The 125,167-nt window shown below is 41.6% G+C and overlaps 3 protein-coding genes and 1 long non-coding RNA gene across 6 annotated transcripts; all 4 read left to right on the top strand.

Moving 5' to 3' along the window:
- The first annotated feature begins 11,196 nt into the window (after window positions 1-11,196).
- aqr (aquarius intron-binding spliceosomal factor) lies at window positions 11,197-61,413 on the top strand. 3 transcript variants are annotated; one of them, XM_034125516.1, is made up of 36 exons: window positions 11,197-11,320; window positions 11,777-11,881; window positions 12,194-12,250; window positions 12,455-12,495; window positions 12,610-12,645; window positions 14,409-14,529; window positions 14,706-14,846; window positions 15,536-15,604; window positions 15,770-15,870; window positions 15,988-16,064; window positions 17,165-17,229; window positions 19,160-19,276; window positions 19,394-19,507; window positions 20,238-20,341; window positions 23,910-24,012; window positions 25,643-25,763; window positions 26,217-26,358; window positions 26,902-27,080; window positions 28,059-28,226; window positions 29,836-30,005; window positions 30,902-31,143; window positions 31,315-31,464; window positions 31,989-32,058; window positions 33,455-33,565; window positions 34,129-34,238; window positions 39,286-39,421; window positions 40,970-41,179; window positions 43,378-43,515; window positions 43,632-43,703; window positions 44,450-44,637; window positions 44,751-44,922; window positions 48,157-48,327; window positions 55,165-55,250; window positions 58,411-58,585; window positions 59,749-59,859; window positions 60,868-61,413. In XM_034125516.1, exons 2-36 carry the CDS (start codon window positions 11,798-11,800, stop codon window positions 61,198-61,200), a joined length of 4,485 nt encoding a protein of 1,494 aa, XP_033981407.1. In that variant the 5' UTR covers window positions 11,197-11,320; window positions 11,777-11,797; the 3' UTR covers window positions 61,201-61,413. The 3 variants fall into 3 exon arrangements, with proteins under 3 accessions (XP_033981407.1, XP_033981405.1, XP_033981406.1); XM_034125514.1 differs by having other exon boundaries at window positions 60,865-61,200; XM_034125515.1 differs by lacking the exon at window positions 11,197-11,320 and having other exon boundaries at window positions 11,798-11,881; window positions 60,865-61,413.
- Window positions 61,414-62,869: 1,456 nt separating this feature from the next.
- LOC117478464 lies at window positions 62,870-65,680 on the top strand. The gene is made up of 2 exons (XR_004555434.1): window positions 62,870-63,079; window positions 65,016-65,680. It is a non-coding gene; the product is annotated as an uncharacterized LOC117478464 (long non-coding RNA).
- A 5,785-nt stretch (window positions 65,681-71,465) lies between these two features.
- LOC117478450 (actin, alpha skeletal muscle) lies at window positions 71,466-74,392 on the top strand. Its single transcript, XM_034125513.1, has 7 exons — window positions 71,466-71,500; window positions 71,841-71,979; window positions 72,228-72,552; window positions 72,631-72,792; window positions 73,076-73,267; window positions 73,867-74,048; window positions 74,121-74,392. The coding sequence occupies exons 2-7, from the start codon at window positions 71,851-71,853 to the stop codon at window positions 74,262-74,264; spliced, it is 1,134 nt and encodes a 377-aa protein (XP_033981404.1). The 5' UTR covers window positions 71,466-71,500; window positions 71,841-71,850; the 3' UTR covers window positions 74,265-74,392.
- Window positions 74,393-75,917: 1,525 nt separating this feature from the next.
- LOC117478443 (gap junction delta-2 protein) lies at window positions 75,918-79,026 on the top strand. The gene is made up of 2 exons (XM_034125502.1): window positions 75,918-76,319; window positions 77,031-79,026. The coding sequence occupies exons 1-2, from the start codon at window positions 76,249-76,251 to the stop codon at window positions 77,872-77,874; spliced, it is 915 nt and encodes a 304-aa protein (XP_033981393.1). The 5' UTR covers window positions 75,918-76,248; the 3' UTR covers window positions 77,875-79,026.
- The last annotated feature ends 46,141 nt before the right edge of the window (window positions 79,027-125,167 follow it).

Below are 125,167 nucleotides of genomic sequence, written 5' to 3'. Positions count from 1 at the left end.
TTATTTCAGATTCTAATGCTTTCAATGCTCACTTCAAAAAGGCTGGTCACATTTTTGATGAGCAAAGTCATGACTCTCTAATGGTCGTACTCACAGCCCTAGTCAAGAGATGAACTCCCCTGTTTTTGATTTAGCTTATTTCTCGGTCTCTGAAGTCTTACAGGGTTTGCACTCAATTGATCCTAAAAAGTCTGCCGGGCCTGACGGCCTCGACCCGTTCTTTTAAAAAATTGCAGCTCAGATTATAGCACAACCAGTAACTGATATTTGTAATCTCTCCCTGTCCACTCACACACTGCCAGCTGTGTGGAAGCAAGCTCTGGTATCACCCCTCTTGAAAGCTGGTGATGAGTTGAATAACTATCGTCCTATCTCAAATCTTTCTGTGTTATCAAAGATTCTTGAGTCCCTAGTTTCTACTCAGCTAAAACTTTTTTTTAATTCACACAACATCCTTAACCCTATGCATATCTGGATTCAGATCAAAGCACACTGTGGCTGCCATTCTGAAAGTCTTCGACGATATTAAGGCTGCTTTGGATAAAAAATCAGTTTGTGTTGCATTGTTTATTGACCTAGCCAAAGCATTTGACACTGTAGATCACCACATTATGTATAATGTTATGTTGGTGTCTCGTTTCGGTCATAATGCCATTTGCTGGTTTCAGAGTTATCTAACCGACCGTACTCAATGCGTCAGGTTGGGTAGTACTGTCTCTGACCCTGTCACCTTGGAGAAGGGAGTTCCACAGGGCTCTATTTTGGGGCCCTTGCTCTTTTTATTATATGTAAACAATATTTGTAATCAGATGCAATTTTCTACCTATCATATGTGCTGATGATGACACTATTGTATATTCATGTGCTCCTTCTCTGGATATGGCTATTTCCAATTTAAAATCAGATTTTATCACGCTGCAGCATGCACTTCTTAATTCCAAACTGCTATTGAACAGTAAGAAAACCAAAGCAATGCTTTTTGCTCCCAAGTCAGCGTCCTCTTGCTTCTCCATTGACACCCTTGATGGCGTCTCTGTTGAGTTTGTCGATACCTACAAATATCTGGGCTTTTGGTTGGACAGTAATCTGAACTTCAAACACCATATTGAAGTTCTAACAAAGAAATTGAAATTCACTCTTGGCTTCCTTTTCAGACTTAAATGATGTTATATCTCTCACAGGCTCCGCCCTCTACTGGACTCTATGGGTACTACCCTCTATGCAAGCATTCACCTACTGAGATTTCTATATAGACGTAGCCGACCTTGGGGCGGGCCTACCTGAATGCGCGCGCATCTCACCGTATAAAAGGAGGCCTCGCCTCCTGACTATCATCCCTTTCTCTTCAGCGAGCAGGTGTCTCCGATCTGCTTCCCTACCCGATCCGCTGTCACTACCCGATCCGCATCCCTACCCGATCCGCATTGCGCATGTGCGAGATGGTCCGCCATGTTGGACAACTCCATACGGCAACTCAAATAGGACATTTGACGTCTAGACGGCTGCCCGATTTGCATTGTGCATGCGAGAGTCATAAACGTCTCAAATGTCTATACAAACATCTTTTATGTTATTTTATTTTATTTGAAATAAAATTAAGGACATTCACAGTTAATGTAATTAGATATAAATTATGAATGCCATACATATTGTGTCAAGTGTCCTATTTGAGTTGCCGTATGTAGTTGTCAAATATGGCGGACCATCTCGCACATGCGCAATGCGGATCGGGTAGGGAAGCGGATCGGGTAGTGACAGCGGGCAACAACTGAAGCAGAGATAAGACGTTTGAAAGAAGAAGAAAGAGTTATCATACCTCCAGGGAATCGCCACTGCTAGAGACCCGGGCCTGTCCTTCGTGCCCTGGCTTAAATAGCGGGCGCCGATCCCCACCACCTCTGCTTCGAGTGTTTGGGGGACCAGGATATGGCCGAGGCGGTGCCATTCACGTTCGCCATTCCTTCCGGTTCCGGCTTCCATGGAAGTCCACCGCCCAGGGCTGTACTCTCCCTGGATGATGATCATGGCGGCGGGTGTGTGGGCTACTCGCTCATTGCTAGAGATGCCCCCGCCTCACCAAGTCAGAGCGATTATTGGGCCGCAAGGCCGAATAAGTAGCTTGGTCCACGGGCCTTGCCCCAGGCCCGGTTCCCCCGGGGACCGGCGCTTGGTGGCTTCACATGATATAGGGTCGACCCTACTTCATCACAGGCCGCCGCCGCTGCCTGCCGTGTGATGTCCCTGGGGGATCACGCCGCATGGCACTTTCCAAAGAGGACCGTGTTGATCTCCTGGGAGCCCCCGTGTTTACGGAAGGGCTCTTTGGATCGATCTCCTTGCTCACGGGATAAGGAGTAATCGCAGCGTGGCTGCTTCTTGCCCATCCCCAGAGGAAGGAACACTGTCCTACACTCCCCGCCCCCTGTTGTAAACCCCAGTATAGGGAGCCAGCAGGTGGGCGTGTGCACGTGAGTGGAATAAACCGAGTGCTGTCAAAGCACTGTGCGGGTTCAAGAGACGCTATTGCCGGTGTGCTGTTGTCAGAAAACACACCTTGCCTGGTATAATAGCTCCGATTAATGCATTTCACCCGTTGAATGGGAAATACAGCGTTAATACGTGGGCGCGGCCCTCGTAAGAGTGGCCGCGGTGCGTTCAGGGACCTCCGCAGGAGAACGGTGGTTTACGTTTGTAAACTCTAGTTCTAGAGTGATGTGTGTGTGGAAAAATGCATTCAGTAAAAACGATTGCATTTATCCCAGAGTAAGAGTCATCTCTCTCCACAATTCCACTTTTCCCCATAATGTCCGTTTCAAAGAGACGGCATTGTGACGGGGCGCGTGGCAGGTCAGCCTTTAGTCAACCACTGATGTCGCGGTTTTTACAGGGGGTCAGGAGGCTGCGCCCAGTAGTGCACGCCTCTACCCCGCAGTGGGACCTGCCCCTGGTGCTCGAGGCTCTGGTCTCAGAACCATTTGAGCCTCTGGAGCTCTCCTCCCTGAAAGCACTGTTGTGGAAGACAGCTTTTGCTTCTTGCCTTAACGTCAGCCAAAAGAGTGTCCGAGTTAACCGCTCTGTCGGTGCACCCGAGCTGTTTACTGATTCGGGGTGACCGGAGCGGCGCGACACTCAGACCGAACCCCTCCTTTGTGCCCAAGAGCCTAAGGAGTGCGTTCAGGTTGAGGGCTATTCAGTTAGGGGTTTTTAGTCTTCCCCCCCATGGTGGGGTCACGGAAGCTAAACTGCACCTCCTCTGCCCGGTGCGTGCGTTGGCATGTTATGTGGAGCGCACGGCTGCCCTTATACGCACCGACCAGCTGTTCGTGTGCTTCGGGGGCGGGGTGATCGGGAAAGCTCTGTCCAAGAAACGCCTGGCAGGCTGGCTCTGCGAGTGCATTGCACATGCCTACGGACAGGCGGGGTGAGCCTGCCCCACGGGGATTCGTGCGCACTCCACACGGGCTGTAGCTGTGTCAACAGCCTTATTCAACGGTGTGAGTGTGGAGGATATATGCACAGCACGTCTTGGTCAACGCCAGGCCCCTTCATAAAGTTTTATCTCTTGGACATGTCTGGCTCTATCTCCTCGTCTGTGCTTGCTGGGGCAACACAGGACTGGTGAGGAGGGGGGGGGCTGTGGGTCAGTAGGCATCTGACCCCCTCCCCGGACGTAATGCGCCTTTCCCGGGCCCTCTGAGGGGTCCCGGGATGGGCGAGGTGCACACTGGCCCATTACCCCCCTCCTGCCTCTCGACCCTCCACACTTTAGTCCACACACACTCTGCACGGGGTCAGTGTTTGAGTGTGGGGCATGGGCACTTGCACTCTCCCTGTGATCCTTAGGGACTCAGAGAGGTAGGTGCACAGTGAGCCCATACAGGGCTGGGGATTCTCCCTTGTTATATTAACACAGGTGGAGCCCTCTACTCAGGGCACTGTCTGTCCTATTCCGCTCGCTGAAGAGAGGTGTAGGATGATGGTCAGGAGGCGAGGCCTCCTTTTATACGGTGAGATGCGCGCGCATTCAGGTAGGCCCGCCCCAAGGCCGGCTACGTCGATAGAAATCTCAGTAGCTGAATGCTTGCATAGAGGGTAGTACCCATAAGGGGCGTTCACACCAAGTACTTTTCCCACAGTAGTTCATGAGAACTTTAGTTCATGAGAGCTCCTTTAGTTCTGATGAACTAAAGCAGATCGCGTTCACACCAAAATGAGTTCCTGAGGGTGGATTAGGCAAATGAGCCGCTGACGTCACTTCTTCTTCTTCTGCTTTGGGTTTACTGGCAGGCCGCAAACAACTTCACGGCGAGCACAGTAGATGGCGGTATGCACCTTAAAGTTGCAATTCGCCAAAAAACCGAGAGAAGAAGAAAAAAAACTTCCGCTTCCGCTGTATGCTTCTGTTTACCTTCCGACCTCAGACACGGTATGGAGTTGACGTTTTGGTGGTCGTGTTATACAGCTTCGTAACTGAGTTATTTAAGCCAATAACTCAACCACAAATACAAATACAGATCGACCATTCAAATGCAATAGAAATGCTGAGTCGGAGGCGAAGGCGGTTAAGAAGCCTTAACAAAAGGATTGGACGACGAAAGCACACGCTATGGACATGTTTCGCCGTTGGACAGCCGAGGATGATGGCCGTTATCACGCCCAAAGAACAGCAATGGTACGTTCATTAAATCACATTAATACTATCTAATGTAGGATTTATGGAGTTATGTAGGGCTAATTTGTGTCTTTGTACGTGTTCCAGATATGCGAATACTACGGAACTCTGGGTGAACAATAGAACGTCGGCCTGGTGGGAGGTGGTGCCAACATGTGCAGTGGATCAAAGATTTCCGAATGTCCAAGGGCTCTTTTCAACTCCTCTGTATTCGCCTGGAAGCAATGTTGTGGAGAGGCATCTGAACAGCATGGAAATTGTAAATTGACAATAAAGCTGATATTTTGTACAGTGCATTTGGTTCTCTCTTTTATTTACCAGTCAACAGACACAATTACAATAGTGCAGACACACCTTAGTGCAAAGATTAAATGTCAGTATCAAAACAGTACTCATACTGTATATTTGTATATTAATGAGTATATTATGTTAAATGTGTGTTAAAGACAATGGGATGAGGTTGAAAGCTCTTTAAAAACTTTTGTATACATACATGTTAACATACATGTTAAGCATGCACACCTGAAGAACTACGTTACACACACACAGGTTAGTCTGTGTACCGCTGCACTGCTGCTGGTTTAAACAAAGACAGTCATGATGCTAGTGCTGTGCATGTAGGTTCTCTTTTATTTATCAGCAGCAGATCAATAAGTGTCAGTAGTATCAAAACAATATAATAACAGTGGCAATATATATATATATATATAATAACAATAGGTAGGCTCAGCAGCAGACACACCTTAGTGCAAAGTTAGGTGTCAGTATTAATAACAGTGGCATATATATATAATCACAATAATACAAAATTAACTGTCCCAGGTGTAGGCAATTTGGGGTGAAGTGTCTTGCCCAGGGACACAACGACATCCTGACTGCAGTGGGGTTTGAACCTGTGCTCCCCTGATCCGAACACCAACGCACCAGACCACTGCACCACACGCCTCCCAACAAGTCATTGTACAGTTTATCAACGACAAGTTTTTCTTAATTTTTGTATTGAAGGCCTATTGGATTTAATCAGCTCGCTTAGCACTGCCAGAAGCCCAGCCAGAAAGGTATTTTGTTGCTCCACCTCGATTCCTGGGCCTTGTGTGAATGCAGCAGCCGTTCGTCGTGCATCTCCTTGGCACGCAGGTCCTCATTCTCCTTGCTGACCATGGCACGGCGGTCCATCGCCATGATGGTGTCAAGGAAGCTGTCATCGCGTGCCCACTTTCCTAAGGTGAAATATGCAAGATACAAGATCAGTTTAATCGCAACAACGAGGCAAAATGTTGATTAATAGTCCAGTTTACTCTGAGATAGAAGATCAAACCGTTTTCATGTAATCCTTTTATTTATACATCACATATACTGAGGTAGCTTGGCCAATCAAGCTTGGACTGAAATATCGAAATTACATCTCTCTTTGATATTGACTACAATTATTGCTACAATGCATCAATTCATTATCAAGCAAATGACTTGTGCATGAACTCTAAGCAGCGGTGATGCAATACATATTTCGATTTACTTTTACTTATTAATAGTTATATCACCTTCTTCTTCTTTCAAGGCCAGAGTAGTTACAGTGTAAGTGGATTGACATCTAACATAACATGGCTGAGTACAATTATAACAATCAATAAAAAAAAGGAAAAATAAATAGAATTTCAATTACATTTCTACTTAAATGTGCAAACATATTAGAACATCAGTCTTTGTGGCATGCAGGTAATCAACTGTTTAAGCTTTTACCATTAACATGTAGAATGAATGTTGCAAATTACTTGAAATTATAGCAACTAATGTATTGTTAGAGGTAGCATTATGTCCAGCTAGCATGCTAATTGCTAACGTTATATTATCGTTTTATCCCGGAGGGGAAAACTAGTTTCTAATCCTGAGAGAAACACCTCGCCTGAAACACACGATTAGTGCCATGAGTTAGTGCAGCAAATTACAGAACATTGCACACTTATTCACAAGTCAAAACGTGTTCATAGCGGGCATGGCTGAAAATAGCTAGCTAGCTAGATGTTGTTAGCCAGCTTGGACCTAACGTTAGCAAGTTCTAGCATGGCTAGCTCGATCTACTGAGCAAATAAAAGTACATATAAGACCAGTATTGTGCAGATTAAAACAGTACAGTGCATGTATTTTATTTTACCTTGGTAGTCGTCCCGACATGACTTTGCCAGGTCTGCTAACTTTGCAGAGCCACAGAAACTGCATTCAGTAGAAGCTTCTGAATGCGGCGCTTCGCGTCCTCCGAGTAAATCGCCAGAAGCGCAGACACATCCTCATCACTCCACCGCTCCAATTGATTTATTTAGTGTTGCTATAATAACTGCTTTCACAAAAGGAATCTCTTCGGGTGTGCTGTCCGAAGCGAGCAAATACAATGGCCGCTTACAACAAAAAATTCAGAGTCAAACGGGCGTGGTTTGCATTCCGCACAGCCAATCAGACGTACGAACTAGTGATGGCAGTTTGACACTGAAGCTTCGAACGGAGCTTCAACCCTGGACTTCCTATTCCATAGAAGCAGTGGGTGTTTCTCAATCGCGAGTAAAGCTGCTTCAGAGCCACTATTTCAAGCATACTACGTCATCGAGTGCCGACGAAGTACTGTTCCAATCTCCAGTATACTTGGAAATCTACCGAGCCCGGCGTACTCCGTTTGGAGAAATATCGAGTCTGCACATGAGTAGACTTCGCGGTCTTAAAATCCCCACAATGCTTTGCGCACGGACCAATTTCCCCAAATCTGTGGCGGAAGATGTAAGGCGGGGCCTCTCATATGACGCACACCTGCACACTTGCTAGCGTGTTCCACACTTCGTTTTCCGAATGCCAGGAAGTATTCTTGACTCGCTTCTGAAGCAAGATGCTCGGCAGACATGTGCTACCAAGCAAGCGTACTCGCGATTGAGAAACACCCAGTGATTCGAAGCTTGCTTCAAATCACGTGACATATGACGTCAGAAGCAGCAACTGCTTCAAATCACGTGACATGTGACGTCCGAACCAGTAACTGCTTCATTTCTTGAATGAATCAACTCACTGGTTCGCCGTCCAATCAGGTGATTCAATGCACTGCCTCGTCTCTATTCTGACTGGTGACAGGTTGAAACAGTTTTGAATTTGAGGGCTTCAACACTTTATAACCGCTCTAAACAATGAGCAATGTGTGGGTTGTTGTCGTAGTTTGCGTTGTTTGCGTTGTTGCTGTTGAGTTGTTGTTGGTATTGCATTTGAATTGGATCATTATAGAGCAAGCCAGGAAGAAAGATAGGTCGTTCTGGCTCGGGAAACACTTCGAAATGTGGAGAAGTTGTGAACAAAAAGACAATTATGACTAATATAAAAACAGTTTAATAGCTTAAGGTATAGATAGCCCAGTGGATAGAGCCAGTGGCCCTAATGCGGCGATGTCCTCCGCGCAGCTGGTTCAAAGCCCAGAATGGGTGAACTTTTAATCATTGCTTTTCAACTTTAATACTTTAATAACTGATAAAAAGCCCTCTCCGCCCAAAACTTTTTCCAGCACTCTCTAGTCTCTTCTCAATAACCCAATACACACAATTATCAATCTTTAATTGCAAATAGAACATGATATTCAGTCTTAGTGTGTGTGTGCATCGAATATTTTTCAAGGCAAAGATACGTTAAACACACTGCAGCCTTGCACTTCGCCAGGAGAGGTCGCTGTAACTGAAGCTTCGAGAAATGAACCTATTTCCGACACAATTGTCCAAGTGGTTCGATGCTTCATTCAAAGCTTCATTTTGCCATCACTAGTACGAACTACTTTCTCCCACGACAGTCCCTGCTCTCTAGCAGGGACTGAAAAGCGGGTCGGACGAACTAAATTGAGCTACTTTAGTTCCTGGGGCTTTTTGGTGTGAACGCAAATATATCGTAGTTCTGATGAACTATTGTGGGAAAAGTACACCAAAGTACTCCGGTGTGAACGCACCTTAGTCCAGTAGAGGGCTCCGCCTATGTTAATATAACAAGGGTTACAATACGTAACCCGGCGTTTTTCAACTTCATCCCGTAAAAGGTTGGTCTCTGGCTTATTCCTGTCCCAGCAAAACAACAAAATGTGAACAAACACCAATCGGAAAACCATGGAAACAGAATGTAACAGGACTTAAAAAGGGGTTGGGTATCTGTCTGGGTCTTGTTAGACTAAACTATTTTCCAAGACTAAACAATGGACAAACTCAGAATCGTTTATCCATTAAATTTGGGACTGGTTGAGTGATAAATCTTCACAGTTTAAGCAGGTTTGTGATTCTTTGAACTTAACTCAGCTTAAATTGAAATTCACTCTTGGCTTCCTTTTCAGACTTAAATGTTGTTTTTCAACTTCATCCCGTAAAAGGTTGGTCTCTGGCTTATTCCTGTCCCAGCTGGACTACGGTGATACCATTTATAGATTTGCCTGTCCCACTGTTTTGGCCAAACTTGACCCACTCTACCATGCTGCACTGCGTTATATATCAAATGCACCCTATAGGACTCATCATTGCAAACAGTATAGCCTAACTGGATGGTCCTCACTTACTATGCGTAGGATGCAGCATTGGTTTTTTATTAATGTATAAAGCCATTTTAGGTAAGCTTCCACTGTACATATGTGCCAGATTTGCTCCAGTTTGTGACTCTTACAACCTCAGATCCAGTGCTGATACGGTTCCAGGTACCTGCCGTGCGGACTGAGGCTGGAAAAAGGAGTCTTTTTTATTATGGTCCTTGGTCTTGGAATGACCTTCAATCAAGCCTAAAACTGAGGGCACTTGTCTCAATAGCATGTTTTAAATTGAAGTTGTCTGAAGTCCTTACCACCAGCTGCTCTTGCAGTAATAAGTAGTGTACCTTTCTTACTGTCCTAATGTGCACAATGTAGTGACTGCTTTTTCGTCTTTTGTTTTCTTAGATATGTTCTCTGTATTTTATATGTTTGTGTTATGTGTTATGTGTAACGTTGCTGCCTTCTTGGCCAGGTCAGCATTGAAAATGAGATTTTATTTCAATGCTTTTTTTATCTGGTTAAATAAAGGTTAAATAAAAAAAAATTAACAAAAAATATAGAGGTTTGTTCTCCAAACTGAACATATCAGAGGGAACAGATGGTTTTAATGAGGAGTGAAAAAGGCCATAACATGTCAAAGTAGAGAAACTCTATTAACAGGGGAGAAGGACTGCAAACCCTGTCTGCTGTTTACAACACTAGTGGTGTTCCTCCAACACACCCAACAGCTCTGCTATGGGGATATTACAGTCAAAAGGCATATCACTTATGGAGCCGTTTAGTGTGTAAGTAGGTCTATGATAACTTAATGTTTTACAATATAAAGCAAACTCTGTGTGCTGGATATTCTGTCTAAAAAAAGTTGCATTGTACATTATCATAAAAAAAGGTTTGGAGACATAGATGTGATAATGGACTCTTTAAAGATGTCCTCTTTAACAAAGGTAAATGGGACATTACAGTAAGTATTTCACATATTTTTCCAATTATGATGGTGCTGTAAGTAGCCTAATGGAGAAAGTGAGCCAAAGAAAACTTCACACATGCCAAATATCCCTTAAGAGCTTTGGGTATCTATATTAACTCTCAAGGCACTTGTTCACTTACTCTGGACTTCACTTACATAAAGGGAAAAAGGGTCTATATATATTTCAGAAGAAATTAAAAATAGCAACCATTTCCAGGGTAAATGTTTTTAAAAACCTTTCTGATCGTAAAAACAACAGAAGAACCAGAGGTAGTTTTGGTCATCATTCATCTACTGATGAAGATGTATTGCTCAGAGGCAATACACATTGAATCAATGGCAATATCAGAAGAAGGCTTAAAGAGAGTGCAATAAATAAGAAACAAAAAAACATTATTAACAGGTTACAGACAATAATGATCAGGCTAAAGTTGATATAGTTATCCATTTTACTCTGAACTTTGCAATTTGCCTTATAAATAAATAAATGAAATAAATAAATATATATAAATGCAAATTATTAAAAAATATATATATAAATAAAGTGGTCCACAATCACATGACAGTATGCGGGCAACGCTCATAATGTAGAAGTTTGATGTCAGAGGGTGTTTGGTGTAACATTTGTGGCATAAGGTTCACAGTCAACACACTGACTCACTCATTGATGATTAATTAATTAATAATAAAATGTTGCTGTGCAGTGATTCTTTTGGGTACAATTGTGTGTATTATGTTCACGATTAACATTATGGTGTTATAAGACAATTATGAATACAAAAATAAAAACATTGTGATAAATGAATTTCATTAATATTTCAGACATCCAATATTATTTTGTTTTTTTTTCTAACTTTGTTAATGTATTTTTATAATTTTGAGAGTTTTAATATATGTTCTGTATATTAAATCAAAACGCAGGTAAATTAGGGATAAGGTTTATTACTTCAGTTAAGACTAAGTTTAGTTGTCTTTGGAAAATGTAAAAAAACATGTATTCGTGCGTAGTAGGAACCGAGGTCTTGCTTCTGTATCCGGGGACGGTTTTACGAACGCACCCATTCAGGAAGTCCGTCGCAAACAGCGCGTTTTGATTGTGTACATGCGCAACTAACCATCCAACGGCAGTAACACTCATGCTGGAATAAACATAAAGGTTTGAGAGCTTTATCTATAATTATTATATATCGGGTACGCCCCGGTACTTTTCAGTAAAGCCATTATTAAGAAAAAGTCTTGGTTATTATCTTACTGCGACTCATTAGCTTAGCTTAGCTCACCCCTGATAGTGTGAAACAGCTAACGTTTACTTATTGTGTTTTGATATGCTTTAGTATTAATAATGATCAAGTAACCTACATAACTGGTGTGCGTGTTCATAAAAGTATCAGGAAGGCATTACAGTAATTAACAGTTATAATGTATATCATTTAATACTCTTTTATTAACTTGAGATCCTGAAGTTTTGAACCTAGCTAACATTAGCTAACTTTCTCAGCCCCATATTCTTAAGGCATTACCAGTACAACCAACTCACTTCAAACCTTATTGGTACCAAATATTAGCTACGGTTACTTTCATATAACATATCATTGCCCTCTTTTTCTGACAGTCGTCATTGTAGCAGCTTGAGATGGCCACCAAGGGGAAAGAAACCCCCGCTAAAAAGGCTGCGGCGCCTTCAGTGTCTCAGATTAATGCTGAATATGTCACACAGGTAATTATGTTACATCAACCCTACACTTGTTGTCCAGCAAGATCTGTTGTCAAAATGTTTCCCATTCTTTATATATGCTGAAGACGGAGCGACTTTTTTCTCAACCTCCAGTCAGTGTTTTGCATATACCTGTAATTGATTTAATGAATCTGTAATTTATAATATGTTGGGAGGAGTGTATTCTTGACAGGAGACTTGAATGTTTGCTCTAGATCATGTAATGTTTGATCTTAAGAGATAGTCAATCTAAGTTAAACAAGTTTCCTTTATTTTTACTACTATTATTGATTGTTTTCCTATTTCTTTTTTCAGTTGGCTAATAAATATTGGGCTCCTCATGCAAAGAATAAGCTACCATTTGACCCAAAGGTGAGTTATATGCATTGCTGCAATTGTTGTTATCTTGTGTGTTTGAGTTTGATACAAGGAAATGGTAAAGACTTGGAAAAAGAAAGTGCTTCTTTTACCAGTTAATGAACTCTGCCTGAACTCTACTCACCTGTTATGCTTTAAGCATGGAGGTGCTGATGTTCGGTGTGCATTTAACATTTACAAATTCTTCCCTTTTTTAAGGTGTTGGCAGATGTTTACGAAAAAGAGATTCTCATGTCCAAGTAAGTGAATACTAAAATAATATTTGCCTTACTGCTCTGTTTAATCACATATTTCACATCAACACTTAAACTAATGTATCTTTCTCTATTGTCCTCTTTTCATTTTACTTTCAGATTTGCCATCAGAAAAATTATGCTGCTTGAGTTCAGGTGGGAAATGTCACTTCATCTTATTCCCTCTATTATGAAGAAGCCAATACAAAATATTTATTTAAACAACTCAACGAGTGGGGGGATATAGTTCAAGGAGACAATTTCAATTCGAAATTCATAGGGTCCGTACAACCAGAAGAACTTTTGTATCTCAGCCTGTGGAGTGAGAATATGGAACAGTGTGAATGTGGAGCTAAAGCGATGTCCAGACATTAACCAGTTCAAGAGGAAATACAGAGAAATTATTTTCTCGAGGTACAGGGATGGGGAAGGTGTGATACTATACTAATACTATGTATATGTGTAGGGATGGGTATTGTTAAGGTTTTAACGGTACTACTACTTTTATCGATACCACTTATCGGTCCGGTCTTTTAACGGTACTTTTATCGGTTCTCTTGGAGAGAAAAATCGAGGTAAACTAACTATATGTTGTATGTCAGGGACTACGAATGGAAATGAGCTCAAAGATAAAATCCGGCATATTTACACTTGAAGCATTATTTGTCTAAAGTGTTCATTAATGTGCATTGTCCCTATTCAAATAAACAATTAAATGAAAATAAACAAATTGTGAACAAAACTAACATTGCTTTTTATTTAAATTAAATACATAATATTTCACATCAAAAGAAACAACAACGTTTTAACAAATCGTATTTAATAATGTGATGACAGAATTGTAAACAGAATAGCTGAAACTTTAACAAACTAAATAACTCAGTTACCTCTAATCATTAACCCATGTTTGTATCATTGAGTTAGCTCCGTGTGTTGCTGCTAGCATACATAACACCTGACGTGGAAACGTTACTCGTGGATGGGGCTACAGAGCTACTAGAGAGACAGTCGAACCCGGTGCATTTCTCCGTCTGAATGTGGAGCACTTTTGCTAAATGTTTCGACAGATTGCTCGTGTTACCGCCCTTACATGCTAAACTCTTATTGCACTTTAGGCAACGAACATTGTCCACATCGAGACGGGTAAAGTTTAACCACACCTCGGAGCGCGTTCTCTCCGCCATCTCCTCCGTGTGTGTGTGTGTGTGTTGCTGCATGTATCAGCCGCGTGTGTGTAAACTGCCCCCTTGCAAGCAGGCGGGGGAGAGAGATCGAAAATACTAAAAATGACGCATTTTGCAGTCTTTTTGCATATTGGAAACGGAGTTGGCGACACTAAAACTGCAATATAATGTTTGTGTAGCAATAATACACACGACATATTTTTTACATGTCTCCAGTACCGATAAAAAGACCGATAACGTCGGAGCTTAACGGTACCACAGTCTTTAATAATTCAGCCCCGGGGCCCGTTTAATACCGGGGCTCGGTACCCATCCCTATATATGTGTATATGTGTGAGTATGTATGTGTATATGTGCATATATGTATGTATGTGTATGTATATGTATATGTATATGTATATGTACATATGTGTATATGTCAATCAACAGGTAAAGCAGATTAATAATAATAATAATGATAATTATTGCAGATTATAAATAAATCATTTAGGGACAAGGGGGTGAGATTAAATAAATTATACTTCTTCTCACTCCTTTTCGAACACTAGATGTGGCACTGTTTATGTTGCTAATGCTGTTGTTGTTGTAAATTTCATTTTTTGTTTTGATTTCTCTTACTATGCACTGCAACATTTGTTTTGTTTTGTAATTATTTATTTTACTTGTTAGAAATAAAATGTATCAATCAATCAACTTGGTGGATATATATGAATACAATCTTTTCTCATCTTCCAGCCAGTACCTGGAGAACTACCTGTGGGTGAACTACACTCCTAAAGTGTCCAGCAATGCCTACCTAATGTCCATTTGTTGCATCGTCAACGAGAAGTTCAGGGAGAATGTCCCAGCGTGGGAGGTAAGAAATGAAGTATCTCATCGAACACTTAACTGTTAATGTGTGTCAACCTCAGCATCTAAAGACACCATATTGCAATGAGTTACTTCACTGTTTGTTCACCATCTTCACATTTACCCTTTAAAATGTATGGCTATCTACAGCATTATTGTATTTTTTTGATTTGTGTGCATCAGGTGTTCAAAAAGGAGCCGAGCCATTTCCCTTTCTTCTTCAAATGTGTGATGGAGGCTGTATTGGCCAGTGAGGGGGCCGGCCTCAGTCTGAAGGAACAAACCGTGCTGCTGGTCTTCCTGGACCACTGCTTCAACAGTCTGGTATGTACCATAACACTCATATTTAATATCTTGACTCAATGGAGCAGTATGTCACTTTTAGTTTTGTACTGCTGCTTTAAGGTCAATGACAACATTTGTTTTTTATGTCTAGATTAATGGGAGTATCTATTCCTTATCGCATAACAGTAAAATATGCATCTATTATCAAACTAGGGTTGCTTGACTTGGCTGTGTTTATTAATGCACAGTAGAATATGAGAATACTTTATTCAGTGCGATATATTCATTTGCTGTGCACTCCCGAATCCAGGGGCAGATAAATGACTAATTGTTGGGAAGTGTTCATCTTACACCATTCTATTGTTACTCTAAACAATTGGCTTCTTACTCATTAATGCAAGCAATGCCTTATTCCCCAAGATAAATGTGGAAATAAGGACCTTTTTTAGTAATGCCCACTAGATGGCAGTAGTAGACCAGGCAGTAAAACCTGGGTCAGCTCCCACCCCTCTGGATGCTCTGCAGCCGCATTAAACCACAGGGTAGCACTGCAGATGTCTCACTTTAAAATCTGCTGTGATAGCCTGCTGCACTTTGATTGTATCCTATAAAGCCCTCTAAATATTTTAGTTGCATACTTTTATTATGGGCTGATGTGTAATAAAAATCTGTCATACACAGTGCATTTTGACCACTCTCTCTCTCTCCCTCTGTGCGCCCTCTCCCAGGAGGTAGATTTGATCAGAGAGCAGGTGCAGCAGCTCATCTCTCTGCCTATGTGGATGGGCCTCCTACCAGTAAGATATCAACCTATTACCCTAATTAAGTTTATCTGGTGGTCATTGGCACACACACAGTAATAATGTTTGATATTCATCATAGGAAACAATAACCTGCTTGCTATGATACTCAACGTTTGAAACGATGATCTGTTTGCTGATCATTTGTTTTCATGTTTGCAGTCCAGACTCCAGCACGAGCTTAAGAAAGTCCCAAAGCTGCAGAAATTCTGGAATCTAATCAAGAAGAAATCTGATAAGATGGAGGCTGACGAAGCTGAACAGTAATAACATTTTCTTTTGCTTGTGTGTTGAGATCTATACACACTAGGAAATAGTGTTTGGTATCCTAGGAGTTGCTAAGCTTTTTTTCTAATTTGCTTTCTTTGTGTCCTCCTCAGGGCGCAGAAAGAGAGGGCATTCCTCTCAGCTCTCATTAAAAAGTTTCTAGGAGTTCTCGTGTCCATCCCGCCATCAGGTAAACAATATAATGATGTTTATTTCCCTAGGAGTTCATAGTGTTATTGTGTACTTCTAATTCTAAGTGTATTCATGAAGACAAATGACCATTAGATATTGGTCCATTTTTTAACTTATTTTGAAAAATGGTGCATTTAAGGTTTTGGATTTCTAGCTCAAAATAAGTGTTTACATTTAATGAGTTAAACAAATGATACTGGGTATCTTTGTTCCCAAAGCAGATCTTAGCATGAGTTCGCTCCACCTTTCCCGGCATAATTAGTGTACTAAGGATTTTCTATAGATTGCCGTGTCAGAAGATCATTTCCGGTCCAGGGCCATACTGCCAGTTTAAACCACAATATTACCCTTTCTTTCACTATTTCTAGTTGCACTACTTCCTCCTTTACTTTCTGAGTCGTGCATCCGCCGAAGGAGCATGTGCTCCAGCTGCCATACAGCCACTGGCACCGACTTCTACGTTGTAATGCAGGCCGACACAGAGGCCCCCCACCTGAATGCTAAAAACAGAACGTGTATTTGTGGGTTTAGGTAGAATTCAAACCTGACAGGGTAGATTACAATCCAAAGCCCAGCAGGATCCACATCACTCTAATGCGTGCTGCATGCCTCAACTTTAAGTGCACACACACACACACACACACACACACACACACACACACACACACACACACACACACACACACACACACACACACACACACACACACACACACCACACACACACACACACACACACACACACACACACACACACACACACACACACACACACACACACATGCTTAATGAGGGCTGAGGTCCCAGCATGCTGCTGTGCTGGCAATGCAGTATCTCAAAGTGAGGCTCACACACTCAGCATGGCACCATGGTGATGTCCACATGCGTTTGCTGTCCTCATATCCTCTGTGATAACTACACAGCCTCCTTTCCACTGCTACACCTCATCGTTATTTTCCCCCGGCTTTTTTTTTGGCCTTGTATGTCAAAAAGCCATGTCTGCTTGTCTGTCAGATTGTATTAGGCATTGTCAACATGTATTCCCTGACATCAAGTAAAGTGCTAACCTCAATGATTTTCCTCCTACCTTTTCCATAGGGCCTGTATCCATGGACAAAGTACATTACTGCGAAAGATTCATTGAACTCATGATTGATTTGGAGGTAAGACACTTCCTTCCATTGCAAAGCTTTATTCGGTTAATTTGACAATCTTTTGCCATTTGTACTTCCTCCCTGCCTACATTTTATTGCTTAATTTAAAATGCAGAGTGCAGGATGATGCACTCAGGCTTTACACAGACTAAGCAGACGCTCATCCCCACCGTGTACGTACAGTGTATTTGCTTAATCATGGTATTCTGATAAAGGAAGTGGTGTAGACATCCGTCTCTGCACAGCTCGTTTGCCCTTTGTCCTTCACATTTCTAGCTAACTCAGGTCAACACACAGCTAAATGTCCAGTCTCAGCTCCACCCGATGTGTCTCTGTCATTGCTGTCTGCAAAGCTATGCAGTATTTGAAACTGTTGTCTTTTATCCAAGTATGAAAGGTTATTTTTAGCCTTATGGCTTTTGACATTTGGTATAACGGTGTAAGGAGTTATGTGCGGTGTGTGTGTGCTGGACATAAGAGTTATGACCGGAGACACTATTCACTTCTGGAATTATCCCAGGTATTGAAGGAGCTCACCCTATTTTTTGTATTTATCTGCTGTGTGATTTTTAAATAAATGTCTTGTAGATGAAATACACTAGCATTGGCTGTATTGTGGCGTGTTTTTGTTAAGACTAAGCTGGACGCCAGGCAAGTCCACTCTTAATACCCTGGCACAATCTGGTTGTTGGCATGGCTAACCACCAGTGGTAAAATGCAGATACATTGGTATGTAGTAATTGGGAACATAAAATGCGGAAAGGTCAGGCTCACAATGGAAACCGAGTAATTCATTCTCTGTGTTATGAGGCAAGAACTTTTAAGAACCACCATCATCATATGGCTTAATTCAAAAGACCACATTTTCAGGGAGCAAATGTGGCTAGTTATCTGGACTGAAGACACATACGATGGTTGCTGTTGTTGCCTGTGCAGATCTCCTGTTTCTAGCAAAGGAGCTGAATAGATTTCCTCTGGCTGTGGTGCTGACAGGCCGGCCTCGCTGTTCCTGGCAGCGGCTAGTGGCCGGCCAGCTAAAAGTCTCCAGAGACATCTCCTGTCCTTCAGCGCGATCCTTTTACAAAGCCTCAGTAGCTTGAAATCCATACTTCCCCTCTCTGATGACGACCTGAAAATGAACACAGGAAAAAAAGATCCTCGTTTTCATGTGTCTTGTATGCCGGCTGTCAGTGCTGTGTTGAGATCAAAGATGGCTGTTGGATATAAAGGTATCTGTTCTCTCGGTGTTTAGGTATCGCTTGCTGCACCTGCTCCCTTTGAAGATCTGTTTTCAATGAATAAGATAATGGATATGACGTTTTGTTGGTGCTTTGCATTTCAGTATTCCATTTCATATTCTTTTTCACAATGCAGTTTTCTTCTGGGCAGTTCTTTTTTATACTATGATAGATTGAACCTCTTTTTTGTTCTGTGTGCACCAGTCATTTGATCTCTTAGGCTGTCAGTTCATCAACATGTACCGTAATTCTTTGTTATATGTATACCAAAGCGGCTCTTTCATCTCGTTTTGACAGGTTTCCCTATTACTTGCCTTCATGTCATGTACGCATGCTTCAGCAAGCACATGAATGATGTCTAGAGAAGTGATCTTCACATATCACTGCCAGCCTGCCCTGCCTCTCTATCATACGATGCAAAACAACCTCAAGACAAGAAAAGCTCATGGATCAATAAGATGTATGGATAATCATGGTCCAGATGCTGGGAAATGCTGTAGTTGTGGAGCCAATTGATTCGTAAAACGTCTGTTCATACAATACCTAATTCTTTCCACCATGATGGAGGGCGATCTGAACCCTTTCCTCCACAAATGAGCTTTTAGTTATTTTGATGCTGTCTACTGATAAAGAATGCTTTTTGCACCGGATGTATTCAGGTATTTTGTTACAAGCTGTAACGTGGTGTCTTGTGTGTTTAGGCCCTGCTGCCCACCAGGCGTTGGTTCAACACCGTGTTGGATGACTCTCACTTGGTGGTCAGCTGCCACCTGTCCAGTCTCGTCCACAGAGAGAAGGAAGGACACCTCTTCTGCCAGGTACAACACAATAGCAGACACAAATGCACTTGAAATGATTGTATGCTGAAATCAAAACACCTCTGCTCTGTTTTTTCACATGTAGAAGTAACTCGTATTGTTGTCTCCTCTCTGTAGTTGCTGGACATGCTGAAGTTCTACACAGGTTTTGAGATCAGTGACCAGACTGGAACTGCCCTGACGGAGAAAGAGATGACCACTCTGCACTATGACAAAATCCTCTCTTTGCAGGTAAACACTATACATGGATAAGGACCGACATGCAGTGACATTAATCAGCTGCCTGCTTCGTTTCTGTTCTTTTAAACACAAAGTATTCAGGGTGTTCTTCTATATGATGTAGGGTTTGGAATATTTGGCTTCAATATAAAATGATACAGGCAGTGACCAAATTACATTTTTATACTTGTGATAAATTATATATGTCTTAAAGGTGGGGTAGGTAATTTTGGAGAAACCAGCTCGAGTGAGCTAGAATTTGAAAATACGCAACCGGAAAAAATCTGCCACTTCCTTACAGAGCCCCTCCTCCAACACACACGAACGCGAACATGACCAATGAGGGCACGAGATAAGTTTGTGCACAGATGGAAGGCTGACCGGCTAAAATGATTGGTCGTGCTTTTTACAGTACTACGGCTTCCACAGATGACATTTTTTTTATGGATTTTTTGTCAAAGCACTTAAGATATTCATTGCTATCGGGATGTTAAGAGCATTCCATGGAATATAACAAAAAGTGTATCTCGAGCCGGTTTCTCAAACTTACCTACCCTACCTTTAAGTCGGTATTGTATATCTATCTATTGCCACACCCGAGACTGTTACCATGTTTCCTAATACTTTTTGAGAGGCGTTATCTTGGTTAAGGCATTGCAGTAATAATGAGTAATATGTTTTAATTGTGGTCTGTTTTTGGAAATCAGCCTGAGTGTTTTGCTTTGTGTTTTGTGTCTTGCAGAGAGCAGCATTTGCTCATTTCCCTGAGTTGCAGGACTTTGCTCTGTCCAACGTGGCAGCAGTAGACACTCGTGAATCCTTGACCAAACACTTTGGGCATCTCAGGTAAAGCAGAACACCATGAATCCATCAGTAAAAAAACCAGATGTGGCGTTAAACCTAAAAGGCGTTAGCATGTGTTTTTTTTATTGGATCTAAACAGACTACTTGATGTGTAAACATACTGCATATAAAACCTTGTGTTGGTTCACCCTTTCTGCTTTTCACCATTCTGCTTCATATACAAGTACTTAAAGGGCCCATGTCATGGCCATTTCCACTGATCATAATTCCATTGTTGAGGTCTACTAGAATAGATTTATATTGTGCATTTTTCCAAACTCACATTGGTTTCTCATACAGCATCTCTGTAAACTACGTGTATTCACTGAATTTCACTCTCTGCCTTTAACGGCTCGTTGTAGCTCCAATAGCTCCAGCCCCCACCCTCCCTGTGAGCACAGTGTGCTCTGATTGGTCGGGACGTTGTGAATCGCGCTGAGCTCCGTGGAGGTGTTGTTTCCTTGTTAGCGATACACAGCCAAACTCATCCTGAGCACACACAAACTCACATCCGAAGTAAAAACAATAAGTGTGGCTTGATATTGAGTAAGAAAAAGGTTGATAAACGCTGTGAGAATGGGTCTGCAGAGAGAATTTCGCCGCGATCCCAACTGTCTGTTATCAGCCTGCAGCCAGGGAGGAGAAATCAGCTGAGCTGCCTGCTCCCTGCACACAGATGTGTGTGTGTGAGGAAGTCCGTGGATTGGTCAATTTGGACCAGCGGGGGCTTAACGTAACGGCTCCGCGGACGTAACGTAACGGCTCCACGGATTGGTCCATTTCGTTCCGGGTACGGCTTGCCATCATGCCGTACCCGGAACAAAATGGAAGAATCAAATGGACAATGACGTATCTCCAACGAGGCGTTTTGGGGAGGTATTTTCTGTGTTAGAGTTTTACTCGCTACAGGGTGTACTTTGAGGGTTTGTGACTCTGCACACCGTTTACATGCATAAAAACCTTCATAACACACAAGGGGACGGGTAATAACCGGAAAAGCATGACATGGGCCCTTTAATGTACGAGTGTACTTTATTTATTTAAAAGTGTCATCATAAAGCACTGTCAGTGGCCAAGAGTTCCATGCTTTGAAACGCCCCAGCAGATGATCTGACCTTTTATTTGAGGTTCTTTGGAGCTCCAGAAATTACAAACCCCAGTCAGAGTAGAAGCCCCCACGCAGACGTCCTATCTGGGCACTACGTTGCAGTACAGCATCAGCACCGTTGCTGCCTGACTTCCCTGCTAAATGGCAGCTAGTGAGCCCTTGAACAGGCAGCTGGTACCAGCCAGAGAGAGAGGCACGCCTCATTAATTTAATCGATTTGCAGTGGCTTGAGAATAAACTGTCTGAACAGCTGTGTTTGTCAGATCATATTAGCTTGCCAAAGAGCTAAACAGCACCCTCGCTTTGAACTAGCCTGTGTGTGGGATATTTAACCTGTGCACATGCGTGAAGGGGAGTAATAAGACATTGATTTAATTCTAACTTATAATTACTTCAGGGTTTCTAATCGTTCTTGTCATTTTGATGTTATAATGAACATTGACCAAAGCTTTTAGAAGGTCTTTAAACCACCAATGTTTTAGCTCTACTACAAACTTAAATGAGTAGCTGAATACTTGTTTGTTTAGTATGTTTGGTCTTTATTTTTCATTTCTCTGACCGTGTAGGAACAACATACATTGCCTCTTCGCATTTGATGTTTGCATATCCATCACCTCTTTTTAACTTCTTTAGTGGATTATAAATTCTTAAACCCCAAACTTAGTTTCTTTGAGTCAGGCAGAGGGTTATGAGCCGCGCTGAGCTGAATCAGGTAAAGATTTGAGCTATACCATTTCATGCATTTCAAGAGGCTCTGCTCCTTCTCCCAGAATTAGGGTTTTGAATATAGCAGGAACTGCATTGTTCCCTGCTCCACAACTGTCACCAAAGCAGCTCCTGGGTAACTCCAAATATGCCGATCAGATTTAACGAGGCACTTTTCATCCAAACAACTCATGCTAATGCCAGTTTATTCCAGCTGCTCTACCCACGGGCTAAGCTCCCAGTCACCCGCCGCTCTGAATTTATCCGCTAAGTCCCCCAAACACCCAAACGCAGCATTATTGCTTAGTCTGCCCACACATATACACACCCATTCTCTATCACTCACACACACACACACACACTTTCAGTTACATAAAACATGTTAGTATGTGTGTCATTTCAGGCCAAAAGTGAATTGACTATATGATCAAAGAGTATGCAGCACTTTGTGAAATGCTGGCAAAATTGAAGAGAGTCATCAAAAGCAAAAAGAAAGGATGTAATTGGGTCTATGGATTAGCTCTTCAGCGTGGTACTGTCATTGGAAAGGCCGTTTGGATTTGATCGATTACGCTTCTCATTTAATCCTGGTTCCTTTTCTGACGGCATTATGTGAATAGGTAAAGAAAAGAAAACATTGCAAAAGCATAAACGTCCACAATATTTAGCAGATTTAAGCTGCCGGGAAAACACATTTTTGTCATACGTTTTTTTTGGCTTTGTCAATTCAAAAGAAGGGTTGTCAGGATGGGTTCTTTTTTTCATGTTGTGTGTAGCTAGCTGAATAAAACTGCCCCTATTGGACTAAGAATTGCATTTAATTGACAAACATACACTTCAGCTAAACAAAATGGCTTTTAAATAGCTGATCCAAAGTCTGAACAAAAAGCCTTTAGGTTGTTTAGTAAACTTACTGTAGACCAGTTTCTGTCATGTCCCCATCCTTACCTTACCCTGCCCCTAGCTCAGCTGTCAGTCATGACCTGGTCCAGTCATTTCCATTACTCAGAGTGAGCTCTTGTGCTGCTGTTATTTTGTTGCTAAGGGAAGTAATGTCCACATGACCTATGCCAGGTCATCCACTGAGCCATCAAACTGCTGCATTGGCAGAATTGCCGCCCAACTGCCCCAGCGCGGCATCACAAGTAGCAGAATTGATGCACATTCACGGATTCAGCCGGTCAGGGCCACGTGTGGCTGTCCAGGGCTGTCACAATGTGTCCAGGCCCTGTCCTTCGTTGTGTACCAGACCCTGCCTGTGTCACAGTGTGTCAGCCTGATTAAAACAGGTCTGTATGCAGAGAGCCATGCCTCAGCTTTCTGAGAAGGAGATGGGCTTTGATTTTCATAATCCTGTCGCATCAGTGCTCCCCGGCCCCTTAACACACATGCTGACAGAGCAAGAGTGAGTGTCAAAGCAAACACAGGAATTGCTTTGTGCCGCAGTGCTAACAAGCACAAAGAATTTGATAAGCCGGTGTATCTTCACACATAAAGTGGTGTTGCTGTAGCCATTTGAAATGTCTTTCTGAGAAGGGGATGTAGTTTTCTAAGAGAGAGGCTGAACATGCAGTTTTTTCTTTTTGGAAATATGATGCAATGATACCATAACCAAATGTTGTTTTAGACATCAGATGATCTCTTTCTCATGATTAATCTTCACAATTGTCTTTGGAAACCAATTAATTGCATCTGCTTGTTGTCAGCCCTTATAAATTGTTTTTTAGCTGACTAACCTCTTGTTTATCTTCTCCGTAGTCCCAATACGCTCCACCGGGTGGCCTCGTATTTGTGTCTGCTGCCAGAGCTGCCTGAAGGACAAGACACCACCTATGAGAAGGAGGTTCTCCTTGAGCTTCTGGTAAGTGCAGTCATGACTTTAGTTTAGTGTCTGTTATACAATGCAAGTCTTAGGCTTCATAGTGGAAGGGTTTCCCTTGACTGTGACCGTCCAGATTGATGCCTTTAACTCTAAAATAGACAAACAATTCTTTGGACAAGCATGCACCTTCAACCCCTAAAGAGACAGAGGTTGACCCATCATTGTCTCACAAAATCCTGTTTGCATTGGGATTTTATAGATTGTAGAGATAAAAACAAATGTGACCTGGATGGAAATGCAGAAAGGTACCAGTGACATATAGCGTGTACATTTTGGAAACCTTATGGCAAACCAGACTTGCAAAATGATTATCCACAATAATTTTGAGTAGAAAATATGATACTTTTCTGTACGTCAAATATACTTTTTCTTTTATCTTAGACAATATTTAATTCTGCAGACATTTATTTATTATATGGAAATGCTGTAATTGTATAAGGGAATGAAGCAATACTTCAGGCACTGTGTGCTTGTCAACTGGCCTTATAAAGACTACATAATTGGTATTGGTGCACCTCTACTAAGATGCTGGTGAACAGTTATTTTTCAGAACAATAACCGGCCGGTCAGCGCTGCGGCATAATAGGTTTTGTGTTTCTCATATTAAAGTCATTCAGCCCTTGACCTTGGAATACGTACAGTATCCCCTCTTCACTGCCCGTCCCTCTTGAATTTGCCTTCTAATCCAATTACTCCCTTATTTGGGCATTTGTGTGTCGTAGGGTAAATTAGAGGAAGTGCTGATAACATAGACATTTTTTTTTTCTTACTTTTTTTTATATTTAAAAAAAACTATAGCTAGTTTGATTGTCCTCTCTGGTTCCACTTCCCCTTGTTTCCCAGTTTGAATCTTTTTTAAATCCCCCCGGGAAACTACTGAAGTGTCCCAGCAGACACTCACACATGCGCTGTAGACCTCTTCATCTAAGTGGGTGTTTCAAGGCTGTCCTGCAGTTATTCATAATTACCCACTCAGACCCTCCCCAGGTCCTTTTCAGAGAAGCAATGGAGAAAAGCTATTTCATAATTATCTGATTAGATTGTTGCAGGAGACAATGTCAGGGGACTCATTTGTGTGCGCCTGAGGTTGCCCCCAACAACCAACATCTCTGAACGAGTGGGTTTAAGCAGAAGGGCCCACAGGGCTAGAACTCTGCCACAAGGTAGCAAAACAATTGTGCTTGCTCCAGGGGAAATAGCCATACATATGCTTAGGGAGAAGGGCACATGTTTTTTTGAGAAACACTCTGTTACACCCCAGCCTGTGTTAAGGCTTTCATTTCCTCTGGAGGAACCGATGAGCCGATATGTATACTGATGTCAATAGTCCTCCCCTTGGCATATTAGATATTATGTATGTGTGCAGAAGTGAATGCATTAAAATAGAGATTCCGCACACAAGACATGTTATAAAGAGGTTTCAGGTAAACTAGAAATTTGCCGTGGGTATGATGTAACATATTTTGAAGTGACCTGGTTTTGTGGTTTTGTTTTTTTCTTTATTCCCTGGTATGTGTTCTAGTAAGGGAGAAGATAAACATCAGGGACAATGAAAAATGTGTAATTCATCTAATTTCTCTCTGTCTCTCTTGCTGTCTGCCACACACAGGTGTCCCGTCATGAGCGCAGAATCTCTCAGATCGAGCAACTTAACCAGATGCCCCTTTATCCAACAGAAAAAATAATCTGGGATGAGAACATTGTCCCGACAGAGTACTACTCAGGCGAAGGTGTGTGTTGTGTCTGTGAAATGTGATTTGGTTTGCATTACTGTGCCTGTTTTAGTCTAGGAACACTAGAGCACACATTCAAAAATAAGTGTTTGCACCCACACCTTGTTATCTCTTATCCCGAGGGCACTTATCTGGCACTTATCTGGCACTGAACTGGCATCTCTCTCTGGGAATCCTCTTTAGTTGTCAAGGTCACCTTTAACAACTCTCGGAGCACAAGCAAAAGCCCTTAAGCATATTACTTTGACTGTAACATATAGACATTTAGCCTCTGTAGAAGCAACAATTCAAACTGTTGACATTACAGATGTTGCTTCATAAAATGTTGGCCATTTTGTAATTGAATACAAACACAAATGATGAACTGATTATTGTAAGTGTGTGTTATTACTCAACAAATGTGAATAATGTTAACTCAGTCTCTTTCTATTTCTCTCTTTGTCTTTTCAGGCTGTCTAGCGCTACCTAAGCTGAATCTCCAGTTCCTGACCCTCCATGACTACCTGTTGAGAAACTTTAACCTGTTTCGTCTAGAGTCCACCTATGAGATCAGACAGGACATAGAGGATGTGGTTTGGCGTATGAAACCATGGTGAGGGCTTTCTACAGAAACATATCTTTCTTGTATGCTCATATTGTCAATATGTAGGGTAAAACGCTAGGAATAAAATACTATAGAGGAAGTGGTTAAAAGGGTCATGTGCAATAAAATGAGTTTGAATAAGTGTAAATCTTATCATCATACAAGTTATATGTTTAAAATAGGATTCTCGCACACTGATAAGCTTCTTTGGTTTCTCTTTCTAAGGAGAACACATCTCTCCAGCACACTTTATAACATCTTTTTAACATCAATGAATAAAGGTCCTTATCCTGTGTCCCCCTTTCATTTGACTAAGTGGCATTGCGGATTGATAATGTTTTATTAAAAGACTGTGGTATTTTGTAAACCACATTTGGAAACTGCATGCTTAACATAATACGTGCTCCCATTATGTCAACTTGTTTGTTGTTCCTGCAAAAGTAAATAAGTAAGCAGTAGTGCCATGTGCTGCCCTAAATCCAACTGATTTCAATCTTGACAACAGCCCACAGCGCTTGTCTAACTTCTTGTCGTGTCTGTCCCTTTACGCAGGCAGTCGGAGTACGGCGGTGTGGTGTTTGGGGGCTGGGCCAGGATGGCTCAGACCATCACCTCCTTCTCCATAGTGGAGGTTGCCAAGCCAAACATTGGAGAGAGCTGGCCGGCCCGTGTGCGAGGGGACGTCACTGTAAATCTGAATGTACAAGATCACATCAAGCATGAGTGGGAAGGTAAAATGTTTTGCCAATACTTTTACTGTATTTGAATCCGTTTTTTGTGAAGGTCTGTCCACCATTTATATTGCTATTCCAGCTATCCTGCATTCTCAATCTATTTATAGTTACTCTAATGGGAAGGGAGAATTAACAACAACGTATTGATTACAAAACACATCCTCACACACTTCATGCCTATTAAATCTGATTACCCTCCATTTCATTTAGACCTGCTACACATTGTCTTCCCTCTATATTCCCTTATTGTGTCTTCTAGCAGTCCTATTAAACAGTTTATAACCATCATAAAGTCTTCCCTCATCCCACTGGGCCTTGACTCATGACCCTTACCTGCCTCATGTCTCTGAAGACATGCTATTTCTGGGTAGCCTCTTCAACTGAGCCGCTTTGTTTTATTTTCCGATCATTTTCCTCTCCGTTTCTCAATGTGGCTGATAAGGGCACTGTAGATAATGTTTACAGTAGCTTGTCAGCCTTGAAAGACATTGATTCACTGGGATGCACATAGATGCCCAAGGAAGCCGTCGGCAAGCTGACTGCCATAGCGCTCCGGAGAAAGATATAGGATATATTCATACACTAATGTATGCCAATGGGGTATTGCACTGATTAATGTAGAAAGGAAATGGGCTCTTTCAATGGGCAAATGCTGTAGAAGTAATGAAGTGATAACTGGCTAAAAAAAAGTAAGCGTATTAGTAAGTATCCCAAATTGATGTCTTAATTTCCTTTATACCCACTTTTATGGTTTCACTTTCTTTTGTGTAATTTCAGTGAAGGAATGGTGTATTTCCTTATAACCAATAGCTCTTACCCCATTGTCTAATTAGAGCATCATGTTTTAAAGAACAGGCTAATCCCCACTCTCCCCGACACTACTTCTCTTTCTCCCCGTGTCCCCTCTTTGTCTAAAACCCTTCTTTTCCTTTGTTCTTTCTCTCTAACCCCTCTGTTCATCCCTTTTCCCCACAGGGCTGCGGAAGCATGACGTCTGCTTTCTGATCACGGTGCGCCCCAACCTGCCCTACGGCACGCGCTTCGACCGGCGCCAGCCCTTTGTGGAGCAGACGGGCCTGGTGTACGTGAGAGGCTGCGAGGTGCAGGGCATGCTGGATGACAAGGGGCGCGTCATTGAAGAAGGTATGATCCTGTGTGCTCCTGCTCACACACACACACACACACACACACACACGCACACACGCACACACGCACACACACACACACACACCAACCAACCAGTGACACATGACATCCACCCACCCGTCAGACCTTCTGTCTCCCCAACGACAAATCCTGAGAGAGGGTCAGACTGGTTGTCATGGTGACAGTCACATTGAGACCTGACCTGTTCACATTAACATTCCATTAACCTGAGGTCGACGGCAACACCTGAGAGATTTGGACCCTGTCCTCTGCTTCCTTTATTGGATTTAAGGGAAGTGTTGCATTGGCTATACCGGGATACACTCTATGCTGAAAGAGAACACTGATTGTGCTCTTCCTACAAAGTTTAGCCAGTTCTATTTCTAAGCTGTCGTATTTTGCTAATAGAAACATTCTGTTTTTGTCCACGCGTAAGGAATCCCTACATATCAAATTTAAACTCCTGGTCTTTCCTGGAAATTAAAAGATGTTTATACAGCAACACAATCTCCTCTGTTTCACTGTCATGTTTTTAACCACAGCCCAAAGCATTTCCTCGGAGTCGTAGGTTCACCTAAGTTAGTTCGCAGCCCTGCTATTCTAAGCCTTTGCGTTTGTCCCTGTCAGAACATGTGTCCGTGCACTGAAGCTCTCTTTCCCCTATCCTCTCATCTGTTTGGATTAAATATGCAGAGGGCAGGGCTTTCTAACTAGACATGCAGCCTGCAGGGAACATGCCCTGAGATTGTTGGCTTGGTGAAACTTTCAGATCCCCAACGGGGCTAAGTGGTACCCAAGGTAACTGGGTGGATGGGTTGGACATAAATCATTGGGCACGTGAAGGTGAGATGCAAGCTGAGAAGTGCAAAACAATAGGGCTTAAATACAGAATATTTGTGGGAAATATCAAAACAGTTAAATCTAAATGTGTATTGATTTAATCCAACCTTTTAATAACTGACAGCTTAACACAATACAATGGCACGTACTTGTTTTAACACACCTTGGCCCAGCTGTCCACATTGTTATTCCATGCCATTGAGGGTGTAGCTTCCACCCGTAAGCTTTCATTCTCCTTTTAGTTAGGGGGATTTGATCATCCACCATAGCTGTACACGTGTGCACACAGACAGACATACACATAGATGGTCGCACACACACATCAGATGCCGAAGGGATTGAGTTTCACTTTCCTGCTCTGTGCCCTGCAGCGCCATACAAGAATCTATTTAGACATCTGTGAAAGCTGCACTTGCTGCAGCACACAGGCTCCCTATGGGGGAAGCCTTAAGCCCGTGGCCTGTCAGTCAAGCATCTATATAATTCCTGTTCATGGGGACTCGCAGAACTGTAGCAAGGCAAGCCAGGGTGAACTCTCCTCTAAGTGTTTTGTTTAGAATGTAAGAATGGATATTGTTAAGAGAATGGTGTTAGGATTATCTCATTTATATTCAGTTTTCATGTTGACGTTTAACACTTGTCTGTTGGTTTCCATTATACTGTTAATGTAACACCGTTCGAAAAAAATACAAGTATTGTTTATCACTTAAGGTTGTCATTACTACATTGCTGTAACACTTATTCCCCCCCAAATCCTCTGCTTTAGGACCCGACCCGAAGCCTAAGCTGCGAGGAGACGCCAGAACCTTCCGTGTGTGGCTGGACCCAAACCAGTATCAACAGGATATGACCAGCAGCATTCAGAGTGGCACAGAAGACCCTTACGAGTCTTTCAACGTCATCATGAGACGCAAACCCAAGGAGAACAATTTCAAGGTTCAGACTATACGCTAAAGCACACACTATGTTGTATTGAGTAGTTAATCTACAGACCTTGAGCTCTGGTCCTGCCAACACCACCCTAGAGTGATGTATCGCACATATTACACTCTCTTGGGTGTTGTAGCTGTAAGGTTGGGGCCAGGGCAGCCCTGAGATTACCACCCACTCAAGGCCCCCCCTCCCTCCCTGGTCCCAATGAGAGACACTTCTCACTGGTTATTCATGTGTTGTGTACCCCAACCTCGCCCTAACCTTTAAGAATTCTCCTGTGGCAGCAAGCCAGCATTGTATACCAATAAACCATTGTTTATTGTCAGTATAACATACAGGTGCCAACAGCAGAGAGGTTAAGAGAGGTTAATATATGTAGATGTTATTGCAGATATTAAAAAGCAGGTCATACTAAAGTTATCCATGTAAGTGTGTGAAACTTTTGTTAGATATACCATCTGTCTTTTGCTTCATTTTGTTCTACTTATTTTAGTTTTGGATGTTAATCATTGCAAAAAACTCTTGCTGTTTATCACATCTTTGTATTTGAGAGCCTCTTATTACTGCTTTGTCAAAACTGCTATTTCTAATTCGGCACACGCATTACCGTCTTTCACAGACGGAAAAATGACAGCTTATTTTGAAGTGTTTTTTTTTTAATGAATTTCGAACGAACAGGAACTAATGGGTATTCAGGAAACATTCTTCTCCATCTTTGATGTGTGACATAGATAGAAGTAAACGCGTTCCCCTACCCGGTGTTTGATGTTCAGGGTATTAGACAGTTTGCAGTTCATTAAAATATAATTGACAGACATACAAATTACCTGCTGTCCCATCAGCCCACCACAAAGCTATTCTTATCCAGCTAAAACAGCTCTTGTGTCTCTTGGTTTTAGGCAGTGCTGGAGACCATCAGAAACCTGATGAACACCGAGTGTGTGGTCCCAGACTGGCTTCACGACATCATCCTTGGCTATGGCGACCCAGGCAGCGCCCACTACTCCAAAATGCCTAATCAGATCTCCACGTTGGATTTCAATGACACCTTTCTGTCCCTGGACCATTTACGATCGTGTTTCCCTGATTACACCATCAAGGTCACCGAGGACGACCCCGAGCTGCAAGTCTTCCCGTTCAGGTGAAAGTCAAACATCCAATAATCACATCATAAATATAAGTGTTATTGCTGTTGAATGACCTTCTTCAAAATAAATGTATAGGCTAATTACTATGTTTAGATATGGTTAATAATATATATTACATTATAGCATATTATATTGTACTCACCTTCTTCCTTTTGCTTAACCAGAATCAAGTTCCCAATCTCCAAAAAAGCTGAAAAAGGGAAGAAAAGAAAGACTGATGAACCAGAGGAAGACCAAAGTGAAGACAAGACCTTGATCGTTGAGCCCTTTGTCACCCCCAACCGCGGGCCATATCCCTACAACCAGCCCAAAAGGTGAGAGGTCACTGCGCAGATTCAGGCTTCTCGTTCACAATAAAACGATAAAGGGGGTCAAAGGTTGTTCATTGTTTGGATAAACCTTGATTTCTCTCTGATGTGATGAACAAACATTTAGTCCTTAACCTTTTTTACCTAAAATATACTATACTATTTTGAGTATAAAAAAATGGGGACTTATTATGTACTAGACAACACTCATTTGACTTATTTGTCTCCCTGGTGTTTTGCAATTAAAGCTGCACAGCAAATATGTGTTTGCTAACTATAACACCAAATAATTGCAAATTAAAGATTCATCTTGTAGTGTTTGAGCCTTTCCGAATTACACTTTGATATTTCAATCTTGATATAAACAACACGTCCATGGGGAAGACCTGATTTAACAATCTTTTAAAGATGCAATAAAAATAATATTTGGAGCATCTCTTTAAAAATAGTGAAAGAATGCTGTCAAGGATATTCAGTATTTCCAACTAATTACAAGATGTATTAATATAAGCAATGTTCATGTTTTACAGGAACACAATTCAGTTCACTCCTACTCAGATTGAAGCCATTCGGGCCGGGATGCAGCCAGGCCTCACCATGGTAAGCACTTTGAGTATTTTATGTTTCAATGTTTATGTTTCTTACACTGCATTCAAGACCGAGTGTACACACATAAACAATAATCATGAATATCTGGTTTTCATGATACACTTGTGTAGGCACCCTCTCTATTTATGTTTGGAAGATGATTTGATAGCCGTACAGATATGATTAAACTTTAGTGTTTTGTCTCCAACTGTATTCTTTAGGTAACAGAATAAAATGAGAGTTTATAGTTGTGGACTAAATTAGAATAAGAAGCCATGTGTTTAACCCATCCTATATCCAGGGGTGGGATGCTGCAGATTCCACCTCACTGGTATAAATATGTGTAACTATTCATCTTTGTGATATGCACCAAAGCAAATTCCTTCACCACTAAATATGCTGTTGTAAGGTATCTCTATTTCCATCACTCTTGTAACGTGATGACACATTCCCCTAAAACCGTCTCTGTAATTTTGGCACTGCTGATAACATAGTCAGCCGCACATAATATGACACAAATGACAGCTATGGAGTCTATACACACACCCACAGCTCTGTCTATTCCAGTTAGCTGAAGAAACACACACTGTTCTGACGAAAGTGATTTTGGTGTGCTTGATTGATGTGGTAGTTGGAAGCTGGCAGCAGGGTCTTGAGTTATTTATTATACAGCCAGCAGAGGAAAGTAGGCTATCATCAGAGTCGTAAAACAACTCTACATGCATGCCTTGCTCCGCTCCTCTCCTCACCCCCTCTAACCTTCCATCTTGGCATATGTCATTAGCAGCCATAACAAACACACACCACCTCCCGGTCTGCCTGGCTTGGCTTTCAAGTAGAGCTCATTATCATCCGATTTATGCCGGAATATCTAATTGTACCCACTTTTTTTGTTGAAATTACTCACCTGAGATGCCCACGCGAAGACCAACCCCGTTTCATGAATATGTATTTATTAAATTAGATGCTATTCGCCCACCAGTTAAGTAAATGTGTTGCTCAGTTTCATTATCATGGTGACCTGTATAAATAGATGATGTGCTACTAGCATTCAGACAACAAGTACAGAAGGGGGCTTGAGAAAAACTCTTGCCTCCTGTATCTTTTTTCCCATTTTCAGTATCTCTGTATTTTTTCCCATCTGCAGTCACTGTGTTTTAGCATGCCAGGCAGCACCACAGCCTTGTTGCATTGTGTGTCTGAGCACGGCTAGCGATGGAGCACCAGCCTAGCCCGTTCTGACATGCACATGGCCTCGCTGTCACAACCACTAGGGTGTCTCCAGGGAAAGCGCCTATGCAATGTGACCTTACTTTTGGTTTTTGCTCATATTATCTTCTGCTTCTTTCTGTCAAAAAAATGTATTTCTTTTTTCACACCTCCTTCTTCATTGGTTCTGTGTCTCTAGGTTGTTGGACCACCAGGTACCGGAAAGACAGATGTTGCCGTTCAGATCATCTCCAACCTCTATCACAACTTTCCTGAGCAGAGGACCCTGATAGTCACACACTCTAACCAGGTTAACTCGCCACACACTACGTCTACACCCCAAAGAAAAAACATCACATCTAAAAATTTCCCTAACACCCTGTTTAAAAAGCTGTGCAGCCGTCTGGAGAATATAGAGCTTGTACTCAGAGCTGCCCATTAATCAGCCAAAAGTCATATTCAAACCATAGAGGAACAATTAAAATCTAATCTCCCTTGCGACCCGGAGTCTCCTCAGTATTTAATCATAAACTAATCTGCTGTTGTTTTACAGCAGTGGAAGCTTGCCAAAAAAACCATGGCCACAAAAAGCAATAGCTGGATGTAATGATGAAAACCTAATGCAATAGTTACACTTTTGATTTATATTATTGATACAGGAATAGACATCTTCATCATAGCATGAGAAATACCTCAAATATATTACAAACAGCACTGTATGAAGAATTGGACCAAATACATAGATTAATAAAGACACCGAAAATCCATAAGGGTTGTTATGAACCATGTCTATGAAAAAAGCACACACACAAACAAATATATTTTCTATGTCTGAACATGTTTTTTTTGTTTCCATGGTTCATTCTTCATCAGGCTTTGAACCAGCTGTTCGAAAAGATCATGGCTCTAGACATCGACGAGCGCCATCTCCTGCGTCTTGGCCACGGAGAAGAGGAGCTGGAAACTGAGAAGGACTTCAGCAGGTGAGGACAGCCAGGGGCAGGTGGCGAGAGAACACACACACACACACACACACACACACACACACACCGATAGATGCACCTAAACAAACAGACATGCACATGTGGAAATTAAGACAAATTGAATGTATACCTGAACTATCTTACAGACTTATATTATAGTGCATAACAATTACCTTTACAGTTTGATCAAAGCAGACACACAAATGCATCCCAGCTGCTCACATACATAATTAGTCTGAGCAAACAAAATGACAGCGCTACTCGATACTCTCATATGCGAGCCATGGACCTGGTTTATCTTCATTAGACATTGAAGGCCATTCCACCAGTGTAAGTGATCTCTCCCTGCAGCCCTGCACTCAGAGGCGGTTCCACTTGCTCTGCTCGGGACCACGTAAACTCACCTCATGCCCAATGCTAGTAGGAGGAATCTTTTGAATGTAAAAACAAAAGAAAAGTGTTTGCTATACATTCAACAGGGAAATAGCTAATATGTATTGTGGGGGAAAGTTCTGAAGCAATTGGAAATAGGAGCTTTGATGGCAAACACTGATGGTTTATTTGGAGTTACAGCCGGAGAATTTACAAGACAGGTGGTGTGTCACGAGTTGAAACAGCGGTTGCCAAACCAATTCTGAAGAACTCTTCTGCAGCTCGAGGTTTTAACTAGTTCGGAGTGTAATAATCAACATTCTTCATCAGTGAGACTAAAGCAATATGGACCCTGAATCTAACTAGAGCTCTCGTCCATTGAAAAGAATATGCACCAGGGAACCTACGTCCCTGAACAATAAACTACCTCATGGCGGCTTGTGCTCTGTCATAGACTGGCAACAACAATGCGCCCAAGCTGCCCCTCCTTAAGAGAGATAGCAGCAATACCCAAGGCCGTAGAACTATGCCATGGGAAAGGAGACAGTGAGAGGAGAACATTATGAACTGTGTCAAAGGTTGAATACCTAAGCAAATTATTCCCCAACAGTTCCTCTCTTTTTATCAATTTTGATAACCTAAAAACCTATTTTAATAATAATTTGTTCAATACCCTAATAAATAAGGTTGTTCAGAAAGGGTGTAGGCATTCTACACAATGTTGCCATGGGAAAGGAGACAGTGAGAGGAGAAAATGATGAACTGTGTCAAGCAAATTATTCCCCAACATGTATTTTAATTTCCCATGCTCCATTAGGCCCTTTTTAATGAATCAATAATTAACACTAAGACAAAAAAAATAAAGAATAAATGCACAAAGAAATACATAATTAGGCAAGGCAAGGCAAGTTTATTTATATAGCACCTTTCAACACAAGGCAATTCAAAGTGCTTTACAAAAATGGAAGACATTATGAAAATGGCATTTAAAATCAGTCATTAAAAAGAAAAGATAATAAAATAAACATTAAAAGAAAAAAGACATGGATAAAAGTTACAGTGCAGTTTAAGATGTGAATAGTTCAATTAAAAGCAGCGGCAAAAAGAAAAGTCTTCAGCCTGGATTTAAAAGTAGTAAGAGTTGCAGCGGACCTGCAGGTTTCTGGGAGTTTGTTCCAGATATTTGGAGCATAATAACTGAATGCTGCTTCTCCATGTTTAGTTCTGACTCTGGGGACAGAAAGCTGACCATTCCCTGATGACCTGAGAGATCTGGATGGTTCATAATTTAGCAGTAGGTCAGACATGTATTTTGGGCCTAAACCATTCAAAGCTTTATAAACCAGCAGCAGTATTTTGAAATCTATTCTTTGACACACAGGAAGCCAGTGTAAGGACTTCAGAACAGGAGTGATGTGATCCACTTTCTTAGTGTTAGTGAGGACTCGAGCAGCGGCGTTCTGAATCAGCTGAAGCTTTCTAATAGATTTTTTTAGTGAGACCTGTAAAGACACCATTGCAGTAGTCGAGTCTACTGAAGATAAAAGCATGGACAAGTTTTTCCAAATCCTGCTGTGACATTAGTCTTTTAATCCTAGATATGTTCTTTAGGTGATAGTAGGCAGATTTAGTAACTGTTTTAATGTGACTGTTGAAACTCAGGTCAGAGTCCATGACTACACCTAGATTTCTGGCTTTATCTGTTGTTTTGAACATTGCAGACTGAAGCTCAGCGCTAACTTTTATACGTTCTGCCTTGGCTCCAAAAACCATTACCTCAGTTTTATCTTTGTTTAATTGGAGAAAGTTCTGACACATCCAGTCATTGATTTGTTCAATGCACTTACTCAGTGTTTGAATTGGAGCATAATCTCCTGGTGAAATTGTTACGTAAATTTGTGTGTCATCCGCATAGCTATGGTAACTTATTTTGTTGTTTTTCATTATCTGAGCCAGTGGTAGCATGTAGATGTTAAAGAGAAGAGGCCCCAAGATGGAGCCTTGAGGAACCCCACATGTCATATTTGTCAACTCAGATGTGTATTTACCTATAGAAACAAAGTTGTTTCTGTCCTTTAAGTAGGACTCAAACCAATTTAGAACTGTTGCCGAAAGTCCCACCCAGTTTTCTAGTCGGTCTAGTAATATGTTGTGGTCAACAGTATCAAACGCAGCACTGAGATCTAATAATACTAACACTGAAGTTCTGCCACTGTCTGTGTTTAAGTGGATGTCATTGAAGACCTTTACAAGAGCAGTCTCAGTGCTGTGGTTTGGACGAAATCCTGACTGGAACACATCCAAACAGTTATTTAAATGCAAGAAGTTACTCAACTGTTGAAATACAACTTTTTCAATGATTTTACCTAGAAATGGCAGGTTTGATATTGGCCTGTAATTGTTCATTACTGAAGCATCTAGATTATTATTTTTTAAGAGCGGTTTAATGACTGCAGTTTTCAGGGCCTCTGGAAAAATACCTGAGTGAAGAGATGTGTTTACTATATGAAGTAGATCTGAGGCCATGCAAGGAAAAACATCTTTGAAAAATCCTGTTGGAATAATATCAAGGCAGCAGGAGGAGGATTTCAGAAGTTGAATAATGTCCTCTAAGTTTTTACCATTAATCTGATGGAATTGTGTCATGGTGTTTGAATTGATATTAGGTGGACATAGGGACAACACATTTGCTGTACCTGATGCAGAGGCACTGACTGCTTGTCTAATTTTCTGAATTTGGTCAGTGAAGAAGGAGGCAAAATCATCAATTACATGACTAAATAATTTCATTTCAGGTTTAAAGACCTTTTTTAAAATGTTTATTTAGCTCAGGTCAGGAAAAAGCCCTCCTTTATCTGAAGTGGCCACATTCTCTGACTGTGGTTTTTTTGTAACTTTTTTTCCTACACCCTAATGGACACACAATACACACAGTGCTGCTATTCTCCATGTAGCACAGGTGGCAGAGCCAAAAACAAATGGCCTCAGACAGGAACCACTAGAGTTCTGTTAAAGAAGCCCCGGTAGTTCCCAGCTCTCTTATCCCCATTTATGTGTGTGTGTGTGTGTGTGTGTGAGTCTGTGTGTTATGCCTTGAAGGATAGTGACTCAGTCCTTACTACTGAGACATAGTGAGATGGGGTAAATAGTCGTTTGGGGGCAGTGCACTTTAAGCCCTCACGATATACTGGAGAAACAGAGACTATCTCAGATATCCAAAACATTTACAGTTCTTCATGACTGCTGCTATATTTATCAGCCAGGACCTTCTTTTTTTTTTTTGCTAGCAAAGCTTTTTAGCAGGCACCTAGATATAAATAGCTCGGTGTCATTGAATATTAATTAAGTTTTTGTGCTGGTACTATTTAAAGTTTCCTCATAACCTACATTGTTAATTACCACTTATCCATCTGTGGCACTGAGCAAATTGTACCCTATAGCTCTTAGCAACACTTCCAGTGGAGTAAGGAAGGGGTGATGCATGTCTCTCATTTTGCTATACCCTGTGTATGACTCCTGCTCACTATAACTGTATGAATAGCGGGGCATGGAGTGGGAACTGGTGTCTGCACATTGAATAAGTCTGTTACATACTTAAATTATGCAGCAACACTGACATAAAAGAGCTTTTGCTAGCAGCATTTAATATGTTCCCCCTGCCTGGCTGCCTACTAACAACATGCAGACTCCACACTCCTTCCACCCCACTGACACCAGCGAGAGGAGGGAGCCAGAGAGTTTTAATTAACACTGTATATGAGATGAACGCCCCCCGAATGCCTAGCAAAGGCAAATCTGCAGCACCATCCATTAACAATGCCTCCCCTGCATTTTATGATGAATTTTGAGCAGTTCTAATGAGATTGCAGAGAGTGCATGTTTGGTTCTTTATAGAGAAGACCTTCACAAATGTGTATGTTCAGTTGTAGACGGCTTGAATATTTACCCCATGGTAAAACAAAACACATTTGTGCACCTCTTTTTTTGGGTTTGGCATGTAAAGCTGCTTCACAGCTGTGTCTATTCTGGGTTCAGGGTTAGTAGCTGAATTCATTACAGGTTCGTCATCCTGTGAAGCAAGGTCACTCCAAATGTTATTTAATTGTATTCAGGCCAAAACGGCAGACCTCTGTGTCTTTCTTTGAGTCATCTGCTGACTGAGGATGTTTGCAAAGGGTCTTAAAATAGAATTAACCTCTAGTATAACCCTGTGACCCCGCCCACTTCCTGTCTTCCTGTGTGCTGCATGTCTTGATACTGCTTTAAAATGGTATTAAGCTATAGAAAAGAAGCATGATGGAACCTAAACAAACCGTGTGCAGTCAAGAACAATGATACCCTCTTGAAATATATGTTCTCTTTTAGGTCGTATTTACAGTATAGTTCACTGTTAGATGCTTTGCTTACGGCCTATGGCACAAAACACTATATCCGTAACCAAAAATCAACAACACAAGAAGAGAAGGAATGTTTCCAAATAATATCAAAGTCTAACCCCACCTTTGGAAAAAAAACATGATTTGATTATGCGTACACTTCTATAAAGAGACGGTTTAAACTCAAACATTAATCTTACTACATTGTATCATTCTTCACATTGGTCTGTCTGTCCCTCTATGAAAAGGTAAAGGTGTTTTAGATTCTTGACTAACAATGCTGTGTTGACTGTCTCCAGATATGGTCGAGTAAACTACGTCCTAGCCAGACGCCTGGAGCTCCTCAGGGAGGTGGGGAGGTTACAGGAGAGCTTGGACGTCCCAGGAGATGTTTCATACACCTGTGAAACAGCTGGACACTTCTACCTCTACCAGGTAAGAATATAACGTGGTGTGTATGTTTCTGTAACAAGCTGAGACATAAACTGTAATAATGCTATACTTCCTTTTCACCCACTTGGCAATGTTTCATATCATGTAAAATATTCCATCAGGCTCAAATAAAATCGGTAATTGAGGTTTAGCAGAACAAACCTTACAAATTGGATATTAATATTGATTTTTAAAAGAAAGTTCAGGGGATCCAGGAGATTTTGCTGAATGAATTACAATGGATTTGTGCCTCTCTCTTGTTCCTTAGACATGTCCATGCCAATCAGACCGAGACATTCTTAAAATATTCATTCCCCAGACTTGCTGCTTATTTTGCCTAGGCTACAATTATCTGGTAACGGTCTCAGCCCTCGCTGCTTAATCCTGTCACCTAATTATCACTGTCCTCTCAGGCTGCAGGAGAAAAGCCACGGCAGACAATTACTAAGGTGCACCCCCGTTCGTCTTTAGAAGGGATCTAAAAAAAGACATTGTAGACAGTTTCAACATGAAGCAGTGCAGCGCCTGCCTAGCTCTCATTTTCAGGTGTTACCAGGCTCAAGTTAAAATCCAACCTTACATTTTTTGTAAACGTACTTGCATCACGGCAGTTATATTAGACCTATACTGTAAAAGCAATGTAAAGCTCCTAGTCACATAGTTTGGAGTGGTGGTAATAACTCAGTATACCCAAGCTCCAGTATCAGGGTTCATTTCTGATCATGTTCATGCTGCCATTTTTGCACTTTGCCAGGAATCTGTCAGTTGCCTCCCACACACACGCACGCACGCACACACACACATGCACACACACACATACACCACTGTGGGTCCTCATTAATTTGATATCGCATAGAGACTGGACTCTCAAGTTTCTGTGTTTATTTTAGCTCTGACGACTGGCCAACAATCTAGTTCTTTGACATTTGAAGATGTAAATGTCAAGAAGTCGTTGGAGTAGCAAATCTGTGATAATGAGCAGACTTCTGTCAGTAATCAATGATCAGAATACACACATGTAGACATACTCAGGTTGCGATGGTGATCCTAATAGTCCATATAGACGTATACTTAACATGTAATTAAGCTGGTCCTCTAGCAGACTCATTAGTGTTATCCATAATGTTGTTTTTCATAGTGGTATTTATAGAACTAGGCTACCCCGCTGTTTGGTTGAAACTAGGTTATTAGTTGCTCAGCAGGGGCTCCTCTGTACAAGTGAGGCTATCTGTTCTCATTTGTGTATTCTTTTTGCTATGGTCAAATAATTAAAGGGAAAATACAGACTCGGCCATGCAGAAAACTCACTGTGTGCACAGACAACATTAAGGCAGACATCAGACAATCATCGACTCAGACTCATGCATACAAAAAGTTTGGTTCTATTGGTAAGCCATGTTTGTCTTAGTGTCAACATACAAAACATATAGAAACCAAACCAAAAAAGGTGTGTTGGCATTTCTAGCAATCAGTATTCACATACTATAACACTGGGCTTTGTCTCTCAACGTTCAGAGGGTAATGTATGTGTGCTTTGTCTACCCATAACAGGTGATATCTCGCTGGGAAGAGTACATGAGCAAAGTCAGGCCAAAGCAGAGCAAGGAGGTGGAGGTGCAAGCTGTGGCGGCACACTTTCCCTTCCACAAGTACTTCTCCAACGCCCCTCAGCCTGTGTTCAAGGGACGCTCATACGAAGAGGACATGGACATCTCAGAGGGCTGCTACCGCCACATCAAGAAAATATTCACCCAGCTGGAGGTAAGAACACGGTAAACTAGTCCCCTCGCTGCTGAGCAACACCCAGTGGGATGTAAGGAGGTTACTTCAGTGTAATACGGCAATTTGATTTATAGAGCGCATGTCCCGTTTAATTCAATGCACTACAGCAACAAATAACATGCACAGAAGCACACATTAACTAAAGGTTAACGTATATTTTCCTTTCCTTATTTTACGCACACACACACACACACACACACACACACACACACACACACACACACACACACACACACACACACACACACACACACACACACACACACACACACACACACACACACACACAGGCAGGCAGGCTACGTTGGCTGATGGTACTCGGACTATTTGCCATCTGTGTGTCCAGGTGTTGCACACATCTCCCATCTACAAATAAAAAGGCCTTCCTGTCCACCACAGTGACATGTTGCTGAAAGTTAGAAGTGGTTAGCCATCACATGTCCCTTTGCTTCGTTTAAAGTTTGAATCATTATATAAGATACCAAGCATTACTTGTACTGTTTAATTGTCGATGCGATTGCTGACCCCTTTTAAAAAAGATAAGCGTAACAACACAGTGAGGAAGGCAATTACTGCTTATCTTTTTTTACTCTCCCTGTCACTCTTTTTCGCACTCGTTGGCATTTACAAACACACGGCTGAATGTGTTATTCTCCCTTCTTAGCCCATCCGGTGTTTTCTATAGGGATAACAATAACATTTCAGATTTATGGGAACACCAAGAAGGTCTCTGAAAAGCAATAAAGAAGTTATTGGCTGGAGGTAATATCCCAACACGTGTGGCGACCTTGATTTATCTGGCTGGCCTCTGTATCACTGCATCACAGCACCTCTCCCTCCTCCCGCTGCCCCACCCTTGCTGCAGTGAAATCTGTACACCCATTAAGAGGAACTGCTGTCTGTGGCGCAGGGTAGACAAGGCAACATTCTGCTGAATATGCTTGTCTTGTCTGACTTTTCAAAAATGTAAAAGCAGTTTTGAATAAGCTGTCGTACGAATATCCAAAGAATGTATTGCTAGCCAGATAGACAGCAAAGCATTGTGCCTGCTGGGTTCCTCCTGTATACACGTCTCAAGTTTTCTGCAGACCCACCACATCTTTACCGCTATTTACTATTTTTTCCTCTCTGCCCCTGCTTCTCAGTTTCAGTGAAACCTTCCCATCTCGATTTCACCCTTCAACCGCTCTGGAGCCATGGGGGTTAAAAATAGATCTCATCAATATTGCATGTTTTGATCGGTTTAATATTAATGCTAAAATAGTAACACATCAAATATTTATACCCCGGTGCTGTCCGAGTCGACTTCTTCCTTTCCTCTCTGCCTTCCATACCCCTACACAACTAGTGTGGCAAACGGAAAATAGCACGCGTGTTTATTGTTTAGCCGTATTCCCCCTCTGTCCTTCCCTCACAGCGTGGCTTTCAAAGTGCCGTGATATTGGACCGCTGAAGAGAAGGGATTTTTTGTTTTTCAAACTAGCCCTACATTTTTCATTCCAGTATAATCTATGTAAGACAATCTGAGCTAAAGTGCTCCTCACGTTGCAGTTATTGAGCAGCTAACTACACCCGGTATACTCTCCTCAGAGCAGCCCTGTGGCTTGCTGACCTCTGTTCACCTGCACCTGGGGAAAAGAGACTGTGTTTCTAAGGAGAAAAGAAAGCAGGGGGATTTTGTTAACTGTATATTTGATAAAAAAGGCTAGTAACTTGCTAATCATTTCATCATCTTTTATGATTCTCTTGTATATTGGAATAAAGGGTATCAAAAGTAAAGGTGATTTGAGCTATTAGAGGTGCTAGGGTTAAATCCCTTGAATTGAAAACACTTTTAAATGTAGGTAGACGCAACAATGTATCGGTGTTGTATCTGATTATTGAACTCTGTTTTAGAGGTGGGATTATTTCACCCTAGATAATCACCGTATCCATCATCTTTGACAGTATTCATCCATCAATTTGTCAGAAGGCCATTTAAGTTTCCCCTCACAACCCCACTATAAAAACATGAAAGCAAAACTTCACCATCATTCACAGATGGATGAACACACATTTAATACAAGTTATTCCTAGAGGTCAGAAAAGTAGCTGCTTTTCTTTCTTTCTTTCGTTATTCCCAAACATTTCTGTATGCGGTAATTGACTCTTCACCTCCTCTCTTGTCTATCCTGTAGGAGTTCAGGGCCTTTGAGCTTCTAAGAAGTGGACTGGACCGCTCCAAGTATCTGCTCGTGAAGGAAGCCAAAATCATTGCGATGACCTGTACCCATGCTGCACTCAAACGTCATGACCTGGTGGAGCTGGGATTTAAGGTATGCTCTTATCAACTAACATAAAGAATACAACCTGGTTAGGATTGCATTTACTGCAGTTACAGTACGTGTGGTTGGTTTAACTATTGGTTAACCTGCTGATTCTCTTTTTTTAGTATGACAATATCCTGATGGAAGAAGCTGCTCAGATTCTGGAGATCGAAACCTTCATCCCCCTCCTGTTACAGGTAAATGTCCTGATGCTGTCTTAAAACTTAAATGTATGATGTAAAAGCTCTTAATCCTGTCTTTTAGAAAAACTGCAGTCAGAAAAATTCCTTCCAGGCATAAGCACTGTTAAAAGTTCTGACATCTAGCCTAGTTTAATCCTTAACTCAGGACTGCTTTCTACCACCTGACTTTCCCTGTTAAGGTCTGACTGATTGCCTACGAGCACAGTAATGGTTGCTTGTCTTTGGTAGTTGTGCCTAATTGTCCGAGATAGTGCTAATGTCTGTTTACAGATGAGATCATTAAGCACATCAGCCAATCCAACAACCTCGCCAGAGCTCCTCACTTTATCTCTCTACTCTCGTGAGTCACAGCCCGAGCCTTCTGCCAGATATACGTCAGAGCAAAACTGTTTATTCCTCGTCCTCCCTTCCCCTTTCATTATCCAGCCATTCAACCCTTATCAGGGATTTCAGCGATTGAATCAAGTCTTGACATGCAGTGGTTGATATATCATATTTGTCTGAGGTCAAGCTCCAAATAAACGACATCTAATTGGCAAAATCTGGAAGCATGACGTAGACGGGAGTAAAAAAAACTGTACAGGCCCTTCATGCTTCACTGAGTCAAATCTTGTTGTCGGATAGCAGGTGCACTTTATAATTTTGTCAAGTAATTACAAACCAGACTTTAAAGAATCTCTGGCCAAAAAAGATACTGACTGGTCTCATTCATCATTCATTTTCTGCCTTCCCCTCTACAGAACCCAGAGGATGGCTACAGCAGGCTGAAGCGCTGGATCATGATTGGAGACCACCACCAGCTGCCCCCTGTTATCAAGAACATGGCCTTCCAGAAGTACTCCAACATGGAGCAGTCTCTCTTCACCCGGTTTGTGCGCCTGGGAGTGCCCACCATAGATCTGGATGCACAGGGCCGAGCTCGAGCAAGGTGGGTCTCCATGGCGGGACATAAAGCTGGAGGAAGTTTGACCAACTAGATCTCATAGGGGGTCATGGCAGAAAGGAACAGCATGACTTCATGTTTTCCTATGTGTCCTACAGCCTATGTAACCTGTACAACTGGCGCTACAAACAGCTGGGGAACCTGCCTCATGTCCAGCAGCTGCCTGAGTTCCAGGTGCCAAACCCCGGGCTCACCTTCAACTTCCAGCTTGTTAACGTGGAGGACTTCAATGGGGTGGGAGAATCCGAGCCCAACCCTTACTTCTACCAGGTCAGTAGTAGTGCACAACAAGTACACAAATAAAACACCCCCCACAACTGTGACGGTGAATGCCATCTCTACTCGACTAGACTTGCAACACATTCACTACTATTTATTGTGTATGGGAAGCAACTGATTTGCTGCACAAAGCATGCTGGGATACCCACAGTGCAAAGCAAGCTGGGGTGGCGACAAGAAGGCGTGTCAATTTGAGCTGTGTGTACAACCAAGAAAAAGTGTGACTAATGATAATCCATCCTTGTAAAACAATATGTTTTCCAAACAAAAATATCCCAAAAAGCTGCAATTGGATACTAAGAGTATACATGTTTTATTTTTTCAAATAACTTGCTGCTCCAGTATTTAGTATATTGGTTGCACAGGTATGTACACTATGTTAAAACAGCGGAAATAGTTGTGTGGCAGTTTCCAAGCACGATTTTATACACTCCTTTACAAGGTTCTACACTCATGCACACTTAGTTCCACCAGAGCAGAGAACCACATCCTGCCCTTACCTCCATTTCCTCTGAACCGCTTGTTGTACAGCAGTTCATTCATTTTAAAACTTTAATGGTTTAGCTGCCGGTTCATATGATATATTCATAACCCTGCTTAGTCTGCAGCTATCCCTGCCTGGCCAGCACAGAGCAGTGGGTTTGTCTTTCACACCAGGAGCCGGATTGTGTTTCATTATGACATTGCTGTGTGGGCAGAAGGCAGGCTTGATAGGGGTTTGTAAAAAAATAAAAAGTTTTCTGGCACAGGAGATCAAATGTTACTGTAACAGCAAAGGTATCTCGTGAAAGTGCTGAGGTATAACACAAAACTTTATTTAGTTTATTTCACGTTACTGGATTATTAGGAGTTCTGAAATCTTCCTTTTGGATACAGGAATGAAACTAAGAGCAGCATATTTGTTAGAGAAACAAGAGAAGTGAGACACAGATTTGTTTAAAGCTTCATGGCCAGTGAGGATCTCTCAGTGCTGCTTCATGAATATTACTGCAGTGTTCAACACGGTGCCTGCTCATGTCTCTGAAGCTTCCTATTGTTCTTAAATCCAGACCATGTGCACTTCTCGAGGCATCAGGTCACATGAACCTCAACTCCATTTGCCTGTTGCCATTTTATGGCCCCTTAAGGGAATTAGCAGTATCACTCACTATGCCTTATACACACACACGCACGCACGCACACACACACACACCAAAACTCACATGCATGCACTTTCCTAGGAACCAGAAGGGATAAATTGGACTCTAGAGAAGCAATTGTATCCAGTGTATGCTGAATGCCTGCCACAGCTGAACAAACACTGCCACGAGCCTGCTTTGCACTTCCACAGGAACTGCACATCCATCATACACACAAACACATGTGCGTGCACTCAGACAGTCCAAAGGTCTGTTCCTGTTCCTTCGCCTCATTTGTCAGAGCACTCTCAATATTGAGCCTCAGCCCGTTAATAGTGCTTCCCAAGTTGTCAAATGGCTCATAAAGGGTAAGATGCTTATCTAAATCCACATCTTCTGTTGTCAGAAAATTGCTTTTCTCAGCCACTAGGCGGTTAGTCTTTTCTGCTCCGCACGCTACATTTTAAATGACATAAGAGCAAAGAGCACTGTTAGCGCACAGGTAGATTTATCTTCTTACTACCTAATGTGTTTGTACCGACACCACACTTTGCGATCCTCTCGTCCCTTCTGTTTCTGTCCCCGTTTCATCCCCCCCCCATCCTCTCCAGTCCTCATGTAGCCTCGGACCATTGGCTTAAACTCCGCTGGGTTTGGTTGGCATGACCTTGTTGTTATGGTTAACGAGTTCTCTGGAGTGTTAGGGCATTACATTTATGTTAAATATGCACATATGGTAGGCAAAGCTGAAAATGCCAACCACGTGCCTACATAGATACTACTCCTCTCCTGTGTCTCTGAGACTATGTTTAATGGATTAAGATGCAGAACTCAAATTGGCATTCGAGCAACAATCTTAACCCTAAATATCTAATTAAATGTTTTTTTTACTTTCTTGTTATGTTATACTCGATTAATTAAAAAGTAAGGTATGGCCAGAATGAATACATTATAAGTAAAACTATGGTTTGGTCATTAAAGTTTCGAGTTTGTGCCATTTGGAGAGAGGTAATATGGGAAGAAGAACAAAGGCTGTCACTGTTTTTGATGTTTTGACTCGAGTGCAGCTGGATCAGGAACTGTTTATGGAGCTGCATGAATTATTATCAAAGATGTGAGGCTGCAGACCCGGTCTAATTGAGACTGGATGAATAATGCATACTGTTGGCTGTTTTCTTTTCCTTTTTTGGTCACATTTGAAGGGCAGAGTGTAGCCTTGAAGCCAGGATGCACATGCCTAGGAATTTGTTGATTATAAGAGGGCTGAATGATGCATGCAACACTGGCCTTTACATTAAGTCACATTAGAGGACAAGGTCTTGTGTTGTTGTCCTGGGGCCTGGACATTTGGTGTCATGTTAAGAACAATGTGTTTTTATTTTATTTTCATGCGTTTGAATATATATATATATATATATATATATATATATATATATATATATGCTCCTGTTAGAATCTCTTTGTATGGAATCTGAAAGCAACTAGCCCCAGTTTTTGGAAATCTTTTCTTTCCTAGATTTTACATTGGTATTATTTTACGATAACACCCTGCCATTGATTGACGAATGAAACTTTTGGTCATGCAGCCTCTCGTTGCACTTTTAAAAAATAGCAATCAGCTGTTCCTCAGCCACAGTAGAAATATGCCATTTGACGTCCTCGCTGCAGTGTAGGGGATCCATAAATTGGGACATTTTGTCCCAGCCTGGTTTATGGTGGTGTGGAGCACCGTCTGATGCAATTAATTCCAGCCCAAATCAGATAGTTACTCTTGCATGCATGAATGAGTGGGCTTTAATCCGCCGAAAAAGTGAAAAACGTGATAGACGAGCAAAGGGCTAGAGCCGGATGTGAAAGTGGAAGGAAATGAGAACAGCAAGGTGTCCAACACAACAGACAGCTGATAGGGAAGACAGACTAATGCATTTAGATCATTCCTATTACTTGAATCAATACAAAATTACCACATTGATAGACAATAGCTTATCAAGGCCAGTTTCCCAAACAAAAATGTTTTCCTTCTCTCGTTTCTTGTGTTAAATACTGTATGGGTTGACTATGATAATGTTAATCATACCCTCTCCTTTTTCTCTATCCTCCTGTGTAGAACCTTGCGGAGGCGGAGTACAGCGTGGCTTTGTTCATGTACATGCGTCTGTTGGGCTACCCTGCTGACCGCATCAGCATCCTCACCACCTACAACGGGCAGAAACACCTGATCAGAGACGTCATCAACCAGCGCTGCGCCGGCAACCCCTTCTTCAGTCAGCCTAACAAGGTAAAGACCGACACACAGTGCACACAGCGGCTGTATAATAATTATTAGTAGAAATATGTCCTTATGAAATGTTATAATAGATACGAGTTTGAGAGGTGAAATTTGCGAATCCAACATCTTGTTGTATAACAGATTTCTTATGCTAATTTATTAAAGAATATTCAATAATGGGCTGAAACCTAAAGCAAAATGGTGTGTTGTTTATGTAATATAAAACAAATGTCCCATTATTATTTTCTTTGTAGCAATATTATCGCACTTTAGAAGCAGAATCAAGCCCTGTTTTGTTTAATCTCCTTCCTGTACTTTCTTGACTGTTCTCTTATAAAGACACAGGCTTTAATACAATTCAACATATATACCTAGACCAGAGTTCCCGTTAGAATATTTTTTTGCCGGTCAACATGTCCGTTAAAGTTGAAATCTTCCGGACAAAATTAGATAAGTGCCGGTTAAAGGTCTTCTTTGTTATTTATTGAGCTTTAAAACAAATTGATATGATTCGACATTAAACAAACTAATTATAGTAGATTAACTACATTATTCAAAAGTGTACAGTAATTTACAAAAACGCGGGAATAATAAACGGAGCGCTCTCTCCTTCTCCTGACAGCCCGTCAGTATCATGCAGCTCGCGGATCCAGTAATGAGTGACCCGACAGTAAAACTAAACATATCTATAACTAGTTTAGGTAGTTTGAGAGGTAATTAAAATAGCTACGTGTGATTTTCTAACCTGAAGTGTGTTTTGCTCTGCTCGCCGCTGCAGGGGATCATGCAGAGCTGCGTGTCGACTCGTCAGCAGCAGCCGATCTCTCTCTCCTGTCAGATTAGACTTTACTCGCATTTATGTCCATATCGATCAGATCTAGCTAGTTCTAGCTAATGATATGACTACCTGCTTGTTAAAAGACACCTAAACAATAAGCGTCGCTATGCAACCGGATGAGGCCACAAAGTATAGCGCAGCATTATGCATTTGTTTACATGCCCACCGGAACCCCGAGGCATTACCAACAGATCAACGCACAATCAACCCATACAGGACATCTCTTTCTCCACATTAAGTGTTAGACATTAGAATTGACAATTTTTGTCTGTCACATACTCTTTTGTCTGTCACATACTATTCTTGTCTGTCACATAAGTGGCGCAACTGATGCGGTATTGCGCTAAGGGAAAATTATTTTGACCGGACATTTTGACCGGAGAGATTTAGATTTGCCGGACTTCAGCATATTTTACCGGTCATTGTCCGGTAATTACCGGCTAACGGGAACTCTGACCTAGACCTCTGATTCACCAAGCACATCTCACATTTTTCAGTTATTCAAGTAGAATTAAAAAAAACAATTTGGAAATTCTGTCTAAATCAATCAAGCTACTTATATTGACATTTACACATTTCATGTAGCCTTCTAACAGTGAAACACATGCGATACCACAAACATGAACTGTACACACTCCTGATATCACTTGAGGCTGACACATTTCCACGGTCCCAAAAGACATGTTTTCACCTCGTGTATAGTATGTGTAGGACTGAGGCTAGTTTACTAGGAACATGCGGGACACACATGCACATGAACACACTGTTTTCACACCTTCACATGTCAGCTGATATCAATGCAAAAACCTTCTTTCCTCTGTTTCTCTGAGAGAGAACTTCACAGCTCTTAATTCTCACAAGGCTTAGCTGTTGCACCTCCCTGTGCTTTCAGTGTGACATACACTACCTCCTTGAATTAAGTGGATCTGCGTGATACTTGCAGGGAAATTCATAAAACAGCTCACAGAGGTTCATTGGTTCTCTTTTCCCGGTTGTTGGCAAAGCAAAAAGAGTCAGTTTTTAGTTTTACTGTGGCCTTCATTGTCCCACTCAATGAAATCATGAGACCATCAAGACTGCTGCCGGTCATGAGACCCAAGAGGAGCACTTTGTGTGTGCACTCTGTCCCCAACAGTTTACATACCAGCTGACTGCATACCTCTGTGAATCAAACTCACTGAGGTGCGTGTGTGTGTTTGTGAAGAGGAGATGTGAATACTTTGTGAGTGGGTGTATGCTTCATGCTATGTTCATCCCTGAAAAAATACTGTTATATTGTCTTCAGCCCACGGTGTTTCCCCCCTACTCCTCTTATTCTACCTTCTCCATTTCCTTCCTTTTCAGTGTACTAAGTCAGCAGCCCGCTGGCACCATTTCCCATCCGTTTTCTGTTTGTACTGCTAAATGCTTTCCCCCGCTAGCCTTAGGATATGTTTTCCCTTTTCTTTATTCTTTTTTCCCTGCCCACATTCTCTCACCTTTCTTTGGTGTCTGTTTTTCGAGCCTTTCACACACTTAAAAATGTCAAAAGCTATTTAGGCATGCCAGAGAAAGTTGTGAGATCGGAGTGCAAATGGCACATCACCAGTCAGTCGGGGTGTTATAGTACCATAGTGGCAGCGGATCAAAAATGATGTTGCTCAAATATTTTGCATATGTGTTCTGCTGTTTGTCGCACGGTGAGGGGTACGTAAGGAGTTTTTCGACGAAAATACAGAACGTTTAGCCATGGCGGCATCAGCAAGAAATGTCGCCAGGGAGTCATTAAGCAGAGGAATAAGCTATTTCTGACTTTAATAGAAGAACTATTTATGTTTGTTTTCCTGGGATTTGCTGACAATAAGAAACATAATCAGCCTTATCCTTTCACATATGAAGGCAGAAACACAAACTGCAGATTGCTCAGTAATTGTCTAACAAGCAGACAGGAAGTGGATCCCTCTTATGTCTTTGTGTGCGTGGTGCTTTGTACCACCTGCAGGGCCGGAGCCTTTTATCCCCTGGTGTTGTGTCTGTGTTTTCTGCTGTGCTACACATCCTTGTTGCTTTGTCTTCAAGTATATTCCCTGTTCTGACAGCTAGCCAGAGATTGTGCTTGGTCATGTTAAAAGTCCTGCAATGTTTAGAAATAAACTGTCATGCATTGTGCTCATGGCCTTAGTCAGTATGCCATCCTTGTAATAAAGTGACAGGAGTGACAGGCTGTCAGATCTGCTGAGAAGAAAGATCGCCAGAGAGGGAGGGAGGGTGATAAAAGAGAAAGAGGGGCTCTTGTGGGAAAATGCTGAGCAGCAGAAAGGTCATGGCGCAGAGTGCTGGGTCCACAGTGTGTCTGAGAATGTGTCACAATAGCTAAAACCAAGCAAATGTCAACAGCCATCCCACTTTGCTGCGATGACTGAAATTAGTTTGAAAAGAGGAGAAGGGACAGTTGGCACCAGTCACTGACTCAACATCTAACACACTGGCCAAAGCTGTCTGCTGTATCAAAACACAACTGTTTGCATACATATCTTATTTTGTATGTGTTTACTCTATGATCCTTGCAGACAAGGTACATTTGAGTTCACTTTCTGTTGCTGTATATTTTAAACACCAGGATACTGTTGATTTCGTTGAAGTCACACTTAAAACTTCATTACACGAAAGTCATTGCATCTTTTCTTACCGCACAAATCTCAGCCCAATCCTAACAAGCCCTTTTTGAGCAATTGTGATCAAGTAAACCTTTGTTTAGTATGATAGAAAGTGCACAGACGTGGAGAGAGGAATTAGGCGCCGTTTACACGAGGAGAAAACTGCTTGTATCTGCATAGTTTCGCGTGCGTATAGCCCTATTATTTACACGAGGCCGATAGAAACTGACCCCACAAACGATAACGGGTCCCAAGGTGGATAGATTTGCAAACGAAATGCTCTGGGGGGTCAACCGAGTCCGTGTAATCACCTCTATACGAATATTTCCTGAAAAAATAGCGATAGCCCCACCTCTCCCCACCTCTCCTGCTCACTCCTGCAGCAACTATCAAAAATAGCTGTGTTAATTAAACGCACAAGGGGTTCTTGAATGAAATAATATTATAAAAGGCAAACCAGAATTGTTAACGCACAATATACTCCTTAAACAAAATAAACAGTCAGATTTCATGCATTGATCCATTATATTGACAAAGGTGCGATCTCACCCGGTGTTTGTAGAGAATATCTCTCTTTCTGAGCCGTCCTGGTCGAAGCAATATCCACAGATTCGGTTTCTTTCAGTTAACTTCCCCGTTGCATTTATCCATATGCTGAGGAAATGACTATATCCCGCTGAATACCAGCAATCACCACACACACTTCCTCCTGTCAGTAGCTACTGCTAGTGCTACTGCTACTGACCATGCTACAGATATTAGTGCAACATCTACAGCTCCTCTACCACAACCATCAGCAACAAGTGGACATGGAGAATTACATGAACTACATGTTGCTAAATACACCGCGGGGCATGAACAGAAGGGTAGCCATGGCAACATTGTGGCGGGGCTGCTCGAGCTGCTCTTCTTCGCGGCTTTTGGCGTATTTTGGCGGAAGTTACAGCACCACTTACAGTCCCGGCATATGTACTACAGCGTTTCCAGCGGCCTCGTTTGAACAGACACGTTAAATTAAACAAATGCATGTGAACGGAAGACTTTTTTGAATACGCATACTGTGCATAAACGCAAACGGTCCCGTGTGAGCGGGGCCTTAGAAGGCAGGAGTGGTCATGTTGAATCCTCAGTGTCACCTTCTGCCCCCCTCCCTTCATTAATATACATGGCTGCTAACACAAACACTTTCTCCATCCCTCCTGTGGGATTCCTTCATTGCTTGAGAGCTGAAGCCTCTTCAAAAATAGGAAAGAGAATCTGGCTGTGTGACCAGAACCAGGATATATTAATCAGATATGTTAACAAAGATAAAAAAAACCTCTTCCTAACATGTCCCATCGTGCCTTTTTGAGACGGAAATTAAATCCTGAGCCTCGGAAATGGGAAACGCGACCTTCCACTTCTAAGAAAGAGTGAAAAATGTGATAATCTGGCAGCCTGACTTCTGCACATTCCAGGGAGTAATTGCCATGAATTAGACGGCAGGATGGATAGAGTGAGTCAAACGAGAGGAGAGATTCATGCTTGACCATTAACATCATCACGATGAGAAATGGAAGAGCATTTATTCAAATAGCTTCTACTAGCAATACACTGTGTATGTGTGTATCTCAGAGTGTATTCTGTGTGTTGGTGTGCTTCCTCGTGTCCTCAGATATGCGTGTGCCACAATGGCATGACCTCGGTAATTCACTCCCTGGAAGATTTCTCATAAATAACTAAACTCCATGCAAAATGCTGCGCCTTGGGGAGATTCTCTATCTGGGTTTCTTTGTCTGTGGGCTCAGAATAACTCCCTTTCTTGAGCGCCCCATCTCCAGTATTGAGTTGCCATGTTTTGATTCAAACTGTCTTTATATCCCCATTTAAGTCCACAATTATATCAACACATGGTGTACTGGAGCGCTGTCTCTACATGCCACATTTGTGCGTGCATGCATGCATACCGCGGCTGTTTGACTTGAACATGAACCATTTGACTCTAACATACAGCCCATGACGCCTCGTGCTACTGTAAAACCGACATATTGTTGCCTCTGGTGCTGCATCTGTTCTACATAGCAACAGGGAGACATTGTGGTCTGCTGCATGATTATCTCTTCCTCTTTTGCACGTTCACACACACTTTCCCCACACTCCCTTCCCTTTGCCCAAAAGGGGTTTAGTAAAGGATCACTAAAAGTTGCAATAGCTCATACGAAGTAACTGGGACCACATGATGATTTATTCAGCATGGCTGGTTCTTATGTTGGTAGTCCTAGGCCTGGGCGGCTTCTCAATGGTAGCTGGTGCTCTATTGATTCTCTCTACAGGATGGATCTATAGAGGGAAGGCCAAGGTCTTTCTGATGGGCTTTGGATACCACACTATGTGGCCTTTTATAACGGCATAGCATCCTTTTTATGTACACATGTTAATAAGGAGGACATGCTTTGTTTGTGTCACCATTATTTACTTCCAGTCTTACTTTATGAAGGTTTCAGGATAACATTATTGCTTCTTACTTGGTTGCCATTACCAAGTGTGATGAGATGCTGATTTCTAAAGTGTTTTCTCCATTTTGTATTTCAATTAGATTTATTATTGAGGCAATACTCTTAGTGGGACTAAACATCGATCCTATCGGTTTGTTATGACCACCACCTAAAAAGGAAAAACAGTTTGTTGTGCACAGATCTTGTAGGCTGAAGGAGCAGTTGTATATACAGTACAGCTACTGCTAGTATTGTAATGTATTCCGTTTTACAGGGATGCTTCTCCGTTTCCTAGCTTCTTATAAATATGTTTTTGGATTTATGTAAGGTGTGACGGCACTTGCGAAGTAAAAACACAGCTCTGTTCTTCATGTACGGGAATAAGAACGCTCCTCAACAAGACAGGATAACCTGGGTATGAAAGCAAATTGGTTGACATGAGTTTTCTTTTGATTTTAAAAAAGAAAACTCCTTCAGTGATCTCTTTTCTCTTCCTCCCTGCGATAATCTCTCCCCCGTCAGGCAGCATGGTCACAAGTACCTTGGCCCTGAGTCTCAGGGGCCCAGGTAAGAGGCTAGTGGTGGCAAATGCCCTCTAAGCCGCATTAGCCCCACTCGCTGCCCATGTGGCCTGCAGCGATAACAGCAATAACAAGAAAACACAGGCACTGCCACCAGCATTCATTCAGCCCCACAAAAAATAAACAAATAAGAAAAAGGGGAACATTTCAGAAGGAAAGCAATCTCCCTCGTGTTTCCAAAACATTTCAGCTAAATCCCTCCACCTACCTCAAATGCATACACTCATTTTCTCTGCCACTACCATGGCTTAGTTAGCATATCTTTTAATATGTATGCGTGTATGTTTAATCATGAATATGTTTGTGTGTCTGCGCAGGTGACAACAGTGGACAGGTTCCAGGGTCAGCAGAATGACTACATCATCCTCTCCCTGGTCCGCACCAAAGCCGTGGGACATCTCAGGTAAATACTTTTAAGTGCCAGGCAGAAAACCTTCAGGAGACACCTTCAGCTGCTTTTCTACCACATCCTCCAGGGAAAACAACACAGCAAAAACGTTGGCACGAAACTCTCCTGAGACTGCTGCTCTCAGGAGGCGTTGTGCTTCTGTCATGTGTAACTATTGAATGAAGTTTGCTAAAAGACACAGTTGCTGTCTTGAAATGTGTGAGAGCTCAATTTGAGGCAGGGAGGATAAAGGGGGGCTTCGGGACAGGCGCATGTCTCTGGAGCTGAATGTGTTTTTTGTCATGTTTAAGAGAAGCTATTGTGCTATGATGATTGGGGTGAGAGTATCAAACAAAGGGCTCTGCTCGGATCAAAGGCATACCATATAATAGTCATTAAGAGGCAGGAGTGTTAACCAAACTGCAGCGGTAGGTTTTTATGTCTTTTTGTTTCATGTCCCATTGCTATCCGCTCAGCTATCCCCCCCCCTCACTGGCCTCTCTTCAGCTCCTTATCTCTCTGCTTCCTCTTCTCCTCACTACCGCCTCATTTCACTGAATCGGTTCGTAGTGAAATGGCTTTTCACTCCTCGGCTGCCATGACACACTGTTGAGCTCTTCGCGACTAATACGCTCCATGGTTTAATACCAGACAATTGAGGCTCAACTCGGTGCTCCAGCTTGCCACGCTGGCCTCTGGCTGTGATGTACAGAAGCTGCTGTTGGAATTGCACCGCTCACAGCTTTATCCCAGCTGCACTGCCACTGCTCTCACCCACCCTTACACTGGACACTCTGCAAATTGGAACCCCAGCACGAATACTAAGCCATTTATTTTGTAGCTAAACACAAGCCTCCCCTATACACCCCACCCTTGAGCTTGGTCTTTTAGCCGTCAGATAAACACTTAAAAACTCTATTTTGCTCTTTCCTCATTCCACAGATAAAGCAATGAATGGATGTAGCTGGGAATGAGAAGTGCAGCGGGCCACAGAGAGGGTAGTTTATCTTGCTGCCAGCGCCTGCTCTCCTCTCAGTATCATCCATTTGATCTTGTCTTACACTGCTCCCTGCTCCTATACTCATTCTCAGCCCACACAGAGTGGGAAGGTTGTCAAAGGTTGCCCCTTTAACAATGTGCTACAACTTCAGCACTATTGTAAACCCCTTCACTGACAGATAACTAAAGTTTTCATTATCCTGGATGAGTGCTTCCATCAATGAAGTTGATCTTATAGGGCCTGATAATATCATCTGTCAGCTTCTTACTATGAGTGATGAGCTACATGATCATACGATGTTCTCTTATTTCTCATGTTATAACAATGGCAGGTTGTTTTATTAAAATGCCAAAATACATTACATCTAAACAGCTGAGTTTAAAGCATTTAAACAAAAACTGTCTTTAATTCCCTTTCTCATGAGCTTTGCTTTGACCTAATATTCATTCATGTCTTGGCGTCGCTGACACTTCTGAATGGCCGCCTCAGTGATTAAAAGAGCAGTGGTTCATGGGAAATTCCTGTGCTGTCCATTGTGTTTTTCCCACACAGGGATCACTGTGGTATACCGCTGAGTCCCACCTTACAACCCCCTCCCTTCATCTGCCCTCATGGCAATCTGTTGCCGTGACAACCGCAGGGGACGCAGCTGACCATATGACAAGCCGACCCCTTACTTTGTCAGGAGAGGCATTCGTGCTGACACACACACACACACACACACACACACACACACACACACACACACACACACACAGAGCACCCTCTTTGACAGGGAGGAGCAGATCCAGACACGCTCTGACATGCACACACACACACCAACACACACACATGTGAGCACACACGCAACCGGCATGCGTCCACTTTGCCCTGCCATGTCACAGCACAGGTGGGCGTCTCAGTAGTGCCATGTCCACAGGCCACAAGCTCCACGATTGGTTCCCCTCTTCTTGAACTCGGTGCTCATTGGTGAAGATTGTCTCTGTGGAAATGTTGTGCTTTCTACTTTCATTTTGTAACATGTTTTAAAGGTGCAACCATTTTACATACACCTACCAGCCTGCTGCACATTACCTCACCCATAAACCCTGCGAGATGATTTCCATAAGCCTTTTTTCTCTCCTCCTGCATATTCATGGGTCCCATCATGCATATTGCAGTATTAATCCTCTTAATCTCAAGTGCTCAGGTGGTCATATTCCACATTTTTGGGCTGCATTTCAACATATGTATATGTTAATGTGTGTTGGTAAGCCAACATTCTTGTACATCAAACCAAAGACAGTATCAGCACAGCTGCTTGAATAAGCCACACTTCCTCCCCCCCATAGGCTCTGCCTTCTTCTGTAGATTTTTTATAAGCTTTAGTCCCACAGATTTATAGGCCAGCTGGTGTATTTTTGCAAAGCTCCATTTGGTCGACCATCCAAACACCTAAAACACAATACAAAGATATTTATGTGTGTATTTTATACATACAGTTTCAATGGTATCCCTTACATTTTCTATGTCTTTTTGAGCAGATTTTTGTGTCTTTCTGAATTTGTCAAATAGCTTCTGCTACTCTTCCACCGTATGAATGTATATAACTTTAATTATAATAGAGTCTAATATCTGGATGTGTGCTATGAAGTCAAAGGCATGTTGAAAGCATGTTTTCTTTGCTGCTTAACTTGGTTATACAGGCATTCAGTGGTATTTCTCTAAAAAGCGGCAGGTAAACAAACTCTGAGGCCATCAGAGCAAGCCAAGCTGCATTCCTTAGTTTCTCTGGTAACTTTCTTAAGAATACATTTATTTATTCTACTGGGTGGCAAGAAAAAGTGAGCTATCTCCCCTCTGTAGTTCTCTCCCACCTCTCCCTCTCGTTGTGTTTTTTGTTTATCCATTCCCTTAGCCTTTCATGTCTCTCTTAGCCTGTACATTTGTCCCCCTTTCATATTGCTGCTTATCCTTCACTAAACCTCTTTCCCCCTACCCTTCACTGATTTTTCCATTCCTTTTTATAATATTGACTTCATCCTTGAAATGTGATCCCTTTACTTGTTTTAGACTTTGCCCCCTACACATGACTTCATCTCCTCTCACAATTTCACACTTGCCTCCCACTTCTTTGATGTTTTTTCTCCCCTCTATCAAACCAATTTGAAACTTGTTTTTCCTATTGCTCCACAGGGATGTGAGGCGTCTGGTGGTAGCCATGTCCAGAGCCAGGCTGGGTCTGTACATCTTCGCCCGGGTGTCGTTGTTCCAGAACTGCTTCGAGCTGACTCCTGTCTTCAACCAGCTCACCGCCCGACCCATGCAGCTGCACATCCGACCGCACGAGTACTACAGCCAGGAACAGCCCGTACGTACACACAGGCACAAAACAGTTTCTCAAAGCGCTTTCTTCTTCTACTCCATTACATTTGGATGATAGTCAAGAACTCAAGCTCTGTATTTGCCAGTTTCCACATAACTGTTGCGCTCTCCAAAGCCCCTTGACTCTGCTAATCCTGCCTCTATATTCTGAATGGCATCTTCTCTCCCTTTGTTCCTCGCTGGTTCTAAGTCTTACTGCCACTTCGCCCATAGGCCCTGCCCTGTTAACAGCATTCTGCAGGGGCCATCTGAAAGCATAGGAAACACAGGCCTGGCTATAATTAACCCTCGAAGGTCAGAAGGCTAAAGCACTCTCCCAAATCCCGCCAGGCCAGCATGAGACGACTGTTGTCTGGTCACTGTGTCTCGCTGACTGGCGTGTGTGGCAACAGGGCCGTCTAAAATACCCCTCAGCCTGTGACACTTCCACTGACTCCAGAGTGTTCGTCGCCGGGGGGGACAGCTCTTTTGGGCACACACATGCGGCCCTTGCTTAGCCCGTCTATCTGGAGTCGGTAACCCCTGCTGCTTACACGCAGATGCAGATTTAAAAGATTCAGACTTTTGACTGATCAGAACTTTCACAGGCTACTTAACAGTGCTGATTCAGAGGCAGAAAGAAAACAATAACGGCTGCTGCTTAATGCTCCATATGGATATAGGCGTATTTACAGCACCGTTGAACAGTATTGGACAGGCCGTAAAGCTTAATGTTTAATCCCACTTAATCACTGGGCAACACTTTGACGCCATGATGTTTTTACAGTAATAAAACCACACATGGTTAAGTTTTACAGTACTGGTGCCCTGAGGGCCTCTGTGAGCATCAAGCATGTCTTTAGGAGCAAGCAGATTAAACATTCTGCTCGCTTCATTCCTCAGTTTAGGCTGTACGGCTCTGTCTGCATACTGATACTGTCAATTAAAAACTCCAAACCTCTTGAAAGTACGTGAGCAGCAATCGCAGGAGACTGTGGGCGAGACATTTGCTTTCAAATAACGAACATATGGTGGGGCAGTGGAATTGTAATTTCTGTACACATTTGCATCACATCAATATTCAATAGTTAACCATGGTGTGTCTGCTAACAAGACCGATATACATCATTACCATTCCCTTCACGTCATCGTTCTCCTTCCTTCCCTCAGAGAGATGCTTCTGGACAGAAAGACCAAATCATCAAGAACATGCCAGAGATGACCAACATGGTGTATAACATGTACATGCACATGATCCAGACCTCCCAGAAGCACAGACAGGTACAACATTTCATAAATACAATGAGTCAGGGTTCTTACGGTCATTCAAAACCTGGAAAAGTCATGGAAATTCAAAATGCTAATTCCAGGCCCTGGAAAAGTTTTGGAAAACAATATTTTTCCCAAGGTTTTGGAAAAGTCATGGAAATGTAACTAAAGTTGCATCAAATATAATTTACAATTTATCTAATCGCCGAAATAGTAATACTATAATGATAATAAATACTGTATAGTAATGAAACTTAAAATGTCATTTAACTGTCAAGGTATTTTGCTGGTGAGAGATTTTAGTTGCTTTAGCGTGTAGAAGCTAGTAAGCCTACTATTTGATTTGTTTTAGATAGGCACATGTTTCATATGCAGACCTTATTTTCCTGTTCCATGTTAAAATAAACCATTTTCAGTGGGTACTGCTGAGAAAGAGTAATTTTTTTGGTCATGAAAAATTAGGTAGCGGTCATGGAGAAGTCATTGAAAATCATTGGTGAAAAAGCGTATGAACCCTGATGAGTGTCAAAGGATGTTTTACTGTATCATTCAAATCAACCAGCAGCATGTTGTCGTTTCGAAAAGGAGAGGCTTATAATCCTTAGAATATTTGAGAACTGTTACTACTTTGAGTGTACACATGTTTTACCAACACAATTTAGTCTTACACTTTCTTTTAGTCGTTGTGATATTCAACACTAAAGCAGTGCTAAAAGCTGTCACTGTCTCTCCCTGGCTGCTATTTTAGTATTTGAGTTGTTGTCGTTTGCGTGTTGAGAATGAACAGGCCACAAGCTGAGCATAGTAAGAGCGCAGGGGATTTTTACACTACGTTCATATTTGATGTGCTGCCTTAAAAAGAGGATTATGGCATGACAGGGGGAGAAGAAATGAGAAAAAAGGCTTCTCTGCTGGGAAAGGAATAAATACTACACTGCCATCATTAAAGATGATTTCCCAGTAGAACGCACTAAGATGTAATAATGTGAATATTTTCCTTTCCACTATTTTTTTTAGCAGCAACAGCAGCAACTGGCTCTGCCTCCACAACAAACCAAGCCTGATGCTGTGGCTGAGGAAGCGTCAGTTAGCGCCGAAGAAAAACCAGAAGAAGAAACCCCCATGGAGCAGGAAACCCAAGAAGGAGAGACAAACCCAGAGCCAAACCCACAAGGAGAGACAAACCCAGAGCCAAAGCCAGAAGGAGAGGCAACCCCAGAGGACACCAGTGAGGAGAAGGAGGAGGAGAAGGAGGAACAGCAAGAAGCAGCGAGCCATGCTAAGATGCCAGAGCATCCCGGCAGAGACAGCGACAGTGACGAAGAGGAAAATGAAGAGGAGCAAAAGCAGTAGAGCATCTTCTTCTGGGACTGCTGTCTAATTAAGGGCCTCAGTTATTTAGGGGACCGAGTGGATTGTCCCTTGAGAAAAGATTAGTGGAAAGTCAGTGATTTTGTATTTGTTTCTGCTCAAAGCAGATCCTGGTGATAATGTTTCATTCGTTTTTCTATACCATTCAATTTTGTAACCATCAGTCCTTTTTTATTAAAAGAATTGCAAATCCTTCATTGTCTGGGACATGTTTAACTATATGTGCACTCATCAGAGCTTATAATGCTCCTACAGAGGTTCTAATCTGTATCCCTCTCACACGCATCACACGCACCCTCTCAGACAAATACAGCATATATTTGACATATTTAAGCCTTGTTAAAATCTCTCTGTCATGATACTTGCATCCATTCATCTGCTTCCACCCTCTGCTTTACACACAAGTCAAATCTGATTGGCTCAGCCTATACCAGCTACAGAAGCTGCGACTAAGCTGCATTTGTAGGTCAGTCACTTCACCCAAGGGTAAGTGTGCATGCTGGGGGATTTGGGCTTTGCCCTCTGGATGTACACATTCACTCAACCAAGCCTTAAATACTCTGCCATTCATAACTTTGTGTGGAATACTGACAGCAGAATATCTCATCAGGGGGATCAGTGTCTGGGTTGAGGCTTGACGACCAAATTTAGGACAAATAGTTTAAGGCTCAATATTTGTGTCAACATCAAAAACAAAGCCAAGTTCCAACCCGGGTATCTGTAGTTAAAGGGCTGTAAGAAAATGTATAAAGAATGCGTAATTAGACCGTATGAAGTTGACTTTTGATTGTGTTCTGGTTTTATGTTTCAGTATTTGTAAGCAACTGACTGAAAGAATATTGCTTTTAATTTACTTTTTTATGGTTATTTTTTTTTTAAGAAGGGACGAGTAAAATAAGATTTCCTTCTCCGTGCTCCTTTCCATCATGATGCGCTATAATTATTATTATTTTTAAACAGTATAAGAGTACATGTTTTGTTTTAAAATAACTGCCATGTGGAATAAACAAATAAATAAAGCACAAGTCCACTTAAAATGAAGAGGTTAACAAGGTCCACAGCCCTTTAGGCAAAAACACAGAGTGGAAATGCATTCATTATCATGCACCAGAGGTTGGTTGTTGTTACATCATACCTCGGGCAGGCTGAGGGAGCAGGTCAGCTGCACAGCTGCTCCAGCCTGGCCCAGTCTAAAGACCTGACCGAGAGAACCATGTGTTGATAGATGTGGAGAGACATATTTTCAGCATTCAGTCAAGTGTGGCGCCGTGTAACATCTATGTTTCCATCTTCTGAGAGCAGGGCACCCCGGGTCGAAGTTTTCTCATGAGTATTTTGGAGTAGTACCTCTCTGTCGGCTGAGGAAAGGATTAGAAGGAGCGGCTAGATAAGGAAGATAATCCCTGTCGGCTGAGGCCCCATGTACAAATTCTTGACAATTTTGGCATAAAGCCTACTAGAACAATGTAATATATCACATGATGGTGAAACATTTCATGATTTGTACTGGACAAATCACAATTACACACATGTTCATGGTGGATTATCATCTATAGCACTAATCATTTGTCTACAAACACATGACAGCCTGCATACTTTTCACTGAGTCACATGAGTCTTTATAGTGTAATATCCTCCCTCCGCTAACACTTCCTTACTAGCTTTCTGCTTTCTGTCAGCCGGACTCATGAGAATTCAGTTGCCTGTGGTGCCTTGTTATTGTAAATTAGAGCTAACTGGTGGGAAGTGACTACTGCTCGCACACAACATCCCTGGAAGTTTCTAGCAGGATTTGAGAGACTGGAAGACAGACCTACAACCAACAGGAGCTCACATCCTCCAGAACATTTCTCTGCTGAAGGTGAACATGTCTTTTATACTTACACGACAGGTATTCATTAGGTTAATAGCTACTTCTAACCTTTGCTATGAGCTAGTGTGTCAGAGAGACTAACAGCATGCAGTAGAAGTGTTAATGTACATTTGGTCATAAGTATATGCATTATGGTATTGGTATCTTTATACTGACTTGTAACTTGCCACATAAAAATGTGTTTTATGCTGCAACAAAGATAGCATTGAATCTGAAAAGAGGCATTTTGAATGTAATATTGCAGTTATTCAGTCGAGTGGTTAGAAAAAAAGTACCTGTACAAATGTAAGTCATTTTATGGAAGAGCAGCAGAGAGCACTGAAGTGTTTTATTTGTGATTTTATGGTATGACAGAGTCCATTTGTACTGGCTGCACTATTTTATTGTTCCTCTTAAGAAAATGTAGTTGCTGGTGTCTAGTATTTTCTCTTTTTAGTGTATAGTCGTTTCCAAAATCTCGGGTTTACCATCACACACACTCATGTTCAGTCAGTGTGTCGTTTATTGCCCAACCCTAAATGACAGTAGTGTCACAACAGGAAATTATTACACATTGCATCATCAAGAAGATGCCGGGGGGGAAGCATCTGACCATTGTGTCTTCTTAAAGCTGAATAAGGTTTAGGGAATCCGCCTGACAGCATGCTACAATTCCACACTCATAAAACCATCAGTTATACAATTTGAACTTCAAGGCTGGGCCTCAGGGCGGATCTTTCTAGGGAATTATAGACCACATAAAACATCTACTGTTTGTCATTATATATAAATAAATATATATTTGTATAACTTTTGATTAAAGAGGCAACATGCTTAGCTTGCTGAAACTGAAAGTTAGATTATATCAATATCAGTTTTAGTTTTGTGTTTAAATATATGCGGCACTTTAATCACGCCTGACCTCACAGCTGGTGGCAAACGATCAGTTAGCAAACGAATACATTTCACCAGTATAAACGATATACATATACAGTATAGTATACCATGTATAGATGCATAAATCATCAAGTTGGAAGTGTTCACAAATTGCACTGCATTCCAATAAGCAACTTTTCATTGCGGACGATACAACAAGCAATTTTATGGCTTAAAACAGCAGCAAATCATACTCCTGGGTCACTGTTTGTGATCGGCGTTGACAGATAAAGTAATGCTCATTACTAAAGTTATGCATGATCTCCGCTGATCTGCTATTAGCGGGTGACTAATGTGCCGGCGTTGGTCTTCGACACCTCATGAGTGGGTGGCCTGCTGACCCCCGCAGGCAGACAGGGCTGGTGGTTATTGCTTGTGGTTGCCAGTGTGACGGCCCCTAGGCCTCAGATCCAATTCCTTGGTTAGCCACTCCCCCAATCAGGAGAGATTGCTGACACCTGATTTAGGTTGACTGCTCAGCTACAAGTATGGGTGCCTGAGCAGTCAGTCTCTCTTGGGTTGCTTGGCACTACTGGATCTTGGTTTGTTTGTCTTTGCTTTATATACTGATGCATATTCACACACCCACACACTACACACATTACTGATTAACTGACTTCATAGTTAACTTAGTTTCTTTAAATAAATGTACTTTAATTGGATATGAATCATGTGTGTTCTCCTTCTTTTGTCCGTCCTTGAGCCAGGGCGTGACACCAGTTTATCATGCTTTGTATAGGCCAATGCTTAATCCTGACAACCTACCAGATCATCAACAGGGCACGTTTCATTCTGATAATCTGCTACCTTCACTAAAGAGTCACGGCTTCAGACAGCATCACATTCGGATGCTATTGTAGTGACGGAGTGTTTTTACTGAACCTAAAGTGCACTTCTGCCAGGCTCCCACACATTTCAAAGCTCAGTTATAGCTGTATGAGTTTTGCTCTGCAAGTCATGCTGTTGTCCACTTTGATCTCCCACTCTCATTTCCCTCTCTACCTCCCAGACTAGGATGGCAGATAGCGGGTCGTGTTTGTGGAGCATCATCTGGCTGGTGGTTCTGCTCTTCATCGGCTGGCCCCTCAGCATCCTCCTCGGGGGTCTCTACGGTCTCTTCTGCCCCCTCACCACCTGCCTCGGCCTGGACAGACTCTCTGATCTGCTCCTGGAGGGGGCCAACCTAGGCCGCACCTGTGCCAATAACATGAGGCACAGCAAGCCTATGTGTTAAAATCCACCCAGAACCAGAGATGGGGGGGGGAAAGATTGGTGCTTTTCTACTGAAAAACATCCTTTGCTTTAAGGGGAATCATACCTTTATTTGTCCCACAGAGGGGTTAATATCTGTTCCGTGTGGAGATGTCATCAGATGATTGGCACTCGATACAGCAAGGAACTGTTTAGCAAGTTATGTAACACAAAGTTCCAGAAGGTTTGCAAAATAGATTCCCCGTGATCTGTTAACATGTAATTAACCACGGATTTGAAATTTGTATGGGTATGTCTGGAAGAAAATAGGCTTTGTGTTCATGGTCTGTGTTTGCTGTTTAATTCATGATGACACTGCATGCAGAAGATAAGAATGAAAATGGCATTTTAACAATGGAAATGCTTAGACTTGTAAATGACTGTATGGAAACTTTTAATGCGATTAAATAGCTTTGAAGTTGCCCTCTGTATTTGTCGACTGACTTATTGTACACAGTATTTGGTTGGAAATCCATGTTGGAGAATTTGAAGGTGAAGGTAAATGGAGATGCAGAAAAAGCAGGAGATATAAACAGATGTATTTATAGTTTCCTTTGATATTTCTGTTTACCTGCTTTTATCCTTAGGTCATAGGAGATAGGAGCTTATTCCAACACGAATGAAATGGAAGTCAGGAAGATCACAGAAGAAGTAATGTCAGAAATATAATGAAACAAGTGATATAATAGTATGTTGAAAATGTCATGAAATAAATCATAGTGTAGTATGTTGAAAGAGTCATGACACAAATGTTGAAAATATAATTAGAATAGTTACAGTGGTATTTCGAAAAGAATCATAGTATAGTAAGTTGAACATGTCACAGTCTCACATGTCAATATTATCATGAATAAAGTCATAGTATTTTGAAAAAGTGGGAGAGAAAAAACACGACTTTGCAGAAAGTGTAAGACTTTCTCCAGAAAAACTTTAAACTTTGAGGTGGCGACGGCATTGGGTTGTCAAATATACTTCAATCATTGTTTGAAAACAGGAGTGTATATTTAGGTTCCCTATACCCAGATTGCAACTGGATAAGGGCTCAATAAGTAAGATTGTTATTAAAGTTACACGGTTTAGTTCTCTTTCTTCCACTATAGCCTTTGAAAACAAACTTCTTAAGTAAAGATTGAAAAGTTTTGACCAAATGCTGTGAAGAAGTATGATCCAAGTGTTCACTGAAGTTTTGACATTGTGGGTTCATGCCTCAGTAAGTTATTAAATTCTGAAAGCCAACACCCAGAGGAAAGGGTGAAAAGTTCTCAGAGAAGAACTTTGGAAAGTGAGGAGAGGACTGAGTATAATTATATGAGCCCAGAGCTAAAAACTGAAAGCTGGCACTGAAAGTTGACATTTAGTTTTTCACAGGACAGTAACATAAAACTTAAGTACATGATTCTACTCTATGGAGATTTTAAAGTTGTCTGTGCTCATGATGAGAGGCTTTTTATTGCCTGCTTCATTCTGTAAATAATCAAATAACGTCTTATATCTGCACATTTCTCTCTTTATTCGATTAGATTTTCCATGTATATTAAATTAACAAATACATTTCACTGCAAACTTAATAGCAGTTCAGTGCAGCTGCTCCTTTTCCTGCTTTGATCGTTGTATAATACACTTTGGTGAGACAAACAGTCAAACATGAAACACCGTCCAAAAATAATAGTGCAACAACCAATGGGCACATTAATGTACAGCTCAACTATTTGGGGTGGAATCCTTTAAGCGATGCTAAAGGCTAAAGCAGATTTAGCTTCATAACACAATCCCTGAAGCACATACTGTACTGGGGGTTGCATATCTTACAAAAAAAATGTTCAAATGACATGTGTTTCTTTTTCCTAAAGAATCGAAATGTTCAGCGTCTGCACGACGAGAGAGCAAAATCCTATTTAGCTCAACGTATTCTCGGCTAGGTGTTTAAACTCACAGACTCTCCTATCAGTTTGGACTGACAGGGTACTTAGGGATACCTTTAAAAATAACCCAAAAATACTCTTGCTGAGCAGCCTTCCTACAAATCTGGGTATCTGTCTATTTTGTAGCTTATTTAAATTGTATTCATGAATATTTCATTTTTAATCCAAATCGCTTTTTAACCTCATTTTCTACCCCTCACTTTTGCGGATGCACAGACTGACAAAACCTCACTTATTCAGATGCATTCGTTGAAAAAATGGGGTGGCCAATGCCTGAATCTGAATGCAATATTAATGTGAGTGTCATGGGAGACCTAGATTTATTTTTCTGCCCGGTTCTGCTCCCAAACATCCTGGGGAAAGAAGTCACTAGCCAAATCAAAAAAAGCGTCCGATTTTAGTTTCTCGGTTATTCCTCGCAGAAATCTTGCAGAGGACAGAGAGAGAGAGGAGAGAGAGAGAGAGAGCCGAGTAAGAGAGAGAGAGAGAGAGGAGATGACGAGCAGAGTGAGAGAGACGAGAGGAGAGAGAGACGAGAGAGAGACTGAGAGGAGAGAGAGAGTACTTGAGAGAAGACGAGAGATAGCGAGAGAAGATGAGAGGAGAGAGAGATGAGAGAGAGACGAGAAGAGAGGACGAGAGGATAAGTATCAGGCCTCCCCGTTCAATTAACCAACATATGGCTGCCTGTCAGTTTCAGCCTGCACCAATTCAACGCCACCCATGCAACACACACAACTGCACACACACAACACCAACACACCAACATACACTATTTTCAATGGCCTCTGAGAGAAATGTCCATTCTGGGAGTGGGCCATTTCCCCAGGAGGAAGACTTTTCCTGCTCTCTAGTTTCCTAATGAGACATTTGAGAGTTGTAATAAATAAATAATATGTTCAGCTTAATGTATTCAGCAAAGAAACGTATAAATACCATTCTGGTTCCCGTTTTTTTAAGGTTTTCTGTTTTGTTTCATTACGAATTTAATATTTTCTTTGTTTTTGACTGCTAATTGAAGAAACAAAAGTGATTCTAAGACATCACCCTGAGGTATTTTTGAAGGCCATTTTCAGTGCTTTTGAAACATTTTCAGCCTAAACACATGAAAAGAATTATTAACAGTATAATTAATAATGTAGACCCAATGGGGTTTATTTGCCTTCTCCAATCCAACCCAACTTTATTTATAAAGCACTTTAAAACCTCCAGACCAAAGAAACAAAAATCACACAGCCAAGCTCACAAACAAAAACACCAAATAAACAATAATAAAAACAACAGCCACATAGTAAAAACAATATGCCATTTAAAAGTAATAAAAGCAACCATCTACAAAGTGCAGAACGCTGAGGAGAAGAGGTGGGAGCCTTTCTAATATGGAGGGGTTTTAGGGGCCGATTGGGGGCCGCAGCAGCGAAAGCACGGCCCCCTTTGAGCTTTAGCTTTGTTCTTGGTACATTCAGGAGCAGGTGATCAGCTGACCGAAAGCGAGTGGTCATGTAGGGGTTTCTAGCTTAGATTAATTTATATTTGAAATATTCAAATATTGAAAGTGTTGCATTCTATTTAATGAATTCTATCCTGTTGCAAGATAATGAACATTGACCTGAAACTCACCTTTCTAAACTCATAACTTCTTTTCAGTGTAATCCTAATACATGTTTCCTATAAGCCTTTTATGTAACAGATGTTCAAAAAGTATAAAACATGGAAACTGTGCATTTTAGGAAAGTGAGACTAACTGTCCAAAGTATCAATGTTAAAGTATAAATGCAGCCACACTGACAGCAATCCAAGCCCTGAGCTCCTTTGAGGTACCCGGCAGAAGACTTTAACATAAGCCAACAGCCTGTCACTCAGCATTCAGTGCACGGGCCAGAGAGGGAGAGCACACCCAATTTTCACTGAGCAATATGTTTCACGTCTTCCTTCTGCTGTAACCTTTAAATGGCCCCTGACGCTCTAAACAGATAAATGCGCCATGTTGGAATGAACAAAGTGCTTTCAGACCATTTGTATTGAGCGAGTTTTTGATGAACGGCTCAAATGCTACGATCCAGCGTGGGGACATTCCCATATATGTGCACATTATTGATTTAGATAGTAAACCTGGCCTGCATCAGGCAAATGACTTCCCCTCAGGGTTCTCTAAAAGGGCTTGTACTCTGTTTATGATGTGAAATTCCCATAGAAAATCAATAGGTTTTCTGTTCTGGACTGTTTTGTCCTTATTATCTCATTTCTGCTGCTGAGCAATGAGGCTGATCTCCTAAGGGCTCGGGAGTAGGAGGAGAATGATCGTGCCACAATGATTAATTCTCAGTAGCAGCAGCTAACGTGAAAGTCACACTACAGGACTGTTTGAGTAGCCTCCAAGTGTCTCTCTGTCTAATCCTGGCTCTGGCATAAACCTTTCACACCCGTGGCTGCTCCGACAACAAGCTCAAGAAATATGTTCCATTCAAACGGTACCAAATCCTAAGCCATTGCCCTAGAAGTGATATTACCTGAACACACTGAAAAGGAATAGTGGCAAACACCAACATGTAATTCAGTAACATTTAAATACTGTACCACAAGGGCAACCTCACATTGTTTCCCCCTCATTATCTTCAAAGCTCTGTTCTCCACAGCGGACTTAACTAAGCTCTAGTTATAAAATGTTAGCATTATTTGAATATTGGGGCAAAAGGATGCTTAAAGCACACCACAGCCCTACCATTCATTACATAAGAGCCAAACAAAGAGTCACACAGTGAAGGGTTATGGCTCGGGGTCGGGTGACAGCAGCATATGATTCATGGCTTGCTGTGCCCTTTTGTCTTGTCCTCCTTGTGGTGGGACCATCCACTGCTCTTAGCCAATGTGATTTCACAGCCTTCAGAGCTCGCTCCCTGTCTGTTTAAGTAAACCGGCAATGTCATTTCCTATGTCTTGTTCTTTCCTCAGTGCAGAAATAAGGAAAGAATATGGCATGTGTCACAACAAGAGATGTTCCTTTTTCTTTATTATTTTGATGTCGGGAACAACAAATGGTTTCAACATTGCTTTTGATGTATCTGCACAAATAAAAACATTGCCTTGACTTGTATTATATAAAAAGGTAATTACCGAGGATTGGTTGGTGTTTGAGGAACCAGTATGTGTTCAGACAGAGGAAGTTAAATATGCCAAGGAGAATATTCAATTCCTTTTCAATGCAATGTGATACCCTTTGGTTTCACCCAGGCTAAGGTATTTCTCCATACTTTTGAGAGATACATCTAATTGTTTGATAGTCTGGTTTGCATTCGGATTTTTCTATAACGAATGAAAAAGGGAAAAATGCAAATGGAAAATCAAAAGACTAAGTCATGGATTTTAATCATTTCAAAATGTTCCATATATGGACAATATGGACACAGTGTGTTGCATGGCAACTACATCAATAACATCCAAGCAGCTCATTAGAAATATGGAAACTCATTGATTTTATGCTAAATAAATCTATGAATGTATCAGCAAAAACATATTTTCATTGCCATATGTCGAGTTCAGCAGTACGCTTTAGTTTATGAATATATTTGCATGAAATGTAATTAAAATGTTTCGAATGCGGGACACACTTAGGCTGAACTATAATGAGAATATTTGGTCTTCAGCAGTGGCTTCCCCCTCTTTGTTCAGGCAAATCTAAAATGTGGGATTTAGAGCAGCTAATAGAGTCAAACAGCTGCTGACACCAGCTGTGTGGCACAAGTGGTGTCTCCATGTGGTTCTGTAGGGCTACATGTGTCCTGCCAGTGGACTCTTAGCAGACCTTTCCAGAAACATCCTCACAAATGTATAATTCATTTCACAATTCATCAGTATCTTGTTTTTGATATTCATATACAAAAGAAGTGTCTCTGTTTTTTTGTTTGAAATTGGTTGATTCTGCTTATCATCTCCTATAGGTTCAGATTCCCTTTGTCAACACACTGATCTCCAATGGATATTACTCTGATACAAGACATAATTGTAGCTGACATTGACTTGAGTATAGGCATTCCTCAGCAGACATGTTTTCTCAGTAATAGTACTGTGATTTATGGGTAAGGAAAAGATCAAAAGGATGCCTGTCATCGTCTGTCTGTCCTCACTGCTGTCCTTCATGGGAGGCGGCCACAGATGTCCGCGCTGGAGTTCCTTCTCCTGTCATGCCCTTCATGGAGCGGCTGTTGTCAAAGGGGCAACGGGCTACCATATATGGACACTGGTCAGGGTATAAAGTGGTGCGACGTGACCATCAGGCACCCCTGGTTTACACACTCAACATCCTTCCCTTGGTGCTGAACTGGTGAGTACACGCCTAACCCAAGGACTGAAAGGGCCAACCATTGGATTCATTATTGAACATCGATACAGGATTTGAACAAGAACAGCAACAATGTCCACCTTTTCATAACCACACCTAACTGAAACGGATCATACTGCAGCATCGGCTTATTCCTCTTTATTTGCTTTTTGGTGGATACAGTTGTTGTGAAATACTGAAAAATAACTTTCACTATATACTAACCCTATAGTACAACATGCACTCCTACTGTATAGTACACACTATCAACATCCCAGCAAGTATCAAATCCAGACCAACAGGGGATTTTATGTGTGGACCTAACAGTGGCTCTGTGTTGCAGAGCTGACACCATGTGTGATGAAGACGAGACCACCGCCCTGGTGTGTGATAACGGCTCTGGCCTCGTGAAGGCTGGGTTCGCCGGTGATGACGCACCTCGGGCCGTCTTCCCTTCCATCGTTGGTCGCCCCCGACACCAGGTAAACTAAACTAAACACCATGGAACTTAAAGAGTAGTATAACTGTAAGTTGGTATCATCACATACAAACAATATATGGCTTTGGTTCAGGGCCAGATCCACAGTGCGTAATTTCGCACCGTAATTATAATCTAGATTTCAACTGAGAAAAACAGACCATACATCTTTCTAAAAACATGGTTTAACTGTGCTTTAAGTGCTCTGTGGTGATTCAAGTTCTCTAACATGCAAATCATTTATTTGATCAGGGTGTCATGGTCGGTATGGGCCAGAAGGACTCATATGTAGGCGACGAGGCCCAGAGCAAAAGAGGCATCCTGACACTGAAGTACCCCATCGAGCACGGCATCATCACCAACTGGGACGACATGGAGAAGATCTGGCACCACACCTTCTACAACGAGCTGCGTGTGGCCCCCGAGGAGCACCCCACCTTGCTGACAGAGGCCCCCCTCAACCCAAAGGCCAACAGAGAGAAGATGACCCAGATTATGTTCGAGACTTTCAATGTCCCCGCAATGTACGTGGCTATCCAGGCCGTGCTGTCCCTGTACGCATCTGGACGTACCACAGGTAGGACAGATGTATCAGGTGCGCACATGTTTGTATTCAGTGAGTTCAGTGCATTAAACAAAACGTATCCATCATCAGGTATTGTCCTGGACTCCGGTGACGGTGTGACCCATAACGTGCCGATCTATGAGGGTTACGCTCTTCCTCACGCCATCATGCGTCTGGATTTGGCGGGTCGTGACCTCACAGATTACCTCATGAAGATCCTGACTGAGCGTGGATACTCCTTTGTCACAACCGGTGAGCACAGATGACTTATTCACATATAATAAACTGTATTTCCAAATCATGATTACTCTAAAAGGGCTTGATACCACACGGGCACAAAAGGAATACATCAGTTTGAGTGTCCATCATCCATACAGATGTTTAAAACAAAGCAAACAATGTACTTTGTTTCTGAGAAAGATATTTGTTGGATGTCATTTCAAATCAAACAAGGAGAAAATAGATTCCACGAGCATGTTATTATCTTTTGATGATGCACTTTTGACTGACAAAAAGCAACCTGATTCCCTCTCAGCTGAGCGTGAGATTGTGCGGGACATCAAAGAAAAGTTGTGCTACGTGGCTCTGGACTTTGAGAATGAGATGGCCACCGCCGCCTCCTCCTCCTCCCTGGAGAAGTGCTACGAGTTGCCTGACGGTCAGGTCATCACCATCGGCAACGAGCGTTTCCGCTGCCCCGAGACCCTCTTCCAGCCCTCATTCATTGGTGCGTAAAGACAAATGCAGAACCGGAGGATTTCCTTAAGGTTGACACTGTCTAAGGAATTGTAGTTTCAAAGTGATATGACTTTACGTCTGTACTATATCATTATTAACTGTTCAATTTGAATGGCACGAATGACATTTCACTGTAAATCTTATCCATGTGATCTTATCACTACAAACTCAATTCAAGATCATATGAAATGCTTTAAAACAAGCTGAAGTAAACTCGGCTTCTGAAAAGCTTGAAATCGTTTCAGGCGAACATAAATATCTTACTATAAGAATAAACACTGGATGAATTCATGTCTTTCCTAAAATAGAAATGCTTATTGCTCATATAAGTGGTTGGCTGCCTACTTATAATCTCCAACTGGTGGTCACAGTTCATCCACCCTGGGCTTCTCCACTTCATGCTCGATAAATAGACATGAGTAGTGTAAAGCAGGAGCTTATTGTTCACATTTGCACCACAGTGCACGCAGCTGTTGGCGGAGCTGTCCATTTCAGCACCTGTTCAGACAGCTGAAGGCGGTGTCAGATGTGTTCTTTGCAGCAGGGGGGGGGGGGAAAACCAATAACTTGTATGTTGTGTTTGCACAGGCATGGAATCTGCTGGCATTCACGAAACCACTTACAACAGCATCATGAAGTGTGACATCGACATCCGGAAGGACCTTTACGCCAACAACGTAATGTCCGGAGGCACCACCATGTACCCTGGTATCGCTGACCGCATGCAGAAGGAGATCACTGCTCTGGCCCCCAGCACCATGAAGATTAAGGTAACTTTAAATGTTGTGAATCACACACATTTCCATAAGCTGAGTCCCAGATTAACACGTGTTTGTGTTTAGATCATCGCCCCCCCTGAGAGGAAGTACTCCGTGTGGATCGGAGGCTCCATCCTCGCTTCTCTCTCCACCTTCCAGCAGATGTGGATCAGCAAACAGGAGTATGATGAAGCAGGACCCTCCATCGTCCACAGGAAGTGCTTCTAAGTGCCAGACTGCCCCCTTCCTCATCATCCCCCCAAGTTGAAGAAATGCGTGTGTTGTCGTCAAATTCTTTGTTTACACTAAATATGTGGATATGTACAGCTTTATAAATAAATAAGAACCTGAAGTTGTTTTTGATGTATTATCTGAACCATAAGTGGGTGTGTTCAGGATTTGGTTTAGGATCTATGAAAATCTCTCTCACTGTCTCTCGAAAGCAGCGAGGCTCTGTCCTTCTGCCACGTGATGGATGAGTAAAGGTTATTAAAGATTTGAATTAGAAAAGATTACCGTGAGCGGAGAGGATAAGCCACCTCATGAGAAATGAAACACACAAAGTTCCATGGAGTGAAAACCCCAGGGTCACATGATCGGTAAATCCCCTGTGTGCCAGGTTAGGCAAAACTCATACTGTCTAACCCAGTGGATACACTCAAATGATGCTAATAATAAGGTACTCAGGTACCAAACCAATTCCAAATACTGATGATAATAATCGCTGCATCACTTGGTTATATGGTCATATACACTTATTAATAATAATAATAATAACAATAATAATAATAATAATAATAATAATAATAATGATAAGATAATGTATACACTTAAAACGAAGCACCCTTTTACTGTGTCTTGGCAACATGCAGTGTTAATCCATAATGAATTTATGAAGCCATAGGTGTTAGTTTAAAGAGAAAATCGCATTGATATCTGACATGAATAGTGTAAAACCACACGAGATCTAATATTAGTGCTGCGTTCTAAATTGATCAAATCTCAGCGCTGTATACAGGGCGGGGTCACATATTTTGCTTCTATTTTTAAACCTGCACACAGAGACAGCGAGAGAGAGAGAGAAAGAGAGAGAGAGAGAGAGAGAGAGAGAGAGAGAGAGAGAGAGAGAGAGAGAGAGAGAGAGAGAGAGAGAGAGAGAGAGAGAGAGAGAGGCAGGCTGCCTTGTAAAGCGATTAGCAACTCTGATGGTACTTTCACTGTCACTGTATCCAGAGCACCATCTTTGCCCGATGTGAAAACAAACAGCTCCACCAGCAGGGCCAGCAGCCTGTGACACGAGGAGGGAAGCCTCTGGGCACGCGAGGCTGTCCGCTCAAGACAGCACGATTGGGTTAATTTATAAAGCCATACTAAGCAGCCCAAAGGTGTTGGATATGTTGTTGAAACACATATTTTGTTATAATGATTACACTCACAACATGAACTCGTTTTAAAAAACACACACACACATGTCACCCTAAGCGTTGTGCCCACAATAAGGTGCATCTGTTTAAGAACAATTGATATTGTTATCAGCTTGTTCTGTAACCCAATCCGTAAAAAAACAGGCAGTGTTAAGGGTTTGATTCTCAGGTGGAGCTACCCAAGCTAAAATGTATTAACTTAAGGCATACAGGGTGTACCACTCTGGACACGATCGTCCATCGAAGTGTCCACTGAATTGCGCAAGCTATACACAAAACTGAAGTATTGGATATTAGAAGCCCTGGTTCTCCTGGCTGCGCTCCTCCAACCTGTCTGCGCGTACGTGACGCATGGGAGGGGGGAGACTACTTAAAGGCGGATTAATGCTGGCAAGACATTAAATCCAACCTCCCTCCATACAGACGCCGCGCGCAGCCCATCAACCTGGTCTGAAGATCGAAAATAGGAGGGCTTATAGTAATCAGCCCTTCAGACTTCCATGACAAGGAAAAGTGTGGCAACGTCGTGGGAGCGCTCGGTCCACACAGCAGGACGCTCACTGGAGCTGCGCGCTCAGCACATAACCAACCAGATAGCGCGCAGAGAGACGGAGGGAAGAGAGGACGGCAGCAGCATCCTCATACGGATGCATTTTTTTTGCTAAAATCGGACGCTTTGGAGACTGAAAACAAAGAGAGTCAGAGAGACAGGAAGGGAAATAACGCGCTTTTTTGGAGGGATTTGAACAGAGTGCCGCTGTGCTCTAGTCTTCTCCGGATGCTCAGAAATGGGGGAATGGACTATACTAGAGAGGCTCCTGGAGGCTGCTGTCCAGCAGCACTCGACTATGATAGGAAGGTAAGATCAACGAAAACAAGGACGAAGAATTGCAGCAGCCTCCAGGATCCGCTTTAGCATGGTTCCCATTCCCTCCTTTCTGTCTTGTGCCTCGAGGATCTTCTGTAGTGCCCAGTCCTTCGTGTCTGTGTTGTGGATTTTTTCTGTCGTGTCTCACAGACCTCCAATTTTTCCTGCTTCTAAACGAGACAGCTAAGCAAACCAGTTGACAGCTGTCGTTTCAGAACCTGGGATGGTTGTTGCAAACAGCCTCAACTCAAATTCATGTGTCATTTCATGTATTCATTCATCCAATTATCCATTTCATGTTTGTTGGTGTGTTTGAGTGGTGTTTGTGGTGTCATGGGTGGCAGAAAGAGATTGAAAAGAGTCGGCGATGTCTCCTCTTTCCATTAACAAAGCTCATACAGGTACAGTCAAAGCAACGCCGATTGCTTTCATGTCATTTCATTTCAGCCATTAAATCAGAAAAACGCGCACCTCACACACACAGACACACCAACACACGCAAAAATTACAAGAACACAGTAAAAAGCACACACATATGATCCTGAAGAGCGTCCGGTTTCAGCACTGGACAGCTCCCTAAATTCAAAACACCCGAATTGGACTGTGAGCGCTTCAGCCAAATGAACCACATTTGTATCACTAAACACACGCATATACTTACACTTATTTTTCACATTGTTTGTTTGTTTGCTTGCTTTTTAGGATCCTACTAACAGTGGTGGTCATCTTCCGGATTCTAATCGTAGCAATAGTTGGAGAGACTGTCTATGATGATGAGCAGACCATGTTTGTTTGTAACACCTTACAACCGGGCTGCAACCAGGCATGCTACGACAAGGCATTTCCCATTTCACACATTAGATATTGGGTTTTTCAAATCATCATGGTGTGCACCCCGAGTCTTTGTTTTATCACATACTCGGTGCATCAATCGGCGAAACAGAAGGAGCGGGGCTACTCAACAGTCTATCTGACGCTAGATAAGGATCAAGATTCACTGAAGCGAGATGAGAGCAAAAAGATAAAGAACACCATTGTTAATGGAGTACTTCAGAACACAGAGAACTCCACCAAAGAAACCGAGCCGGACTGTTTAGAAGTCAAAGAGATGCCTAATTCGGCAATGAGAACTACAAAGTCCAAAATGAGGCGACAAGAGGGCATCTCCAGGTTTTACATCATCCAGGTGGTGTTCAGAAACGCGCTGGAAATAGGCTTTTTGGTGGGTCAGTATTTCTTGTATGGATTCAACGTCCCGTCGGTGTACGAATGTGATCGCTACCCCTGCATAAAAGATGTCGAGTGCTACGTCTCCAGACCCACGGAGAAGACTGTGTTCCTGGTCTTCATGTTCGCGGTCAGTGGGTTCTGTGTGATATTGAACCTGGCAGAACTCAATCATTTAGGATGGAGGAAAATCAAAACGGCCGTGCGAGGTGTGCAGGCTCGGAGGAAGTCCATTTATGAAATCCGAAATAAGGACATGCCGAGGATGAGTGTGCCTAATTTCGGCCGCACTCAGTCCAGTGACTCCGCTTATGTGTAACTCATGGAAAGAAGAGAGTGAAAACATGTAAAATAAAAACCATGATGGACATGATGGACAGCTCCGCACGCCTAATTCGTGTCATGACTTTAAGAGTGGGCAGATTTTTTTGATTTGTTGGTCTTTTGAGGAGTTCATGGCAAACGTGGGTTACACGTTTGTTATCTTATTTATTATTGCACTGATGCAACTTTTTAGTAACGTTTATACTCTGTAAGATGCTAAAAGGAGACCATGTTAACGTGTTCACATATTTACTCTTTGTGGGCTTGTTCTGCTGTACTTGAAAAGAGTTAATGCAAAAATTGCACTAAGAGGTGAACACTTGAGGGCCTGACCTTATCCAAAATGTGCTACTGACCTGACGGTGTTTTTAAGACATTTTCTTTCCACCTGTTTTTGGCATCAACCTAATTAATTGGCAACACACACAGTGGTTAAAGGACAAATCTATTATCCAGATTTATATGCTTAGATATATAAATCCTTACTGACTATGGCTCGACCTAGTTGAAATACATCAGCGTAATTCATGTTTTTTGTTGCCTGTGTTGCACCACTGACCTTAACATATGTAACCATTTCATTGCTATATAGCTGACTTGCAAAACAGTATCTGGTGAATTTGCTGCAAATGCTAACGTCTGTGACTTCCTTAATTTATGACACACCAAAGCGCCCACTGCTTTTATTTGTGAAGTGTTTTTTTCTTGCTTTTGTGTAATCAAGTGCCATACTTGTATATAAACATGATATATATGTATACATATAAATATATAAATATATAATAATCATCATGAGAGCTGATTCCCTGCTTGGATTATGCTAAATGCCGCCCAATTTTTTTATTTGCTTTAAATGTATTTGTTGTGATTTAAATGAAGAAAAAAATAATAAGATGTACAGTTTTCTCTGTTTTCTTTTGCAAATGACTGGAAAAAGAAATGAAGTGCTAGTCTTTTTTTATATACAAGAAGTAAATGTTTCTCCCTAATCAAAGCTGTTAAAAACTGGAAAATAGCACAAATTGACCTTTTTATCAAAGAATGGGCAAAAGAAATCTGCTCTGGTGCTACAGTTTTTCTTATTGGTTTAAATGTAACCGAAATAAACCAGAAAAAAATCTCAAACCTTTTTTTTTTCTGTGGAAAATAAAAGTGGGATTCATGTACACCAGCAATGTGTGAGGTGGAGTGCTTTGTGTCTGCTACTCTGTGTTGACTGACCTATCACACAGACATACCGTTTATCCAGAGGAAGTTTGCCTTGGTGCAGTGAAGATGTTAGCCACACCCACTCTGTACAAAAAAAAAACACTGCAGGACACACCTTGTGCAGGATCTCATCACTCTGCAATGTGTTGCAATACTGATGCTGTTTCCATAAGACGCATCGATACTTAGGCTTGATAACAGAGTGGTCTTTTAGTCTAAATGCATCAACACTATATGAGCCAAACATTCACAGAGTCTTACTATGAACTTATTTGATGACTTTCCCTGTACTCTGCAGGAATGATAACAAATCTGATCATGACTCTGAAACAGACGGAGCTGCCCTTTCTGCAGCTCTGCTCATCATCCCCCTTTTCTCTCATTTGAGAAAGGATGTAAGAAAGTAGCCTGGAGTGAGGGAAAGGTTGTGTGCTCCTTGTGAAGGTCAAAAATGAAAACACAAGATAGGGAGAGGAAAAAAAGATAAGGTGCTCAATAATACGCCCACACAAGGGAGAGAGGGTGAAAACAAGACACATAGAAAAAGTGAGATATACTGGGCAGGGCTGGTTTCTTTATGATTATAAGGATGACTCTGCAAAGCCAGGAGAAATCGAAGAGCAGCGGCACCGGCACATCCATCTCCAACTCAGCAGGGACCCGAGATTTCTCCCTAAGTCATGAAGTTGGAAAAAAGAAAAAACAGGAAGAAAGAAGAGCCGTTTGTCAACTTCACTCTGATGCAATGCAGTGCCCGCCTGCGTGCATCTCTGTTTCACCCGTTATTCCCTCCTCTGTACATGTACGTTTTGTAGGCATTCAAATACTTCTTAAATGCTCTACTCTATTAAATATTAGGGTTTAACGTACTTCACAACATCACAGAATTAGAGGAAAATATCAATTCAACAAAAAAGAATTAAGTATATATAACAAAGCTGTGCTGTTTACTTACAGAACATTAACATCATACGTTTTTGAATGCTTTAGTAGTCAATTTCTCCTGCAGAATTTAACCTAGTTTCAAACTCCGGCAAAATGGCATAATTACTGGAGTATGTTCCAATGCAATTGTGCATGCTGTCAGGCATTTCAATCATGTGTGTTGCAGGACTCAGCAGAGATTACACTGTACCCGTGTGTCTGCATTTCCCCCGTCATGACAGGCAGGTTACAGGCTACACTGAGGCTGGCAGACGGTACGTCAAATGTGAATAATTTGGGGTACATTTACACATCTAAGAACAATGCAAATGTACTGTATATGGAGATCAAGTCATCTCAAGGCCCTGTGCATTTATCTACCGGCCTCAACCATCCTGACAACTGCAGTAGAACACATCAAGGCTGCAGGCAAGCTATTTTAAGACTACAAGGCAAACACTGCAGGAACACCTCCAGGTTCATGTGATTGCAGGTGCTTAGGGTGGAGGAAGGCCTATTTCCTCCCTTCATTTGATTCATGGATGAAGAGACACTCTAATAATGAAAACGAGGCGTTCTCCCTGGTAATATTATAGGAGTGGAAGGCCCTTAGATCATAAGCAAACTGTTTTTTATGAGCAATGTGGGCCCCCTCATATTAACTCTGTCCACTTTCATTCAGGATTAACTATATATATTATTAAAGATCATAAGATGCATGTTTTTGTATAGGGCTGTGTGTTATGCAGGTGCCATTGTTAGAAACTAAATATGATCTTATTCAACATTTCATTTACAATCCCACAACAATTGACACACTCACATAACAAAGCTAAGGCAGGCCATAATATGACACCATTCATATTCAGTATTTACAGTCACACACGAAGAAGAAAGGTCTACGGTTGAGTATAATGTCAAATAATATGCTAAGGTCAGTAGGCAAGCTGTTCCAGAGGAAAAAGCAACTCGTATAGGGTTGCGTGATGAAGTTGCTTTTTCTCTTCATCAATGCAGCATGTTGAACTCACAGGAACACTTAGTATGAGTCAACATCAGACTGTCACAGGTCCAACATAGGGAAAGCAGCAATATTTGCAGTACAGCAGTTCCTACTAATTTTTATTTGATATCCAAACTCAACAATTTCGTTCTAAAGGCACCTGATTTAAAAGGAATGTCATTGTTTCACACATAAATATAAAATGTTCTGTAGTGGATCATGACATCAACATTAAAAAAAAACGTTTTTGTTGTAATCATCCTTAGAAAAATACTATTCCCAATTTGTAAAGCAGTGTCTATGTTCAAAATAAAAAAATATGATAACAAATGTTTTCAACTTTTACTGTTAAGATGTTCTATACATTCTAAATTACACAACATTTACTGTAGCAAATATGGCATCATACACTTAGCTACATGATCAGCGGAGACTCCAGCCTGGAGTCTGCTGGTTGGATCCAGGGAAGACTTGGGTGGTTTGTGGTTTGATAAGCAGATCTACGTTGTCTGTTTTCCTGAGAAGAAGAAGAAGGTTTTATTGCCATGTATATACCAGACCAAAGTGTATTTGTTCATAAGGGACAAGTCCAGACTGGTAGGTGTGAGTGATAGAGGAGGAGAGCTGGCTTTATTCAAAATTCTGTCAGGTACCTTACATCATACTGACAACCCCGGAACAAGGTGTTAGATGAGTACAGTGGAAGAGATTCCAAAATACAACCAAATCAATCAGAACGGGGCTCGAAGAGTTTCAACTTCTCATATTCTGTGATGTCTGTGAAAACTGTTCAACTAGCCCCGGGTGGGTACATTGCATTAAATCAAACCACAACACATAGGCTTCGACTGATCTCGGATCCTTTGCTCACCCAACTCCCTCGCTCTCCCCCATTTCTACACAGTCAAATATAGGCCACACAGAACAGCCTAACTTAATGTTACAGTATGAATTTCATTCCACAGAAAAGAAATACCCACACACACACACACAGAACTGTTTTTCTGGCAGCAGCCCCTTCTCTTTGTGGCCCTTGAGTAATTGTGACAGATTAAACGTTCACCTGCGAGTTAATCCTGCAATCCCTCTGCCCCAAAACAAGCATGTCCTCCCAATTTCTCCTCTTTCACCAGTCTGAAAAGAGAAGGCTGCTTTCATTCTGCTTTTTGCACAGCTTACTGCATGAAAGGAGGAACGCAAACAGAGGAAACACACTGAATGTGGGTCTTTTTGATCCACTCATCCAGAAGCAATGAAATTAGCCTGGTTACTGCTGCACATATGCACGGCATAGCATGGCATAGGCAGATATGGCAGACATTGAAACAAAACACACTTGATGTTTGCATTCATGTGGGGGAGGAAACCGCAACGTATTCGCCCGGCGCGGCCAAGTTCCTAACTTTCTGTCTTGCCAGGGGAGCAAAAGCATTCGCTCTGTTCTGGCTGTAAAGTCGTTTTCTATGTCTCCAGCCACAACAGGCTCTCTCCCTCCTCACCACTGCTGCTCTTAAAGCACATCATGAAAGCACAACACCAAACTTACGTGTCGTGCTTGGGGTGTTTTGTTTTTAAACTTCTCCACGTTAATGAAATCTTCACAGTACAAGGACAAAAGGACAGAGATCATTCGACAGAGTCTGTTCGGAGGGATTTGGGTGGCTGGTCTGGTGGTGGTTGGGCTGTATTGGCTCATAGAGAAGGATTTGGTGGAAAATAAGCACTGGCACAGACAAAATATACCTGACAGACTTGACAGCAGATTAATTTCTCATCCATTTTTTAATGTGACCCCAGGATTAAGAACGTTAGGGGATTATACACAGATTTGTCTACCAGAGGTTCGCAGTGGGACAGCACGGCACCTGGGTTAGGACACAATGCACCAAAACCCCAAATGTTCAGCCAGTAGGTTGGGTTAGGTTAAGAGTTAGTTAGGGTGAAGATAGAACTGTCAGAAAGAGACCAGATGTTCCTGTATTTACATTACATGTTAGACGCTTTCATCCAAAGCGACTTACATACTCAACACTGTGGACAATCCCCACAGGAGCAATTTGGGGTGAAGTGTCTTGCCCAGGGACACAACATGCTCACTGCAGTGGGGTTTGAACCTGTGCCCACCTGATCCAAACACCAACGCATTAGTCCACTGCGCCACACGCCTCCTATTTATTTTACTATTACATTTTTGCACTCGAAGCATTTCTTCTGTTATGCGGCTCAAGCATTTGGAAGCAACAACCTCCTGAATAACTTTTTGCCATAGTGCACACACTTTCTGTGGTGAAGCAGTTTGTCATTAATGCAAAGCAGACAGGGCCAGGCCACACTGCAGCAAAAAAACAAACCCTAAACAATGTCCTGCTTGTGACATTTTGCATTTCCTTCCAGAGGTGACAGTTCATTTTTGACACTGGCTGCTTGTTCTACATTTCTATCACCCACTCGCCTCCTCTGCATTCACTAATAGCTTGTACGACACACAGCCCATCGACCCTGATAAATGTTTAGGTTCTGCACCATTACACAGCCAATAAAAATCAGTGGCTGGCAAGTCTTAATCAGACACGGAGCGTTCGCCGGGCCAATTGGACTTGTACCGATATAGGAGGTAGAGAAAGGCATCGTGCTTAAAAAGATGGAAGAGACACGGAGGCAGAAGTATAGAGATATGAATTTACAGCCAACTGAAATGCAATCACACACAGGGAAGAATTTCACTCACTACTGCGTGAGGCATGCAGCGAAGGACAAACAAAGAACATATTGCTACTTTGATGGTGAATTCAGTTGTTTCTTAATCCCAGGGGAAGTGTAATATTACACAATGAGTGTTGGACTCACTGACTCTACCTCACTGTGGTTTACCTTTGGACTCTGTATGAACCAGCCAACGTGCTGTCTGCACTTTCTCTGTGAGTATCTCTTTTCCTCACCCTACCACTTCATAATCTACCTCCTCCTTTCTCCATCTCTTACCTTATTACAATCCTATCTAATCTTTTTTTCTCTCTGCTTAGTGTGTCCCCGTTCTCTCCCACTCTCTTACCCATCCCCCTACTCCCATTCTATCCTGATGTGTAGCCCCTTCGTCGATGAATCACGTGGTTGCGGTTTTACTGAGCCTTAAAGAAAGGTATGAGATCACACTCTACATCGCAGCTCTGTCTCTTATTCCTGCAGCACTGCTTTAGAAACACCAGGGTTTCAAACCAAAGCTTACAAATAAATTGGGTGGGGGATTGAAGGTAAATCTAGATGCAAATGTACTGTTATGCCCACTCTAGATTCTCTATTATTACCATGGAGTATGCTACTGTAACTAAATCAATACGTTTTTGTTTATACTTTGTTATGCAAGATGATTTCTTCATTTTTTGTGAAGGCCTTATTGCCTTTCCATCTGCCTGTGCATCTGAGCTGTTGAGAAAAATGGCATATTCATCAAAAGTCAGAATTACCAGCATCCTTTTTCTGTCTGATCGCCATAAAACTTTTAATTAAAATCTCTGATCTTGGTGTATCTTGCCAATATGATGCAGATGGTAGCACTAACCCCAAATTGACTGCTGGCTATGAACCAACAGCTTCTACCAATAGTGGGTCAGAAGGCAGCAGTCGCCCAAAATGGCCCAGGAAACACACTCTACCCTCATGGCCTTCACGTCTCCTAGCACACATGCTGAGCTGCTCCCTACTCAGTGTTTCAAATGAAAAAAAAGGGCTGCTAAAAGATTGATGTAAAAACGTATGCTGGGGTTGTTGTTGCTAAGGCGTTAATTAGACTGAGAAATCTCGTCTTAGACCCTCCTTCCAAGCCGTCCAGTTACACACAGAAGGAGATAACACACACTCACACACCTCCCCCCCCCCACACACCAGAAAACAAGCTATGGTTGCCAGAAGATGTCTTAGCTGTAAGCCACTTGAAATGTGTGCATGAAATTCCGGTTGATCAGCAGAGATCATTCATAATCTGAGCGTCATTAATTTCCCTGTCGAAGATGGTGTAAATGTGTTGGATGAGATCAGCGGCCGGGCTTTGGCGTGCGGCAAGTGTTGATTGTGTTAATGATTCTCTGCTTTCTCATGCCAACTTGTCTTAACAGCCAAAGGTAACACCGCCATGATTTCATACCGTAATTAACACGCTGTATTTGGAAGCTGCAAATACAAAATATCGTAGATGCGATTATAACCAAAAGGAAGGCATACATTTGATACAGTAAAAGCACATACAATGTTTAGCAGAGTACAATTCATGTCATTTCTAAGCTGCTAATATCTGGTTGAGGTAGGGTTCATTTTGACTTACTGCCGGGTCATTGTTCATTATACACTGGAATTTATTTCATGATTATTTTGTATGTGGAATAAAAAGCACAATACTTCCCTGAAGTCCAGGTTTAAAGTAGCATACCATTTCAATAGTCAATGAGTCTCGCTAAATTGTACAGTACTTGAAAAAGGGAGGTACTTGAGGATGTATACTTAGTTACATTCCATCGCTGGAGAAGCAAGTCAAAAATCATTGCAGGGGTGTCAGGACCAATGAGGGCCGGAGGAAGGTAGCTTCAGGGTGCTGATGCAGAGGAATCCTTAAAGAAATGGCTTAATGGTATTCTGGGATCAATACACCAGCAGCAAACAGATGGGCTCTACCTGCTGAAGGTCCATTTCTCCTGACTTCAGCTGATCTATGTTCTCATACTGCAAAAAGTGTCTGTTTTCACAAGTCATTTAGTCTTAAAACCATATGTTCTGCCAGTAAGAGGAGATATTTTCACTACAGCTTTAGTCGTTATCGATGCCGTCTGTTACAAAGAATCTTTAAGACAAGTTGACAATTTGTTGTTTCGCACTGGTTAATGTTTCCCTTTTTTCCTATCAGAAAAAGACATCTAAAAAAGCTAACTATGGATCAGAATTGTTAACCTGTATAGGTCTTGCATTGCCTCTGCACAAACCGAAGTTAAAAGGCTGCTCCTGCCGCTGGCCAGCAGGAGTATAATGGCACACACCCAGCGGTGTGATGGTGGACTTGATAACAACAGAACACTGTTTCATGTGCTGGGGCAGCCTAATCTGTTGTGGCAATTACTCATTATTGATAAAAACATCAATCACTGTGTAGGTTAGCAGAGTGGGTTTATATCAGACTGGAACTGCATATTAGTTTCGCTATGACATGTAGGGTGCTTTTAGATATGCTCATTATATTATTGAATCTCTGCAACCCAAATTAATTATGAAATGTTTGAACCAGTACTGTAATTGAACATTTGACAATAACAAACCTTTTGTAGGTCACCAGTATTTATTATTAGCCATCTCTTATCCAACATTTTACAAGACTGAAACATGTATTCCCAGTTCAGGCTGGTCTGGGAACCCCCCCCCATGGCCTTAGGAGCACAACTGGAGACAAGCTGGTCTCCCTCCAAACAGACATTTGGGTTCACATGACCTGAGCGAGCAGCTGTCCCCCACAGTCCCCCCCCCCCGCAGCACCACACTCTGCAGAATGGGAATGTCCTCTGTGCAGAAGCTCTGCTCATGTTAAAGCCATGGTTTTAAACTAAGCAGTGAACTCCCTCCCTCCCTCCCTCCCTCCCACACTCCCCCACACACACACACACACACACACACACACACACACACACACACACACACACACACACACACACACACACACACACACACACACACACACACACACACACACACACACACACACACACACACACACACACACACACACACACACACACACACACACACACACACACACGCCATTAAAAACAGCCACCATGGACAGAACACTGTGTTCTCCCATGGTTGACATACAGGACTATAGAATAGCTTTATGAATATTAAGTACATTTTGTAGCTTGCCAAGTCATTACTGCGGGCTTTTTAAATATCCCGAAGGCATGTGAATTAACCATCCATATTAAATAATATTTTGTAAGGTAATTTGTTCTGCTTGGGTGAAAATGTGCAGTGAAAACCCTCCCATTTGTTCCTAATGAAGACATGCACATTTGAAAACAGGTAATCAAGATAGAGCTTATTTTCAGCAGATTTTTGTAGGAATAAAAAAAAGACTACACTCTCCATTGTAATGACAGACATGTTGACCAGGACAACAAAGCTGCTTATTATGGTTTTTATAAATGGTTGGACCAAGGGTGTAATTTTGGTTTGAGAAGTGGGGGGGGGGACACAAAACAGGGGGTCACCGCAATGAAACATTTTCTCAATTTAATTCCATTTCCTGCCTTTCTACAAATATATTAGGGACTATAACAAGTCCAAGAAAAATGTGTAGTGTATGTAATGAGTGTGCACACTTATCTAGTATCCTATCCATGTGAACCTGTTTTATTGGTGGGGGGACCTCACCTCCTCTAGGGGGGTCCGGGGGGGGGGACCTCACATCCTCTAGGGGGGTCCGGGGGGGGGGGACCTCACCTCCTCTTGGGGGGTCCGGGGGCATGCACCTCTGGCCGGGAAGATTTTTTCTTTAAATTGAAGTTGAATGCATTAAGAGATGTATGGATACAGCTCTCAACACTCATATGAAACAGAACTGTATATATTTCAATAATTAAAAAGCCATTAGAATATGCTCACAAGCAACATCATTGATAAACTCCTCTCTCCTATCTTTATCTTACCTAGTCTGCATTCTTTCTTTTTTATTTATGCATATTTGACTAATCACTCCCCTTTCAAACTGTGTTTTTTATTTTGTACTGACCTATAGTACACATTGGAAGGATTTCTTAACTTATTTTATATACAACTAATATTACATAGATGACCAAACCGTTTGAGACCCACTGAGATAACTACACTAAAGTTTACAACCTAATCACTCAGAGTCCTTTACCTCCCTGAGCTGACGTGATCTCAGCCTCTCAGTCCCACAGGAGAGGACTCTCCCTCTCCTTATTGTTGAAACAGCTTCTGATCTCCGTTAGCTCCGAGCTAGCACCAGATGCTAACAACAACCCCCGTAACTCTCTCTCTCTCTCTCACAAGATGCGCTCGTGCCACACACACACAGACGCTCCTCCGTGACGATGACCGCTTGCATACAAAATAAATAAACACATTTAAAAAGTGGAGGGGACGCAAATGGGATTTGGAAAAGTGGGGGGGGACATGTCCCCCCTGTCCCCAGTGGAAATTACGCCCATGGGTTGGACAACAACGGAGGTGTTTGGCACAGGGGAATGGGCTGCATCTGGCTTTGGCAACAGCAAAAAAATCATCACATCATTTTGGTCTTTACATGGGATTTAATGACACTAATAAAACATTAAATTCAGGGTCAGATTATTTATTTGTACCATTTGGTTTTTAGTTAAAAGATATCCATCATGACACACATTTCAAACAGTACAGACAATAGAGGAATTGTTAAAAAAAAAAGACCCCGGCTCAAGCACATTAAAAACCACTGGAACAAACAGCATCATATTTGTCCACTGATGTTAGAGGATCCTCAGTTTAGAAATATGTTAACACTCCAGACCTGCGTGTCAGCAGCATGTTAGTGTAGGGCCTTAGTGCTAAGAGCAGAGAGGGCCTTTAAGGCTTCTAAAAAGAATTGGACATTTTTCAAATCCGATGTAGTGGAACAACTGAGACCCTGCTGAAGCTGCCTCAGATGACCAATTCCAGCCCTGCAGCTGCAGTTACGATACAATACGATACATTTATTATCCCTGCAAGATCATTTGTTCTTTAGACAGTTTTACAGAGAATAAAAATCATACATACTCAAGTTAACAATAAAAGACATTAACACATCTCCCCATGCCTTACGTACATATACACAGTTTGCACACATGCATATACACAGACACTCCTAAGGTGACCTATTGCACGACCCTCATGTTGTCATTTATTGTGTTCACTTTATTCCTCTATTGCTCTCCCTTTTCCCTCACTGAGAAAAGACTCTCTTGTCCACAAGGATAACCACACACTACATTTGAGAAAGCCTGTGCTCCATGATTGCCTGCAAACACATACTGAGTGCAGCCTGTAGGCCTCCCCCTAAAACAGTCCATAGATACTGTATATCGAGGCACTGCCTGCCACTCCCACTGAACCCCACCACACAGCTGATTCATGCAACCATCAGAACCTCCGCTGCCATCCCGCCTTGTGGCCGCTGTAATCCCGCAAAGGAAATATTGACGCTGTCTGCATTTGAGAGACAGGAGCTATCAATTGTGCTCGCTTATGTACGGTATGTCATCTCAGCTAAAGGCATGTTGTGTGTGTGTGTGTGCTTGTGGAGTGTAAGGGGGCCGGAATTGGTTATCCATCAAAGCTGTCTCTCCCCTCTCTCTCTGTTTGATTGCCTGGGCATGAGGGAAGGTTTTAATTATGTTTTATTTTATTCAAACGATTAATCCTGAAGCACAGTGCACCAGGGTTCCCCCCCCGGGAGACGTCACACATCTGGCAAAGACTGTGCTATTATCATCACTCTCTCTGGGTTACCGGAGCCCAATCTTTCCTCTTTTTCTATCCAGAGGTGTACTAATGAGGATTTATTGTATTTAAGGCTAACACTAATTTTCCTTAAAATCTGCTTTTCAGGTTTGTTTCCTTCTAACCTTTCCTTTTTTTACTTACACATTAAGGCAGCATCTTACGATAATTTCCACTATCATTAGTTATTACTATAATTATTGATTTCTTTTTTTATTATTTTGTATGGAAATGTTTCTGAAAATTGTGCATGAAATGTCAAGTAACCTAAAGTAATATGTCCTGTTTTGTCAAACCAACATAATGATATTTATTTACATTAATATAAAAACAGACTAAAGCAACAGATCCTCCTTTTTGAGTAGTTAATGTTTGACACTTCTCTTTTGATAAATTACCCCGACGACATATCAATTATTAAAATTGTTTTAAATTAAATGACATATTCACTGACTTGTCATTTCAGCACTAAACACATAAGTTAATTTATGCAAACGTATGTAAATGGATGCATGCAGGCCTTAAAGGCTTTAGATCTAAAGCCCCCTCCATATGTTTAATGTCTTCAAAATAATTATATCATAATGTAAGCAATAGATTAATGAGTTGTTCAAATTGTAGTTTCACTTTACACTCTACAGTCATTTCTCATATCTACAACTCTTAAACCTTTGTACTTCTTCACTGGAGCGGAAGCACAGGAAAAGACATCATGCACTTCCATGGAAACACACACACACACCCACACACAAACACAACACACACAAGCTTCATGAAAATGCTCAGTCAATCCCGGCTCGGCCTCTCACATTGACTGAAATAGAGTGTGAAATTTGTACTCAAACATTCATGAGCGCAGACCTGCATTACATCCCCTCTGTACCTTATCATGGGAGCGCTGGATCAGAACAAGGCCAGAGCTGTGGAAACGTGAGAAACAATAAATGGGGGGAAATTACACTTCAATAGGGGAGAAAGACATATGGTGAAATAGAGGAAATTGGAATAAAGCAGTAGAAGCGGATGAGGCCACACGTGTGTTTGTCTCGGACTGCTGTCTCTTCCGCAAAGCCAGACATGACTTCACCACAGCTTCCTTGTTTGCAGATATAGTATGACCTCATGGCCCTGTGCCATCCAGCATTAGCACGATGAAGCCAAATACTTTTATACGAGTTGCTCCGCTCCTCTGTGGGAACCTGCAGCAGTCATACAAGCTGTTTCTAACCTTTGATAAATCATGCAGTGTTTACTATTACACAGGCCGCAGAGGAGCAAGCCAAATCCCCCCCAAAACGTTTGAGTTGATCCTGAACTGCATAATTCATCCGAGCTGAAGTGCAACAGTGCTCCAGCACGAAGATGTCTAGCTGCAGAAACCTCTCTTTACACTTTCAGAGCCGAGCCTTGTATCCGTTTACAGTGTTGAGGTTTATATGGCGGGTTTTAGATTTTTTAATGTAGGGTCAATTCATCCTGGTGGGTCATACCCCATACCTTTGAGGTGCAAATCTTATTTCAAGTCTTCTTAGTCCTTCAACTACAAATTTAAAGGATATTTTCAGTAAGTTTAAATATATTTTCATTGTTTTGGTTATTATTTATTTAGGTAAAATAACATTGTACTAAACAAACCAATTGGAGCATGGCAACAATGCAATGGTTAACCGGTGAAGGAACACAAGCAGTCAGAAGATCAGAGAGGTTGTTAATAAGCTAAACTAATTTGGGGGGGTCAAATCTTTACAGGATATTCGTATCAAATCACTCAGCTGGTGTTTCTTACTGTATCCTTATTACTGATGTTGCCATGTTAACACATCTCAACAATTAGCTCAGTGAAATAATAAACTTTGAAAATTAAATCATGAATTTGCGATTACCAGACCCAAGGCAAGGCAAGTTTATTTATAAAGCACTTTTCAACACAAGGCCATTCAAAGTGCTTTACAAAAATGAAAGACATTAAGAGCATAAAACACATTAGAAACATTAAAAAGCAAAGATAATAAAACATGAATAACACAGGTACATACATAAACGTTACAGTGCAGTGTAAGATATGAATAGTTCAATTCAAAGTAGCGGCAAAAAGAAAAGTCTTCAGCCTGGATTTTAAAGTAATAAGAGTTGCAGCGGTCCAGCAGGTTTCTGGTTGTTCCAGATATTTGACAATACGCCTAACCAAATTCTCACATTCCTCTCTACCCCGAGTCTTCCCGTGAAATTATAGTTCAGGGTCTAGTTTAGACCCAGACTAATAATTCAGACAGTGTTTTCTTCAGTGTTTATTTGCTTTATCAACATCCATGTGTATGATTCCTATACCCTTTAATATAAGTAAATATGTATGTGTGTGTATACGTACATTTTTGGATTTGTACACATTCTATATGGGCTATATTACTCTGATATACTGCATGTCTCCGATCACCTCAAAAGTTCTTTTTGCCCCTTCATAGATAGTGACACAGTTTGCGTGACCTTGGTACTTTGTTGTCCCCGTTCTGGCCCTCTCCCCTCACCCTTCTCTGGATGCCAGCTGAGCAAACACTAACTGTCATTCATTTTTCCGGTCAAAATGCTGAGAGCGTTCCCTCGGGACTGACGTCTCCTATCAGCCAACCATTTTCCACTCTCCCCTGCCCAATGTCCCTATGTACATGTTCCACTTTAGCCTCTCAAGTGACATGAAACAATGGAGGGGAGAGTGAGTTTGTGATGAAAAGTTGAAGTGGTTTGGTGGTTCTGACGGACACCTCTGATGCAGTATGTGTCCATCTCCAGAGAGAGGAAGGACTTAATGGTGAGAACTGTATAATAAATAAATCAAACACACACTCACACACTTTGTCTTAAAAATGATGATTCGTGGATGTCTTCAGTCTTGGACTCAAGAGAGCCTCTCCTGAGTCACTCCCCCTGATAACCTGAGAGTCTGCACCTCTGCACTCAGACAACGACATACTTTCTATTCATTTCGTCTCCATTGTACATTGTAGCCTACAGGAAAGTCATTTAGAAAAATGTAGTCTATTGTACATCATTTCCTGAGCACAAGGGCAGCAACTATTGGTTGAATTTGAATATTCAGTTCAAGAAAGGGCCGTCTTGACTGCAGCAGCCCTGGATAAGGAGGAGTTCATGTGTCTGGAGACAGTAACACACAGAATACTGACAACAAATGTTCTTCAAGTGAGGAGGAAGAGGAGACAAAGGAGATTGTGCCAAACTAAATAAATAAATATAACAAAACCAGGCCTATCTCTAAATATATCCTCTGAAACCAAAAGTCAAACAAAAACCCTCACTATCTGAACTACTAAGAATGGGACTGTCACTACCCGATCGGTCCACCTGCCCGATCTGTACTGCGCATGTGCGAGATGGTCCGCCATATTGGACAACTACATACGGCAACTCTAATAGGACACTTGACACAGTGGCTTTTGGCAAAGCAGAAAAATAACTGATAGAGATGAGTTCTTGTTATTACAACGTGACTTCACTATTATTTAACTACTCTTTTTATTGGGTTCTTTTATTTGGGGTTAAGTACATTGTCAGAATAAGTGACACATGGATTTAACTTCTGTTAGACAGCTATATGCCATACATTTTTGCATACATTCACAGTAAATATTTATTCAGTATGATAGCTGTCTAACAGAAGTTAAATCCATGTCTCACTTATTCTGACAATGTATTTAACCCCAAATAAAAGAACCCAATAAAAAGAGTTGTTAAATAATAGTGAAGTCACGTTGTAATAACAATAATCTCTCTCGGTTCTTTTTCTGCTTTGCCAAAAGCCACTGTGTCAAGTGTCCTAGTAGAGTTGCCGTATGTAGTTGTCCAATATGGCGGACCATCTCGCACATGCGCAGTACAGATCGGGCAGGGGGACAGATCGGGTAGTGACAGGGACAAAGCAAAACACAGGGGTGGCAACAATCCACTAACCTAGTGTGTCTAACAGAATGTTACCTACGTGATGAGGGTACCCCGACTGACCTAACTCCTCCACCTCCCACCACACACACAGTCGAATCAGCAACTACCAAACAATCAAACAGAGGCTCTTCAGTCAGCAGCAGGCCCAGGGTGAGAGGGAGAAGGCTTCCTGGGTGCCTCCTTTATGACCGGCCCTGGTTGCTGATAGGCCAGCTGAGGATGAGGGGATCCAATCAGCCATGAGTCTCAGGTGCCCAGGCAGGTACTGATCAGCTGCTGTTTAGCTGCAGTGAAAAACAGGGAGAAGAGAAAAGAGAAGGAGGGAAAGAAAAACAAAGTGCAACCTGCCTGGCACGTAACAGTCTGGCTGAGGTGATTTTGATTTCTTTTGTGGATTATCTGGTATAAAGATGACTGTTCTACTTCAACTGCCATATTCTGCTGTGTTTCTCCAAGACTTCTACATTTCCAAGCTGCTCTAAATAACCTGCAGGTCTAGTGTTCGATTTTATATCCTGTTAATATCACATAGGCGATGGCATAAAACACAACGTCTGCTTAAAATATCGACATCATTTTTGTTTCTGTCAGAAAGGCTTAGTATGTTTGGGCCACACATCTCTGTGTGTACCGCCACGGCTTCTAGAACACAGCTATAGACACACATGCAGCTCCTTAACTCATTCCAAAGGCTTTTTAACACCTTCTGCATCATTCAGCGGCCAACACGTCTGAGTGAGAGCGAGCAACACATGTCACCCTCGCATGATGGACTCCAAACTTAAGCAGCTCAGGATGTGTGAGGAAGCTACTCCGCCACACAGTGACCAATCTGGCGGTTTACACGAGAGAAACAAGAGCTGCTGGCCTGATTTCTCACACTCCATTAGCTGACTCAGGATGAATAGTCTGAGATCTTATTTGCTCTATTTTCCCACCAAGGAGCTGTAGGAGCACAAACACGCATCTCGCCTGACAGCTGTCTTGTAAAACATGATGCCTGTCAGCCACCAGGATCAGCTTTGTGAGTGGGATAGACCAACCAATACAGTGCCGTGAAAACACCACACACTGCATCCTTCGTTAGTTCCCTCTCTATCAAAAAAATCGGAGAGTGTCTCCTCTTCTTCATGTCTCTTTGATCACGTGTTATCTCATCAGTGCCAGAGCTCAGCTGTGGCCAACGTGCCGTCCTCATCGCTCGTCCACAGCTTTGGTTCTGAGAGATGCCAGAGGCTATTCACACACATACAGACATACTCCACTACACAAACGTGCAAGGATTCATAATACATGGCTGGCTGAGGCTCTGAGTTACAGTGGTCATGTACTAATCAGTCGGTGGTTTAATTCCCAGCCTCTGCAGTCGATGTGTTCTTGGGCAAGATATAACCTCACGTTGCTACCGATGGCATGGCCAACGGTGTGTGAATGTGTATAAATGTTAGTTTATGGCAGCATGTATGAGTGGTTGTTAATGGGTAAATGCTGACTTAAATATAAAAGTGCTTCGAGGGGTTGTAAAGACCAGAAAAGTGCTATATAAATGTAGTCCATTAACCATTTACACACATACATGTTGTTATGTGCACTCAGGGGTGACATAAAAGAACCTTGACTATGCCTGTGGTATGCACTGAATACATTATTTACACTACGATCTACATTCAAGATTGAGTTGATAATACACCTTCTTTGTATGTAACCATTCATTTAGCTGGAATGCTTTTTAGCGGCTTTCAGGTCTAAATCTCCTGCAAAAGTAGGCTTAATTCAGCAATTATAATAAATGTGATGACACTTTGGATGGATTAGGTGCCTCACAGGTAAGTGAAAAGAAAAATACAGAATGACTAATGTCAGAGTTTTTATAAATGGCACCGTTAAATGACATTGATAAAACTAAACTGCTCCTCGATAATGACATTTTGTGTGATTGAGTGGTTTCCAATTTAGCTGCACTATTTAATCGGCAGTCACTTTGTCCCTGATGCAAGTTGCTATGGTTTCCATTTTGTAAAGCGTTCTTTTCACTTAACCTTTGTGTCACCCCTCCCTCATGTGTATTTTCCCTTTGTGCACCTGCCCAAGATTAAAGCGCGGTCGACGGTCCGGGGCTCTTTTGAATGTGGCAGGGGCCGAGAAGCAGCCTGTTTCCATTAGCAAACATGGATCTGTGTGCTCAGGACTCTGTGTTCTCTGCCTCTTCCAGTTGTCTTCCCTTTTTTACCCCGACCTCTCCACCGCTCTACAGTGCCAACATCGAGCTTTGTTTGTACATTAAACCTGAAGATCTTCCCACGTAAAAATCCCATTGAATGTTGTTTGTCTCTTGAAGGAATTTCCCCTTCGAAAATGACTACCAGAAATAATCTTGTTTCGATCTCTGTTCCAACACATTCTGCAATGTCCTGCTTTGTCCTTTGCTTCCTTCCTTTCCTAATGCAGTCGTTGGTATTCTGCACAGCGCGGCGCAAATTCGATGTAATACAGAAATGTCATTCAGCTTCACGTCTCATTCTCAAACATTACCATACAAATAAAGGCAGGAGAACAAAAGGATCAGAATTGATGTCCTGCATAAATCCAAATAACAGCGTGAGTAAGCTGCATGCATCACAACCTCGCTAATGATCATAATAAAAGTAATAAACAGATGTCCATTACTAACATGCAAGATATGGATTGGACTAAATTGACTTTATAAATAATTCTCCTTCATTGGTAAGCACATTCAAAGAGGGAATTAAATATACATACTGCAGCGTTGCACAGTGTGTTTTTTCAAGTGATGTGTACATTCCTGGTTCAGGAGTTCACTTCACGAGTTTATGAAACTATTATAACACTCTCAATGGTCTCTATATTCCTGGAATGTATTTTCTTGGTATATATATAATATTAGTAAGTTGAAATTCATTCACATAAACTAAGAGGGCTATTGTAATGGAAAAATAATCAATAAGTAAGTCTCAAACAAAGTGCATATTGGATAATCTAACAGCGTCCAAGCCTCCTCCTCCCACACTTTTCCCACAATACCGTCCAACAATTGTGGCAACTTTCCAAACCAGATAACTCAACAATCATGCCCACTAAATCCAGAGATTACCAAGGTGTGTTGAGTATAGAAAAAATGTCTCTCTCAAGCTCTTTTGTTTGTTTTTTGTACGTACAATCCATCAATGCTTTCAAAGAAAGGCTTTTGAAATGTTGCACTGTAATACAAGAGATGTGTTGTTTCATTGTGGCTACTACGTAATACCAGGATCATGCCACTGAAACTCATTCCGTTTCTGTGGCATCATCTATTGTTCTTCATACTACGTTCTTACACGAAACCACACATGTGCAGATTAAGCTGAAATACAGTGCCCAGTTGTTTAAAAAAAGAGCCTGGATTCTTCCTTCATTGACGCTTAAGATCTGTACTTCATGAGGATTATTTGTGTCCAAAATGCTAAATCCCATCATCTCCAAAATAAGTCAGGACAATACATGGAGATTTTTCAGCTGTTGTTACTTAAAAGAGCTGTACAATTTTGGGCTTCCACACAAAAAACGTTTGATCCGCACTATCTCCCTCTCCTCATTTGGAGCATGGCTTAACCGAGCCGAATGAAAAGCAACACTATCTCATTGTTTCAAAAGCAGATTATCTGTGACTTCAAAACCCCCACTTTAGGCAACGCAACACATTGCTGAGCTGTATCCGAGCCACCACTCTGTTTCACGCCATAAAAGATTCTGAAAAAAGCAGGAGTGTTAATCTGTTTTTCTCCGAGGCAAACACACTGGAGGAAGGTGGAATCCGGCTGTTTTGTTCTGGAGAATAATCTGCAGTAATACGGACTCTATCTGACTCCATCCCTGTGCTGCTATCTCTAGGTGTGTCTCAGTGAGTCTGCCAAATGACTCACACTGGGACTGGCTGCCACCTTGTCATTCACACACTGTCAGGGGATTAGTGGGTGAAGCATTTTGTCCCCGAGAGTGGAAATGTATGTTTGTCCATAGAGGTGGGCACGGGTGCCATCTTGCACGGGATGCCCAATGGCACCTTGGACACGCTTGTTCCCTGAGTCTCCTGTCAGGCCCTCTGTGGAATTGGCTTCTTACTTTGAGCCCTTTGATCCTCATCGTAAGTCCCTCTCCTCTCCTCTCCTCTGCCCTGCTTCCATTCTCCCTGTCCTCCTACATGAAATTGGGGATTGACTGCCCTCATTGCAAATGTTCTTCTCTGCTTTCGAGCCTCTACTTTCAATCATGAAAGACTTTCCTGCCAAACAAAACAAACTTATATGTGGTATGCGCTAAGCATGATATAAGTTTTCACTTAAAAAAAGATTTGCAGTGCTAAAAAAACACCTCAAAATTGTAATCGATGTACTTAGTAACTTTTTACCACTGTATGAGTGAAGTGAACAGCATATCATAAAACTTTATTATTACTTTCAAATGTTTTTAAAACAAAGTATTCATTTGTCTTGAATACCATACCAAGTTGTGTCAGTATATTCAGTATATGAGACTAATTGAAATAGCATTTGCAGAATGGTGACGCATTAAAGGAATAAACAGCATCAATTGTCTTAGATTGTATTGCAAAGCTATCTGAACAGCTTCAATACTTATTGATATAGCTTTTACAATCCTCTGGGTCTCTACAGGGAAAATAAAGCACATTTTTTCCAAAGTATATTGCCTAGTATGGTGATTTGATTATGGAGATGGAGAGTTCTGTAAAAACATGTGGGCATCGTCTCATAAGCAATGCTTTCTCCCCTCATTTATTCATGTTTTTCCATTGTCATGTGTAAGTATTATCAATAATTCATTCATATTCCTGCTATTCCAATACAATATCAATGCCAACATCCAATCCAACAACATTAGCATCTAGATGGTGTTTTTCTATTCTATGTTGGCAGATGGTTTTGGTTGAACATTCTGTTGCTAGTAGCAACAACCCCTGACATAGTTCCATGACATTGTTACATTCATTATTTTATCAGATCTGCATACCAGTAAATATTGTAATACTCCTGATCAATTAATGTACATTGCCTGCCATCAGTTTACTGCTAACCAAGCTACTCATTATACTACGTGTCTTACTATACGGTCTGCTTTTACTCTACTCTACTCTAAAAATAATCTTACAGCTAATCAGTCAGTGATTTAAACCAACACTAATGTCTCATAATAGCAACAGAGAAAACATTCCAACGGGTCAAAGATTAAGAGTATACAATTTATACATTACATACAATGAGGTGGAACTCACCCTGCATCCACCACCTATCCACCATGTAATTCTAAATTATCTTCCTAATTCCCATGACATATTGTTATCTTTCCTGCATTCCATCGTATGTATAATCTGATCAAATGCTGCAGAATAGGCCCACTGCTGTGTCACTGCGCCTCAGGGCCGCAGCGTCCTCCCTGCCTTGGTAACAGATACATCTTTATTCAGCGCTGGCCCTGTGCAGGGGCAGGACATCAATCCGCTTTGTGTCTGCAGCCTCTGACACGCCGCTCTGCTTCTTGCCTCTCTCTCTGGGTGGGGCCTGATTATTGAATTGTCTTTGGCTTTGTTTTGGCTGGCAATCTCTTCTCTTTTTTCCTCTCTGCTCCAAAATCATGGCCCATTTATTCTAACCCAATTATTATTGAAGCCTGGCTGAGCAGAATGATAGATGGTACTTTGTTAGAGCTCGGCTATTGCTGACACACATACTGCTTCAGCTGCAGAGGCGCCGATTAGGTGCACACACACACACACAGCAACACACACACACACAGAGTGCAAAAATTATCCTAATTTATGAGGGATGACATTTTTATTAATTAACATGGTGGTGTGAGGCAGTAAAAAAAGATGTGAACATGAATGGGCAGACTAATTGGGCAGTGAGTGTAGGGAGGGTTTGTGTTTTATTGTATGTGCTTTGTTTGGACACGGCTCATAAGTCACACCACAATGGGGACAAAAGACAACGTTTAACTGATGTGAATTTATGTGTAAAAGTAAAAATGGAGAAAACAACAAGCATCTGCGCCCATTGAGTTCCGGAAACACCAGAAATACCTACAAGAAATAGTCTCCATGACTTATTTATACTGTATGTGAAAGCCAACAGTACATTTATAGTCCAATTGTTGGTCGGTAGCTTTAATCAGCCTATTTCTCTGGACTCATGATCACACTGCACATGTTTAAGAGATTGCTGGGCTGTACTAATCCCTCTGGATGATCCTGTCTGCTGGTTAGCCTCAAACAGACTGCAATCACACCACAGTGACCTTCTCTTCACCTGCAGCGCTAACTAGCTCACTGTTATGCTGTGGCCTATAATGAGGACATCACCTCTTTCAATTTTTGCAGCTGTCTATGTCCTTATATGAATCGATGTGGAATGCTTTCATCAGAGAACATTCCTGTACACTATTGGTGATGTGAAGCACAGGGCTGGTATGCTTTTATGTTTTATTATTTGGTCATTAAATCCCATGGAAATACAAACAAATATTGTATTCTACTAGGAACTACTATCTGCTAAACTGCAGCTTACATATGAGCCCAATAGTGTCGTTGCCAGCTCCTTTTGTGAACCAGGAAATGTGGAGTACCACAAAGTTGTATGTTAGATATGTGTAGTACAGGTATAATGTTGTTCAAATTATTTCTTCATTACAAAACCTGAATGCAATTTATTCTGAATTACAATGTAATCTTCCAATACTTATCACATGGTAATGATCTCCGGAGCAAGACAGTGAGTGGGCCTTGATTTCAGATTGTTACTTTAACAGCTGTTCAGATCAAGAAGGAACAGTTTTAATAATTTGTTGAGGCAAGAGGAAAACTACAAATTAAATTATGAGATGATCATCATCATTTAAAAAAGTCACTCATAAGCAAATATATAACTTTATGTTTTCCACATTTCTTTTATGTAAAATTAGTGTTAGGGCATGGAGGCATTCGCTTTATATAGCCTGACAAACAATTTCATTGTTATTTTTATGGAATTGATATTGAGTATTGCTTGTTAAATGGAAATAAGAGCATTGCTATATTTAACATGATTTTTCATTACATTTTGTTTTAATAAACTCATACTCTTACATTAATGATGTGCAGTGGCCTACGTAGATACATGGAAGAAAAAAGGATGGTTGGAAAAGTTGAGCAAGTGAATGTGGAGCATAATGAATACATAACAAAATAGACAAATTGATTGGAAAACTAAATTAAATCATATGGACAAATATCTAAATCATTAAGCAGCTTACATTAAGTAGCATTTAACTAAGATATCACATGCAAAGCCTGTTAGCAGAGGGGCTGACTCACTTTCTCCACCATTATTGAACATCACCACTTAACTAGAAGGACTGTGACACTTGATTGTGGTGTGTTAATTGTAAACCTAATATTATCTCCTCCAAGGGCAGCGAGGACTCATAGGATGTCAGCGTGTAATGAACATATGGTCATCATATCTTGTGATCTAAGTGTCTCCCAGCTCTCCACAGAGTGAAGCTTACTCTGGAGGAGAAGTGCTGCCTGCATGTCAATGAGCCCGACTGCCTGTTAACCAACTGAGCGCACAGGGTCTCTTGTCTCACACACACTAGCTGCCATCTGCACCCTGAATGGGCTGCTCTCAGGGTGTATGTGTGTGCGTATGTGTGTATGAGTGTCTGTGTGAGGGTGGAGTCGTGTTAGGGGGTGGGGGGCGGGGGGTAGTGAGAAAAGAGAGCTCTTCAGAGGATGGGCTGTAGTTAACCCCATGCACATGGATGTCTTACAGCCTGCTGCTTTGAGATGCAGAGAGATCATTGAGAAAAAGGTCTATTTTTAGACTTGAAATAGTGAAGGGATAAGCATGAGGGGGTGTGCATGTGGATGCGTGTGCATGTGATTGTGTGTGTACGGCTGTTTGATTCTATGGGTGAGCATGATCTGTAGTGATAGTCTCTTCCAAAACAACATAGCAGAAGAGGCACAAGCTATCTTAAACTTCACACGAAATCATATAAGCCACACATGAGTCTTGGAGAAAAACCAACACACACACACACACACACAAATCTGGATATCGTCCCATTGTGCCTGCAGCTATAGGCCTGACAGCGGTGTTGGACTTACATCACACACAAACACACACACCCACACACACCCACACACACACATAGACACACACACATAGACACACACAGCCTCCCTAGCAACGGCACACGTGATGCTAGTATTGTATGCCCAACCTTTTCACGTTCTCTCTCTCTGTCTCTAATCCATGTCTTTCATCCTGACAGGTGCCAGCGGCTGGTGAAGCAGGCTGCAGATTGATGATTAGAGTGGGCAGAATGGACACATGGACTGGTACCAATCTGAGGTCATGTAAAAGCCTGTTGGGGGAGGAAGATTTGAGTAATTGCAACTTAGGCTAAAAGTTCATCTTTCGCTCAGAGGCTAGTAGGTAATTATCACTGTATAGCAGAGTCAAGGATTTTCAAATAATCCGATAGAAAACATAGGTTTGTTGTGAAAAGAAGAAGTTTTGTGCAAGGGTTAGTGAAGTTTTTTTTTAAACCTGGGGGTCAGGAACAATGAAGCAAGATAGGGGTCATTTAATAAATACAGCATAATCTAAAAGCTGTTCTAATCTTTGCTTAGACTGCTGGCTAAACCCCCACATGGTGAGTGTCCAATGATAACTTTGCAACCACAAACTAGGCATGGCAGGCCTGTCAAGCTTTTGATTTGTATAGTAACGGTGATACACTTTGAACCCAAACACCTTTCATAAACCTTACATTCAGGAACTAATTGTAAGGAATGGATTAAAGATCTGTGTTTCTCACAAGAAGTAAAGCAACATATCTTCAAGCAATGGACAAGTACAAACTAGATTTGAAAGTGTTACAGGTTCAGTAGAAAACAAATCATATAATAAGGACATGCACAGCATTACAGCTCTAATGCTTTGAGTTGAGAATAACAATAGAGGCTCCATCTTGTTATCTGTTTAAATTGGGGATTACCCTCAAACCAAAGCATTTGCAATCCACATCGGTTAGCCCTTATCATACCTTTCATCCAAAACTGAAACATGATGTTGAAATAGAAAAGTAATATCAATGCAGAAAGGAATGTTTAAAAAAATTAAATCAACCAAAGACAGGCTTTTAAACCAACAGAAAGAGCTAACATTAATGAGCTAACTGCTATAAATGATAAACCTGCTTCTCCATTTTTGTGTGATTAATCTGACATTGTTACTATAATGGAAAGATTGATATAGTCCAGCAGATATGTGAAATAATTGTGCTTTTGATGATAAAAACATGAACTTTGGCACACTGTTAGAGCATGCCTAAGGACGATGTTTGGCTATAGGGCCATTGCATAATAGGAATAGTAACAGTTACTAATAATGAAGGCAAGATTATACTGTAAGGGTGAATTACTTGATAGTTTTACCTTCCAAGGTTTCTTTAAATTGTTCTAGTAAAACATGGGGAAAAAAGTAACTTATTAGTTGACTTGACTTGAGTGATAACTATTATCAAACTGTGATGAGTGTTCTACCGAAAAGCATCAAATCTAATACAGAGTTCAATCTCTAACAACGCTTTGTAGCCAAAATGACAACATTGTAAACATAACCAAACATTCATGGACACAAACACATCATAATATTGTTTGCATGCATGCTTTATTCACACACACACCCACAATCTTTGGAGTTCCCCTCATGTAAAGAGGCATGCAAATATGAATGCTTTCAAATGGAGAGACGTCTCTCAGGGTCTGTAATCTGACTGAGTCTGACATAGCATATCTTCACTAAAACAGAACAAAGGCAGACAAACTGGTAATGCTACAGCATCCAAAGTCTTTCCAACCACCCTCACAGCCGAGATCGATTTCTCAGTCCAATCACACAAACCAAGATATCAATCCCTTTTTGTAATAACTCAGAGGATCAATCCGCCCTCTCTAAATCCATTCCAACTCACTCCCAGCCCTCACCCAGTGTTCCATCCCCTCCCCCTTTGTCACCCAATCTCAACAGCACACCTCTCTTTCATCTTTGCACCACGCGGAACCAGCTTGTTTTCATTCCTTGCCTCCTTCAGAACAGTTTCCCTGGTCTCGACCTTTCCTAGTGATTGTGCGCTGACCCTGCAAAAAAGCAAAGGCGTTCTTTCGGTTTTAATTATTCATGTGTGATGAGAGGCTCCGGCTTCTCCCCACTGCAAGCTAAGAAAAAGGTGCCTCTACAGTAAATGTGTGTGTGTGTGTGTCCATGTACTTATACTGTACCTTTTTGTGTCAGTGTCTCCGTTTTCATTTGAAGCGTAAATCTGTCTCATTTGCACATCATCATTCTGCATAATTATAAAAATGTAGTCACAAAGGTCTGGGAATGTAGAAAGCTAGTGGGTAGCAAGGTTATAAAACAAAGACAAAATATTTATTTTAAGCTTCAATCGTCTTTGGGGTTCAACTTTGACCGACTAGGTGTGTGTACATGGATTGTTTGTGTAAACAAGGAATTATTGATAGGCACATTACAATATTGCTGTTGCTTTTATATGGGTATAAAATGTCACTTTGTTTACAACCTGTCGCATTTGTTTCTCTCTAGCCCCTTTAGGACTTTGTCATTGTGTTCCCAGATCTCAGCTATTACATTTAAAACAATTATAATGTATTTAACCACGCAGTGCTATCCTTTGGGAACATTTACTCAAAGGTCCCATGTCATGTTTTTCCGGTTATTACCCGTCCCCTTGTGTGTTATGTAGCTTTTTATGCAAAGTCACAAACCCTCAAAGTACACCCTGTAGCGAGTAAAACTCTAACACAGAAAATACGTGCCTATGCTGCCCCAGAACGCCTCGTTGGACATTTTATTTTTCCATTTTTTTCTTCCGGGAACCAAGTGACGTAATGACAACCCCTTCTCAGCCTGGACTCAGCCTGAGACAGCGCAGCAAGCCAGCTCACACTGTCCACTCCAGCAGCGAGCCCCGCAACGTCCCGCCGACACGGCACCCAGACCCCACGCAGCATTCTCATCTGTTTGTCATTACTGGTGTCATTTTCTGGTTGCTAACAAACGCCATTGTAACACATAATCACTGATGTGCCGCTGTAATGTTGGTGGCCTCATCAGAACAGAGTGGGCGAGCTGACCAATCAGAGCACACTGGGCTCACAGGGAGGGGGGGGGGGGGGCAGGAGCTCCAACAAGACGTTTAGGACAGAGAGTGAATACACAGAGATGCTGAATGAGAAACCAATGTGAGTTTGGAAAATTGCACAATATAAATCTATTCTAGTAGACCTCAACAATGGAATTATGATCAGTAGAAATCGCCATTTACCTTTAAAGGAATATCTAAAATTAGCCATTTTACTGCATACATTCCAGTGCATTTTATTTATGTTAACATAATTAATGATCACATGTAGTATACTTTAACTTATGCAGCCTCTCTGAATGCTATACTTCCATTAAGCCGCTCTTACTTGTCCAAGTTTAAAGTGATTACTTTTCACACCAAGCAGCAAACTCCCTTATTTCCCCAGACACAGCTGACAACTCTACATGACACCTTCAGGAGAAGCATGAATTTAAACTCCTTACAAATTTCACCATTAGGCTGACAAATGAAATGCAGGCTTTAAGTCGGCAGAGCGAGTCTGGAAAGCTGGTATGGAGAGGATGGAAAGAGATTATAGGGGGACTCATCTCCCCAATACGGGGCAGAAATCACTGACAGTCAAGGAAAAGCAGAGCGTCATGCATTTGATGCATAAAGTATGGAAGTTCATTACCCTGCATATCATCACTGAGCACACCAAGTACCCCGGAGCTCTCTGCATTCCTCTCGCTTCGGTCTCTCTCTCATTTTTACACCCTCTCATTCTCACTGTCTCTCCCTCATTCTCACTCTGTTGCTGAAGATGATGAAAGACTGGGGAGCACATAGTCATCATTATACACCTAAAAACCCCAAATGTGTCACAGAGGGCATGTGAGGCAAAGTAATAGCCACTTACTAGAAAAAGAAAATGGCTAAAGCCATGTTGAGGTACAGTAATATGGCAAGGAGCAGAAACCTCATGGGCTAATTTGGTTAAAATCGTTGTTTAAATGCAAACACAATTATCCAAAAGGTATTCCAACCGTTAACCATGTTAATATTGAAACTATGAGTGCATTTGCCTGCATGCATGAATTATAAAACAAAATCAAGGTGTTTAATTCTCCTCTAAAAGCACCTGCATGACACCGTGACTCAGACCCTTTGCCTCCGCATTACCATGGCGACACCACTCCTCACGCCAGGTGCCAGGGTCACCCACTCAGGCGAGCTCATTAGGGCTGTTGTCACGTTGGCCATGCCGCCCCTGGGTGCCTTTGAAGATGACACTGTGTGTGTGTGTGTGTGTGTGTGTGTGTGTGTGTGTGTGTGTGTGTGTGTGTGTGTGTGTGTGTGTGTGTGTGTGTGTGTGTGTGTGTGTGACTGTGACTGAGTTGGTATCATGTGTGCCTATGTGTCCTTGTGTGTGTAGTGTGTATGAGGATAATCAGATATAGTCGGACAGCTCTGTGTGCTTAGTTGTAGCTTGTTGTCACATATTCATGTTCAAACCCACATCTTTTATAAGTAAGCAGCAATATGGGAGTTGTAGAGGGTGAATTTCCTCTCATTAATACACACTCACACACACACACACTCACACAGCCACTCCCCATAGGACACACACTAGAAAAGCTTCTGAAGTAAGTTAAGTGAGATTGATTGGTTCAGATGATTTCTCCCACCAAAGGGCAGCATTGATCGCAGTATTGAAATGGCGAACAAATTAAACAAAACCACAACAAATGAGACTAATGAAAGCTAGAATTCCCAAAGAACAAGTTTTTAATTTGGAGGATTTAATTCTGTTTGTAATGAATTTATTTCTTTGTCATTTGTTCAGGTCTCCTCTCAACCTCTGCGGTCTTGTCTTTACTTATTAATCAGCTGTGACTTTGTCGGAGTGTGGCTAAACACTCAATAATAGATGGGCAGATAGGTCATGTGACCCACAGACACATACACAATGTACATGCAATCTCGCCAGCTGCGCAGAGCAGAAAAGAACAAAGGGAATGTAAACAACAAACTATTTACTATCATTGGTAATCTAGCAATCTTTAGAGCAAGATGAGTAAGGTGCACCTTACGAACCAATCCTCCCCCTCGTTTTTCATTATTTGGGGATTTTGCACCGACCATATTTGGGAAATGCTTGTCAGTCAGCACTCTTGATAATGATGACTAGCTTGGCTTACATTCACTAGTATTAACAAATTATATAAATATCAAGATATGATTTTGAATTTTTTTATCGCATTATTTATATCTCATGTTTAGTTGTCTGAGGTTGAAGCAAGATACAGCACAATGCTGCAAATGTTATCTTCATCTCTGATAATATCACAGACTGGCTTCTACACAAAGAAATAAGATAAGCAAGTCATGGACATGGTAGTATATAATGAGATCTTTGGAAGATAAATTAGCAGTAAGTAGCTAGTAAAGCCATGCTAACGATTGTGTCTTACTGTATGTTAAAGCAGATAATCACAATTTAATCTATTCCTTAGCTCAGGTGTTTTTGATTATTGAACACTTCACTCCTAACCTTTTGAATGCAGACTATCGTTCTTACAACAGCCTCATGTACACCACTACTGCATTTAAAGAAATACAAAGCAAACCATAATGATTATTTGATTGAAACTCTAACAGCATACAGTGTTTGAACAATATGGCTATATGTCTTGTTCCTTCTCTAACAACCTTTTACTTACATTCTCATTATAGTTGGCTTTTTACACGCAGCAGGAGCACAAAGTAAACTCCCATGCTTTGTTTCTTGTGTATTCACCAAAGAAAGCCGACTGTGCTGGCCAGCCTCCAGAGTGGATTCACTGTGACACTGTCTCTTCGAGGGTCTCATGAAGGGAAGCTTGGCTCCCCTCAGAATGGCCTCGGAGCTTGTCAGTAGGCTGGCTGTCAGCACACAGTCAGGCCGGGGACGTCTGATGTACCGCATGAGAGGACAGATGGGAGGGAGGCAAAGATGGATGTAGGGAAGATGGAAAAGAAGGTGAAAGAAAAGGTGAAAATAACACATGTGCCAGGGGAGGGCAAGTGTGGGTACAACCAGTGTGAGATTTATTATTCTTGTTACACCCAGGATTTTTATGTACGACAGGTGGCAAAATCCAGTAAAAGTAGTGCTGAATTGCCAGAGGATTTAATTAATATCCTGACCCGTAGACACTTCCTTGTCTTCGCAGTATATTGGAAGACAAGCAGACAGAAGTGTGGTTGCTAATTAGACAAGTATTGACTTGGATTAACGTTTACTGCATAACCTTGGGGGTAAAAAGCCGGAAAAGGGAAAGCTTGACAGTGTCCTAAAACCAAAGATAATGGGGATATAGACAATCCTGCAGGTTTTAATGAGGCTTTCTTCCAAGGCAGGCTTTTGATCAGAGAAAAACACAGTAGTAAGATCCATATGCCAGAAAACTCTAAACGTGTCATATTGCACTACAGTGGCATTAATACTTTCATTTGAAGTGCTCCTAAAGAGTGACAGTGGATATTGTATTCAAATACTGCCGGTAGAAGAATTACAACCTGCTCAAACTCATACTAATTATGACCTACATTTGAAAAAGAAATAGAGGGAAGCTAATTCTCTTTGCTGCTCTTGCTTTGACCCTACTCACAGAGGGTATTAATCTTCTGCATGAAGGCAAGAGAAAGGTATTTTGGTATTTCAAAATGCCTTGGTTTCCTCATTAAATGCACGTAAATATTAAGACTCACACAGCCGTATACCCGCATTATTATGGGACATGGAAAATCAATTCACACCCTGCTGAGAGTCTCTTTATACCCGGCATTCCTCTGTTCTCTCATGTATGCATGGTGCCTTCCTTGGTAATACAAAGATAAGACATTCATCCCGTGGTAATACAAAGATAAGACATTCATCCCGTACAGAACAAAGAGATTTCCTCTGTATTTTAAAGCGGTAATCTAAACTCCCTGCAGTTGTCACATTAAACACATCATGTACATGCGTGTGATGCATGCGGCAGACATCACAAAGTGGAACGATTACCCGTGTTATCCGAAGTCCAGCACACTATCTAGTGACTGGCCTCCGATCTCTGACGCTTTGGTAACGCTCTAGCCACACTGGGGGCACTGCACCATTTGTTGTCCTAATTAAGAATTCATTGGCCACTAACGATGAGTTCTGACCTCCATTTCCTGCACCTTTGCCTTCCCCCACCGCGCGTAGTAAATCAGCTTAGAGCAATAGGCTTGAGACACACACAGACAGAATGATTGGTACATGGTGGTATGCAGCAGAAAGAGGAGGAGTTAGGAGGAAAAAGAAAAGGCAGGAGCGAGGAGGACAAGGGGCAGACAGGAGAAGAAGAAAAAGGTAGACGATAATGGGAGGATATCAAGTAAAGTGGAAAGACAGAGGATAAAAGAAGAAGAGATGAGTTGGCCAGTCTCCAAAGCCAGCCCTATAAAGATGCAGAGTAAGGCTGCATTAATGTGGAGCCCTGGGAAAGGCCTCTGGTGATAAACACATCCAACTGTCTGTCTGAGCTCTGTTATCTGTTGCATTGCGTTGTATACACCACTGTTATCCCTGCGGGGGACAGGAACACCACTAATCTTTCCCGGAGGTGACACTTGCACCTCGGCAGATCCCCAGATGTGGTAATGCTGTTGTTACTATTTTCATCATAGCAAGCATTGATAGAGCTCCTGGAGCTGGGATCCATAGATCTGCCTCCTGTTGTTTAATTATGTCTTTCTGTAGTATGTACAGTCATCATAATCATATATTTGATTGACAGATCGCAACTACAACATCCAAAGTGTGATAGTCATTTGGATACAAGTTCTGTTCTTTTTTTACCTGGGTCCTATTCTTGGGGAAAGGGGAAATAATCAATTAGAATGGCGTTCAATTAAAGCTTTGTACATTTAGTAATTCCACTTCTAATACAAGATACATTGCAGGACAATGCTGACAAGGTAAACACTTTACAGTAAACCGTAGCACTTTTGCGATATGGTATCACTACAACAAGATGAATTATCACTGTCTGTATGTATTCTTTATTGTAAGATGCGTTAATGTGCACTGTGGATTTGTTTCTGCTGCTCCTTCCACCTTAGTCTGTACCTGGATTGGCATCTATCAGGGACACTGCTACTCTTATTGCTGCAGATGGCAGAACACAATGAGATATATCCTCACCATGAGCACTTCCCACTGCCAGAACAATGTCGACTGATTTAAACCGCCACGGTTTCCCTGTCACCACGGGCAGGGCTGGGGCCAGGGCTGGATATGCTTGGCTGAATATGAGCAGGACAGATTGCTCATTCACGCAACACAACGCCAAAGAGAGATCCCTCAAAGTCCCTCTTGCACACGCACATCTAAATGCAACAACTTGCATGCAAACAAACATCCTTGGCCACCAACGCACACACACACACGCACTGCTTCTACATGATAGATGGGGAAAGACACAAAGGTCAGCAGTCAGCAGGGCTTCACTTATACAGGACTCGGGTTCTTTTACATCACCTTGACTCGGGAGATGGAGCTGACCCAAACCGATCTTTTCCACAGTCGTTGCACTGTAATATACAGTACAGGTCAGCAAATGTTTTAAAGAGCTGGAGCTAAATAATGCTCCTAATATCCCCACCCCTGTTTAACCTACACTGCGCAGGCCACTGTCACCCCCACACCGTTTCTCATTTCCCGTCCTCTGTCATATGAAGAAGGGATCCCATGTGGTTGTCAATGACACACACATTCATCTTGTCCTCGTTTGCAGATCAGCACTCCCTTCAGCGTGGTGGTATATCTTTCTGAAAATCCACCATCATGGGGAAGTGAAATACAGAACATTTGATACACACACAGACACACACAGGTATGATAACACAACTAGAGATGTTGAGGTGACTGCTTGTCAAACCTGAATCTACTGTATTGGGTATTATCATTATGTTGCGCAATAATTACGAGTGAGATTACACTATCATATCATTTGCTTTGAAATGTCATTGGAAGACATTTAATAAGCACGAGATCCACATGAAGGAAAATGGAACCTGTTGCAGGGCAGGCTGTGGTTAAGCTTCTCTTAAATAACGTTGTTTCCTCGGACACAATGGCCCAAACTCTTCTGTGCAAGGATCTAATTACAGCTTCTGTAATTGGCCTGATTTGAATGAGGCCTTGGAGGTCACAGGTTAGAAATAAAGTAACTAAGAAAACACTGATGACATTAGTGTGCTTACTGTCGATAGGGTTAGCTGATAAAATAAGATTGACCTGTAGTCGACAGACTCCCTAATGACCACATCATCCATTGTATAGAGTGAATCTCCTTAGCCTGATTTGACAGAAAATCAAACACATTTTAACAAAAGATTAAGATCATTTGGAGTCAAGCAGTAAAGTATTTACATTTCAGCTGTATTAATAAAATAATAAAAAACTATAATACATAATACTAAAGGTGTAGTGTTACACCCGCATTTTCATACTACTGCATTTCCCTTATTTGGTGTCTTTGAGCTTATTATTTTGGTTTTATTAAGTCTTGCGGCCCTCATCTGCTACTATTAAAAAACATTGATTAATCCACTCACATACACACCCTGCCCACCACCAAACAACAAACTGTCACAATTACAGGCAAACAGCTGAACATAGTGGTTAGAGTAGGTTAACAGATATTTTACTCAGGAACTGGTAGAAACACAGAGGTACATGAATGCTACCTATGCGTGGTCAGAAACTCCAAACAAGTGTTAGTGATGCTCTATGCCTGCATATGTGAAAATATGTAAAAAGACCCAGTTTGCCATATTATTGTGTATTAGGTAATAATATGTCATAGCTTAGTTTTCTTTAGCTTGCTGCCCTGCCCCCAGTGGATAAATGTATTACTGCAGCTTTAATGTACCTGAACGATTACATTCACACTACATTAACCTTGACCAAACGTCATTTTCTATAACATTTGCATAATTTAGAATAAAGATTTTTAACCATAAAAACATTACCAAATATTTTCTGTCTGCAAAATGTACAATTACAATAAGGATAACAATACAAAAATAATTGTCTGTTTTCATAGGGCAGAACAAAGTGTGATTTTCAAAGGATGAGCTGGAGTTAATGGCCATGAAATGTGTTCTACTTAATGCAAGTGCATAATGAACCCATGATCAAAGCTCATATCTTAGTGACATTGTTGCAGTACACAGAAATGCCTTTTTTTTTTTTAAAGAAATGGGCCAAGGCAGACTCAATGTGTTCACTCAAGTGTGGGATGGAATCTAACTTGTGTTTGTCTCCCATGCCAATCTGTACTGAAAAAGCACAAACTGAGGCAAAGTGTCTTTTGAAAACAAGAGATCGCTTGAAAGCAAACTATCATTGTTGTTACTTTGGTTTGTTTGTAGCTTAGCTTTTTCTCTGAGGTGGAAAGGGATGAGATAGAATGATGGAGAACATGATCAACATGGTAACCCTCCTGAGAAACCACTCTGGTGCTTATACGCTTCGATCTAGGACACACGGTAGAGACTAACACGCAATACGCTTGGCACCCTGCAGCCTCAGGTTGGAGAAGAAGGCTTTTGGAGAGTTTACCATAAGAAGAAGGTATACTAAAGTGGATTACATTCAAGATCAGCTGTGGTGTACTCTGTGTCTCATCAGACATCTGCAACTTGATGCTCATTTAGCAGAGTTATGCAACATGGAAAACATACATTGTGCATGTGAACATGATGTGATGGGTAGATTTCCGCCTCAAATCCCTCACATTAAACATACTACACAGGACAAATTAAATCATCTACTGTATCTACGGTACATAATGATGACAATATCTTGTGAATTCATGTCATCGGGTAGAATTATGTCAGCGGATCCAACGGAGGCTTTGTTGTGGACTAAGAATTTCCATCAGCTGTTGTATGCTGCTACATGTCAACTTAAACTTATCAGTTGGCAGCGAGTATTCACTGAAGTGATGTTTCCCCAGCTGTGGATTAGCAAACAAGGACGCAGAGATCTTCTTGGCCATGGCTGTCAGTGTGGCAAGATAGACGGTGTAATTAGCACTTAGTGCCAGCATCCAGGGCAGATACGATGACTGGTGGGAACCCACGGAGAGAGAGAGAGAGAGAGAGAGGAAGATTCTAGCAAAAGGGCTAGAGGCTGACTGACAGTGGAGAGGACGGGAGACGCAGGGAGGGAGGAAGAGAGGGAGGCCAACAATAATGAGTTGCAGCTCTGGGCTCCTGAGTTTTTCTTCCTCTCTCTTCTTCTTCCCTCCTTCCTCCTTGGCATTGCGTTGAGGGCCATGAGCCTCCAGTGCTGTGATGTCCCTTTTACTGCATATAAGTGTCTGTTTTGACTACATGGAGAGGCAGCAGGGACTTCCACTGAGAAGCGCTTGTTACAATAACACCCATCCTCTCATGTATTATGCATGTCCAGTCAGCATATTCATTCCAGATAATGGGAATGCAGCGAAAGCTTGCTCACATGGAAGGCTGTTTTGCATGTGCAGTCAGTGCAGTTTAGAAGATTATGTTCAGCATGCATATAAGAAGGCTGACTACAAATGATTCTAATTTAACCAAAAGCAGAATCATATTTTTCTGACAGTGATTTCACATGTCAGGGACAGGCAGCCCATGGGACACACGCACCAACAAAAGAAGGCATTTAAGAAAATATCTGAAGCTGTAGGGAAGACTATTTATATGGAAAATAGAGCTAACAAACTATATGTAACATGTTTTTAATTAATAAGATGCATCCTCCGGTGACATAACAACGCCCTAAGGTGCTGTATACATTACACCATGGGTGGTCCCCTGTGATACATGTAGTTCCCCCATGGACACTGACTGACATGCTAATTCAGCATAATGAAAGGTCTTCTCTCCTAGGAACACCGTGAAAAGCTATTCAGTCTACTATGTGCTTGTGACATGATGTACTGCTATGTCATTAGTTAAAAAAGTGTGTTTGTGTGTGTGTGTGAATGCGTGTGAAAAGCATACCATGTAGGTGTATGTGACATAGATTCGTGGGTGATTTTTTTCAGGGGTGTTCCTGTTGGTGCTAAAGGGTAAACAGCACATCGTGATTAACTTGCAGGTGAGTCTGGTGGTATTAAAGCCATCACTTCTCTCCCCAGATATCCATCACTGGCTTTCAGGCCTGAATTTACAACGCTAGCCCAAGCCTGACAGTTTAAGGCTGGGCTTCCACTGGGCGAGAAGCTCCTGTTTTTGTCTCTAACTTATAGCTCGTGGTGCTATTTGGCCCAAGATTCATGGTCCTCCTCTCGGTAATACTTCAATCTTTAAGACTGATGAAAATCTGCGATCAATAAGCAAATAGGAACCGAGCGAGCAGTGAGGATTTAATTCATTGGCATGTGAGGCTGGATGAGGCGTGGTGTGATGGGACTCTGGATCGAGGTGTTCCATCAATCCTGCGGCTGGACACTGGCCGAGATGCAGCTAAATAAACTGAAAGACAGGGTAGGAAGGTCTTAAACACCCAATCCCTGTTTATTACATCTCACTCAGAGCCTATTTAGCCAGGCATCTCAGTAACTGATAAAGATAAATTAAACCAGAAACCAGAAGGAAGAGCTAAAGACAACCACCCACCGAAAAAAAAAATGAATGGAAGTATTTGTTAAAGCATAATGATCATCAAGTTAGCAATTCAAAAAGATTGCAGGTTGTGTGCAAATATAACCAGTGTTACTTTGACAAAACTAACACCACATAAAGCGTGCCTTATTAAGTATTTACTGCTTGTATGTTATAAAGCAAAGTGTCAGATACATACATGGGGAAAATGCAATCATGGAAAATAAGATGGGGGAAAAGAGAACACTGTATAAAATACAGTATATTTCGAACCTATACAAAATAATTTATCTCAAGGAAAATGATAAGGACAGGAGTGCACATGGACGCTATCTAAAACTTGCCTGTTTGTCTACACGGAGAAGATTGATTAAGTCAACAAATCAAAGCTGTCAGAGGACTGCAGGAGTCATGGTTACTAAATCAGAGCTGTTGAAGATTAATTCCCAGCTACAGTCTAATCCCTCAGACCCTCAAACTGGAAATCACACACTTCTGTGTCAGAGGTCTTGGGGAAAGGGGGACAACAAATAGGACAACACTTTAGGTCAAAGGGTTGAACATAATTGTGTATGATATCATCAATAAATGTTTAATTTGGCACTTGGTGAAAACAGAATTAGGTAACTCAGTCAACTCAACCATGACGCAATCAAAGTGTGGCCACTCAAAAGAGTTGGCCACACTATTATACTAAAAAAACATCTTGTAGAAAAATGTGGTCGATAAACGCATGTTATACATGTTTATTTAAGCATCCTTAGCACTATAATTCATATTCTACCCTGGCAGCAGGAGCGGCATAAATGTGCCTGACAACATAACACAATAGTTAAACATGACTTTTCAAAATGCTTACAAAGATAATATTGCTACAACTGACAATTGGCCCTCCCCTACTTGGACCACGCCCATCTTCGAACTCCACCTTTATCATGATCTCAACTATCATCTGTAAAGATGGCCAAACGGGCCAGGGGCAAAAAGTTGGGGAACAAACGTCTCCTTCCACACCTCCTAAGTATCTACGTACCTCCGCTTTCCTTGCTTAGACCACACAAACATTCATTTCATTCTAATGTCAATAGTTTCATGACTGGAACTTGGATAGTTGCATTAATATGATGAGCGCCTTGCTCTGATCATGCCATCTTCCAACTCAATCTTTATTTTAACCTGAACTACAAAATGGTATATTTTGTCAAGGCATCTTTTGCGATGCCTTCCACAGACACACATAGACTCACAAGGTGAAAACAAGACCATGTGTTGCTGCCACGGCTGTTTAAGGATTCATTTAAGGATGGATAAATATCTCCTATATATGCTCTCCAGCAGCAATTCAATAAAATATAGCCCATCTACCATTACTACTCTGATGTGACATGTTTCATCCTCGCCATAGGTTTGATGTCCATAATCTCTCTCCTGGCTTGCAGCCCAACTCCCTAATAAGAGAAGAGGATGGAACAAGGACAAAGTGTTTTTATGTTTATTCAATCATAGGCGCACAATTTTTTAATCCATACTTTTGAAATGAAAAATTGGCAAAGGATTAGAAAGAGTCATTTGGACATAGCACAAGAAGCACCGTGCAAATCCTTCTATATGTGTACAAAACCCTTTTAGTCTGAAAGCTAAAAATGATACATGGTGCACACCAATGAGTTTGTGCGTGATATTGAACATGTTTACAAATCTATTAAGGACTGAATAATAAAAAAAGCACACAAATATGGTCTACATGTGAATTCCCAATAACCAAAAGCTTCATCTAGCTTTATTTGCACAGCGTGGGAAATTAATTATGGCTAAAAAGAAACGCTGACAAGATCAAATCCCTCAACACGTGACCGGTGGCTTGAGGGAGAAACTGTACGCTCTCTCTCCACTTGTTACGGCTATAATAAATTAGCTGCTTCTGGAGATTGTCACAAAAACATTTAGTGAAATTAATCTTTCTTTCTTTTTATCTTTCCTCAAGGATAAAACTGAAATCTCTCAGGTAATTCCTCTTGACCTTTTCGTCACTGCAGTAAAAAAAAAAAGTGAATAAGAGTGCACTCAAGATCACTGTAATAGCTGCAGGACAACTCTCAGTAACAACCTCACTATCACATCTATCTGAAGGCTAAGGATTCTCTATTTTAATGTGGAGAGAAATGCAGCAGAACGACATTAAGCTCTTCACATCAAAGGAAAGAGTAAATGGTTTTTTGAGGAGTATTCGCTGTGTAAAGGGAGAAGAGGCTGATAAAGCGTGGCAGAACTGCATCGCAGGCACTGAGATTGAGATATCGACCTAATAATGTACAAGGCAGCCCTTGATGTACAATCTGTATCAGCCTATCCCTATCGCGTTTTTGTGTCTCATTTCACTTCCGACTCTCACTATTTCTTCTTCACTCTCTTTCTCTTTGTGAGGGCCTGATTGTCACCTCCCAGGAGGCTGGAGAAACTTCTGAAAGTACACACTTTATCCCAACGACTGGCTTTCAAACTCGGCTCATCCTTCAGGGACTGACACTATTCCAGAGTCCAAGGAGGAACAGGAAAGAGAGACAGATGGAGGGGGGTGTATACGTTAAGAGATTGATAGCAGAGGTATGAAAGAGAAATAGCAAAGACAAAGTGATGGGAGCCAGAGAGTAGTATGTGACTCACCTAGCTCAGCAGGAGAGCAGAGGAAGGACGAGCAGGTGATACATAAAGCAGGATGTCACCTCTGCGCCCTGGAATGCTTTTCCTTACGCACTTCCCCTGATTTCTGCAGAGCTATACACCATGGAAACAATACACTGGCCCTGAAGAGCCACAGCAAACTCTCAATAAACCTCCACTTTACCCATTGTGCAGAGCTGTACATTAAGAAAACAGCCTCTTTACTTGTAACATTTAGTATCCCCTATACAGGACTAAAGCACACTCAGTATCTGATTTATTCTAAAGACTAATTATATAGAGAACCCCAGTGAGCTGACTTTACAATCTACGTCTGATTCCAGAACAAAAGCTTTTAGTGCAGGAATATAAGAAGCTACTGGAAACATTTCAAAGTTATCTTTGTAGCATTCTAGCTTGTATATGTTTGACAAAGACTGGAAAAGGCAGACATATTTATGTTTGCTATGGCATTAAACAATGGAAGGGACTAATAAGTAAGACATTCATGTCTCAAGAAGGTTGATGTATAGTTTTCTATAAAGAAGTAACAGTGTTCCTATATAACGAACATCACTTTTAAATTCAACTATGGCGGCTGCAGTGTCTGATGTCGGTGGGGATGTTGGTAGTTGAACCAGCAGGAGAAAGTTGACAATGACACAAGTTCTAACATTTCACCTGTGATTACAAAAACATGCTCACATCTATTAATGGAACTAGTCAAATCTTACCCTCTTGGTAGCTTTGCAAATTAATCAACAGAATTGCTGTGAGGAATATAATAAAAAATGTATGAGGCTTATATTATGGTCCAAAAGAATGCTGTGAATATTAAGACAGTGCAATTTATCACTAACCGAACCCAACATTATGACTCTCTAACCAACTTATATTATTCATGTGGATATCATAATCATAATCCACGATGATCAGTCTTTTTTCAGTACAAGTTATAACTACAGCTCTACTGTGAACGTTCAATCTTCTGCACACATGTGTTATTTGTTACCAAAGTAAATGTGACAGTTAATAGGAATACAGATTTTAGGTGATAATGCAAAGAGCCTTCATGCAAATGCATTTTACTCTAGATATGCATGTACATGGACATATTAAATATCCCACCTACACAGCAGAAGATGGTAGTTATGTGTGACTTTGTAATTAGTGATTGCTTATTCCTGTGGCTACTACAGTCAGACGAGAAGGTACAGCTAATGAGCTTCCCACCCTCTCACCAGGAGTCAACTAAGATCAAAGCTCACACACACACACACACACACACACACACACACACACACACACACACACACACACACACACACACACACACACACACACACACACACACACACACACACACACACACACCACACACACACACACACACACACACACACACACACACACACACACACACACACACACACACACACACACACACACACACACACACACACACACACACACAACAAGAAGAAGATGAGTGAGAAGAGGGGAGGCAATTAGTGGTGCAGAAACACCTGGTCAGAATCAATCATAGACCTAAAGACACATAATGTTTTGTTCAGTTTAAGAGTGAAATTCACTCACAAACCGCTGCTAAAATATGCACAGCTGTATGAAAGATTAAAAACTAACAAGTCGACGAGGCATGGACATCAGAAGGAAAACCAGAAAACATTAACTTAATAAAATATGATCCAGTTTCACCAAAATCGACTTGCCGTAAAGCCTCATGCACTTGTCCCAGGAGTTTGTACGTCCAGATCAACAAAGAAAAACATTCTCCAAATCAAAAAATCAGTGTAGCATCAAAATGCTGGTCATTTAAAGGGGACCTATCATGCAAAATGCACTTTTGTACGTCTTTTATACAGGAATATGTGTCCCCGGTGTTCCAGGGAACTCACCAAGTGTCAGAAAACACAACCCTCTCTATTTTCCTCCATACCCAAATCTCTAAAAAAGGGGCTGCAACGGATCTGATAAAAACTGATCCAGATTTGAACACTGTCCTGACGTCAGGACGGTGGCGCTACGGCTATTGGGCCAACTCCACCAATCAGGAGGAGACAGCCACGGCCATTGCCGTTCGAAAGCGCTGGAGACGCTGTAGTACATATGCCAGGCCTGTAGGTGGTGCTGTTCTCACTGAATCTGCCCTTGCCAAAACAGAGCTAGAAATTGTCAAATTGAGCAAAATGAGGCATGGCTAAAATGCATGATCTGTTTGGTATTTTGAAAAAAAAAAAGTATAAATATGCCTTATATAGGTATGGTCCTACACTATATTATTCAAATATAGCATGATAGGTCCACTTTAAGCTAAACATATTTACATCAAGTTAGATATAAACCTATAAATGAGCTGGTGAAAATAGATATTATTCAACATGGACATTGCAGTCACAGCTGTTACTCCTTGTCCTTCGCATAAAATGTGTTTTATGACCCCCAAATGTGTGAATTCCTGATAGTTGGAACAGATGTCTTTGGTTCTGCATGAAAAGGATGCTGAAATGCAATCTACCTATCCTGCCATTGTAAGATATACATTGAAATATAGCATACAAATAAAAACTGCCTTCTGTATTGTAAGCTCAAATTCACCCGGCCATTACAGCCATAGCTATTTCTCCTGCTCCTTATTTTAAAAATGTCACCATCATTATATTGCATATTTCCCAGTTTAGAGGCATTTGCACCTAGTCCCATATTCAACAGCCATTGAGAACACAGGACATTTGCATTCATTTGGAGCATACAGGAAGGTTAATGCCAACTCAGAGACAGATCTGTGGGTCACAGAATCCTGTTTCAACACATCAGTGTAAAATCTGGAAGTGACACAGTTCTGAAGGAAATTAATTATGCATGTGTTTTCGTCGGATAATATCCCTCTTTTGGCGTCTTGCTGTATTTTGATGGTGGGGTTTGTTGACGGTGTCCTGCTTCTTGAAGTGCAGGCCAGGTCTGTAGCCGCCCATGTGGGATGACAGGTTACCCTGCTGATGCCTGCCTTTTTTTTAGAGGTTACAGCGCAACAGGACTGGAAAGATTCTCTGCATCCGCCTGTGACATGAAATATCTGCCGTGACACCCTGTTGAGAGGGAGGAGATTCCATAAAAAATTCTGCTGACACCCGCAGACGTCAACTTCTATTACTCAGCAGACATCAGCAAAGTCATTTTCATTGGATAGTCTTCCTCTGTCACCTGTTTCACCTTCTCCACTTCCCTCACTTCCCTTCTCTTCCTCCTCTAATAAACAGAGGCCAAATGTTAAAGGCCAAATATAAAGATTTATTTAAAAATACAAATATTTGTATAGCTTAGCATCCATTTTCATTCCTTTATTTTCATTGCAGCATACTGTCAATGTCTTCTTGGTCTACCTCCCTTTTCTCCTCTGTTCCTAATGATGTTGCCCTCTGTCCTCACTGTATTGGCTGACATTGAGTGGGCATGGGTCACCAGCTACCATCAATAATACTGACAACTGGTGTTTAGACAGCAACTCCAGTAGTTCATAATGTATGACAGGAGTGCCGTGCGTTTTTTTTGCCATATGAGCAATGGAAGCACTTTTTTCCGAATGCTCGGCAGAATGTATAAATCTGAAATATGTCTGCTCTAACGAGTTAGTATTTAAACCCAACAAATACATTCTACAATCTATGAATTAAATAGCGACATAGCTCCAACCCAAATGTTTTTTGGCTGGTTGAACAACATCTGAGACCCATTCAACATCCATTTTACCAATATATTGGAATTGCAGAGGCTCTTTTCTCTCAGAACACAACTGTTTCTGACCGTTTGTTTGTGCATCCAAGTGCAGTACGTTCCAGATAAGGTTGTCCTAACGTCTGCAACATGTATTACAAACATTCTTTTTAAGAATACCCCATATTTATACTATACATAGAGTGTTAGAGTTACGTTAGAGTGCAACAAATGGGCATGACCCCCAATGATAAACTGCTGTTTTTGACAAAGATTGCAATATCCTAGTTGCCTGTCCTTCATAATCCCTAAATCTTACTAAACCAGCCCGCTCAACGTCTCACTTCACCGGCCCCCTTTTGCAGCTTGCATACATAGATCAATACTCACATGCCTACTAGCATACAGGGCGTTGGAGAAATGGCTGCTTTCTACCTCCAAGCTATAGTCAAAACCGACACTCCATTACATTCTCTAGCCTTTAAAAGATTGGTTACACCGCGTGCTGGCAATTACTAATGTCTAATGTTCTTTAAAAAACTCGTACAGCGCTTGCATTGGACCACTGAACCACTCATAGTTGTTTGGTTGAAAGAAATGCACTTAAACAGTTTGACAACATCTTGCTGTTGCTCTTATAGAGATTGAATGCACTTATTGTAAGTCACATAGGAAAAGCATCTTCTAAATGAATGTGATGTAAATATACAGGGCCTGAAACCTGCCTTCTCTGTGTTGTAAATCTCCACATGAAATGTACAATGATTCTCTGACATATACGGTACTTTACACTCAAATAATACAGCACATATATACATTTTCTGAGGTCTGTTTAATTATAACACATCGTAAATGTTGCCAATAACATTATCATTTTATTTCAGAGTCTCTTGTTTTCTTGGTCATTTCTCTTAGCACCATAATATAATAATTTGACTCAAGGCCATGAATGTCAAAATGATTTATACTTGTGAGTAGTAGGCCATGAATCAATAATTAACATTTGTGTTTTCAGAATAACAACAGAGCATCTTATTTGAATACTACGATCCTTGCTCACATGAATGAAGAATACAATATTGATATGAACATGATCCTGTAAAAAAATATATCCATATGCTCACATTGTTTTTGAGATTTGGTAACAAAGCTACATGAAAATGGCTCTTAAAAGTTATCCCTCCATGCAAGATTTAGGCCTTTTAAAATTGAATCAAGTCACAGCCTACAAACTTCCTTTTTTTAGAGATTGGTTGCTACTAAACATTAGCATCCACTAACTGCCAGGTGTGTCTGTGTTGTAGCGCACTGAGCTAACTGTCAAAAACAATAGCTTGCTAATATGCAAACTCTGAGATTAAGGAGTAATACAAAATAAAAGCATATCTGAACTAAGATTAAATACAAAATAGTGTTAGAATATAACATAAACTGTGATGATTTTCAAATACATTTAAAAAAAATAACACTACAAACAAGTTTTAAACATTGCATGTAAAATTAAACTGAATGACCAAAGGACATCTGTTATGTGGGCATGAGATGGTATTTTCCATTCATTTTAACCGCACATTAACATTAGATGTATGTGTGGGTGGGTCTCGTTGTGTATGTGTACAATGACCCTCATATGTTTTGAGGTTTCATATAATTCATACAAGAAATATTCATTAGTTCAACCTTAGGGGCGAATAAAATCAGTAAAGCAGAGGCTATTAAGAGTGCTCAAAACGGTGTGCACATAATGGCTCTAGGCACATGCTAATACACTAATGTAGCACTTTAATTTCAAGATCTTGCTCATCTTTTTTAAAGGTTTGACCTCTTTTTAAAATCTAACACGCCACCATTCTCTATCTTTCTAAATCCTACTGACTTTACACATCCACCTGCTGAAAAACAAGTTGACCCGCTGCCACTTCAAAAGCCTTAAAGAGTACTCTATGTACAGAATTAAGTTGGACTATTAAGAGTCACCAGTCAGAAGGTTTGAGGTTAGTCAGGGTGACAAACACTCCCTCAAAAGACAGCTAAAGGCCTGCAGATTTCATTTGTCTTACAATCTGCTTTTCCCTTAGCCCATGTTACTTTCTTTCCAACTAGTTTAATGCTTTTCTGACAGTACAAGTAGCAGGAAAAATCACTCTTACCACTTCTGAACAGATACAAATGTTTGCAGCAGAATCTATCTGTCAGTCTGCGGCGACGGGCAACTTCAACCCCCCCTCCCACGCTATAAAGTGTTCTTTGGTTTCCATATCACAGTGCTTTTCTTCCATTCTCTTCAGCACACAGCTCCATTTTAATCATGCAATGTCAAAAAATATGAGGATTATGAGATTTGCATTGTTTCCACATGAAACAGACTGGGGGGCAAATGTTGGATGTGTCAAAGTGATTGCATTGTTCAAAACAAAAAGCATGTATTCACAATCAAATCCACTGCACACATACAGTACCAGTCACAAATTCCCGTAGCGGTACAGTATTAAGGGGTTTTGAATACAAGGCAAGGCCCACACTGGGATTTGAGAGTGGAAAGAGCCCAGCAGCAGGCTCTCCACAGCACACATCATTAATAACCTCATAGAAGAGAGGAGAAGCTCTACTGTTACTCCTTTTGATTTATGGCTCTGTATTTACGAGTGGATTCAGAGTCTCACAACACAGGCCCCGGCTAGCGGTGAGTAAACCAGAGTCCCCAGAGTGTGAAGGTCAAGGTTTGTTTGCAGAAAGGTCATGTTGTTCTGGATCAGGAGATGGAGAGGGACGCAAACAGAGAGAAAGAGAGCAGGGAAGGGGTGTGGTTTCAAGACTGACATAACATCCTGCTGTTTTTCATTCATCTCCTGGAAGGTATTTGTCCCTCCAGCGACTTTCTGTGCCTCTGTTGGTGCTATTTTTAAGAGCAGCATGCATACAGTTAGATCAATACATACACAGAGCAAACAGTGAGTACTGGGTATATACCCTTCTGACTGCAGTGCAGAGGGGAGGATTAAAGGTGTGCTAACTCCACAGTGTTCGGGGACATGCTGTTCGAAGCTGTTCTCCCTGGCAGAGAGCTTTCCAGATTGGGAGACACCGAGAGGGCCAAGTTCGCTAGAGGCTTTAATGTTAAGTAAACAGTAGAGGACTGTTTGTTCCCTCCCTTTACATTTCATTCAGTCTCAGAGAGTGGAGGTGACATTCAAGTGGTGCTAAAAGATCCCAAAGTTAAGGGGAGAGTGTAAAAATAAGCATGGTGCGTTTCCTGAGGAAGAAGTAAAAAAGATGGAGTTGTTTCTTTTTTGACAGTGTCAGCATCCACATGCACACAGATGGAAGATGTCTGTTGATTTCTCACTGAGAACCTAGCTAGGCCTGTGGGCTATCTTACCCCGATATATGCTTCAAATGCTTCGAGTCAGAAGGATGATAAGGCAAGCAAGAGGGACAGAGAGGGCAAGAGACATAACAAACAATTGCAAAGACTGAAGGGTATGAACAGAGGGAAAAAAGAGAATAGAATAATGCAAAAAAAGTCCTGAGTCATGCGAGAGTGGGAAGATAAAGCAAGTAAATGTACAAGCATCAGCACAAGTGCAAAGTTAGGAAATTCTCTTACAGCAGCAATTAATGAACACTATCTCTTTGGGTATGGGTAGGAGGAAAAGATAAATCCTGATCATGTCGAGCTTTTGGTTGTTCTGGTGGATTTGACAGATGGAAACTTCTCATCAAACCTTATCATTAATTCAAACATTGAAACTACATTATCTCTGGGCATATGAAAGTGCCCCACATCAGGCTTTACATCAGTTTTATATTTTTCCATTACATACCGGAAGCTCCCAAGATTGTGTTTGAATAGATTTTTGTACTTTTGTGACTCTTATATGGTAAACACCTGTGATCAGCTGAAGAGTTACACAGATATGAGTTTACAATCAACACCTTCTAATTAGGCTGTCGGGAAAAAAAATCACACCCCTCCGTCTCTCTTGAGCTACTAGCAGGAGGTGCAGGCAATGGAGACCATAATGGAGGAGTATTGATCCTACAATGTTACACAGATTTACTGTTATTACCTTTATTTATAGTTGTTTTTGCTGCAATATTGCTTTAAAAAAAATCAATAGAACAGGGCCATTTCTCCCTAATGCTTATTGTTACTGCTTAGAATATTTCATTCCTCTCAGTCGGGAAAATAAACATTATTTAGATTACAAAAATAGTGTGGTTGAAGTGTGAGTCAACATTTTCTCACTCCTCTTCCTCCTGATTTCACATTGCGGGTAAGGGGTGTCTGAGAGAGAGCCAACAGTCCTCTACAGCTAATTTCATAATCACAATGCCACGCCCATTCTGAACTATCCAATCAAATCAAGAGGGTTTGATATAAATCAGTCAGGTTACTAAACCCCGCCCACACGAGAAGTGCACTGTACTGTATTTCAGTCAGTTATGA

The sequence above is a fragment of the Trematomus bernacchii genome, unplaced genomic scaffold, assembly GCF_902827165.1.
Source record: "Trematomus bernacchii unplaced genomic scaffold, fTreBer1.1, whole genome shotgun sequence".
Classification (NCBI taxonomy): domain Eukaryota; kingdom Metazoa; phylum Chordata; class Actinopteri; order Perciformes; family Nototheniidae; genus Trematomus; species Trematomus bernacchii.
The sequence above is the reverse complement of the archived record's forward strand: the minus strand, read 5'-3'. Positions and strand labels throughout refer to the sequence as shown.

What these genes read in the sequence shown, in the direction of transcription:
- LOC117478450 (XM_034125513.1), top strand. Translation starts at nt 71,851, where the DNA reads ATGTGTGATGAAGACGAGACCACCGCCCTGGTGTGTGATAACGGCTCT. An exon ending in CGCATCTGGACGTACCACAG is followed by an intron (nt 72,553 to 72,630) that starts GTAGGACAGATG and finishes ATCCATCATCAG; the next exon opens with GTATTGTCCTGGACTCCGGT. An exon ending in CTTCCAGCCCTCATTCATTG is followed by an intron (nt 73,268 to 73,866) that starts GTGCGTAAAGAC and finishes GTGTTTGCACAG; the next exon opens with GCATGGAATCTGCTGGCATT.
- LOC117478443 (XM_034125502.1), top strand. Translation starts at nt 76,249, where the DNA reads ATGGGGGAATGGACTATACTAGAGAGGCTCCTGGAGGCTGCTGTCCAG. An exon ending in CACTCGACTATGATAGGAAG is followed by an intron (nt 76,320 to 77,030) that starts GTAAGATCAACG and finishes CTTGCTTTTTAG; the next exon opens with GATCCTACTAACAGTGGTGG.
- aqr (XM_034125515.1), top strand. Translation starts at nt 11,798, where the DNA reads ATGGCCACCAAGGGGAAAGAAACCCCCGCTAAAAAGGCTGCGGCGCCT. An exon ending in CCAACCCTTACTTCTACCAG is followed by an intron (nt 44,923 to 48,156) that starts GTCAGTAGTAGT and finishes CCTCCTGTGTAG; the next exon opens with AACCTTGCGGAGGCGGAGTA. An exon ending in TCTTCAGTCAGCCTAACAAG is followed by an intron (nt 48,328 to 55,164) that starts GTAAAGACCGAC and finishes GTGTCTGCGCAG; the next exon opens with GTGACAACAGTGGACAGGTT.